This window comes from Lissotriton helveticus, chromosome 5_1, assembly GCF_964261635.1.
Source record: "Lissotriton helveticus chromosome 5_1, aLisHel1.1, whole genome shotgun sequence".
In the NCBI taxonomy this organism is placed as follows: Eukaryota; Metazoa; Chordata; class Amphibia; order Caudata; family Salamandridae; genus Lissotriton; species Lissotriton helveticus.
Genome location: NC_136065.1, coordinates 73,661,185 through 73,805,363, shown reverse-complemented (window position 1 = coordinate 73,805,363; position 144,179 = coordinate 73,661,185). Strand labels below are relative to the sequence as shown.

The 144,179-nt window shown below is 45.4% G+C and overlaps 1 long non-coding RNA gene across 1 annotated transcript; it reads left to right on the top strand.

The window, feature by feature from the left end:
* The first annotated feature begins 29,094 nt into the window (after window positions 1-29,094).
* Window positions 29,095-133,416, top strand: LOC144752970 (uncharacterized). Its single transcript, XR_013594159.1, has 5 exons — window positions 29,095-29,230; window positions 68,957-69,033; window positions 87,466-87,530; window positions 88,812-89,097; window positions 133,289-133,416. It is a non-coding gene; the product is annotated as an uncharacterized LOC144752970 (long non-coding RNA).
* Window positions 133,417-144,179: the final 10,763 nt, after the last annotated feature.

The window sequence follows — 144,179 nt, the reverse complement described above, 5'->3', positions numbered from 1 at the left end:
TTTAAAAAAAACAATTATTTCACACAGTAAAAGACTGCATACTATATAAATCGGCTGTCCCAAAACATACAAAAAGATTCTTTAAATGCTTATAGTGCTTTCAAAAGTTATATTTTTAGTAAGATGCTGATTGTACCTAGGGTAAAACTTTTTATAGGATTATACTTAAATGACAAATTCCAGATTCTATCAATTAAAGCCTATAATTGCTCCAAAAGCAGCCTATGTTTGCTAATGAACAAATTGCACATATTTACATATCTTCAGCAGCAGGGGCCCTAGAGAGTAGGCCTGATGCTTCTTTAGCTGCCTCTCCCTTCTCTCATCCCATATTAGTAGAGACCTTTCTTCTCCCTTTTCATCCAGCAGGAAATCAATCCTTCAGAAACATTTATTTTAAACAAGCATTGGCATAGCCAATAGGTCTCGCCTTTGGGACCTCATAAGTGTTTACCCATGCAATAGTTGATGTTGTTGCACCAAGGATATTGTGTATTTGTATTTGTATTTGTGAGTATTTATTAAGCGCAGCCTGTCGCTCCGGAAGGAGCATCTTGGCGCTGAGAAATTGTGTGTGGATGGGATTGGATGAAGGAAGCTCTAGATAGCGGCCATAACATAAGCATCAGATTGCTGATAGACCCAGGTCTTCAGTTGTTTCCTGAAAAGACTCTCAGTCTCAACCAGTCTGAGATTTAAAGGCAAGTTGTTCCAGGTCCTTGCTGCTAGGACTGTGAAAGTTTTTCCGCCCCTGGTTTTATATTTATACCTCGGAATCCTGGTAAGGTTACCACCGGAGGATCTCAAACTTCGTACGGGGTCGTAGTGAACAAAGCGGTTGATAAGGTATTTCGGACCGATGTTTTTTAGTGCTTTGAAAACTGTTAGTAGAAGTTTGAAGAGGATCCTCTTGTGCAGGGGCAACCAATGAAGACGATTTAATGCTGCTGAGGCTGAGGATTTCCTGGGAAGTTTTAACACTAATCTTGCAGCTGCGTGCTGTACACTTTGCAACTTCTTCAGTGTGGACTTTTTCACTCCAGCCATCAACCCATTGCAGTAGTCGAGTCGGGAGAGTATTAATGCGACCACGACCGATTTCCTGGATGCAATGGGGAGGAAGTCAAAGAATTTTTTTAAAGATTTGATAAGTCCGAAACAGCAGCCTGCCGTGATCCTGACGTGATCATCAAAGGATAGAGCTGTATCAAATTGCACGCCAAGATTACGTGCAGAGGTCACTGCACTAGGCGGGGCCTCTGAGTCTTTGGGCCACCAATCCTTAGGACAGAAGGGCAGATCTTTACCTAATGGTATGATTTCAGTTTTCCCACTGTTGCACTTCAAGTGGTTTTTGTTCAACCACTGAAATACAGCCGTGAGACAATTCTGGAAACGCAGCTCTGTGTCCGTGCAGTTTTTGTCGATAGAGACGACAAGTTGTGTGTCGTCAGCGTAAGACGTGACTAGGATCCCATGGGACTCTATCACAGCTAGGAGGGGTGCCATGTAGATGTTAAACAATAATGGACTTAATGTGGACCCCTGCGGTACTCCCGATGTAATGGTTTTTACGCTGGATAGATGGGGGCCCAGTGACACAGATTGGGACCTATTGGTCAGGAAAGATGTTACCCATGCCAAAGCTGTGTCTGTCACGCCAATCTCACGCATCCTGTCAATCAGGATGGCATGAGAAATTGTATCAAACGCTGCTGTGAGATCAAGCAGGATGAGGACGGCTTTCCTCCCCTCATCCTGCAGGAACTTGATGGAGTCGGAGAGTTCTATAAGAGCTGTTTCAGTGGAGTGGCTGGGGCGAAAGCCAGATTGCTGTGGATGCAGAATGTTATGGTCCTCCACAAAGGCTTTCAGCTCCCAGTACACTATCTGCTCCGTGATCTTTCCTAGGGCAGGCAGGAGTGAGATAGGGCGCATGTTGGTTATGTTGGTTGTGCTGCATAACTAAATACTTATAAGGTCCCAAAGGTGAGACCTATTGGCTATGCCAATGCTTGTTTGTCATATGGTGCAGGACCATGCTTCTTTCAGTCTAAACTCTAAATCTACTATTAAAAGATGTTCTTGATTCAGAATGGCTTTGCCACAAAAAAAACCTTTAGTCAGAAAACCCTGCATCAGCAGATGTTCTTTACAGATATCTAAAATATGGAACTCAGCCCCTTCACATATAAGAATATTTAGCAATTATCTATACGTCTGGAATGAAGTAAAAACCGAGGTGCTTATTACAAGCATCACTGTCAATCTGTGAAAAAGTTACGTATCAGCGGCGCAAGGGGCTTGTAAAGAAGTCCCCTGGTGCTTCCACAATACATGATCCTTCAGATGTGGCTTATAAAATGGCGATGATATGTACATGCAACCATGATCCTATATCTCATTCGCTTTGCACATAAGCTTCGGGAATAGGCATTTCTTCTTATATGCCAGTTTAGATAGGATGATAGATTTTCTCAACCTCGCGCCTTCGCACTGAACATTCTACACATCGGTTACAATATAAACCGACACTCTTCCAAACATGCGAATACAATGAGCAGTCACGTTTTCTGCTGTGAATACAGCGCTGTATGGCCTTATTCAGGGGTATGAACTATGAAGCACTATACGAAAGCTAGGGCACAATATAGTGAAATACTTAGCACACTGTTTTAACATTAAAAAAAACTCCCACGTTTTGCCTTTCTCTTAAATCGTGTGCGCCCGCTTTTGAATTATATTTATCCCGACAGGAAAAATAAATAAAAAAATAAATATAAAGGTGGAATTTTGAAAGTTTGTAAAGGGTTTCCTTTGTGCTAATTATAGCTACAAAGATGAGAATGTAGCCCATTTTGCCATGTTAGGGAGTGCCCCATTGTTTAAAAAATGCATGGTGATGTAATTATGAGCAGGGAAATCCAATCCTAGGCCCCGGAGTCCGTTGCCCGATAACTAAATGGTGCAGAGCAGAAGGGGAGAGGGTGGGGGTTTGGTGGACTGCAGAAAAAAAGATCTAATCTGGAAGCACCGTCTGGGGCACAAGCTCTCGACACTGGCATTTTCACATATGGACTCAGCAGAGGGAGGGGTCCAGGGCGGGGACTTTATAATTCTAAGGCTGGGAGGCAAGAGGGTGAATACTACGTGTGACATCACAGCGACAGCCAGGCCGCTCTAAAATCACGGAGCGTGTGGCGTGGCGTTGATTCATGTTAATATCGCTTTAAAATAACTTGTCAATAATATGTTCCTATTTTATCTCACTTTCGTAGCCTTTTGGAAAACGTTTGTTTTATGACAGAATATTGAGTGTTAGGAGGCCACACAGATTATAAAAACAAGTGTGCGCCTTGCGCTACAAGTGGGAGGGGTGGGGGGAAGTGCAAGAGCGCACAAAGCGTTTCTCTTGCGGGAGCGAGCCAGGGTCACCATGTGTTTGTAAGTTAATACAAACATATAGTGTCAAGCTCGCTCCCGCAAGGCAATCGCCATACGTGCACGCGTTGCCATTGAAGGCAATGGAACGCGTGCACATTTTTAGGGAAAAAGCGGCATCGATGGCTAAAGGTCTTTTTCCAAGCAGCACATGTGCGCTGCCAGGCGAGACCTAAAAATGTATGGTAACTGTTTTGATCAAATTACTAAAGCTTGAGAACATCCTTTCCCCATTGCCCTGCCCACTTCGGCCTCTGGTCATATTGTTTTACTGGACGTCTACAGACTTTGCATTTTCATAACATGTATTACCATGTTTTATATTCTGCCTTGGATGTGGTTATGGAATGATGCACCTAGGCATGAATTTACTTCCTCAGTATACAGGACCGCCCAGACGCTGTTCCAATTTTGGAAAGATATGAAGACTCACCTCCTTAAATTCCACAACATCACTATGTATTAACAATGCTACCTCTCCTGTCACACTTTCACCTTATGCTTGTTTGACTTGAGCAGGGCTACATTTGCACTATGGAAATACTACATACATACACTCCCATCGGAACCCCCCCCCAGGGTGAACAGAGGGACTTTCAGGGACAGTGACAGCTTATGCATATTTGTCCTGGTGTCCTGACACATCAATATCAACAAAATACATATCACTCTTGTAAGAGAGGGTACAGTAAATTTGTGCTCTTTAGTTCAAAAGTCATTCTCCCTTTCTCTTGCTCGATCTTATGACTGGCATTAGTCTAAAAGGTAAGCATCTCTTCAGCACAGACATTGTGCTCTGCCTTACTTTCAATAAGATGTGCCTTTATGCCGCAGGGTAGGTGTCAGGGGATCTGCGGCAGGGTGAAAGCTGGAGATGAGTGTCTGCACCAGACTGTGCTGGATTAACTAGAAGATCTCATTAGTAAGCAGGGTCAGACTGCTCTGTACAGCAACCAGGCAGTGCCCGACAAGCTGCTCTTACAGGTCAGTGTGGGGCAGTTTGCTGAGCCATTTTTAGGTCGAACCTGGACAGCTCTTGCGCTGTCTGGAAGATCTGTTGTATGTACTTTGTGGGCTCTGGAGATCATCCCCAGGACCTGTCTTCTTCCATTTTTGCTTTGGGACTTTTATTTCTGTTCAACTGCCTCTATTTAACTGTCTTGATAGAAAACGACCAGTAGAGGTCAGTAAAATATCAGAATTGCTTTCTGCTTAAGGACTTTTTTAAAAAAAAAATTCTGGCACCTGGCTCAATTTAACTTTCTTGGCAGAAAGCTATTAGCAGAGGTCAGTTAAATTCCAGAAGCACTTTAGCATTACCTAGATTCCAGGCCATAGAAACTTGTCTTCCACGAGCACCCGTAAACAATAATATTTTTTTTAAATCTTTTATTTTCAGTGATAAGACCACCAAAGGCCCAGATTTTATATTAAAAACAGTGCTTTAAACTATACCATTTTCTGCTTATAGGCAATATTTCTCTCCATGTGTTCCCATACCTGCCTGTTCCGTAGTTTGGTGCTTACTTTCCTTCCAAGTTAAAGATCAATAGATGTTTTGGAACAGGCGGAAGAGGCGGAAGCGGCGGAACGGAGCGGAGCAGCTGCAGTGGGCAAGCAGAGCTGAGCGTTGCGGCCACGGCGGGTTCGGCGTTTCGGTGCCTGGCTGTTGCGTTTGTGTTTGCGCTTGCCAGCCAACCGCCAGCCGACTGCCGGAATATCCCACTTCTGCCCCGGAGTCCGAGTTGGAGCTCCCGCCTCGGAGGCAATTGCGGACAATTGCGGAGAATTTGCAGCGGGTTCTGCGGTTCAATCGGAGCCCAGCTACTCTCCGGAGCCCGTCGGCCAGCCAGCCGTAGATGTGCCTGCCGTCCCGCAGGTGAGAGCGCCCTGGGGGGATGGGGGGGCTAAGCTCTGCGCTCTGCACCCTGCGCCCTCGGTCCCTCGTTCCAAGAAGGAAGAAAGAAGAAAGAAGAAGTAGGCCAGCATCCTTAGGGGTGAGGGGAGGAGGAGAGCATTGGAGGCAGACAGACTATCTCCCTCACCTCCCTCACCTCGCATCCATAACTCTGCCCAGGCCCCCAGTCTAGTCCAGGCCCCCAGTCCAGCAACCTGATTTCTGGCCCCACTGGACCCACTGGACAGGACAGCGATAACAGGGCTGAGGGGGAGGAGAAGGGGAGTAGGAGGAGGAGGAGAGCACTGGGGACCGCCTCTATCCCTTACCCCCTATCTCCAATCCTGTCCATGCCCTCAGGCCCTCAGAGCAGGATCCTGACCACGGGCCCCACAGGCAATACACGTTGGAAAAACAAAAAGCCAAATTCAACCAGGAAGACTGTGACTGTGCCCAAATCTCAGAGATCTCCATTCAAACTTCTATTTGCCTGGACAGTGGCAAAAAGAAGTTAAGAAGTCTCGCCACTTTTACATCAATCAGTGCCAGCCAGTGGACAAACGCCTCATAAACAGCGGTACAAAATTTCCTACAGCAGCAACTACTGCACTACCTGCTGCGATTTGTGAAGGCCTTCTGTCACAAGACAGCTTCAACACCTTCATCAGTTCAACTCAACAACAAACAATAAAGCATACCAAAAAAGGAAAAAACAAGCAAAAAAACCAAAAACTGCAGAATCAAATACAATCAACCCCAATAACGATCATAATAGGCCAAACAGAACAAACGGCAACATCAGCAAGCCCACAAAATAAAAACAAAATTTACAAACAGATCAAAAAATTCATAAATACACCAGTACACAGTACATATTGAATTTCAATCACTAAAATTAATAAGACGAAGATCAGGTAAAGAAAGGCGATCCGTCTGATCAACAGCAGGAAAAGGAAAAGTGTGATTTTAAAAGAACCAATTAAAACGCAAGCCGCTACATCAATAACACCGGGCACTGAAATGTCTAAAACCCACAAGGATTCCAATATACTGGTAGACATCGGGGATGTACCGAGCGCATCATCATCAAACCGAGAATGCCAAGAAAAGAACTATTCCCAACCCAAAATATACTCTAAAATCTCATTTGTAAAAGACGCTGGAGCAGTGTTAAATCTCAGCATTAGCATTCGGCTGGGCCTTCCCTCCCCCCTGCACCCGGAAAAAGAAACAAAGATAGTCCCTCAAATGAATGTTTCAACTTCAGTAACCACAACTACTCCGGAAATTAGGGGCGATGTACATCTTGGAACAAACACCTATTTCGAAAATAAAGCCAAAGGAGATCAAGAGTGGGGTTAAGCGACGGAATGTGACACTTTGGAAAATGGCAAATGCTCTAACAACAACTCCGGGAAACGGATAAAAGAAATTATCACCCCCACCTTCTCCCCCAGGGCCGTCCACAAAACACCCACAACAATCCCATTAGAGCCAGACATCAAAATACGGTCTTGCCAGCGCTCAGCATCTCCCACAGCCACAGCTCCCACAGCTCCCACTGAATCACAATGTCTCCAAGTCAACCCTCAGACTATTTCAACTAGAACTATCTCCACAGACCACCATCTAATCAATCCAGCTAAACCCAGCCACCTGCAATTAAGTATGGGAGACACATGCACGGAAATGGAAACGAAAGCCCCATTAAGATCTCCCAGGGGAACGGGGCCCCGGATAAGGTTCTAGGACCCACCAGCTGTAAGGGCATCACCGGCAAGAACTCTATTTCCAAGCCGGAATCGACATCTCCAGTGCCTAGCAGTTCACCCTCAGACTCGGCGACCACAGCAGCCGTCACCAGTTCAGGGGAGGCCTGCAGAGACGAAGAAGAGGTCTTAGTTCATGCCCTTGGCAACGCACCCGCACTTTCAAACGAAGAATGGGAAAATCTGGTCACCACATATTCCACCGAGTTCAAAGGTGAAGTAGGCGGTCAAGAAGCAAGGAGAGCAACAAGGAAGCCGAAAGAGGAAATGCCAACAGTCGAGAACACAATTTGGGGACCTCTGCTCAACACAATGCAACTCACAACAAAGGCCATGGAGTACCACTCAGACAAGATGGACATACAGCTAACCCTTCTTAACTGTCTAGCCCTACAAGCATTGACAGGAAGTTATCGGACCTGAATAACCTTATCACAAAAGTTCAAGCCGAAACAACGATAATCCCTCCAAGCTGTTCATGTCATTTAATCATTGACAAACTTGCAACACTGCCTACGGTGATGGGCGACCTCCTAACGGATTTAAAAAATATCAATACAACAGACCCAACGAACTCAGGCAAACCAAATTTCAACAATATTGAACAAACAGGAAACATCAAAAACAATAGGGACCCGTCCTCCGAGGACCACAAATAGCAGCCTCCAACAGATAAGAACAGAAACACCCCGGCTTCTTCCTCAGCTGAGGCCAGAATCAAACCACTTTTCAGCGAAGAAGTGGCCACCAACCAGGCTCTTCAAGACGATTTCGAACCCCATGGCAGGGTGAGCACGAGCACCCACCCAAGCTCTGCATCCACAAGTAACATGAACGCTATAGAACAACTACGGGTGGAGCAGGTATCCAGCACCTACAATAAACCTTTAGGCCAACTAGATGAAGGGGAAGCTCAACCAATTAAAAACCAATCCTCCAAACAATGGCGAAAACAGAGGAGGAAAGGGAGGAATAATACTCCTGCCATCAACACTTTTTTTCAAGTACCAATGGAAGCTCTGAGTGAACACCAGGCAGAACAAATATCACGGAGCGAGCCATCAACTCCACAGCCTAGGGCCTGCACCGCCTCGGCATCAAGCTCAACAGCGCTAGGAAACACAGGAACACACACTTAAGCGAACCGAAATAACCCGAGAGCATCCACACTGCAGAACAGTCAGAAAACAACACCGCACTTTCAATCATAAGGGGAACCACCCCAGCAATAAAGGCAGTCGTAATGTCCCCCCCCTAATCTAGCAGGATCAGCAAACTCCAAATTAAAAACGGAAAAAGGAACAAGGGGTGGCCCGTTGGCCCTACCTCCCTTAACACAGGGTGGTGGAAGAAAGGGATAAGTTCCGAATCAGGAGATAGAGTGGGCCCCACAATTCAGTCACCCAGTTCCCCAGAGGGGAGGGAAATGGTCCTGCACCTCGCCACCACTCCAAATAGCTTCCGATGGGACTCCAGCCAGTCAATTCTGTTTATCCCAGATTATAAATCCAAAGGTCAGGGTGATATCCTCAATAGAGGCAACATTCTTCGAATACTGGCTGCCATTAGTAATGTGGCAGGGATTGGATCACAAGACCTAGTATCTGTTCAATTCGAAACATTCAAATATCTCTCTGAAAGCACCAAAATCCTAATGTCGACAAAACAAGAAAATACAAAAACAAAACAAAAAATAACGTCAATTCCGGTCCCTGCATCTCTGTGCTCAAAGGTGCACGAAGCTCCTCCGTCGAGGTCACACAACACAGCGGAGTAACCACCCTGAAGGGTCGGGAAAAAAGAGGAAGGGATCTATCAACTGACTGGTCATGGATTTCAAAAACTATAAACTGCAGACCCGAGGCACAATGACAGAGAGCAGAAAAAATAATAAGCACTTCGAACCGAAAATTCTGCTCCTGGAACATAAATGGCCTTGGTGCGAAAACCTCTGACAAAGGATTATTGATGTATCTCCAACAATTTGACATAATCCTGGTACAAGAAACATGGCTTGAAGTGCCTTTCCACTTACAAAGTTTTAAATCATACCATCTACCTGGGACGAGAAGCTCAAAATTTGGGCATTTGAAAGGCGGTCTTACAACCTATGCTTCAATCAAATCTATAACATCGGTGAACAAGCAAAAAACACCGCAACAAACGGAATAAAAACAATACAGATAGAAATATCAAGCTGTAGAACCAAAGAACCCATAATACTTGTCAACTCCTACATTCACCTCCTCAACAAAAATATTGGCGCAAATTACCTGGTAGCCGAATTGACAAAACTCATCACTGAGGAACCATCTGCAAATTATATCGTCTCAGGGGCTTTAACATGTCCCTCACAGGGGGAATCGACTTGGACTGTCCTGCAGCAGAGCGTCACGCAGCATGGGGTATCCCATCTCAGGAAGACTGTAGATGGGGCAAGCTATCCAAAATCTCGAGGGATCTTCTGATGGAGCTGATGAATCTGTCTTTGGTTGCATTAAACGGGCATTTTGCGGGAGACCGCCCACAAGCCGCCACTTTCCACACTGCCCTATCTAACACTGCAATAGACTATACTTTCACGCCTCTATCGCTCTTCAGTCTAATAAAAGGGTTTAGGATCGGAACGCCGGATTACAGCGACCATCTACCCCAAGAGTTTACTCTTGAAGCTCAGGAACAGCAACCACTTATCCAATGGAGGACCCAAATTCAACGATAACAGCTGTCCACAGGCGAATCAAATGCAACATGGGTGATCCAGAACAACTTCAGGGCCTTGCAAAAAAAAGATGGGAGGAAAGTAAGCAGCTGAGTACGAACCGTTTAATGGCACGGGAAAACTTCAAGGAAAGCTTCAACCCAATTAAATCCAATAACAAGTCAACAAAAGGAACAGAAAGACCAAAGAATGATGGGGTCGCCGCATGCAACAGGCTAGTAGCGAAATAATTGACCTCTCACGACATCAGGATGCCGAATTAAGGGAGCTAAAAACCAATATCAACAGGGCACTGCGCAGTCTCCGTATTCACAGCCCAGTTGATAACATCCAGTCCGAATTAAGGAGGCTTAAGGCACGCAGAAAAAAAATCATTTGGATCACAAAAAGAAAAGTGCCGAATCAACATGGGCTAAACTGATGTACGATGCGAAAAACAACAATAGCGCAAGATTCTGGCAGACAGTCAGAATCTTAGAGAACCCATCAGCTCCAGGAATTAACTCATACATAACTGAGGACATTTGGGCAAAGCACCTACTGAGACACTTTAATACAGAAGTCGGCGAAATCGTGGATGTCTCATCTGTGCGCCTAAGCGACCAACATCACTTCAGATTTGAAGGACCGGACTTTCCCATTTTCTTTACAACAAAGCAGCTCGCGGGTAGAATTTTGAAGTCGGAAAGACGGAGCTTCTGAGCCCAATGGCCTACCACCAATCATATATAAGCAGGTCCCGAACTACTGGGTTGAAGCACTATTACCCCTCTATAAAAATATCCTAGTACTAGAGAGAATTCCCGACTCCTGGAAAGGTTCAATCATTTCACCGATCCACAAAAAGGGCGCCACGACCGACCCAAACACCTACAGGCTCATCGCTTTAATTGACATTGAAGCTAAATACTTTTCAGGGCTTTTACTAAATGAACTTACAGTCTGGGCTCAGGAAAAAGCCCTAATTCCCATCAACCAAACTGGCTTTCAGGAAGGCCTGGGGACCACAACAAACATTCTCGCTCTTTCTCGTTTGATAGACGCCACCAAAAACATCAACAAGCCGCTATTTGTCTGCTTTATTGATTATAAAGCTGCTTTTGACAGCATAGATAGGGGGATACTCTGGGCCACAAATCTCCTAAACCAGCTAATTTTGCTCCACTCTGAAACGTGGGTCCAGATCAAAGTTGGAGCGGGAGACACCCTATCTAGGAGAATACCATCCACCAAAGGGCTGAAGCAGGGCTGCGTTTTGGCCCCAACCCTGTTCAACCTTTTTGTCTCAGACCTCTCCTCCGAGCTGGACAAGTGCAACCATCACGCCCGAACCTGGGGGCCCTAACCCTATCGAACTTTCTATACGCAGATGACCTGCTACTAATCAGCCGTACTCCAATCGGCCTCCAGCACTTGATAACCACCACAAGCATCTTCGCCGCCAAGAACGGGCTGAGTATAAACCTGGAAAATCCAAAGGTATGGTATTAAATCAACGGACCAACAAACGCCACCTGCGATGGTCAATGGGGGACCGGCTGCTGGTGCCAGCTGAGGAGTACAAATATTTGGGAGTAATATTTGAGAGAAACGGCTCGTTTATCAAACAGAAAGCAACTATCAAAGAGAGATCGCACTGGCAGTCGCATTAAAAAACATCAAGCAAAAAATAACCGGCCCTAGTCTTCTTCCATTATTAGAAGTGCTTCAAGCGCGACTGCTACCCTCGATCACTTATGGCAGCGAATCAATGAGAGGAAGAGACAAGGCCACCTTGAACAATGTGGTCGCCAAGGCGCTGAGAATAATATTCAATCTTCCGCAATTCACTTCACCAGCCCAAATAAGGCTAGAGTTCGGGCTCCAAAAGCAGCAAATCTCACGGAAAGGGGCCTGTGCCAAGTGCTGGTTTAAAATAAAGAGTGCCAAGCCGGGCACATTGAACTCACACCTGTGGAAGGAAATTACAATGAAAAACGACAGTCCAGCTATGAGCTATCTTCAATCAGCAATCAAGCAGCTAGTTCTACAGGACCTATGGGATTCCCGCTCATCCCAAAAGTGTTTCAAGGCCCTGGTAAACAAATCAGTAAAGATAGCATCTCTTGTAGAAGACAAAGCTGCCCTCAGTAGGAGGGCCCACGGCTGGTTTGTACTTCAGAGTTACTTGTCGACAAAGCCCCAATCATACTTAGGAACAGGTTTTTCGAGAATCACAAAAGAAAGGTTCCTGCGTCTGAGGCTGGGAATTCCACCAGTAAAGCGCCACCTCCCACCGTGGAAACATATAGACACTTCAAACCATTGTAGATTGTGTGGAGACCCCAATGAAGACGTAACACACCTCCTATGCATCTGCAATGGCTTGGGAGCGGAAAGAAGACAGCTTTTAAAGCCCCTCCTGATCTCAAGCCAGGTTTGATCATGCAGGGAGGTGGTAAAAGCTTGCTTTGAGGGCAGCAACATCGCCTTGCCTGCAGCCTTGTCCGGTTTATGAGCGAAGCAAACGCAAAGTTAAGCCTGGAAGGATCTTAACACACTGATCTTCAGGACACGCCAATCGGTTTATGAGACGAGTGTAACTACATCGAACATTAAGGACTTTGTCCGGCAATTCTATCTACTGCCATGGTCCCTACGCTTTCCTGTAGCCATCAAGGGCCGACTGCTAGCTCATCGACCTAAAAATTTACATATATATTTCTTCACGGGCGCAACGACCCAGGAGAGCATGCGTTTTGATGAACTACACTCCGGTACTGGTAGAATCCCCATAGACTAGCACTCTGCCAATTGTTGTACTCCGCCTCATCTGACCCCCTGCACTAGCTGTCTCGCACTTTAGTTGTTTTCCCCCCGCAATTTTATGGAACCACTGCACATTTTCAATTTCTTTTAGCATTATTTAATGAAGTTGTTTTCTTGAATACGTTTTACTTGTTTGCAAAGGTTTTAATTAATCAGATTGGAATTGGGCGATTGGAGTAGGGCAGATTTGAGTGGCACAGATTGTTTTAGATTGGATGGGGCAGACTAGAGTTGTGCAGATTGGAGTGGGGCAGATAGTATTGGAGTGGGGCAGATTTTTTTGGATTGGATGGGGCAGACTAGAGGTGTGCAGATTGGAATGGGGGTGGATTGGGTTGTGGTGGATTGGATTTGAATAGGGTGCATTGTGGTACATTGGAGTGAAGTGACTTAGGATGGAATGGGTGGACTGGGGTGTGGTGGTTTGGGGTGTGGCTGATTGGGGTGTGGCGGATTGGGGTGTGGCGGATTGTTTTGGATTGGATGGGGCAGATTGTTTTGGATTGGATGGGGCAGATTGTTTTGGTTTGAAGTGGGGCAAATTGTTTTGTATTGAAGTGGGGTGGATTGGATTGCAATTGGACAGATTGGGGAGGGGTGGATTGTGTTGAGGTGAGGTGGATTGGATTGTGGTGGATTGGAGGGGTGAATTAGTGTGAAGTGGGGGACTGGGGTGAGGCAGATTTGAGTGGGGCTGAATGGAATGGAGCTAAATGGAGCGGAGCAGATTTTTTTGGATGGAGTGGGGCAGATTGAAGTGGTGCAGGCTGTTTTGGATTGGAGTGGGGCAGAGTGTTTTGGACTAGAGTTGGAGGATTGGAGTGTGGTGGTGTATGAATTGGTCTGGGGTGGATTGGATTAAGTGGGGCAGATTTGTGTGTGGTGAGATAGATTGGCGTGGGGTGGAGTAGTGCGGATTGGAGTGGTGAGCATTGGGGTGTACTGCATGATTAGGCGTTAAAACATAATTTCAGAAAATACACATAAGAAAGAAACAATGAAGCTTTGCAATACAATAATCCTCATTTTTTTAGAACAGCGCCCACAAGCTAAAACAAAAGAAAACTTGAGTGCAAAGTAATCAAAGACTTGGCAAAATAAAAGAAACCTAACTAACAGGTTTTCCACACCTAGCTGCATTTACTAGACAGCCCTTTAAGTTTATCACTGGTGACCTGGGCTGGAAAGCAAACATGCTAGTCCCTCTGTGAAAGAAGAACTAGAGATCCAACAGTATAGCGCTGCGAGGCCATGGCCAGGGTTTCCCTGCCCTGGGCCTCCTAGCACTACATAATGGCTACAAATTCTTGCGAAAGGGGCCCACGTCTAGACTTTGCAGTCTGATGGAGGGCTGCGAGGCCCATCTGCCATGGACCTCGCAGAACTGGATAATGGCCCAATTACCAGTGAATGGGGCCCCAAACCTAACCTTACAGCCTGAAGCAGTAGCGGGACACGCTGCTAAACACTGCTCCACTGTCTCAGTCTAAGCTGGATGCTCCCTCCTCCCCTCATCAACCTGTCCTTACCTGTTAATGTCCGGCTCCTTTCGGAAACAAAAAAGTCTTCTGTTACCTGGAAACGGAATACGCAAATGGCAGTGTGGCGCGGTGGTGAAGCAGACCAGGACAACTATAAGTTTTACAGGGGTTTTGTTGTTTATTGATGTTAGGCTTAACAAAGAAAACAAACGTTGTGGGGTAAATAGTTCTCAGCGCCAGAAGATCTGGGCCTTGTAGTTTATTCCCTTTTCTTCTGCTCCTTTGGTGTTTGCTGGTAATCAGGAGGTTGTGTGGCGACTGGAGGGATAGCGATCCAGGTACTCGTTGGTGGAGGACCAGGAGGGAGGAAGGGAAAATCAGGGCACAGAAGATTGACGAGAGAAAGGAAAAATTACATAAGGAAGAGGTTTTGTCTTATATCGATTGTTGCGGGAAGCAAGGGGGTGAAGGAGTTGCCACCTCTGCCATCATCACTGTGTTGTCGTGCCTTTAATCTAAGTCAGTGTCTTTCCCTCCCGTTTCACCCCCTGCCCCTTGGTCTCTCAGTTGCAGCGCCCCACGAAAATCCAAAGCGGCCCTGTACCTTGTGTAGCCACGACCCTCCTCCTGGGCCGTGGCTGGAGAATCCGCGTTGCCAGGTAGGGTCTGGCTGCCCGTCTGTTTCGCCTTCTGGTGCTGCTCCCTTGGCGTGCTCCTCTCGGGAAACCGCGACGTCCTGTTCCTCTCGGGCGTTTCCTTCTTCTGGGGTTATGTGGAAGGTTTGCACCAACGACTCCTCCTGACTTGTTCCGCAAGTCGGTCCTATCGAACGCCGAACTCTTCTGGCGTCTTCCGTTTTGAAGCCCTCTATACGACGTGACTTTGTCACCTGATTTGGGAAGTCCGGTGCCTTAAAGGGCCAGAACTCTTCTGAATCGGTCTGTAAATATAGAAGGGGAGACGGGGGATATAATGGGGAAAGTGTTCCGCTGAGGCGTCCCCGGAATGCGCTTCCCCACAGGCAGACAAGACTTCTCCACATGCTTTTAACAGCGGTGCTGCTCCGCCCTCGTCCCGGAGAGCCCACTTTGCTGTTGTCACATCCCCTATCTAGTCTTTCCACTCCCCATCATTGCAGCCTCAGGAATGCTACCACACCATGACCAGTGAGGTCAAGACACCTCGCTTAACATTGGCAATGTGATCGCGTTGTGTAGGGGCCCTGAATGAGCAGGTGGGCTATGAAAGCGAAGCATTTCAGACAGAAGCGGGCCCCATGTTTTGAACTGAGCGCAGGGCCCTGGGCAGCTGCCCACAGTGCCCATGCCTAGCGCCGGCCCTGCTTGTTCCTCGTGTGTGTCTCTTATCAGTTTCCCGTCACCGAAGTACTGTTTCTATCTGCTTCTTGGGCACTTTTTAAAATGTTGTGCCTGCACAGACATGTTTTGCCTGCACAGCGCTGTTTACATACTCTCCCATGCACAGCGCGTTTACTTAATCATTCTCACCCTGGCTGCATGCATTTCAAGCGTGCACGCCAGCTATTTATTTTTCCTTTAATTTATTATTGAGCAAGGCTTGGAACACATCACACTCCAAGTCTCGCTTTCAGCCCTGAGCCCCGCCCTCCACAAAGCTTCAAAATCATTGGTTATCCCGGTTTGTTTCCCTTTCTGTTTCTTTGTGCCTTCATGCAGTATCTGACAGTTTCAGTTAGGAGGGAGGGGAAAACTTTAACCCTATTATCTAGATATTGGCATAATTTCTTCCTGTTACCGCAAGCAGGAGAAACTGTGGGCATTGAGCAAGACTCTGCTTTGATTATGTGACCCAAAGTTGGTGAATAAATTAAACCAATTGTAAGCTTTTTTTTCTTCCTTACAAAATGTGCATATTTCATATTCATTACTATATAGCAGAGTATTTTCAGATACGTGAATTACCTTGGAAAGGGATCAGAGTGATGAAGAATGTTGAAATACAATTTGGGGGGTGGGAGTTTGTTGCTGCTGCTTTCACATTGCTATTCATCATTCAGTTTCATACATTCGTTCCTCCTTGCGCAGTGGTTGATTCCTATCTCCACTCTGAATGGAAAACCTTCAGCAAGGCAGCGTTGTGTGGCACACAATATTTTCATATTATCGAGCTGTATGATTACTGTTTGTAATAGTCGCTGCACAAAAACAAAGATGGTTGCCACAAAAAGAACAAGCCTTTAGTCTCTGTGTTACACAGACCCTGTTTCTGGTTTCACCATGGCGTGACAGGGTCAAAAATAGTAGGGAGTATTGTTATAAGATGGCTAACGTCTTAAAATAGAAGCACCAGGCAGTGTGTGCTTTATATACATCCCGGTTCAGAAAAGGGGGGGTGGTGATGAACAGAGTGTCTGAATTAAGCAGACCACTCTTACCCAGTCCAAAGATCAGGGCTTGATCCATCACCGTTATTTATCTCACTGCCCCATCCCAGCTCAGAACCTGGCTATATGCAAATTAGTCTGTCCCTGGCCCAGTGCATCATGGGAACAGGGCAGACCAAACTACCAAGCCAATTCTTCACCAGAAAGGAGACAAGCTACCGGGGACCGGTTTCTGGCATTTCAGCCTCTTCGGCCCGGCTTGCTTGAATCCTGATGGAGCAGTGAGAAAGGGACTCATGTCTGAGTATACCCTGCCACACCTGTAGTGGCCAAAAACGATTCAGAAAAGGGGGTGGTGATGAACAGAGTGTCTGAATTAAGCAGACCACTCTTACCCAGTCCAAAGATCAGGGCTTGATCCATCACCGTTATTTATCTCACTGCCCCATCCCAGCTCAGAACCTGGCTATATGCAAATTAGTCTGTCCCTGGCCCAGTGCATCATGGGAACAGGGCAGACCAAACTACCAAGCCAATTCTTCACCAGAAAGGAGACAAGCTACCGGGGACCGGTTTCTGGCATTTCAGCCTCTTCGGCCCGGCTTGCTTGAATCCTGATGGAGCAGTGAGAAAGGGACTCATGTCTGAGTATACCCTGCCACACCTGTAGTGGCCAAAAACGATTCAGAAAAGGGGGTGGTGATGAACAGAGTGTCTGAATTAAGCAGACCACTCTTACCCAGTCCAAAGATCAGGGCTTGATCCATCACCGTTATTTATCTCACTGCCCCATCCCAGCTCAGAACCTGGCTATATGCAAATTAGTCTGTCCCTGGCCCAGTGCATCATGGGAACAGGGCAGACCAAACTACCAAGCCAATTCTTCACCAGAAAGGAGACAAGCTACCGGGGACCGGTTTCTGGCATTTCAGCCTCTTCGGCCCGGCTTGCTTGAATCCTGATGGAGCAGTGAGAAAGGGACTCATGTCTGAGTATACCCTGCCACACCTGTAGTGGCCAAAAACGATTCAGAAAAGGGGGTGGTGATGAACAGAGTGTCTGAATTAAGCAGACCACTCTTACCCAGTCCAAAGATCAGGGCTTGATCCATCACCGTTATTTATCTCACTGCCCCATCCCAGCTGAGAACCTGGCTATATGCAAATTAGTCTGTCCCTGGCCCAGTGCATCATGGGAACAGGGCAGACCAAACTACCAAGCCAATTCTTCACCAGAAAGGAGACAAGCTACCGGGGACCGGTTTCTGGCATTTCAGCCTCTTCGGCCCGGCTTGCTTGAATCCTGATGGAGCAGTGAGAAAGGGACTCATGTCTGAGTATACCCTGCCACACCTGTAGTGGCCAAAAACGATTCAGAAAAGGGGGTGGTGATGAACAGAGTGTCTGAATTAAGCAGACCACTCTTACCCAGTCCAAAGATCAGGGCTTGATCCATCACCGTTATTTATCTCACTGCCCCATCCCAGCTCAGAACCTGGCTATATGCAAATTAGTCTGTCCCTGGCCCAGTGCATCATGGGAACAGGGCAGACCAAACTACCAAGCCAATTCTTCACCAGAAAGGAGACAAGCTACCGGGGACCGGTTTCTGGCATTTCAGCCTCTTCGGCCCGGCTTGCTTGAATCCTGATGGAGCAGTGAGAAAGGGACTCATGTCTGAGTATACCCTGCCACACCTGTAGTGGCCAAAAACGATTCAGAAAAGGGGGTGGTGATGAACAGAGTGTCTGAATTAAGCAGACCACTCTTACCCAGTCCAAAGATCAGGGCTTGATCCATCACCGTTATTTATCTCACTGCCCCATCCCAGCTCAGAACCTGGCTATATGCAAATTAGTCTGTCCCTGGCCCAGTGCATCATGGGAACAGGGCAGACCAAACTACCAAGCCAATTCTTCACCAGAAAGGAGACAAGCTACCGGGGACCGGTTTCTGGCATTTCAGCCTCTTCGGCCCGGCTTGCTTGAATCCTGATGGAGCAGTGAGAAAGGGACTCATGTCTGAGTATACCCTGCCACACCTGTAGTGGCCAAAAACGATTCAGAAAAGGGGGTGGTGATGAACAGAGTGTCTGAATTAAGCAGACCACTCTTACCCAGTCCAAAGATCAGGGCTTGATCCATCACCGTTATTTATCTCACTGCCCCATCCCAGCTCAGAACCTGGCTATATGCAAATTAGTCTGTCCCTGGCCCAGTGCATCATGGGAACAGGGCAGACCAAACTACCAAGCCAATTCTTCACCAGAAAGGAGACAAGCTACCGGGGACCGGTTTCTGGCATTTCAGCCTCTTCGGCCCGGCTTGCTTGAATCCTGATGGAGCAGTGAGAAAGGGACTCATGTCTGAGTATACCCTGCCACACCTGTAGTGGCCAAAAACGATTCAGAAAAGGGGGTGGTGATGAACAGAGTGTCTGAATTAAGCAGACCACTCTTACCCAGTCCAAAGATCAGGGCTTGATCCATCACCGTTATTTATCTCACTGCCCCATCCCAGCTCAGAACCTGGCTATATGCAAATTAGTCTGTCCCTGGCCCAGTGCATCATGGGAACAGGGCAGACCAAACTACCAAGCCAATTCTTCACCAGAAAGGAGACAAGCTACCGGGGACCGGTTTCTGGCATTTCAGCCTCTTCGGCCCGGCTTGCTTGAATCCTGATGGAGCAGTGAGAAAGGGACTCATGTCTGAGTATACCCTGCCACACCTGTAGTGGCCAAAAACGATTCAGAAAAGGGGGTGGTGATGAACAGAGTGTCTGAATTAAGCAGACCACTCTTACCCAGTCCAAAGATCAGGGCTTGATCCATCACCGTTATTTATCTCACTGCCCCATCCCAGCTCAGAACCTGGCTATATGCAAATTAGTCTGTCCCTGGCCCAGTGCATCATGGGAACAGGGCAGACCAAACTACCAAGCCAATTCTTCACCAGAAAGGAGACAAGCTACCGGGGACCGGTTTCTGGCATTTCAGCCTCTTCGGCCCGGCTTGCTTGAATCCTGATGGAGCAGTGAGAAAGGGACTCATGTCTGAGTATACCCTGCCACACCTGTAGTGGCCAAAAACGATTCAGAAAAGGGGGTGGTGATGAACAGAGTGTCTGAATTAAGCAGACCACTCTTACCCAGTCCAAAGATCAGGGCTTGATCCATCACCGTTATTTATCTCACTGCCCCATCCCAGCTCAGAACCTGGCTATATGCAAATTAGTCTGTCCCTGGCCCAGTGCATCATGGGAACAGGGCAGACCAAACTACCAAGCCAATTCTTCACCAGAAAGGAGACAAGCTACCGGGGACCGGTTTCTGGCATTTCAGCCTCTTCGGCCCGGCTTGCTTGAATCCTGATGGAGCAGTGAGAAAGGGACTCATGTCTGAGTATACCCTGCCACACCTGTAGTGGCCAAAAACGATTCAGAAAAGGGGGTGGTGATGAACAGAGTGTCTGAATTAAGCAGACCACTCTTACCCAGTCCAAAGATCAGGGCTTGATCCATCACCGTTATTTATCTCACTGCCCCATCCCAGCTCAGAACCTGGCTATATGCAAATTAGTCTGTCCCTGGCCCAGTGCATCATGGGAACAGGGCAGACCAAACTACCAAGCCAATTCTTCACCAGAAAGGAGACAAGCTACCGGGGACCGGTTTCTGGCATTTCAGCCTCTTCGGCCCGGCTTGCTTGAATCCTGATGGAGCAGTGAGAAAGGGACTCATGTCTGAGTATACCCTGCCACACCTGTAGTGGCCAAAAACGATTCAGAAAAGGGGGTGGTGATGAACAGAGTGTCTGAATTAAGCAGACCACTCTTACCCAGTCCAAAGATCAGGGCTTGATCCATCACCGTTATTTATCTCACTGCCCCATCCCAGCTCAGAACCTGGCTATATGCAAATTAGTCTGTCCCTGGCCCAGTGCATCATGGGAACAGGGCAGACCAAACTACCAAGCCAATTCTTCACCAGAAAGGAGACAAGCTACCGGGGACCGGTTTCTGGCATTTCAGCCTCTTCGGCCCGGCTTGCTTGAATCCTGATGGAGCAGTGAGAAAGGGACTCATGTCTGAGTATACCCTGCCACACCTGTAGTGGCCAAAAACGATTCAGAAAAGGGGGTGGTGATGAACAGAGTGTCTGAATTAAGCAGACCACTCTTACCCAGTCCAAAGATCAGGGCTTGATCCATCACCGTTATTTATCTCACTGCCCCATCCCAGCTCAGAACCTGGCTATATGCAAATTAGTCTGTCCCTGGCCCAGTGCATCATGGGAACAGGGCAGACCAAACTACCAAGCCAATTCTTCACCAGAAAGGAGACAAGCTACCGGGGACCGGTTTCTGGCATTTCAGCCTCTTCGGCCCGGCTTGCTTGAATCCTGATGGAGCAGTGAGAAAGGGACTCATGTCTGAGTATACCCTGCCACACCTGTAGTGGCCAAAAACGATTCAGAAAAGGGGGTGGTGATGAACAGAGTGTCTGAATTAAGCAGACCACTCTTACCCAGTCCAAAGATCAGGGCTTGATCCATCACCGTTATTTATCTCACTGCCCCATCCCAGCTCAGAACCTGGCTATATGCAAATTAGTCTGTCCCTGGCCCAGTGCATCATGGGAACAGGGCAGACCAAACTACCAAGCCAATTCTTCACCAGAAAGGAGACAAGCTACCGGGGACCGGTTTCTGGCATTTCAGCCTCTTCGGCCCGGCTTGCTTGAATCCTGATGGAGCAGTGAGAAAGGGACTCATGTCTGAGTATACCCTGCCACACCTGTAGTGGCCAAAAACGATTCAGAAAAGGGGGTGGTGATGAACAGAGTGTCTGAATTAAGCAGACCACTCTTACCCAGTCCAAAGATCAGGGCTTGATCCATCACCGTTATTTATCTCACTGCCCCATCCCAGCTCAGAACCTGGCTATATGCAAATTAGTCTGTCCTTGGCCCAGTGCATCATGGGAACAGGGCAGACCAAACTACCAAGCCAATTCTTCACCAGAAAGTAGACAAGCTACCGGGGACCGGTTTCTGGCATTTCAGCCTCTTCGGCCCGGCTTGCTTGAATCCTGATGGAGCAGTGAGAAAGGGACTCATGTCTGAGTATACCCTGCCACACCTGTAGTGGCCAAAAACGATTCAGAAAAGGGGGTGGTGATGAACAGAGTGTCTGAATTAAGCAGACCACTCTTACCCAGTCCAAAGATCAGGGCTTGATCCATCACCGTTATTTATCTCACTGCCCCATCCCAGCTCAGAACCTGGCTATATGCAAATTAGTCTGTCCCTGGCCCAGTGCATCATGGGAACAGGGCAGACCAAACTACCAAGCCAATTCTTCACCAGAAAGGAGACAAGCTACCGGGGACCGGTTTCTGGCATTTCAGCCTCTTCGGCCCGGCTTGCTTGAATCCTGATGGAGCAGTGAGAAAGGGACTCATGTCTGAGTATACCCTGCCACACCTGTAGTGGCCAAAAACGATTCAGAAAAGGGGGTGGTGATGAACAGAGTGTCTGAATTAAGCAGACCACTCTTACCCAGTCCAAAGATCAGGGCTTGATCCATCACCGTTATTTATCTCACTGCCCCATCCCAGCTCAGAACCTGGCTATATGCAAATTAGTCTGTCCCTGGCCCAGTGCATCATGGGAACAGGGCAGACCAAACTACCAAGCCAATTCTTCACCAGAAAGGAGACAAGCTACCGGGGACCGGTTTCTGGCATTTCAGCCTCTTCGGCCCGGCTTGCTTGAATCCTGATGGAGCAGTGAGAAAGGGACTCATGTCTGAGTATACCCTGCCACACCTGTAGTGGCCAAAAACGATTCAGAAAAGGGGGTGGTGATGAACAGAGTGTCTGAATTAAGCAGACCACTCTTACCCAGTCCAAAGATCAGGGCTTGATCCATCACCGTTATTTATCTCACTGCCCCATCCCAGCTCAGAACCTGGCTATATGCAAATTAGTCTGTCCCTGGCCCAGTGCATCATGGGAACAGGGCAGACCAAACTACCAAGCCAATTCTTCACCAGAAAGGAGACAAGCTACCGGGGACCGGTTTCTGGCATTTCAGCCTCTTCGGCCCGGCTTGCTTGAATCCTGATGGAGCAGTGAGAAAGGGACTCATGTCTGAGTATACCCTGCCACACCTGTAGTGGCCAAAAACGATTCAGAAAAGGGGGTGGTGATGAACAGAGTGTCTGAATTAAGCAGACCACTCTTACCCAGTCCAAAGATCAGGGCTTGATCCATCACCGTTATTTATCTCACTGCCCCATCCCAGCTCAGAACCTGGCTATATGCAAATTAGTCTGTCCCTGGCCCAGTGCATCATGGGAACAGGGCAGACCAAACTACCAAGCCAATTCTTCACCAGAAAGGAGACAAGCTACCGGGGACCGGTTTCTGGCATTTCAGCCTCTTCGGCCCGGCTTGCTTGAATCCTGATGGAGCAGTGAGAAAGGGACTCATGTCTGAGTATACCCTGCCACACCTGTAGTGGCCAAAAACGATTCAGAAAAGGGGGTGGTGATGAACAGAGTGTCTGAATTAAGCAGACCACTCTTACCCAGTCCAAAGATCAGGGCTTGATCCATCACCGTTATTTATCTCACTGCCCCATCCCAGCTCAGAACCTGGCTATATGCAAATTAGTCTGTCCCTGGCCCAGTGCATCATGGGAACAGGGCAGACCAAACTACCAAGCCAATTCTTCACCAGAAAGGAGACAAGCTACCGGGGACCGGTTTCTGGCATTTCAGCCTCTTCGGCCCGGCTTGCTTGAATCCTGATGGAGCAGTGAGAAAGGGACTCATGTCTGAGTATACCCTGCCACACCTGTAGTGGCCAAAAACGATTCAGAAAAGGGGGTGGTGATGAACAGACTAATTTGCATACAGCCAGGTTCTGAAACTGGGATGGTGCAATGAGCTAAAAAACGGTGTTGGATCTAGCCCTGATCTCTTGACTGGGTGAGAGTATTCTGCTTAATTCAGAGACTCTGTCCATCACCACCCCTTGTTGTAAATAATTTTGTCCACCCTAAGCGTGGAAGGGTATACTCAGATGTGAGTCCCTTGCTCATTGCACCATCAGGATTCAAGCAAGCCGGGCCGAAGACGGCTGAAATGCCAGAAACCGGTCCCCGGAAGCTTGTTTCCTTCCCAGTGTAAGAATTGGCTTTTGTAGTCTGGTCTGCCCTGTTCCCATGATGCACTGGGCCAGGGACAGACTAATTTGCATACAGCCAGGTTCTGAAACTGGGATGGTGCAATGAGCTAAAAAACGGTGTTGGATCTAGCCCTGATCTCTTGACTGGGTGAGAGTATTCTGCTTAATTCAGAGACTCTGTCCATCACCACCCCTTGTTGTAAATAATTGTGTCCACCCTAAGCGTGGAAGGGTATACTCAGATGTGAGTCCCTTGCTCATTGCACCATCAGGATTCAAGCAAGCCGGGCCGAAGACGGCTGAAATGCCAGAAACCGGTCCCCGGAAGCTTGTTTCCTTCCCAGTGTAAGAATTGGCTTTTGTAGTCTGGTCTGCCCTGTTCCCATGATGCACTGGGCCAGGGACAGACTAATTTGCATACAGCCAGGTTCTGAAACTGGGATGGTGCAATGAGCTAAAAAACGGTGTTGGATCTAGCCCTGATCTCTTGACTGGGTGAGAGTATTCTGCTTAATTCAGAGACTCTGTCCATCACCACCCCTTGTTGTAAATTATATACATCCCGGAGCAAACACTGTGCATAGTGATACATTCAGCGTGCCTTGTCTCAGTCAATGAGTAGTTAAAATTACATCGTGCAGAATGCCCTTGTTTTGTATTCTCAATAAGATTTTTTAGGTAACCATGTATTATTTTAAAATGTGTCATCTTTCTGAAAATCCGAAGCCCTTACCAGTATGTAGATAAATCTCCACCACATATTGTCTGTGAGCGTGAGTATAGGTGACGATTTAATTAGTCTTTATAGCACCTCATGGCCCCGACGAAGCAGTGCAGCATTGTCTCAGGCTGGAGTGTAAAGGCCGGGTACACATAGTACGGCCCGCAGGCCGTCAGCGGCAAGGCAAGCCTTCCCTGGCGGCCCGCGGACCTTGCAGACATGTACCCGTGTTTTAATTTTTTTGTTTTTTACAGAGTGTATTAGCAAACACCCCTGCGGCAGTGCGACTCAAAGCCTCTGCTGCTCTTGGGGGCTGGGCAATTCCCGCCATAGTCAGAGTGGGGCTGCAGGGGGCTAAGAGGTGAACAAAGCCTCATTAACATGCAAATGGTCTTTTAAAGACCTTAGAAGTGCTCGGGCACACACAGGCAGGGTGAGATGACAGACGGAGGAAGGGAGAGAGAGGGAGTGAGGGAGGGGGAGTGAGGGAGGGAGGGTGAGGGAGGGTGAGTGAGGGAGAGTGAGGGCGAGTGAGGGAAGGAGAGTGAGTGAAGGAGAGTGAGTGAAGGAGAGTGAGTGAAGGAGAGTGAGTGAAGGAGAGTGAGTGAAGGAAAGTGAGGGAAGGAGTGAGAGAGGGAGAGTGAGGGAAAGTGGGGGAAGGAGAGTGAGGGAGCCTGGGGGAAGGAGAGTGAGGGAGACTGAGGGAAGGAGAGTGAGGGAGAGTGAGGGAAGGAGAGTGAGTGAAGGAGAGTGAGTGAAGGAGAGTGAGGGAGAGAGAGTGAGGGTGAGGGAGTGAGGGAAGGAGAGTGAGGGAGAGGGAGGGAGGGAGAGGGAAGGAGTCAGGGAGAGTGAGGGAGAGAGTGTGAGGGAACAGAGTGAGGGAAGAAGAGGGAAGGAGAGTGAGGGAAGTAGAGTGAGGGAGAGAGAGTGAGGGAAGGAGAGTGAGGGAAGGAGAGTGAGGGGAGAGAGAGTGAGGGGAGAGAGAGTGAGGGAGAGAGTGAGGGAGAGAGTGTGAGGGAAGGAGAGTGAGGAAAGGAGAGTGAGGGTAGGAGAGTGAGGGTAGGAGAGTGAGGGAAGGAGAGTGAGGGAGAGAGAGTGAGGAAAGGAGAGTGAGGGAAGGAGAGGGAGGGTGAGGGAGAGGGAAGGAGAGTGAGGGAAGGAGAGTGAGGGTGGGAGAGTGAGGGAGCCCTCCAGAGTGAGGGAGAGGGACGGAGAGAGAGGGAGACAGAGGGAAGGAGGGAAAGGGAAGGAGAGAGAGGGATACAGAGGGAAGGAGAGAGAGGGCAGGCTAGAGGGAAGGAGGGAGAGAGAATGAGGGAGAGGGAAACAGAGTGAGTGAGAGGGAAACAGAGTGAGGGATGGGGAAACAGTGAGGGAGAGGGAAACAGTGAGGGAGAGGGAAACAGTGAGAAGGAAACAGAGATGGAGAGGGAGACAGAGATGGAGAGGGAGACAGAGATGGAGAGGGAGACAGAGAGAGAGTGAGACAGTCAGAGTGAGTGAGACAGATGGAGACAGTGGGAGAGAGAGAGGGAAGGAGACAGAGAGAGAGAAAGAATGAGAGAGAGAGAGAGAGAGATGTGGGTATGCCGGGTCTGGTGGCTCAGTGGACAAAGGCGTCCGCTGCAGGGACCTGTGATCAACCTCATGGTCAGTTTTTTTTTTTGTTGCTCTAGCCCCGCCCCCTCCCCCACTTACCCCGCCCCCACTGGTGCGGCCCTCGGAAATAAACCACACTGTAAATCTGGCCCCCGAGAGAAAGTTTGTGAGTACCCGTGGTCTAAAGGAATACATGAGCTCCATTCTTTCTTATTGGGAATTTCAAAGGCGACCCACAGAGCAGCAGTCAGCCCAGATTATGTGCCACTGATGAAACAAACATGCCCTTCTATTTTTTCTACATAGTGCTAATATCAGAGGCTACTGTTAAAAACTGAATTATATGTTATTTTATGATCACCTTTTACGCAGTGAATTGCTTCTATTTGTATACTTGTATGATCGCACAGTGATCTCAAAAATAGAGATTCTGGGAATTCTTGTTGACTGCAATCATTTTGGCATGATGAGAAATGTTTGGATTAGGGGTGATTGGAATCTTTCATGTAGTTGTAAGTGGTGGTTGTGATTGGATCATTCAGGTAGAAATGAGGCATCTAATCTTTGGCGCGAACCTAGTTTACGAGTTTGTATACCTTGCAACACAGTCTATCTATTTTTTTTATTGTACTTTTAGTCTTGGGCCAATGACAATATAATATGCAATTTCATTCCGGTAATATATTTTGTCCTTCTCACACTTTCACTTTATTTTGGAACTTGTATTCTAGTCTATTTTTGCTCTAAAGTATTAGGTACTCAGTAGGCATATGTAATGAAAACTTTTTTTGGTAAGTTTTATGTTGGTGAGCAGTTGAGCAATATGTTAAAGAAACTCCGGAAAAGTGTTAGGACTTGTTTTTTGGGAAAGGCAATATATTGTGCAGTGTCTGTTGGTTATATGAAGTGGTCCTGTACCTTCAAAAATACAAAAACAGAGGGCAGAGGCTATTGAAGACAGCACACAACAAATTGAATAGTGTCTTGAGGTAGCACAAAGAGGTGCACGAAACCAGAGAGTACTTCCCTCTTTTACTCCCCACACAGTAGGAACTAGTCCCACTAAACTGCAACTACATAGAGGTTTCAGCACTCAAATGTATCCAAGTAGATTATTCATAGATAAAGTCCACAAAATAATGTCATGACCAGAAAGAATTGTCTGACTCCGTGATGTGGTTTTCAAATGCAGATTTCACTTTATTTTAATCGTCAAACGTTCATTCCAATGTCCCACATAGCATAGCCAACGCGTTTCGTCTAATCAAAGACTTCTTCAGGGCTAATGGTCCTGTACCTTCGGGTGATGTTGTGAAAGATAGAGTGTTAACCTTTTTGGTGAGAATCAGCTCAACATATTGGTAGCACACAAGTCGCAGGGCAAAATCAAATACATAATAATCCCAAGCATTGTGTACACAGAGGAGAGGAGTTGGCCAAACGGCTAGGGCGTTCGACCCCGAACCTGGGGAACTGGGTTCGAGTCTCGCTAACAACGCTGAACATCCTGTGATTCTGGGCAAATCACTTAATCTCCAAGTGCCTAACAAAAATGAACGTGTGTCCTCATGTAACGTAACTGGTGCTATGTAAAGCGCTCTGATACACGATTCGGCTGCGGGTCAAGTTAGCGTTATATAAAACTCTGCAAAAAAAAAAAAGTGACACCAACTTTTATTGCTGAACAAGAATGAAAATATATTAAATGGAATTGGGCAATGTGTGGAGTCATTTTTCACCATAAATATTGATACTCTGGCTTTCACAACATCACCCAAATGTACAGGACTGCTTTGCATAACTACCAGATACAACACATTGCCTTTCTCAAAAAACAAAAAAAAAAGACAAAACACTTTTAGTTTTTTTTAAAACGTATATTGTACAACTGCTCACAAACTTAAAACGTATCCCCCCCTTAAAAAAGATATTATTAATCACAGAGGCGAAACCTACATTTACCAATTTTTGTTATATTATTACACTTTGTCTACAAATTGAAGTTGGAGCTCTGACGAATAGTGGGCTTGCCATTTTTGCTTAGCAAACCTCAAGTGGTTGTTTAGCTAAGGATTGAGTACACAAAGGCAAGATAAAATTTTTACTCTCTTGTGTATATTTGGTAAGGAGCGCCATTTGACTTGAAGTTATGTTAGTCCAATTAAAATAGTTAGCATAACTGGAATCAAGGTGGTCAAGTTATGAGAGAACTTGAAAGCCTGACGTAACAATTTGGGATGCGTTTTTTGCCAAGCTCTAGATAAAATAACAGATTCATCAATGTAGGCGGTAACCTCTGCAGACGAAAATTATTTAAAAACTGGTCGGCGCAGGTCTCTGGAAAATTAGAAACCGACTTAATCTAGTTGTTAGGTGCCCAGAAAGCATCCACAATATGTGCAAGCACATGAACAGAGCGTCTGATAAATTGCACAAGTCTACGGACTTGCACGCGAGTTAATAGTTGCACAGATGTAAAGTCATCAAGGTTCAAATTGAATTTGGCAAGAATTATAGGGAAGTTTTTATGACAAGTGGATAACAGTTAAATACAAAATAGAGGTTTGAGTGATAAAACTAGGGTGGCGCTCACTCATGCCCAGAAGTCTCACATGCAGTTCTACACCCCGAGGCAGATAATGCAGCAGTAATGGGAACAAGTAAAAAATATCATGACCTACATATCCTGCCGACCTAGGTCAAGCATCCTACGGCAGTCACTGTCGAGTCAGAACCCTGAGGATATGGGCCCCAGCCAGGCCCTGTCAACCATAAACAGACTGGTCTTTTCACCAATACGCATTAATCGCTCATTCTGCCGGCCCTGGGCCTTTCCCTTCCACCGCCCTATCCAGAGCCGCCTGGGGTAAAGGACGCCTGCCACCGCCGAGACCCAGACTCACTCTCGTCAGACGTACGGCAGCTAAACGCGACGCCTGCCGCGGAGAAAGAATGGCCCGCGCGGAAGACGCAGCCAATCAGACCTTCAGAATTATGCGCGTAGCACCAGGATTGGCTGATTTGTGTTCAACGGTCCAATCGTAGACCATCTTACAAATCAACGACACCTCCTACGTCCAACCACTCACCAAATATGTTCGGTCACGGCATTAGTTTTTATGCGACCCGGAAGTGCTAACGTTAAAGGCAAGCTAAAGGGCATCCGTTAAAAGATCAACAAAGGACAGCAGACATCGGATTGTGTTATTGAGATTGAGTCTGTGTAGGAAGCAGACAGGTAAGCATGTTTACACTTTTTTATTATAGTAAAGAGGTGTCTTCCGCCGATATTGGCAGTCTTGCCATGTACACTCCTGTGGACACCGACCCCACCAGGGCGGCTTTGATACGCAGTAATGTGCCAAAGATTTTTACTGTGCAACGACCAAAGGTTTATAGGCAGAGCTGCCGCCCCAGCAATACTTGCCAACTTGGGGACAAAGAAGAGGGAGTTTTACAAAACAGAAAGTAGTTTCCCCGTTGACTTTAAGTGGCGAGTTTTCTAAACGAGAGCTAGCTAAAATCAAACCATTTCGACAAAAACATGAGTCTTCTTCTTAAATGGGTGATTTACAGCTCTTCAGTGACTGCTCCATGCACCGAACACGCGGCCCCTTCCTCCACAGCCTTAAACAGTTCTTTAAACTCGGTGGGAGAGTGGGGGTGGTTTGTGCTGTGTAGGCAGAATGGAGAGCGATTTGCAGAGATTAGTGCGTGCTAGGCTGCTCCTTTCACAGAGTAGATTCAACCTTCAAGAAATCCAATGTGTATGCTTTCAGTTCTTGATTTCTTATGAATAACATACCGCAATTGAGGCCAAGTAATTCATTTACCTGCCTCACGGCGATTCACAGACAGACCCTGCACATAGCCTTGTAATTATTTCTAGTGGGAGGGGGAGTCCTAGGAGTGGCCCACAGGGACATGCTTGGAATGGGGAGACGGCTAACTCTGAATACTGCTAAGTGCATTCAGCAACCTACTGTTTTAAGGGGTACATTATATGCAGAATCGAACACTATTTTGCATTTACTCATCACACTTGATAACACATCACATAAGGATGGAGAGACTGAGGGGTTCACCAGTAATACGTGGGAGAGCCAGAAGACCGTGTTCCCTCTGGAATTTGGGTAACAAGATCTATTTCTTAATTCTGTTAGATGACACCGACCGTTAGTAGCACAATAGACTGTTACTGAGATGGGACTGTATTCCCTTTTCGAAATGATTGCATCGCGTCCCCGAGTGACCCATAAAATTAGTTTATACAAAGTTTACTCCTATTTTATTAAATTTTCCCTTTGGGCTCCTTTTTTAGGACTGTGCGCGGTGCCACTTAAAATCTGTCGTACATCTGACCCATAAACTTCTATAAATAATTGAGACAGATTTCTAAAACCCACTACTGAAGAACAACCCCACACTCACTACACTAATTAGTGGCCTTTAAAAAACAGGACACATCGTGCCTAGAGTATATAAGAAACTTCTCCCTAATCCATGTAAGACTCATATCCATAATGAACAAAAATGGGAAGTAGAACCAAATCACAGTAATCTCAAATTTGACTGGAAACGTATATACACTTCCACATTCACAAACAAAATGTCCCTGGCCATATCCCAAACCAAATACACGATTTTCAATAGAGCATACAGGGCCCAGGTTAAACTACACAAAGAAAACTTGTATAAGACCTCAAATGTAGGAATTGTGGGATATATGACAGAGACTAGGCTTACTTGCTCTTTTACTGCCCCATCCTCCAAAAGTACTGGGACAATATCTTTAATGACAGCCTGGATATTACTCCCACTCAGGAATTATCACGTATACTACTCGGTAAATTAGACTCACAACTAAAGTCTGTAGGTGATGGCTTATTAGACCTGATGCTGAAACTTGTATGCAAACTGATTCTCAATAATTGTAAACATTTCAATATAGTTTAATTTCATATGTGGAGAGAATAGGTCACATTTCTTGGAGAAGCAGATAATGTCTCATTGAAACTTTCCCTGTGGCATCCACCAGTCATATGTGGGATTTACTAGATGCCAACTATTTACACTTTGAACCACTGTAGATCCAAATGTGTTATGAAGATTGCACTCTTTGTTTTATTCGAGTTCTGTTTTATCTACTATCCTTATGTTGCTGCTTGATGTAATAAACTCAAAAATACTATTTGACCAGAAAAAACATGACTTTTTAAAGTAACAAACCCACTTAAATTCACAAGTTCTAGTTATCTGAAGCAACTAGAACTTAAGCCCAAAATTTATTATTTCCTGCACCCTCGCCGCACACAATGTTGTTATTAATGATGTCATTTCAGATGTATTTAGGGGATGTTATTAATGTAAACAAGGAGTACCACCAACATGGAATCGCCAATTCCTAATGGGGTGTGTGGTTAAACAAAAAGAGAGAAAGTTCTCCTTTTGTTAAAAAACCCCTCACTCACCACCTAGTGGTGACATGCTTCATCATCGGGGTCCACCCTAATGACCTAGCGTCATCAGGGTGTGCTGCAACACCTGATTACAGTGGAGCTGGTTGTGAGTGAGGGTGCGTGAAAGGAAAAAAGTAAGTGTGTTAAAAATTGTCCTGGTTTAACTTAGAAAATTTAGATTTTTCACAGCCTGCTGGGCAGAAAATCTGGATTTTATTAAAGACACGGAGGCTAATATTATGCAAATTGTCCTTTATTGCCACAGCTCAGCAGTAACAATGAAGAGAATAGAGAACTTATGAACATTCTAACAAAAGGTATATAGCACGTGAGCACACAGCCATCTTCCTTCTTTGTCCAATGCTGCGAAACAAAAGATAAGGTCAAGAATAATTCCAGACGCCAAACGTAACATCTTCATCTTCATAAAAATCAGGAGGTGAAATTCCTTATTCTGAAAGAAGAAGTAATATAAAGGTGTTAAAATATAACCCCATGGGAGGGGCGTAAAGAGGAGGGATAATATTAGCCTCCGTGTCTTTAATAAAATCCAGATTTTCTGCCCAGCAGGCTGTGAAAAATCTAAATTTTATGGCATGACACGGAGGCCAACATTATGCAAGTTCAAAGTGAATTGAGAACATTATCAATCACATTATTAATAGGTCTAAAGTAACATTTTTTAAACATAGTCTCATTAGACCAGTCTGCGGCTCTTAAAATATCTTGGAGCCCTCCACCAAGCATAAAAGCTTTAGAAGCTGAAGCACCTCTGAGAGAGTGAGCTCCAAAAATCGAAGTGTCAACACCACATTCACTCATCACTTCTTTCACCCATCTTGCGAGGGTAGGAGAGGAAACTGGTTTGTAAGGAGATCTATGGGAGATCAGGAGTTGTGTCTCAGAACCCCTCAAGTTAACAGTCCTTCTCTCATATTCTTTAAGACATTTAACAACACACAATCTTTCATTTTCAGGAAAGAAAGGATAGAAGATAGAAGAAGACATAGTTTTAGTCCTTTTTTTGAGATAGAAACAAACTCCTTCAGGTTGAAAGGCTCTGTTTGAAATGTCTAAGGCTTTAACGTCTGAAGTCCGTCTGAAGGAAACTAAACAAAGTAAAACAGTAATTTTATAAGAAATACGTTTGAGAGAAAGGGCATCGTTCTCTCCCCATGAAGAGATAAGATACAAGATGTTCCTCACGTCCCACAAGGCTGAATACTTAGGAGTTGGAGGGTTGAGAACACGCATGCTTCTCATAATTTTTTTGGTCAAGAGATTTTGACCAACAGAAACACCGTCGACTAAGGAGTGACCTGCAGCAATCGCTGATCTGTAAACGTTAACAGTTCTATAACTGAGGCCAGAAGCGAAAAGTTCTGAGAGGAAATTAATCACTTGAACTAAATCAACTGAAACGGGATCGTGATGTCGTTGAAAACACCAGCGAACCCATTTGTCCCATGCCAATCGATATGCCTTCCTTGTCCCAGGAGCCCAGGATTCGGATATGAGTCGGAAAGCATTGTGCGAAAGGCCAGGGATCTGCCATTGTCGCCTGAAATCTTCCAGGCCGTCATTACCAAGATGCCTCGTTCTAGGAGGGGGTGAGGTTCGTCCTGAGGGCCCAGGAGAAGGCGATTGAAAGACGGGATCAGTATTGGGAAGTCTATTGCCATCTCCAAGATGAGGGGAAACCATGCCTGAGACCTCCAGAGGGGGGCTACGACTATCATACTCTGAAGGTATCTGCGAGCGTGTAGGAGGAGGCGCGGGAGCATTACAAATGGCGGGAAGGCATATGGCTTTAAGTTTTGCCAATTCTGGAGGAAGGCATCCACTCCAGACGCCTGAGGGTCCGGCCTCCAGCTGAAATATTTCGTTAACTGGGTGTTCAGCCTGTCTGCAAATAGGTCTGTCCCGAAGGGACCCCATTGTTCCTGAATGCTCAAGAAAATCTTTCTGTTCAGTCTCCAATTGCTGGAATCCTTGAAATTCCTGGAGAACCAGTCTGCCACACCATTGCTCAAACCGGGAATGTGTTCTGCCGTGACTGACAGTCCCTTGTTCAGGCAATAATCCCAGAAAAACTTCGCTATTTCTGTCAGACCTTTCGAATGCGGTCCCCCTAGTTTGTTCACGTACCTCACTGCAGAGACATTGTCCATGCGAAGCATTATAGAGCACCTCATAGTACTCTGTGTAAAGCTTCGAATTGCGAAGGAACCAGCTAAAAGTTCCAGGCAGTTGATGTGCATGCTCTTCTCCTCGTGAGTCCAGCGCCCTCCTGTCGACAGGTTGGCGCACGTTGCCCCCCAACCTTCTAGGCTCGCATCCGACTCTATTATCATGTCTGGGGATTCGCCGAAGATCGCTTTCCCGTTCCATGCTTCCGCATTTTTCAGCCACCAAGAGAGTTCTTCCCTGGAGTCTACGTCCAGAGTGGTTAATTGAGTGTAGGATTGTGACGCCCTCAGAGTCTTCGCTTTGAGTCTCTGAAGAGCCCTGTAATGAAGAGGGCCGGGGAAGATCGCTTGAATGGTCGAAGAAAGGAGACCTAGGATTCTCGCTAAAAGTCTTAAGGGAAATGAATCTAGTGAGAGAATCTTTTTTAGCTCTTTCCTGAGTTTCTTTATCTTTTCCTTGGGTAATTTTAACTCTCCTGAGAGCGTGTTCACCATGAAACCCAGGAACTGTGTCTCCTGAGAAGGAACAATGCAAGATTTCTTTGTATTTATGACAAATCCCAGATATTCTAGGAGCCGGATGGTAAGATCCGTGTGACGAGAAATGGTCGACTTGGTCTGAGCCATAATGAGGATATCGTCTAGGTAGATTATGAGCCTCACACCCCGTTCCCTTAACCAAGCTACCACTGGGCGTAATACTTTGGTGAAACACCAAGGGGCTGAGGATAGGCCGAAAGGGAGACTGGAAAACTCCCAGAGTTTTCCCTCCCAAGTGAACTGCAGGAATTTCCTGTGAGGGGGCCAAATAGGGATGGTCAGGTAAGCGTCCTTTAGATCCAGGCGTGTCAGCCAGTCGCCCTTCCTTAATATGTCTCTGAGTAGGTGAATTCCCTCCATTTTGAAATGGTGGTAGGACACCCATCCATTTAAGCTTTTTAAATTTATCACAGGTCTCTGGGTTTTGTCCTTTTTTTCCACTAGGAAAATATTGCTTATGAAGCCTTTTCGAGTGCTTCTTCTTATCGCCCCTTTTTCGAGGAGGTCTTGAACCTCTTGAGAGACAAGTTTCTCCTGATCTTGAGAGAAAACAATCTGTCGTGGGTGTTTTAACTGAAAGGGAATGCCCTGAAAGTCTATTTTGTACCCTCTTACAGTTTGTAAAACCCATGGGTCCTGAGTAATTAGATTCCAATTGCCAGAGAAAAGGGCTAGTCTGCCGCCCACCTTTACAGGGGTATCTAAATGGTCTTGCATTATAGTTACCTGTTGAGAAGGTCTTGTTTCTTCTATCGCCACGGGTAAATCTTCCTCGGCCGTGTTGTCTCTGCGGGTAGAAGGGTTGATTCCCATAGAATGAAGATTGTTGATATCTTCCTCCTCGTCCGAAAAAGGGTCTTGAAGATGATTGTGTACGGCCGGGGAATCGACCCCGCATTCTCCCGGCCCGTCCAAAAATTCTGTCCTGGAAGACCTTTTTAATCTCGCGTTGGGATTTCTGGATTGAACTAAAGGCTCCCACGTATTTGGCCATGTCACGAATGAACTCTTCTCCAAAGAGAAGTCCTTGTGAGCTAGGTCCCGCCTCCTTATTAGCTAACTCAATGAGTTTGGGGTCAATTTTCAGGAGCATACTCTTCCTTCGCTCGTTAGATATAGCGGTATTGGCATTGCCCAAAAGGCAGATTGACCTTTGGACCCATTCTCGTAATTCTTTGGGGTCAACGGGAATACCTCCCACGTAAGCATTCTCCGCCAGTTCAAATATTTTGGTCAAGGGACCAGTAATGTCTAGAAGGCGGTCTTGGCATGACCTTAGCCCCTTGTCCAGGCCTTTTCTTGGGTCTTTTGCCCCTTTTGCTATAAATGCAACCACCTTTGGGTCTAGTTCGGGAGTGAAGGTGATTTTATCTGGGAGTGCGGGTCGAGGGCATTCCGACCTTAGTCTTGCTCTGACTTCTTTTGGGATTTCCCTTCTTAACCAAAAGGATATATAGTCTGCGACGTGTTGGGATGGTATCCATTCTGGAGAAAGTGGATGTTTAATTAGTAAAGGGTCAAACATATTATCTCCAAACGGGTCAGTAATACCCATCTTAGATCCTGATGCCTTGTTTGCCTCCTCCGAGTCTCCCATTGACTCGTTTTCCCGGACCTCAATGTCCGAATCAAAGGAAGAAGAGCAGGAGAGTTCTATCTCCGCGTCGTGGTGTTCGTCGTTATCAATTTGAATAGGGAAGTCAGGACCTATCTCTTGTCCTTCTGTGGTGTCCGAGACACCGTTCTGGTCTCCGCCCTGATGGCGAGTTTGAGCCGGTTTAGATGATGCCTTATGTTTCTTAGGCGGCAGGGAAGATTGTACTCCTGCGGCTCTTTTCTTTGGGGCCTTAGCCGCCCCTTCTTTAGCGCCTAAGGAGCGAGCGCCACTAGTAGAGGGCCATGCCTCAGTAAGCATTTCAAAATTTTTATTGATTGTATCCATAAACTTTTTGTTAATGGTCTCATTGAACGAGCTCATGGCTTTATCCATGGCTTTAGCGACCATTGATTCTAGTTTTGAATCCATTGAGGCATCAGGATTAGTAGACATTCCTTAATTAATGCAGGTTGAGCAGTTAACAAACGGTCCTACCTCTAGTGCCTTTGGTTCTACGTCGAGTAAGTCTCATTAATTGTCCACTTTTTTTTTTTTTTTTTTTTTTTGTTTGTTTTTTTTTTGTTAATAATGGTTCGTAATAGGGGAAGCAGGTGTAGATAAGCAGGGTCGCGACGAAAAATTTTATGGCATGACACGGAGGCCAACATTATGCAAATTCTCCTTTATTGCCACAGCTCAGCAGTAACAATGAAGAGAATAGAGAACTTATGAACATTCTAACAAAAGGTATATAGCACGTGAGCACACAGCCATCTTCCTTCTTTGTTGCTGCTGCTCACTCAGATAAGTACTCCCTTTATTCGTGCTTACTGATACCTATATTCTGTTAAGCTGTTGGCATATTTGGGTCCACTTGACCCTACTATGCGCTTGTGAGCTTTTACTATTGAGTGCCTGAATTGTGAGCTTTTGTTATTGAGTGCCTGAATTATACTATGCTCTTGGTCTGTATGTACCCTTATATCATCTCTTAGGGCTCCGCCTGCCCTACCGAGCCTGTATTTTCCCTTCCTGACTCGTCACCTTTGGCACTGCCTGCTACCCCCTCCTCGTAGCGTTTCTTTCTCACTGGAGCGTAGACCCTGCTTCAGCGCCTCAGCGCTCGCGCTCGCGTCTTTTGAACGCGAACGCTTGCCGAGTCTCCTCCTGGACCTGCCCGCCGCCTGCCCGCCGCCCGACAGCCTTTAACAGCCTTCCCCCGCCTTACCTGCTCTCTCGAGGCTGGATATTTGGGATTGTGATCCCCGATCCATTCTTGGAAAAATAAGATTTTATTTGTAAGCAACTGGACAATGTTAAAATCAAAGTGGCGAGATATAGTGAGGGTAATTATGAGCCCATGTATCTCTATGTGTTTTCTGGTCTACATGTTTCAACCATAAAGGTGTAGGTTCACCAGGTTTTCTTCAGGACCGATGACCCTGAGAGTGGATGGTGTGCGTCCCCTAAAAGGCGCACCCGGTCCTACTCTCTGGGACCACAAAGGTGGCAAAAAATGTGCCTGTGGTATGGGCTTGAACCCCAGTGGGTAAGCCTGGAAAATCAAAATACCTGTAAAGGAAAATGAAGACTAATGTCAGATATTGGTCTTTTACAAGCCTGTTACGTAGTGCAGTGTCTCACATTCGTGTCTGCATGCTGTTGATCCCATTAGGAAAGGTACCTTTTGCTAACATTGCAAAAGTACTGCTTCTCAGTGTGATGATGTGGAAGTGCCTTGGCCATAATTTATGCGATAGATTGTTTTCCATTTTGGAAAAGGTGATGGACAGAGTTTCTGAATGATGCAGAATACTCTTACCAAGTCAATAGATCATGGTTTTAATCCATCACTGTTTTTTAGCTCACTGCACCATCCCAGCTCAGAACCTGGCTATATGCAAATTAGTCTGTTCCTGTCCCAGTGCATGATGGGAACAGGGCAAACCAAACTACCAAGCCAATTCTTATACTGGGAAGGAAACAAGCTTCCGGGGACCGGTTTCTGGCATCACAGCCTTCTTCGGCCCGGCTCGCTTGAATCCTGATGGTGCAATGAGCAAGGGACTCAAAGGAAAAGGAAGACTAATGTCAGATATTGGTCTTTTACAAGCCTGTTACGTAGTGCAGTGTCTCACATTCGTGTCTGCATGCTGTTGATCCCATTAGGAAAGGTACATTTTGCTAACATTGCAAAAGTACTGCTTCTCAGTGTGATGATGTGGAAGTGCCTTGGCCATAATTTATGCAATAGATTGTTTTCCACAACTTGCACGCATAGTAAGTTCTACGTGCGTCAATATCTATTCAACTCACGCGCATATCATACACTTTATGTGGCGTGATAATGTCTCGCATTCGTATTGTGCGGGCAAGGTTATTTTAAACGTGCATGAACTGCCATACTCGACATGCTCAACTCATTCCGGACTCACATACATAAAACATTTAAGACACACAAGGAGTTGGTTTCAAGCTTACTCTTATTAGGGTATTTGGATACCTCATAGGGCGGGGAGAGGTTATCCTCATTGCAAAACGTATTCTGAAAAAGAGGTAGGTTGAAAGTTTCATGAATAACGAGTGGATGAAAAGCGACTGGAGAATATGGCTGAAAAAACGGAGCCAAGCGCAAAAGTATGTGCGGCCCGTTAGTCTAGTTGTGGCGGTTACTTACAGTTTTGTTGCGAGGTGACTGGCCGTATACCTACTGCCGTCCTCCGCCCTGTTACAGTGTGGCCGGGGGCTTGGGGACCGGGATGTAGGCAATCTGCTTCCGCATTGGGCGGAGTTGTGTGCCGGTCACGTGGGGCGGCACTGGAAACGTCAGAAGGGAGACCTCCTGAACGGTGGCTGCAGAGGCCCAATAGCGCACTGCTATGGAAGGGTTCGATTCCCAGTCGGGGAGCCGGCGGGGGGATGAGAATACCAATTACGGGTTACATTGAACAAGACCCGTCTGGACCCAATACTCAACGACTCCTATATGAAAAAGAACAACGCTGGGTCTACAGAATGTCGACCCACAAAACAGGGCTCAATGATAATATTCCGTGGCATTCAGTACTCAAATAACACTAGAGCTAAGCCTTCATAATCACCTTAGCCACTGCACAGGACAGGTTGCCTTATTGGGAAGCATCTCCGTCTGTACAGTCCCAAATGCACAGCACCGTCTGCCACAAGCATAATTCCCCCCCCCCCCCCCTCTTTGCAGCTCCTGACCATGGAACACCGTGCTGTGTACTGCCCGATCATCACCTACTGGTAATGACGGCCCATCCATAACATAATTCACCTGATCTCCAATTTCTGCTGAGATCATTGAGTACACCCATACTCTTATTCCCATTAATTGGTTTATAACTCCCTTTTTTCACACTCTAGGGTTCATAACATTTGAACCTTGTGGTTAGCATAATTATGCCATCACTTTAATTAATTGGTATTCTCAATACCCGCTCCCGACTGGGAATCGAACCCTTCCATAGCAGTGCGCTATTGGGCCTCTGCAGCCACCGTTCAGGAGGTCTCCCTTCTGACGTTTCCAGTGCCGCCCCACGTGACCGGCACACAACTCCGCCCAATGCGGAAGCAGGTTGCCTACATCCCGGTCCCCGAGCCCCCGGCCACACTGTAACAGGGCGGAGGACGGCAGTAGGTATACGGCCAGTCACCTCGCAACAAAACTGTAAGTAACCGCCACAACTAGACTAACGGGCCGCACATACTTTTGCGCTTGGCTCCGTTTTTTCAGCCATATTCTCCAGTCGCTTTTCATCCACTCGTTATTCATGAAACTTTCAACCTACCTCTGTTTCAGAATACGTTTTGCAATAAGGATAACCTCTCCCCGCCCTATGAGGTATCCAAATACCCTAATAAGAGTAAGCTTGAAACCAACTCCTTGTGTGTCTTAAATGTTTTATGTATGTGAGTCCGGAATGAGTTGAGCATGTCGAGTATGGCAGTTCATGCACGTTTAAAATAACCTTGCCCGCACAATACGATTGCGAGACATTATCACGCCACATAAATTGTATGATATGCGCGTGAGTTGAATAGATATTGACGCACGTAGAACTTACTATGAGTGCAAGTTGTGGAAAACAATCTATTGCATAAATTATGGCCAAGGCACTTCCACATCATCACACTGAGAAGCAGTACTTTTGCAATGTTAGCAAAAGGTACCTTTCCTAATGGGATCAACAGCATGCAGACACGAATGTGAGACACTGCACTACGTAACAGGCTTGTAAAAGACCAATATCTGACATTAGTCTTCCTTTTCCTTTACAGGTATTTTGATTTTTCAGGCTTACCCACTGGGGTTCAAGCCCATACCACAGGCACATTTTTTGCCACCTTTGTGGTCCCAGAGAGTAGGACCGGGTGCGCCTTTTTGGGGACGCACACCATCCACTCTCAGGGTCATCGGTCCTGAAGAAAACCTGGTGAACCTACACCTTTATGGTTGAAACATGTAGACCAGAAAACACATAGAGATACATGGGCTCATAATTACCCTCACTATATCTCGCCACTTTGATTTTAACATTGTCCAGTTGCTTACAAATAAAATCTTATTTTTCTAAGTTAAACCAGGACAATTTTTAACACACTTACTTTTTTCCTTTCACGCACCCTCACTCGCAACCAGCTCCACTGTAATCAGGTGTTGCAGCACACCCTGATGACGCTAGGTCATTAGGGTGGACCCCGATGATGAAGCATGTCACCACTAGGTGGTGAGTGAGGGTTTTTTTAACAAAAGGAGAACTTTCTCTCTTTTTGTTTAACCACGCACCCCATTAGGAATTGGCGATTCCATGTTGTTGGTACTCCTTGTTTGTTTTCTAATGATACACCCAGGGGTATAGGAGTATTCCCCCGTTCACCCTAGTGAACTAAAAACCTTGCTCTCCCCATTGTTTTTCATGTTATTAATGTAGTCATTGAACATGTCATAAGTGATGTAATATGATGGTACAAGCAGTGTAGCATGTCGATTGAATTTCTACGTTTAAAAAAAATGTAAATAATATATAATTCCGAACGTTTCTTTAATTTGTGTTTTTTTTTCAACGAATTTCTCTTTTGGTAATGAAAAGTAGGATGTCCACTGCAGCCAGGTCCTGTGTCCAATCCCTGTGGAGACCGTAGCCCCTTTTTTCAGTTGTGTTGTAAAGTGTTCTATGTAAAGGAGCTGCTCTCCACCTTAATCTTGGGAACTACCCAAAGTAAACCACATCCTTTTGTGCATAATTTATTAGACAGGGTAAGGCTGTAGGGGTATATATCCCAAAGTTATAGCCTTGCCTCCGCATTAGTCAAATGTATTTAGCCGTCTCTGGTGAGAGGATCCTTCCTATTTCCTCAGAAGAAAGCACGATACAAAGTGCACAGGAACTAGATTTCTAAAGCAGTGATTGTTACCATTTTGACTTCTGTGGATCATCACTTAATTATTACTGGGAACCCCCATAGAATCATTATTGAAATCCAGGGATCCCCGCTGAGTCATTACTGGAAGCTGGGGACCCCCACCAAAGCATTTTGGATGATTTGAACCCCGAAACAGTACATAAAAGAAAATACAGAAACAAGCATTCATCAAACATGTTTATACACAAATGCTGAAGTATTTTATTTCATTCACAAACAAGTCAATTTTTTTTAAATATTTTAATTGGATATTTTCTAAATGTAATCGAGGCCACTCATAGCCCATATATATTTTGTTTGATGCACTTGCACTGCTTCCACGAATCAATCTGAGGAAAGTAACTGAATTTTTAGCCCCTGATTTCTAATTCCTTCGCATTTACAGAACATTTAACATTTTTCAGCTTTACATTTTGCTGCTTTATGTATGTACACTTTAATAAATCTTGAGATTTTTTAATTTTCAAACAAGTCGCGGACCCTCTGAGTAGGCCTTGCGAACCCTCAGGGGTCCCCGACCCCAGGTTAAAAACCACTGTTCTGAAGTATAACTTGGAATACGTGTTCAAAAAATGTAATGTTTGTTGTCAAACATGACTTAGTTTTGAGAATACATCAGTATCCCTTAATAGTTCTCCAATTGTGAATTAAAAACTATTCTGCTTTCCAAGCATTCAGGAATACAAGTAGTAAGGCTCTTGCGGCAGCAACATCGTTTATTTATTATCTTGCTATGATGCTGTGAAACATGACGAAAGTTATACTCAGTAATTCAAAATGGCTGCCATCCTTTCCAGACAACTTGCGAGTTCAAGGATTCATTGCAAATGGAGTTTTGTTGAAGATCGACATTGCATTGTGTGTTCTCCAGACGTCAAGCCTCGCCATTCTGTTCCCTCTTGTCATCCTTATCTTTCTTGAAATTAGCCTAATGCGAGCTGGTGTGAAGTATTACGCCTGCTGAGCTCTGAAAGCGGAGCCATGAATCCTGACAGTGCTCCTCCCAAAGGCCACCATCTATGTGGTGGAGCTACTGGGTTGTCAGGAATTTCCACATACAATTAAAATGACAGACCAAAGTGGTGGCACGGAGGCTGAGGGTGACTGAATTAATGCACGAAAATGGGTCTGGGGGGGAGGGGAGGAGATGATCTACTGGAGAGAGCTTGGGCCCTGCTTTCTCCCCATGGTCTTTCCAAACGTGCCTTTCTCTCTCTTTTTTTTATTTTTTTTTGTTCTATACCTTTGTCCCCTCCCAAACACTCCTCCTATGAGGGATGGCGGCCGCCGTCCCTAGAGCGGTGCCCCGCTAACCGATTGCTGCTGATATTTATATTATACACACACCACAGGGTTACATCGATAACATGTAATTAGATACGCACTGCTGTTATCTCCTTATTGATAAAGCAAGAGAGAGTATGAACATGGATAGATTGTATTGTCTGTATTGCTTTGTTGTGCCTTGATATGTGCCGCTTGTAGCCATTTGGTGGTGTGTGTAACCCGAATGCCACAAGGATTGCCGAGGACAGACTCTAACTCCCGACTTGCCTGGTCCTGATTGCCGTACCGGAGGAGATTGGCCGAATTGTACGGAGGGTGCGGAACTGCGAGTCCCAGAGGCCTGTGCGCCTAGTCCGCCTGGCGCACCTGTGACTCTTCCCGCCCCCCACCTCTCTCACATAACGTTACTCCCACTTCCGCGCACGCGGGACGGCGCGCGGGGCGAAGCCCTGGCCAAGGGCGGGCCCGGTTTTTTCCCCGGTCAAGACCGAACCGGGCCAACCCTCCTGATTTTGTCATTGGATTATATTTATTAACTTTGTATACCATGGCTGAACGCGAACTGAGGAGTAAGTCTTCGACAGCCGGAGGGTCAATCGTGAGAGGTATGTAAAAAATTTTAGTCAGAGCTAATACCCTAATTGACACCGAAATTTCTGTTCTAGAAAAATGCTTGTCACAGGAAATTACAGCAAATAAAAGATCTTCCTTGGGAACTATTGCTTACGCCAAAACGCCAGATAGGAATCTGGATACTGTCTCTGCAGTGCCCTGTATGGCTGGGCAAGATATTATTCCTGAAGGGGATGAGCATGTTTTGCAGGACTTGGACATTCTAGTTAATGAAATTTTGCCTGAAATAAATGTAACCCTTGATAATAATGTAATTACATCCTCCGACCCTGGGGTCACCATTAATAGTACTGTGACACAAGGGGTCAAAGAAGGGGCTATTCCGAAAAGGAAGCCGGCTTATAACAAGAAAGATGGAAGCAAAGCTAAATTAACAAAGTTACAACATGATAGTAATTCACCATCCAGGCCAACGGTGGGGCGAAAAGTTTCTACAAAAGGGTCAGTTGTTCTAACTACACCCCCTCCTGTTACTCAGTCTTGTAATGCCCTGTCAATTGAAAGCTTGGGAGTGGTATTCAAATCTATCTTATTCCCCCTAGAAGCTAAAATCGAGCAAATTGAACTTAGATTGGCAAATATTGAGAAGGCTACATCTGCTTTATTAGCGAACACTAGTATGACCATCAAGCCGGGTGTAGCCTTAAATCCTGCATGCCAAACTGGGGGGACCTCCCCCTTAGTAGATGGAGGGGCACCTTTTTTTAATTGTAGACCTCCTGGTCTACTAGGCCCTAACCCTGTGAACCATATACCTGACCCTCTGCCTGGGGGTAGTAATAACCAGGGGAATATTGATGACTGTCACCTGGCACCGTCTGTGCCAGCAAAAGAGTGCAGAGTTAATAGACCACGCTTACCAGACCTCCCACCGGAAGCTAACAGCTTTATGGTGGTCCTGGCGGGAGCCCCTGTTTTAGAAGAGGGGGAAGAAGAAACTTTTAGCTCACTAAAAAACAAGGTGGCTAAATTGGAATAGACCCTTGGCGGCTCATCTACATAATGAAATCCTCATGGTAAGAAGGGTGCCCTGGTTGGGTAAGACAGTTAAGACCATAAACGGGGATTGTATAACAGTTAACTTTAGAGACCCCAGAACTGTCTCCCATATCTGTGCTGGTTTTAATAGATCATTTGACTCCACTATCCAGACTCTACCATTGTCCTTCTTTTTTCCACCTAACCGTATGTCCTACGGAAGAGGAAGGGATGACTGGATAAGGGTCGAGCGGAGGGGAAGAAATAGAAGATTTGAAGCAAGACCTGTCCCTATGCCTTTAAGCACTCCCTTTTGCGACTATAATCGCTTTGGCTGTCTTGATGCAGTAGACTGACTACCCCCTGCTGTCCAGTTATCACCAATGCGGGGAACTTCTGATATGAGCAAAGAAATATTGTCTGGAAGTGTCGAGCCTCTTGAAAATGACCTTGTGGAGCATTTGCAAGCGGTTGTTCTCCTTCCGGGTATAATTCATCCGCTGGTCCCCACCACTACCAACTCTCTAGAGTACTTGCCAGCGGCTGTAGTTCAACCGGGTATAACCCACCCGTTGGTCTTCACCACTGCCAACTCTGAGGAGCACTTGCCAGTTAATATAGTATCACAGGGGACCCCCCCCCGTTCCCCTAAGTGAGCCCCTGGTTACGGAGGATGTTCTTTGCGGATCCGGGTACAAACTAGTGAGCTGGAATATCGCCGGATGGCGACAAAAGGAAGAGGCTCTTGGATGGAGGGAGTCTGTTATTAATTATGACATATTCTGCCCCCAAGAGACGTGGTCTACGGTCGAGATATACTTCGATGGTTATGTGTCCTACAATTGTCTAGCGCAAGAAACAAACATGGGCAGGGCAAAAGGTGGGTTGGTGATCCTATTGTCTGTTAATTTCCCGGTTCGAGTGAGATCCCATACCACCATCGGATTTCATTCACAAGTACTATGGTTGGAGCAATGTGGGGGTCGAGATGTTCTGCTAATTAATCATTATAACAACGTGTTTGATTCCTCTTGCTCCAGTGTAGTTAACGAACTGGAGAGTGCTGTTGCGAAAATTGGTAGGGCTATCCATTCCCCATTTGACATTATTTGGGGAGGGGATTTTAACATTTGTACTTGCTCCTTCTCGTTTACAAATGCATGTGGTTTCGATGGGGCAAATAGGGAGGACCGGGCTCACTTTGTTCACACCCCATATGGTGAGTCCCTCAATACGCTAATGCTTAAATTAGATCTGTTAATCCACCAGACAGCAGACGATAGTGAGGGCAATATTGTCCCGACTTTCGTAGGGAGGAATTCAGCTTCTGTTATTGATTATCTGTTGGTTGCTACTAATATTAGCTCCCTTTGTGCCATACCGGAAATAGTCGATCTAGGCTTTAGTGATCATAATGGCATTACTATCAGGGCTCCACAAATCCACTCGCCCGCTCGCATTTGCGAGGGAGAATGGATGAGGACGAGCTATTTTTAGGTCCTACTCTCCCTTTCTGGCGAGTAGGAAATCAAACTAACTTTTGTCTTCTGTCTTTAAAAACAGAGCAAAAGTGACAAGATAACACGATTTAAAGGCATTTTTATTGCTCACAAAGGAAAGGAGCAATAAACATGCCTTTAAATCTTGTTATCTTGTCACTTTAGCTCAGTTTTCAGAGACGGAGGTCAAGTGGGTTGGAGTCAGGTCGAGGGGATTTTCCATGGTACTAGACCTGCAGGACTAGTACCATTTTTCGGATTTGTCGAGCGTCTTTGCTGACCACAATCTGGGGGAGGAAGGCACCAGTTATCCGAGAGACCGTTGTCGAAATAGTACCCTGGAGACAAAATGGTACCAGGATCAAATGGTGCGGGGATAACTCAGAAAAGTTGCTGAGCAAAATTGTGGTAGCTAGCTTCCAAGAGTTGCAAGGTTGCCTAGATGTTAATGCAGCTGCATCATGTACTGTTGCTGAATTTGAGAAACTAAATGATATTATTAAAAGGACTTTAACCATCACTAATGCCAATAATAAGAGGGCGACCGTAGGCTAGTTTGATAGGGCTTGCACGTAGTCCCTACAAGAGTTAAAGAAAGCTCTCTCAAATCGACCTAGGCACAGGGAAGCTGTTAAATTTCTTAGGGTAACCTATAATCACCACTTGAACCGTAGAAAGCAGGATTTAAGGGAGGAGGCTTGGGATAATCTTTCAAAAGCGGCGGAGTTGTGGGACAGTCAGCTGTTTTGGTACACTGTTAATAGCCCTTTCCTCCAGGAGGAGGAATTCCCTGTATTATCTGCCCAGGTCAGCGAGGAAAGTTGGGTTTTGTACTTCACCGGTATTTTCGACCCAGGCGGGGAAGATTCTATACGTCCTGGGGCAGTAGCCACAGGCCCAAAGTTACCCCTCAACATTACAATGCTAGAGGTAGATAACGCTATTCGGAATAGTAAGGGAGGGAAGGCCACAGGACCAGATGGGGTCCCGGTTGACCTGTATAAAACGGATCTATTGCTATGGGCCCCCTTCTGACACAGGTCTTTAACGCGTCAGTCAAGGAAAGCACTCCATCCACATGGGGTGAGTCCATAATTATACCAATCTATAAGAAGGGAGATAGAGGTGAGGCCAAGAACTACCGCCCTATCTCCCTCCTTGACTCATCCCTAAAAATGAGTAGGGTGCTTCTATTGCGCTTGGAAGAGTGGGCAGAGGATAACGGTATCTTTGCGGAATCCCAATTTGGGTTCCGCAAGGGCCTTGGCACGATCGAGCAGTGCATCAATTTAGATTTAATTCTTGGTAAATACACCAGAGCCAAGCAGGGCTCCCTATTCCTCTGCTTCGCGGATCTTACCAGCGCTTTTGATCTGGTGGATCATGCTTTATTGTGGTCCACATTACTTGATTTGGGCGCCCCTGCTGCAATTATCTATATTCTGGCTAGATTATACAATAAGCTATCGGCCCAGATTCGATTGGGCCAAGCGGGGGAATGTACCAATAAGATTAAGGTCAAATCGGGGATGAGGCAAGGCTGTGTCCTTGCCCCGCTGCTTTTCTCCCTTTTTATAAATGCCATGGTCTCCGAGCTGAAACTGGTCAATGCTGACGCACCGCTTGTTGAGGGCCAAGCGATCCCTGTACTGCTATACACAGATGACACTGTTCTATTATCTAGAACACCAGTCGGTCTGCAGCGCTTAATGAATAGTTTTTTTGATTTTATAAAGGGGAGGAAATTAAAAATGAATAACTAAACTTTTATTATGGCATGTGGGAAGAAGGTGAAAAAGTTAAGATCATTTCAGTTCAAGGATCAAAAAATTGAAGTGGTAGATACATTCTGCTACCTAGGAATTACTTTTAGTAGCAGTGGTTCTTGGGCACCAGAGATACTTAATATTAAGGCTAAGATGGGCAAGGGGGCCTCAGGAGTTTTTAAATTTGCCTCTAAAATAGGAAGTCGCCGTACACTTGATATGTTAAATGTTTACCGACATAGATGTGCTCCAGTGGCACTCTATAGCTCGGGTGTCTGGGGACATTGTCAACATGGGATCTGCAAGTGGCCGAAAATGACTTCTCAAAGAGGCTTCTTTGCCTCCCAACTTCGGCTTCAAATTAGTTGGTTCACCAAGAGGTCGGTTTGGAATACTTGACTGATTTAATAGGATTGAGACCTCTAATGGCCTGGAGATCTATCTGGGCTAAGGATGAAACCGGCTTTCCTAGGAGAATGATTGCCTCCGCCTGGATAAATTTAGTCAGATCCCATGGCTTAAATATGTTTTAACATCATATAGAGATGTGTTTGATCTGGACGTTTTTGTGGATCCAGGATGCGCCATTAATATTCCCGAACAGGAGCTCAAACATGTCTATTTGAGGGTCAAAGCAAAATTGCGTAGTGAAGTAAGCCGCCAGTTTGTAACACATTTATTTTACCATTCAAATAACTTGGCAGGCTATGGCTTCTCGAAGTACTTAAAAGTGGTCACTAAGCAATCTCACTAGTATGCCCTTACAAGATTAAGATTAGGCATTGTCCATAAGCTGGTGGCTTTCCCCCTGATGAAAAAGCACACGTCAACCCCCTGCCCATGTGACGGAACTTCCAAACAGAGCATGGTGCACTTTTTTCTTATCTGCCCCCTGTACTTGTATCTTCGTATTGCTTATCTTAAACCCCTTTTTAAGAAATACTCTGTGTCTACTGTTGAAACTGCTATGAGGTTTTTATTTGCACTTGATGTACCGGATGTCTGTTTTTTTACTGCGACTTTCATCTTGAAATACGTGTCCGCTAGGAAAAGTATGGAATTTATAACCTAACTGTGAATGTACCCCTTCTCGTAAATGTAGCTGCTAATGCCGATCTGTTATTCCCCCCCCTTGTTGTGATCGTACCGAATTTTCTTTTTTAAAAACTTTTTTAACTGTTACGTATGTAATTTTCTGTGTGCTTTTATGATTGTTTGTTTTTTAAATGATCGAATAAAGCTTTGAAACGAAACGACCAAAACATTAACCAACTCGGGGCATGAAGTTTAGAAGCTGGTTCCCATGATCACCCTCATGATCAGAACAATAAGCAAATTAGTGGAATTATTTTCTAACAATTCTCGTGTCTAGGATCTTTTATACCTCATTTTCACTTTCAGCTTTAACCTGAACTAGCCCAAGCGCTGAAGGAAAACACTTTTTTGCCAAACAAGATGTCATCGGATGCATGAAATAATGGATGAAGTTTCATAACCTGAGGCAATTTCAATCGTACAATAACTGGATTCTCAATCTGCTCAATAGGAAATGGGACAACGTATTTTTGTTGAAAATTAGATTTGGGCCAACACATTTTGGTTGAAACACAGATTTTGTTTTCAAAGAACACATTTTTGCGGAGTAACCATACTTTTCTCACCTATTGCATATTTAGATACTGGGGTTCTCTTGGTATTGGCATATAATTTATAACTAGCTTTAACCCTTTCCCAAGTTTCCGGTGCTGAATATTGTGCTTCCCTTAACTCTATTAACCCATTCCGCGCTAATGACAAAGCCAGCTCGTCATGGGCGTTACCTGCGCTACGCGGATGACGAGCTGGCTTTGTCATAAACAAGCCATTTTTCAAATTCCAGCGCACAGCGGGAAAACGCGGTAGGGGTTAAGTGTTCCTGTACCGAAGGAACTGGCATGGATACGGATAGAACAAGTGGTCAAATATTTAAACAAAAAGTGATATTCCAGTAGGCTAATGTTCAATAGTTTTGTAAGTTAACTCTGCTAACTAGGTTATTACTCCAATCCTTGTAGCAAGACTTGACATCTCAATTACTGTTTAATACATTGGTTTAATCTTTTAGCCCGTCTAATAGTCTGAAAGTGTTAACTGGTAATGTAACGGACTTCCATAGCCAATTCTTCAATTTAGGAAGATCAAAATCATGAGACAAGTGTAGATGCGAGCCAGTGATCAATACTTGTGCAATAACATGTCCCTGAATAAGGTGTTTTATGAAAGCCTGTGCAAACTCTCTTGAAGTAGGTAATGCTTGAACAGTGGCACAGTATATTTATTGTCTTGCTTTGAAAGACGAGGGAACTCCTACTTAATATTTCAAAATGACCGCCACCCTTTTCAGAGAACATGCAAGTTCAAGGATTCATGGAAAACTTGGTGTAGTTGTAGGGCATTGCAACATAATGCGTTCTTCAGAGACGTTATGCCTGTTGTCAAGTGGTGCTAGTTATAAAATAACTAGTTATAGTCAGTCAGTCAAATCCCCTTTAGTCGGTTACTAAAACCATAAAAGTACACAACAAACATCATATACAACAACATAAAAACATATGCAAAAATCAGTGTAAGATAATCTTGGGGACCGTAGTAAAATTTTATCTCCCACTTAAATCATTAAAAACAAAGTTCAGCTTTTAGATTTGATCACTTAAAAAATCTATACAAATGTCTTTGAGAATTCTCTGGAGCACAAGAGGCAATCTGACTTTAAAGCACTTTTTCACATTTTCCAAAATAAAGTACTCCTTGATTAAAACAACTTTCATTTAATACATAGTCCATCGTGATAATAAAAAGCTGCAGCGTTACTTGGCATGATAGGCCTTCTTTTCCTTTCCCCAACAGCAGCAACTAAAATATTAGCAATATAGAAAATCCCCCATGTGTTATTCAGCATCTGTAAATACACTAATGCTGGCCGTACCTGAATAATGCCTTTACCCCATAAAATAGGCATTAAAAACTTTCTACGAATTTCCTGAAAGTGGTCACAAAACATGATAAAGTGCAAGGTGTCTTGGGAGGGCAAATTTTCACATGTGCAAGGGCCAAAATCTTTCACCGTACTCCATCCTTGCGGTTCGGCCAATATACAGTGCAAAAGGTTAAATCTGGATAAAAGAAGACGGTGATTTGGCTTTGTAACAACTTTCAGATATGGTTCTATCGAAGGGGAAGTTTCCAGCAAAAGATTGGCTTGTACCATAGGTTTCATTATCTCGTTTGCCTCTCTCTCCGTATACATCCTGTTTATTTTTTTTATTTAACCCACAATAGATCCTTTCCTGAGTTTCTATCCCCATCTTGGTATTGTCCATACAAACCCCAATATCCTCCTTAACCGTGTCCAATAATTCTTGAAGAAAAAGGGTTGGGACTACCTTGTTCCATTTCAACCTTCGACCCTGGTCTGTTAGCATTAAACATTTACCAGTGGAGTTTCCCTAGGTTTACCTGCTAAACCCATGTCACCCTCCTATATAAGGTGGATATGATTGTGATCACTAAAGTGTGACCACAATGCATTATAGAAAATCACGTGAGTTAGCAGGCCTGGGGAAATGAAGATGTAGTCAATTATTGAATTCAGGCCTCTCCCCTTAAAAGTGGGGATCCTGGGTTTATACCCGGTTGTACGATATCCGATTCAGCCAGTAACTCCTTGAGGAAACCCCCTTTCTGAGTGCGCTCAATGTAGGCTAACAGTTAACAGGAGCCAAAAAATATGTGACGTGACCATTCATTGTGCATAAATGTATATTAAAATCACCCCAGATTACTATCAAACAAAAATTAGTTTGCTTCTCCCTATAAACCACTAAAAAACGTTTTAAGTTACTTAAGTTACATTAATGTTCATTGATAGAACATCTCTCAGGGGAGTTGTAAAAATTAATAATTAGGAATTTCGGCGCCTGGGGAGGCGTTATTTCTACTGCAAGACAGTTACAGGAACCAGAGTCCACCATATAATGTGTTCCTCTCGTTTTAAGGGAAATAAGGGTTATTGGTCCCCCTTTAGCTCTACCTGCTGGAGCGGGCTGTGCAGGTTCCCAGTAGCTCTTGTACCCCTCCACCCAAAAGTTGTTGTCCTTATCCCATGTTTCTTGTAGGCCCACCACATCATACTCCCTCAGATTATCTGACCACATGGGGTCATTTATTTTTTCTCAGGCCAGTTATATTTCAACTAAGAACCCTTAAATGTGATTTATCTCTCTTGCTTATCTGCTTGTAAATGGGATGGGAAAGGGCAATACTTGAACCATCGGAGCTAGGGTTTGGCTGTTAGGGGTAATGGAGGGGGCGGGGGGGGAGGGGGATATGACCCCAAGCAGTCATTGCTATCCAGCTGGCTCAAAGGGAAGAAACTATTCGTTTACACTAGACTTTTCTCCTCTACCTCCTCCCCAATTAAATATCTTGAGTTTGGGGTGGTATAAGAGCAATAGGAGGATTGGACAGGAGAGGACGGCCATCCCTGGATCTTGATCTGTACAGCGTGTGGGCCCTAACTAACTCGGGGGCAAGGCTACCCGACTCACTTGGGCTATAAGCATGAGGGCCCTCTAATGGTTGGTAAAATAAACACAAGCGGCAGAGCCTTGATGCCACCTGGGCCGTGATTGGGACCTCAATGGAAGAGGTTCCCTCCTATGCCGATTTGGTCAAACTTGATGATAATACAATAGTCCTCTTCTTGTTCTTGTTGTGGAAAAGTAAATTTTGCCATGTTCTGTGTCCCTACGTGTCCCCCATCTTATGTTATGTGTGCATGATTAATATGCATATGTATTCCCCATGTTTGATTAAAGACGCACTTACAGTTGTGTCCATCTCTAGTATGCCAGTTTCCAGTTCTCGTGAATACTACGAATATCAGGCCTATGTAAAGCTACGTTGCCACGTTTCCCAGTGTGCACGTTATTTCATTGTAAAGTCCCAGTTTCTAGGCCTCAAAAGGGCCTGGACACCAGATTCAGCTCCTGTCTCCTGAGCCCTCGCTGAGGAGCGATACAGCCCCCACCTGTATTCCTGACCCTTCACTTACTTCCTGCCTCACAGTGCCCGGCCCAGCCTGGCTCTGCCTGTTAGTCTGCCAAGAGTATGTTATGATTCTAGTTATCAGTCCAGCCCTCCTTCTCTGCATTCCTAAGCTACTGAATCGCATCAATAGTTTCAGTCATCGTCTAGCCTTTACGTCTCCATGTAAGAGAAATACTGTATTTATGGTCATTTAATATTCTTCAACACGCACTACAGAATAATGCATGCACCAGTCTTAGAGTCTGTTAGCCTTTACTCCGATAACTTTTGGATTCTATCAACATGTTCTCTAAACATCAGATACTAGATATTGTTTAGGCACATGTCGCCCTGACTCTCCAGACTTCAGTCTCTGCTCCTAGCGCAGAAGTCATAGCCCCCAGCTTCTCCTAGTAACACGTCATTGTCAGTTTGCGCGCACCATTAGGTTAGAGGTCCCGGCTCCTTAGGTAGCCCCCTCCATGTTTCCGCCCCATTTATGACATATTCTGTTACGTTTACATCACATGTCTATGTATACGCCTCCTGTTACACCTACTTTCACCCTTATCTTTCGCGACTGCTATTGACCACACCCACTGCTCCGCCTATTGTATGTATTGCAATGCAACTGTTTTAGTATATATGCTTGTGTACTGTTATTAAATGTTATCCCTTACGCCAACGCTGATCCTGATCCCTGTCCCCGGCAGCGCTGCCAGGAGCTGCCATCCTATTCCTGTGCAGGTTGTCCTGTTCCTGTCCTTTATGCTGTATTAAACCTGCAAACTCCTACTACCTCGAATCTTGACTCTTATTTATTGAGCTATCTGTTATTACTATGTCCAGTCAAACCTAGATCCGGTATTATTTATTTATATACCACATAATGGCGCCCGAACAGGGACTTGCCCTTTCCCCACGCGCCGGTGAAGCCACGTATGCCCCCTGACCCTCTGCAGCCGTGACGGAACTCTTCTGCGCACCGGCAGATATTTCTGCTTCCAGTATCCCTCCGGCCCACGGAGGAGACGGAGGTTGCGGTCCAGCATCCAGACGAGGCGGTGGAGGAACGCGGCAAGTCCCGACCAGAGCCCAAGCCGAGAGTCCAAGGTCCGAGGTATCCGGAGGCCCACCCGCAACAGAAGTCCGAAGTTCGTCCGTCCGGCGTCGAAGCAGTCCAGTCCGAGGCCTTCCGTTCTTGCTGCCCGGTGAGTACCGTTGCTGGGGTAGTATCTAGACAGGGTCAATCTAATTGTCTCTGGTCCGTGGGGTTTGGTGGTACACAAATCCCAAAACGAAGTGTCCACTTCGGTGGATGCGGGTCCTGACGTGTCTCTTTATAAGACCGGTAAGTTTCGTACTGTTTTAGCAGTGCATCTAGTTTCTGTTCTAGTCAGTTCTGTTCTCGAGAAAATTCATGTATTCTGTTTTCCGTATTCCAGGTAGTATTCTGTTCGAACTGTTATTTTAAATGTTCTTCATGTATTTTAATGCCGTGGTATGAAAGTGGTGTAATTATCGTGTTCATTGTGTATTGTATTGTGTCTAGATTACAGTTCCGTCATGCCGTTGTTCTCCAAACTACGTCAGTTAAGAACTAGGAAAGGTCTGTTAGAAGAAGCAGTTCCTGTCCCGCCTAGGGACAGTCCAGGTCATTTTATGTATCAGAAGCATGGCATAAGTGCCATATTATATCTAGATTTATGGGTAGAGTATACCAAACAGTTAGAAGAAAAGTATAGATGGCCCGTATCAGGTACGTGGGATGCCGAGTGCATCATGCGAGTAGAAGAAGCATTATGGAAAAAGAAAGCCAGACAGTCACAGAAAGATGCCATCGAGTTATGGCGCAAAGAATCTCATAAAAGAACCGAAAAAGAAATCAGAAAGTCAGAATTAAGTAAAGAATCCTTAGAACGAGCCCAAGAAAGGGAATTAATCGAGATAGGTGAACGAGTCAAAACCGAACAGACAGAGACATGCCCTCATTAAGGGTATGTATCCTCTTCTTCCCGAAGGCTTGCCAAAAGCAACCCCGGAGGCATCCAGTAATTTTCCGCCACCATTAGTTCCGACCAAGCTACGTCACAAACCGACCGCAGCTGATATTTTCATCTCGTCCTATTTGGACGACACAGTCCCGGAATATGCAAATCCTGTTCCGCCAGTTCCTGTAAATAATGCCATTCCTGCTCCTCCAGACACCGGGGCACCTTTTACAGTACCTGCTACGGTACCCCCGGTCCAGCCTACATTACAATTGCCCGCCGCGCCAGTACGAAGAGTGTCAGTCGACGATTCTAGTTTAGGGGCCGCAGGAGGAGGTCCTCCTGGTACCCCGCCACCACACCAACGAGTAACGTTAGTCGAGTTACATGAATGTGCGTTACAGCGTACGCCCAAATATAAGTCCGTTGCAGATATCCGACGAGCTCTTACTGAATGCCGCTATGATCCAGGCGCAGGTGATGATAGTACGGTTATATATTCCATACGTGTAAGACGGGTGACCGGGTATTTGGACACCCTACCGAATATGAAAGAAGATCTAGACAGAATATATCGTTTCATCCGTACAGGGGATGATCCAGAAAGTATTGGCGAAGCCATGTCTCAAAGGAAAGCTGAGATCCAGCTCATGATATTAAAGTTTCTGATTAATTGTTTAATAAGGGAACAAGATTACCCGTCCAAAGATCCGAGCGAAATGAGAATCCTGACAAGGTGGAGTGATAATATAGCCGAGGGTAAACACAGAACTATCAGTAGTATAGAGAGTATGTACAAGAGAATTCGTAAGGAAATAATAAGGTTACACGAACAACGTAAAGCAGCACAAGTAAGCGAGAAAGAGAATGACTCTTCTACGGAAGAGGTAGAGGACGAGAATCCCGCCAGAATAGCGTATGTAGGAAAATCTAGATTTCCAGACCGCCATTTACGCCTAGAACACAAGTCAGTTTTTCATCATCCGGCACCAGAGCAAGGTTCTCTAGAACAAGTATTTCAAGCTACCGATCATATTCTGAAATCACGAATCGGTTATAGTGAGTTAAGTACTATGCATGAACAAGAACTAGCCCGATCAGCAGTCCGATGGATTACTGATTCTACCACTTTTCCAGACGAAATAGTGGCACAAATGTTTCTGAAATTGCCCCCAGCCGAGCAGCGACTGGTGGGTATGTATATGATCCAGCACCTCATCACATTGTATGAGGGTCAACACTCTGATCCAGGTCCGTTACATGATGTCCTGAACGAGTTACTCCAGTATAGATGGAAAGGTTTAGGTACCGACTTAATTAGTGTCATTCTAGAACAGCGTCACAAATATAGTGCGTTCTTGAACCCGCATTTTGTTCATGTCTCACCTCCAGAAAGTAAACCGTTTTACATAGATAGACAGAATCCGTTACGAGAAGTACACCCAGTCAGGACAGCAGATGGTGAAATGCAAAGAGTATTTGTTTACACCCCGATTACAAAGATGGAACTCTTAGAAATGAAGAAATTAATTCCTTGTCACGACAAAGATCCAGCAGGGTTCCACCGAGAATTAAAAGACATGCTCCGTATGGGAGAATACACGTATCCAGATATTATTAAAATGCTAAAGGTCCTGTTGCCCGCAGGGGTATACGAGAAACTCAAGGAAAAGGAATGGGAGGTGGGAGAGAAAAAGATCGATTGGGCAGTTCTAGAAGCTGAAGATAAGATACGAGTACCAGGTACTGGTCTTGGAGAGAAATGTAAAGAATTACCAGAATTGTTAATACAAGTTTTGCCCAGGTTATTAGCCACTAAAAAGGAAGACTGGGATGCAATCTCAGCCTGTAAACAGAAACAAGACGAAGACACTAGTGATTTTTATTCTAGATTTGAGAAATGCTTTATTATAAACAGTGGCTTGAAGACGAGTAGCGAGTCGTACCCTCATCTTTTTGTTACTAAATTAGTCGAGAATTCAAGTCCACAAGTTAAGAATCGAGTTTTGAAAGTCGAAAGTACATGGCAAGCTAGTACCCCGTCCCAGATGTTACAGATGCTCCAGTACCACCAGAACAGAATCAGAGAAGAGCAAGAACACGAGAGAAAACGTATGAAAGACACGAAAATGAAAGTACTAGTTGCACAATCTGTTCCACAAGACAGTCAGAAGAGGGGTCCGAATCAAGCCAGTTATCCTGCAGCTCCCGTTAAAGGGACATGCAATTATTGTAAACAGCCAGGTCATTTCATAAACGAGTGTGCAGTTCTGAAACACAATATAGCTACTGGTAAGACTAAAGAAAGACCACGTCCGCCGAGACAAGAACAAGTTTCACAGACTTCTCAGCCACAGAATGCACAACAGACAGTTCCAGCACCGCAGCCTATTGCTGCAACACAGCATGTTACACAGCAGATGTACCAGTATGCACAGACAGAGTATCCAGAGTATCAACAGTACTCATGAAACAGCCTAGAGAGGGAGGTAGGCTTGCCTCTCATCGAGATTCCTGTAGATCAAGAAGGTCCCTATGTTCATAGTCAAGTACTAGGGAAAGACAGAAAGTTTCTGATTGATACAGGGGCAAGTAGGACTACCATCAGTCACGCCGAGGTTCCAGGGGCTCCGCTCTCAGGCTCTAGAAATGTTTCCCTTGGATTTTCAGGAAAGCCTATTGTAAACGAGATATCTAAGCCAGTTACTTTAGAAGTAGGTCCATTGTCCCGCACTACTGATCTATTTCTTACGAAGTCATGTCCAGAAAATTTGTTAGGCATTAAGACACTGAAAGAATTAGGTGCAGTTATTTGCTGCTCCCCAGAGGGAATACGACTGTTTTTACGTGACTTCAAGGGTCACTATGTATTACGAGATTTTGATCCGAGATTGTCCAATGTTCCGCAGCATCTATGGGCACAAGGTCCAACTGATGTTGGCTTCATGCAAATCACACCCCATCGTGTGACTCTCAAACCAGGTGTAGTCCTGCCACGAATCAGACAGTACAGATTGCCACCTGAGGCTGTAGCAGCCTTATCCAAAATTATTGACGAGCTCATGGCTCAAGGAGTAGTTGTAGAAACTGACTCCAATGTATGTAATTCTCCGATCATTCCCGTCATGAAACGTACTGATCCGAATGCACCCCCAGTATATCGATTAGTGATTGACCTTCGAGAACTCAATAAATGTATTATTCCCCAGTACCCAGTTGTCCCAGATATTTCATCCCTATTGACAGCCATTGATTCCGAAGCTTCATTTTTCACAGTCTTAGACCTCAAGAACGCGTTTTTCAGTGTCCCCATTCATCCAGACAGCCAGTTTCTTTTCGGATTTTGTTTAAATGGAAGGAGCTATAAATTCACACGAGCTCCTCAAGGTTTCACAGAAAGTCCTAGTATTTACAGTCAAGCACTTAAGAGACAACTAGACAACATTCACATGCCAACAGATACTGCCCTGCTCCAGTATGTCGATGATCTGCTGATCACAGCCCGTTCTGAACGTGCTTGCGAGCGAGCATCACTTACAGTCTTGTATTTTCTCGCCGAGATGGGGCACAAGGTGTCCCCTTCGAAGCTTCAATTCTGTGTCCAGCAAGTGATCTACTTAGGCCACTTACTGTCCAAGTGGGGTAGGCAGTTGACACCAGACCGTATCCAGTTAATAGCGAGTCTTCCTCAACCCAAGACCCAGAAGGAGGTACGTGCTTTTATCGGCCTTACTTCTTATTGCAGACAATGGATTCCTCAGTATGCATTTCTAGCTAAGCCACTGATACAGTTAACGACACAGGAGGCAGCCGTATCGACTGTCCTCCCTTGGACATCTGAACATACACTTAGTTTCAATGAGTTAAAGAAAGCCTTATGCCAAGCTCCAGTTCTAGCTACACCGAACTACAGTAAGCCTTTTACACTTTTCGTCACAGAACGTGATGGTACAGCATTATCTGTTCTCACACAAGATCAAGCAGGACAGTACAAGCCCTGTGCTTATTTTTCGAGCACATTGGATCCAGTAGCCCAGGCTCTGCCTGCGTGCCTCAAGTCAGTTGCAGCCACAGCACTAGCTATCAGACAAAGTGATTCCATAGTATTAGGACATTCCTTGACAGTACAAGTTCCACACTCCGTGGAAGTTCTTTTAAACCGAACACAGACTCAGCACTTGACAATTGCACGTTTAACAGGTTATGAACTGACACTGTTCCAGCCACACATAGAAATCAGACGCTGCAACGTTCTAAATCCTGCTACCCTGTTACCGTCAGTTATTTCGAATCCTGCCACACACGACTGTGTGGAAGTAGTTAATACTATGACTAAGCCAAGACAAGATCTGACAGATATTCCATTACCAGATCCCGACCTGACACTTTATGTGGATGGTTCATGTATGAGAACAAGTACAGGAGATCTAGTCGCCGCGTATGCAGTGACTACTGACACTGAAGTTATAGAAACACACCGTATTGACACCCTGTCTGCTCAGGCAGCAGAGCTAGTTGCTCTGACACAAGCCTGCATTCACGCCAAGAACCTGAAAGTTAATGTTTACACAGATCCACGCTACGCATTCGGAGTTGTACACGACTTCGTAGTGCTCTGGCAGGAGAGAGGTTTCATGACTTCTCATGGAACCAAGATTCAGCATGGTCTCCTTATTCAAGCTCTGTTAGATGCCATACATTTACCGACATCTATTGCTATCATGAAGTGCAAGGCACACACGAAAGTTACTGATATTATTTCTCAAGGTAACGATCTAGCAGATCGCACAGCCAAGCTTACAGCACAGACTCCAGACATTCCAGTTAATCCAACACAGACACATATTCCAGATCCGACTACTAGTATGACAGTTAAGGACCCTACTCAAGATGTCATAGATATCCAGTTACATGCTACTCCCGATGAAATCAAGAAATGGTCCGAACAAGGAGGGGTCCAGACAGATCAGGGATGGGTAACGAAGGGCAGAGCCACATGGTTTCTCCCCGACTCTATGGTTCAAGTCATTATCAATACCACACATAGCTTTTTCTCCTAAATGTGCTGGACTATGTTAGACAGTATCCAGAACATTTGGTTCAACAAGCATTTACGAGCTGCAGCCAAGCAGAAAGTCCGTACCTGTATGATATGTTGCCAGTTTAATCCAGGTAAAAGTGTCCCGGTGGAACAAGGTGGATTCCAGCCCCCTGACCACCCTTTTGAAGTCCTCCAGATGGATTATATTCAGATGGAGCGATGTCGAGGTTTCAAGTATGTCCTTGTAGTTGTATGCGCTTTGTCCAGGTGGACAGAAGCATATCCAGTCCCAGATTACACAGCCACGACCACTGCCAAGCAGTTGGTTCGTGAATTCTTCCCCCGCTATGGACTCCCTAGGGTCGTATATTCTGATAACGGCCAGCCATTCTCATCTGAGCTTATGAAACATGTTTCCCTTTTGTTAGGGTACCAGTGGAAGTTCCATTGTGTACGCCATCCTGAAGCAGCCGGTCTCGTAGAGAGACATAACCAGACCCTGAAAATACGTATTGCCAAAATATGTAAAGAGAAAGGTGTAGACTGGCTAGTAGCTCTGCCAGTCGCTTTGTTTTATATGCGCATGGTCGCACATTCCAGATCAGGTCTGTCCCCGTACGAGGTCGTATTCGGCCGCCCCCCTAATGTGTGGGGTACACCTAGACCTCGAAGTATTACCGATGTTTCAAGTAATATGCTGACAGATTACCTAGCTTCCTTGATGTCTGCCCTACACTCTTGTCGTTCACAGGTTTCCGCCGCATTTCCAGACAATACCGAGGTGGCACCGCATGACATCGTTCCCGGAAGTTTGGTCCTTGTAAGGAACTTTGATCGTTCAAGTCCGCTGGAGCCTCGTTGGAAGGAGCCAAAACAGGTCCTCCTGGCCACCCGTACTGCCGTCAAGCTGGAAGGCAGGAAGGGCTGAGTCCACTTGTCTCATGTGAAAAAGTTTTATGGACTAAAGACTGTTTCCAAGAACATTTCCCAGGATTTGAAAGACTGCCAAAGTACTATTCTTAAGGACTGTCCCGCAAAACACAATGATACAAATCCCTCCCTGTTAGAGAAAACTCCGCAACAGGAGTATAAGAGAAAATTAAGGTCTAGTAAAATAAGTCAGCCAGTTTGATTGTCTAAGTCCTCCCCTAGGTGAAACGGTTAGACCGGTTTCTGACATGTATAAAATAGACCCCCATAGTGAGAGAGTTAGTCAAAACTCAATCCGATATATCGTTTTTCTAAGTTTCATATTGTTTTTCAGCCTCATGATTACCTGCACAAGTTATGCATTTTATTTGTGTTTTCCAGTTTCTCATGTAAAGAAGTCTTCTAATGCTACAGTAGAGCACACGTTTAGTGATCTGCCTCCTCATGAACTATCTTATCGTCTTGCTATGCGTAATAATTCCTTTATCCGCATGTTACATTATTCACACCAGACCAGCAATGCCACTAATTGTTGGGTGTGTGGTCGACTCCCCCCTTTCCAGACACCGAAGGGAGTTCTGCCACTCTTTCCTTATCCATTTTCACATAATGGTTCGTGTGGAGCATGGTCCACGTTAACGTCATCCTCAACAGATATGTCTTTTCTTAACAGTACATGTTTTCCAGACAAGCAAGGTCTTCCCCACAGAACAGGGTTAGATCTAGAAAATGAAGTTTATAATCTAGGTAATTATTCTTCGAATTTCATGGTCCTGAATGTTCAGTCTGATACTACTCCAGACTTACCTGCTATGTCGGTACTACCAGTCAAAGGCGAATTATGTGTCAGAAAGAATGGTTCCGTACATGTAGGACATAGTGATTGTACTATTATTGTCAAGTATAGTGACAGTAGGAAATCTATTTTTAAAGCTTCACGTCATTCTTATTTTGTTTGTGGTCAGACCGCATATGTTCGTCTGCCCCTCGATTGGGAGGGAACCTGTTACATTGCATTTCTACTGCCACCAGTTTTTCTAGCCCCACCTGACTATCATAGGAATTCCCACCTAGTACATACTAGACACAAGAGAGACCTCCCGATTGTCGATTATACTGAAACTGCTCTAGAACAATATATAGATATCAATAAAGGTGTTTTCCCCTATTTAGGTACTGTCGTGAATAGTAAACTGATACGTAGATTAACCAGAACACTCGAAGCAGTAGTGATTGAGACTACCTCTGCTCTAGGTAACTTAACCGAAGAGCAATCCTTTATGAGAATTGTCGTGCTCCAGAATCGTCTCGTCCTTGACGTCATACTGGCCGATAGGGGCGGGGCATGTAGAGTCATCGGATCTAGTTGCTGCATTTTCATTCCTAATAACGCGCCGTCTGTTTATTCAGCTATAACCAGACTCCATAAAATTGCCCATATGTTACACCAAGATCCAGGCACCTGGACATGGTCCGGTTGGTTCTGGAACATAATTTCCGCCTGGGGATGGAAAGTGTTGTCCTTTCTAGGTATTGCAGTAGCGATCATATTCAGTTGCTGCCTATGTATACAATGTGGCCCTGCGATTTGTGGCATTTGTGCTACCTCTTGTATTCCTAGTCCCGAGTCCCGTTCTAAATCCCGTTCCAAGACAATTCGAGACGAGCAAATGATACTGTATGAAATGATAGATGGTATCATGAATATTGATGTTTCCTGATGGAAACGTAGTGACAAGGAGGGAATGTGGAAAAGTAAATTTTGCCATGTTCTGTGTCCCTACGTGTCCCCCATCTTATGTTATGTGTGCATGATTAATATGCATATGTATTCCCCATGTTTGATTAAAGACGCACTTACAGTTGTGTCCATCTCTAGTATGCCAGTTTCCAGTTCTCGTGAATACTACGAATATCAGGCCTATGTAAAGCTACGTTGCCACGTTTCCCAGTGTGCACGTTATTTCATTGTAAAGTCCCCGTTTCTAGGCCTCAAAAGGGCCTGGACACCAGATTCAGCTCCTGTCTCCTGAGCCCTCGCTGAGGAGCGATACAGCCCCCACCTGTATTCCTGACCCTTCACTTACTTCCTGCCTCACAGTGCCCGGCCCAGCCTGGCTCTGCCTGTTAGTCTGCCAAGAGTATGTTATGATTCTAGTTATCAGTCCAGCCCTCCTTCTCTGCATTCCTAAGCTACTGAATCGCATCAATAGTTTCAGTCATCGTCTAGCCTTTACGTCTCCATGTAAGAGAAATACTGTATTTATGGTCATTTAATATTCTTCAACACGCACTACATGTAGAATAATGCATGCACCAGTCTTAGAGTCTGTTAGCCTTTACTCCGATAACTTTTGGATTCTATCAACATGTTCTCTAAACATCAGATACTAAATATTGTTTAGGCACATGTCGCCCTGACTCTCCAGACTTCAGTCTCTGCTCCTAGCGCAGAAGTCATAGCCCCCAGCTTCTCCTAGTAACACGTCATTGTCAGTTTGCGCGCACCATTAGGTTAGAGGTCCCGGCTCCTTAGGTAGCCCCCTCCATGTTTCCGCCCCATTTATGACATATTCTGTTACGTTTACATCACATGTCTATGTATACGCCTCCTGTTACACCTACTTTCACCCTTATCTTTCGCGACTGCTATTGACCACACCCACTGCTCCGCCTATTGTATGTATTGCAATGCAACTGTTTTAGTATATATGCTTGTGTACTGTTATTAAATGTTATCCCTTACGCCAACGCTGATCCTGATCCCTGTCCCCGGCAGCGCTGCCAGGAGCTGCCATCCTATTCCTGTGCAGGTTGTCCTGTTCCTGTCCTTTATGCTGTATTAAACCTGCAAACTCCTACTACCTCGAATCTTGACTCTTATTTATTGAGCTATCTGTTATTACTATGTCCAGTCAAACCTAGATCCTGTATTATTTATTTATATACCACACTTTTACCCACCCACCCCACCCGTCTAGCCATGATGATATGCGTGGACGCCAGTGTCCCCTTTTCGTGAAAGTTCTTTACAACAGAATTTAGTTTTGCATATAAGGTCCTCGGTTGATTCAGTAATTTTGTCTTTAAGCGGGGGAGCTCCTTTTATTACTGCTACCAGGGGTGGCTTCAGTGGGCAGATGTAGCCTACAACTATTTGGAAACCCATTTATAGTTAGTCAAATAATCTACAACCTACAAAATTATTGTGCAACCTTGACTTTTAGGTAATTAAAAACATATCCATTGACACTAAAGGCCAGGATAGTGGTGTAACAGGTAGCTCATAATTAGCCCTTAGGTGTACACTTTATCTGAGCACAAATGGGACATGTCTGTACATAACTCTTCAAGCTAGCATGGCTGATGAGGGGTGTTATCCCGAAACTGGTCCCAGGATGCTTGTTCCCGGTTCAGGGAAGACCTAGCTTGGCAGTTGGACTGTTCCCATGAGGCACAGTGTCAAGACTGATTTGCATATAGCTTGGTCTGAATTGAGATGGAGAAGTGAGCTAAAAAACGATGATGGATTCAACCCAGAACTGTGACTGGGGGCGAGTGTCTGCTGCTAATATTTTAGCTAGTCCGGGATGTCCTACAATTTGAGAGTAGTGAAGCCAAGTCACAGCATAGTGTCTTAACTGATTTGAGGGTAAGTACTTGGTTTACCCTTTATGCAGTTATTCGTCGTTTTTATGTCTAAGTCTTGTTCCTTTATTCCAATCTCATTATTGTTCGACTGAGTTTATGTTTGTGCTTTTGTCACATTCATTAAAGCAGTAGAATTGTTTTTCAGTCTTGGAGGATAGAATTATGGATGCTTTATTCATTAGTGTGTTCTCATTTTTAGATTGACTCTGCTGAGATAGAGAATCAACCATACCATGAATAGCATCTGGTTTGTAATTACAATTCATAAATAAATCATATAAATAGTTGTTTACCGTACAGCAGTCGTCGTCTTTGCTTCAGTCCTCTTTTTCTCTGTGATGTCTGGGCCCCAGCCAGCTCCCTTAACCAATGCTGGCACTTCTCTCATGCTGTTAACCAGCATGAAAGAAGCAGTAGGATTGGAGGGAGCAGCCTCTGTCGGCGCATCCGAGAGCACCGGATCCCTGCACTTGTTCCCAGCTCAGCTGTTTTAAGACCGCTGGATTGAGAGGTGCGCATGTCTCTCTGGCCGTCGCATAACGGACCGGCATATTTTAAATAGTGCACAGGCAACCATCTGCCAGCACTCCTCCCCGCTGCCGCTTAGCAGGCCTGCCCCTTCTTGACACTATCTAGGACCGGGCGATGAAAAATAAAATGGCAATGAATTAACTTCATTACCATTTTATTTTTTGTCTCTGAGGTCATTTTAGTGGTGCATTGCTCCTCTGTTATAATGGAGGCGCAGCCCCTGCATATTGCCAAGAAAACTACAGCTGCCTGAGATCAGCTGCTGGTACTGGCCTCGTAAAAGGCATGCTACATGCTAAAGCGTGTCTCGTCCATGAACTGAAGAAATATACTCCCATCACTGCTACCCTACCTGATGGCACTCAATAGGCTCATCTAGCCTGCCCACACCATCTTGCAGCGCCTGGCCGCTTAGTGGATAAATGCGTCCACTGTAGTGGCCTGTGTTTGACCTCGTGGTCACATCTTCAAATCCCGGCAGGTCCACTCAGCCCTGGATCCTTCTGAGGTCGATAAAATGAGTATCATTGAGTTGGGCAAATAAATATTTGTTATTCATCACCAACTGTAAGCCCAGGGATATTTCTGGGGGCTTTAGTGTCAGTTTTAAAACATCCAGAGCTGGAGGTCAAGTTTGTTTTTGATTGAGTTTGAGGCAACAAATTCGTTTTTCTGGAAGTTTAGGCGAAGGAAGTTCAATTGCATCTATGTTCGTAAAGGGGATAGTCAGTGTCTTAGTTGTCATGAAGCACACGGAAGCTTCACTTCTGGAATCTCTAGTTCTTCTGATCCAGATTACTTTACACTTGTAAAACAGTTACCGTACTATAGCCTTATAGCCCGCCGTTGCAGGCTATACCTGCTATTAAAGGCCCGCTACCGCGTTAAAGTCCCGAGTCGAAGGCCTTTAACAAGGTAGCGGGACTTTAATAGCCGGTATAGCCCTGCTATGAAGGTCTATAAGGCTATTAGAACATTCTGACACTAGAGGGCAGAATGTTCTAACAAATAAAACAAAGGCCTATTGAAGCTCAAGGGGATTTAAATCCCCTCGACCTCCGAGAGGCCTTTGTAAGACATTGGAATGTTGCTCTGCCGGCCTTTAGCGGCCCGTAGAAGCAGGGAGCACTATATTGTCTGCAATGGAGCTCTCAAAATTCCAATGTTCTAATACTGTTTAATTCAACATTCTGCAGAGTGTGAATGATCCTCCCTTTAATGTGAGCTAGATTAAAAAATTTGAAAATGAGCACATTTTATTTGTAAATCTGAAACGCTCCTGTTAGTGATAGACACACAATTCCTTTAGTCCTAAACCTCAGTGAAGAACCTTGATGCATTCAATGACAAACCATGATCATGTTAAGATATTGCAATGCCTGTGTAGTATGTAACATGTAAAGATGTAAGAAAACCATGTTACACATTTCACATTGTCTTCATTATAAATTTGGGTCTCCAACCAGTAGCTCGTGAACTCCTGTAGCTCTCCTGCTACTTCTTAGTAACTCACCTGTGTGCAGCCCAGATTAATAAATTAGAACGTTTTTGCTTGGTTGAATTATTATACATATACCAAAATTGAAATTATACAATACTAATAATATTAGTAGCTCTCAGTATAGTATGGAATAGAACTTGTAGAGCTAAAGCATTGGGGTTTTTGTCACAAAGTTGAAGGAAAATTATTAAGATCTTTATCTACTCTTAACACCGCTTGCTCGCTGGCCGCATGTAGGCTTGAATTCGGCCTTAGGAGTAGCTGGGTTCAGGGATTATGTGCTTTAGTTAGATGGGTGGCCAGTTTGGCCAGAGGAGAACCGGGATCATTGAGAGCTCTCCTTAAAGGAGAATTGTTGGGCAACTTTAAAGAGTTCTCTCAAATAGTTAGGAATTTTAGAAAAGCTGTGACACTCTTAGAGTTGGATGAAAGTACTCTTTTCTCAAATTCCCCCACTCAGCTAAAATCCTTGCTGAAACAGGCTTCGTGGGAACTCTTGTTTTAAATTGGATAAGAATGCCCTTCAAGAAAAGAGGGGATGTGATCTCCTTCTCAATACTTTTTCAATAAAGCTTGCTTAACCGTATGTGACATGGAATATTCCACATGGAGTTCGAAGACTATGGTTTCTCTTAAGACATGATTTATTACCTTTAAATCTCCTTTTATCAAAATGGTATGGATCTTCTTCGACATGTAACCGATGCAATATGGCCGTACAGGATCGAACTCATGTATTGTTTCTATGCCCTGCATTGCGCTCTTTGCGATTGAAATGGTTAAAGTCGATTTGTCTTCAACTAGGTATTTTTAATGTGAATATCTTTTTACAGGCTTTGTATTTCCCCCCCTAATTAACTGTTTTGCTTCCAAATTTTTAACTTTTTTAAAGTTTTTTTTAGCTATTTATTAATGAAATATGGAGGTGTTTGCTGCTGATTATCTTGTCCGTTGTTAATTGTTGTAAACTGTCTTTGGGTTTTTTATGTATTCAAATATATTTTCATTTGTGTATTTGTATTATGTATTTTATGTGGCCCTCTTTTGAGAGCCAAAACATAATAAATAAATTGAATTGATGTGTGTAGTAGCTCTCAGTGTGTTTTATTGAACATAAGTAGCTCTCAGTACAGAAAAGGTTGGAGACCCATATACTAGATAGTTCTCTGAGAGTTTCTTGCACTACTTTGGCATGCTCTCTTGTAGAATCATTTCAGCTCCATTCTAACTGGCAAAAGACGTGTTATTCCATTGCTTGTAACTCCTGTATGCCATCACAGAAAGTTGCACCACACAACCTTTGACATCGATGACCACACAGGAAAGTAATACATTTGATAGAACAGACCTTTTCGATGTACCTACAATATTCATTTAAAACCTGAATACTATAGTCTCTGCTTCACTATGTATAGCTGTTCAGAAAGAGAGAAAGCACTTTTTCTGCAGTACTTATTTCCCTCGCTATTGAATTGTGGAAAGGACCAATGGCCTACAATAGTTACCAATCCTATTTTTCTGATAACTACTGAGATGAGTGGATGATGTGGCCCTTGAAGGCCTAAGTTAGGTAGAATATGGGGTCTGGAGGTTGTGTAGGTAGGGGGGTCTGTGTTTGGTAGCTCACAGGGCCTGGGTTGGGTTCCTGATGGGGTCAGAAGGTTGTCTAGAAATTATTATTGTGCTGAAGGAATCCTAAGGCCAGGGTTTGTTGAATGATGTGGCCTGTGAAAGGCATAGGATATGTGAATGATATGTGATGTGAAGGTGATGGGGTCTATTTTGGGTAGCTCACATTGTTTGAGTTTGGTTCCTAATGGGGTCTGAAGGGTGTCTAAAGATGGTTCTTGTGCTGAGGCCAGAGGTGGGTGGATGATGTGACCGGTAAAGGGCCTTGTGTAGGTGGATGATGGACTCTGGAGGTTGTTAAGGTTAGGGGTATGTGTTGGGTGGCTCCCATGGCCTGGGTTAGGTTCCTGATGGGGTCAGAAGGGTTTCTGGAGAATATTATTGTCCTGAGTGAATCCTAAGGCCAGGGTTTGGTGAATGATGTGTTCTGTGAAGGGCCTAGGATAGGTGGATGATGGTGTCTGGAGGTAGTGAAGGTGATTTCGGCCTATATTAGGTAGGTAATTTTTCATAGATAGGGTGCCTGATGGAGTCTTAAAGGTGCTATAGATGGTTCTTGTGTTTAGTGGAGCCTAAGGTCATGGTTGGTTGGATGATGTGGCCTTTGAAGGGCCTAGGATTGGTGGATGATGGGATCTGGAGTTTGAGAAGGTGATTCGGTCTGTGTTGGGTATCTCCCAAGAGGACTGGTTCGGTTCCTGACTGGGTCAGAAGGTTGTCTGGAAATGATTCTTGGGCTGAGTGAATCCTAAGGCCAGGGTTGGGTGGATGATGTTGCCGGTGTAGGGCCTAGGATAGGTGGATGATGGGGTCTGTTGGTTGTGACCGTGATTCGGTCTGTATTGGGTAGGTCATTGTGCCTGGGTAGGGTGCCTGAAACGGTCTGGAAAGTGCTATTGATCGTTCTTGTTATGAGTGGATCCTAAGGCCATGGATGGGTATATAATGGGGTCTGGAAGTTGTGAAGATTATGGAGCCTGTGTTTGGTGTATCCTTGGGCCTGTGTTTTGGGAATATTTTGGCCTGTGATGGGTGGATTGGATTACGGCTTCTATGTGTTGCATTAAAGAGGCTATGCTTGGTTGGGTGCATGATGGGTCATCGAGGCAAAGGGACCTGGGCTGGGTGGATGGAGCCTGAGTTGTTCGAAAGTGTGCTTTGATTTTGCTGATGTGGCCAAGGATGGCTTGGAGTCTGAAGAGTTAAATATGTGTTGTTCTTTTTCAGAAACCATGGAGACGAGGAGTAGAGCCAGCGACCAAATCAGTCTGGGCACCAACAGTAGCAGATCTGTGACAATCAAGGTGAAGAACAAGTCACATATGACACTATATAAAGCAGGGTGAGCAATGTGTGTTCTCCTTGCATCTTCATACTGTTGGGTACACACCGGATGTGTACAAGTGTCTTAGCTTAGTAACTCTATTCTGGCTACCCTTGGTATCCACTCTAACGCAGGCTGAGCTCTAGCCACAAAGCTATCTGCGGATATACGTCCAACTTATACATACTATTCACATGATTTACTAGTGGAAGGTTTTACGAAAGGTGGCCTTGCACTCTTAAAAGAATGTACTCGCGTTACTCCAGGTCACAAAGTGGCATCCCAGGGAAAAGATTACCCGGAAAGTTTGGGAAGACCCACATAACCTGAGTATTCACAATTGTTTTTTCACTCGGTTTGCTCCCTGAAAATGGCTGGATATTTACTTTTGTCAAGGCCAGAAAAAAACCCTTTATATGGTAGGAACGACTGGAAACTAATCCAGAAGAGCACCGAAGATGACTGTATATATTTACAAGTGTAAATTCCCAAAGTATTGCTGAAGTATGCCTGTGAGCCATGTTTCCAGGTATCCTCTTGGGACTCCTTCAAAACCACAATGGCGGACCATAAATATTGCACCTCACTTTCTGTTTCTTCTTAATTAAACTGTCCATGCTCAATAATTCCTGTACCTGCCGTTGTTTGCTACAGCTGCTCTGCAGAATAGAGAATTGTACTTAATATGAAATGGTGCATGGTAATATTCTTATCCAAAATAATAAGCCAGACAATTTTTGTGATGGATATTCCTTTTTAGGTCGAGGACTCCGTCACACTGCGTAAGCAGTGTGGGCAGAGCCCGAAGATTTAATGTTTCTTAGAGGGGGGCTTGGAACCTGCCCCTCTTCTCCATTGGCTGGCCTAGTAAATGCTGGAGGAGAGGGGCGTCACTCCCTTTAAGCCCCGTCTTTTTCGGATTCGGGGCGTGTTTTTTAGGTTCTTTCTATCTGTGACGTCTTCAGTCACTCAAACCTAAAAAACACGCCCCCGAATCCCAAAATGACCGTGTGTTTCTCCGAGGCATTTCTGCCTCGCTTCAGAGAAACCTGGTCGTGTTAGGTTTGTTTCTGCTCTCCCATTGCCCCGCACGGGCTGGATTTCGGCGGACGGGTACAGACTTCAGGACCAGCTGCTTTTTCAATTACCATTTCAATAATGGCGGACGCGCCACTTTGTGTTTTTAACAGGCGCCCGTTATGCGCTTTGGCATGATTCTGTGCACGTTTTTCTTTCATTTGCGCAATGGCAACTTGAGGGAGCTCACCATACCAAGTTGTAGCTTCGCATATGGTGGGTTGTGACTTTCCTTTTGTTCTGCACGTTTTGTGTGCGAGTGTGCCCCGAACCATATGTGCCCCGAGGGTGCTCCGAAGAGCCCAATGAGCCCGCCGGTGGTAAGTGCTGCCTGCCCCGTCTCCGGGAGAGGGGGTGGGGTGCGTGATGTACTCCTGTGCACTGCTGGGGTGTGAGCCTGCATGCATGCCTTGTTGCCGCTCTCCTGGGGCCTGCATGCATGCCTCTGCTCTGCTGGGGGGTGCCAGTGTGCACTTCTAGGGGGTGTAACAAATGTATTGAGTTGTTTGCAGCTCAGTTGGTTGTGCTCCGTTTATAGAGGTGTGTGTGTATGTAAGTGTTTGTCTTCATAAGGTTAAACGTTTAATCTCGCTGACCCAGCCTTACAGGAGCATGTAACACGCTTACTTTCCTACAGTGTTGTACGTGTCTTTCGGGGACCCCATTTTGTATAAGTATCATTATGTGGCACTGTGAGTAAAAACTGTTAAATATGCACCCTTCCGCGGTGCAAGTTAAAGCAGACCCAGGTGACTAAAAAATAAGTTGGCTTTGCCAGAATTGAAACCCGCGACACCCCCGTTCTCTAGCGTGAATAAACGCGTCCCCGAGTTTTATCACTTGCAGCCTGCCTTTCCTTTTGTTTTGCACATTTTGTGTGCCCCAAACCATTCGTGCCCGAGGCTGCTCCGGAGAGCCGAGTGCGCCCGCCGGTGGTAAGTGCTGCCTGCCTGCATGCCTCGTCTCTGCTGTGCTATGTGGGCTTCCCGACTCTTGGCATTTGAAAATTTGGTGTAATTTTTCAAGTATCGGAGCACCATTATATTTTACGTTTTTAATAAGCAGCACAGCACATACACCATGCTGCGCTGCTTACTAAAAGCATAAAGTATTGAAAAAATAAAGTTTAACGAGCCGCTCCTTTCTTTTACATGGCGCCGCTCACCAAACTCCTGTTGTGCTCTCTGCAAGCCCCGCCTCACCCCACTCCAAACAAAGGCGTGGCTCGCCAAACTCTACTTTTTCAATATTTTATTATTTTAATAAGCAGCGCAGCACAAACAACATGCTGCCTGCTTACTAAAAGTATAAAATATTGGGGGGAAAAGTTCGGTGAGCCGCGCCTTAATTTTATTTCTTTAGCAGGCGATTGGGATGGGACAGCAGAGGAGCGTGGGCAGGGCAGGGCGGGGAGGGAGAGGGGAGGGAAGGGCTGGGTCGGAGCAGAAGACACGAGTAGTTACTGCATAGGGATTGCATGATGCTGCTTCAGTTGTATTTTTGCACTTAGTCACACAAGTTGTTAAATTATCAATGTATACTGCTTATTATTGTGGGTCTGCGGATGCTGCACCTACGGTGGTTTTGGCGCGTGGTACTCTATTTTTATAATTTATGCTTTCCGTTTCTATCCAAGCAAACACAAGAAACCGCCTCTTTACCAATACCACTTAGTTAAGTTACTTGCAGCTTGTCCCTTTATATCTCTGCAGTAGGAGAGAGTGTGTATGAGAGTGTGTTATGGCGTCATCATTGGTTTGGGATAGGACCGCTCCTATCCCATGTTCAGAGGCATCTGTGTGCACTATGGACTGCTAAGAGTAAACTGGAGCTTTTAGAATGGGAGTTGATCACATTGCTTCCTTCAGTGTGTCAAAAGCCGTTTGACAGCTCACCGACCAGTTTTCGTTCTTTGGCATTTTCTGGAGGTCAATTCTGTGAGGGGTGCCACAATAATGCCATAGCCACTCACAAACCTCCTGTGGTACCCAGTCAATTCAATGTCCTAACTTGAGTCAGGGTGGTTGGAGCTTCCCAATCCAAAATTGTCTGGATCATGGGTTGTAAGGGTTGGACTTGGTCTCATCTACAAGGTGGCCCAAATATACAACAGAGGCCTGCTCTACTATCTGGCTCTTGCTTGTATTGATAGTGAGGCCTGCACTCTGCAGAGCCTCAAGGACCTTTCCAAGGTGGATCACGTGATCCTGCCAAGTGGAGATGTGGACATTAATATTGTCAAGATCTGCTGCACTGAAAGACTCCAACCCAGCAAGGACTTTGTTCACCAACCTTTAGAAGGTGGCAGGGGTATTCTTTAGTCCAAAGGGCATAATTGTGAATGGATAAAGCCCATCTGGGATTGAGAATGCTGATTTGTCTGCTCTAAGGGGTCAAACCAATCTGCAAGTACCCTGATGTTAAATCAGAAGTACTGAGAAATGTGGCTGCCCCTAGCCTGTCAATTATTTCATCTGCCTTTTGTGTAGGGCGTGCATCTGGGTTTGTGACAGTATTGAGTCCCCTAGAGTCCACACATAACCTCAGCTCTTTCTTTCCAACCTGGGGGTGAGGTTTGGGAACTGAAACCTCTGGACTGCCCTAGGGATGTTCAGAGGGCCCAGTCACCCCTAACTCCAGCACCTTGCTGAATTCAGTTCGGATGATTTCCCTCACTTGGTCAGACTGTCTATACAGTTTATGTTTGACAGGCATATTGTCACCAGTGTCCACATTACAAACACAGCAGTTGGTCTGACAAGGGGTTAGAGAAAAGAACTTCGCATACTGTTCCAGGACTGCAGTTGGCTGGCTGTTGGGCAGAGAGACTGTCTGAAAAGATCACTCCTTCAGCTGACCCATCTTTAGGACTGATGGAGAGGATGTCGGGGAGAGGGTTGCTCTCGTTTTCCTGAGCCTCCTCAGTGAACATCAGCATACCCATATCAACCCTGTCATGGTAGGGTTTAATGCCGATTACATGGATGACCCTTTTGGGGTTCCTGCAAGTGCCAGGATCCACCAGATTGGTGACCTCCCCTTTTTTTTTTTCTCAAGGATAGGGTAGGATCCACTCCACTTGTTCTGAAGGGCCCTAGGAGTCAGAGCCTCCTAAATCTACACCTTCTGTCCTGGTTGGAACTCCTACAGCGCAGCCTTTTGGTCATACCAAAGCTTCTGGAGCTCTTGGTTGGCCTCAAGGTTTTTGAATTCTTTGTCCATATACTCAGCCATTTGTGTAAGGAGGCCAAGCACATAGTCCATTATGTCCTTCGTCCCCCACTACTCCTTCACAAGACACACTGGTCCACTTACAAGGCGACCAAACAGGAAGTTTAAAGGGGGAAAACCCCACTCTCTTCTTGGGTACTTCTCTGTAGGTAAAAAGCAGGCATGGTAGTAGCCGATAAATAATACTTTATTTGATTTTAAAAAAATCATAAAACGGTGAACTTACCACCATGCAAGCAACATTTCCATCGTAAAAACAACACAAAATCAACTTTGAATCAACTTAAAAACTAATATCATAAAATATGCAAAATTAGCGGGGAAAGGTCTAAAAGGAAAAAGAATAAAAGGAATCTTGTGTGTTCGTTCTGGATACACATTATTTTGAAGTCGTAATAAGAAGGGGAGAGGTGAAAAGGTATGGGAGAATAATAGGAGTTCGCACAGGGGGCACGTTAACTCGTAATACAAAAAGGCGACCGTTTGGAGAGGAGAGGAAAAGAGTGGAAGAGTCCGTGGCCGGCCAAAGCCTGGCCTATTGTCCAGAGACCTCTTTTATTGCTGCCCTGTTTTCCAGCTCTATAGCAGCGAGGTTAAAAAATGTTATGGTTTTACATGAGAGTTCTATCCAAGTTCCACTTAGACATCTTATCACCGCCGCCCTACAAGTTCTCACCTGGGCTTCTCTTAGAAGTGATTGAAGAACCATTTTTCTAAGATTCTGAAGTGCCGGGCATATGCATATAAGGTGCTGTAAAGACTCTGCGCCGTTGCCACAGAGGCGGCAGTCGGGAGTTTCCCACAGCTGTAGCCATCTTGGAGTGAGATCTTTGGTCGAAAAGCAGCCCAGCCTTAACAGGCTTAGTTTCCTTTTGTAGTGGTCCCTAAAGCATTCTTTCAAATATTCCTGAGCTTTTAAGTGGATATATGACGGCAAAACGATCCAGGCATGGTTTTTGCCAGCCATTGCCGCTTTATCCATGAGTAATGATGCTTGTTTGACTGCTTTCTTGGTTATCAGCTTGAAAGCAGAATAAGTCATGGGCAAAAGCCAGGATTCTTCCAGTTTTAATGCTTTGAGAGCTTGCCTCAAGGTCTTATATATTGAGCCCGGAAGCCCGGCCTGTTTTTCAACTTCTGACCAGCAAAGGTGCGCCAGGGATTCGTCTGCTGCGTCCCTCATGCGCCAATAATATTTGACGAGTGCTCCTGGTCTTGCCGGGAGCTGGTTAGTAAGACCAAACTCCAGACGAATTTGGGCTTGAGAGATATGACGCGGGATTGAGAAAAGGTTTTTGAACAGCCTGGATTGGGCGAGATTTAACACTGCGAAGTCCTGGGTTGCCAATAATTCAGAACCATATGTTAGTGATGGCAGAAATTTAGCGGCTGCAATCTTAAGAATGTGGCCAGTGGAATGTCCGTTTAATTGCTTTTGGACCGTTTTAAAAGCAAATTGAAGCTGCTTGGCTTTGGATTTCCCCTGTTCCAAGTGCTGTTTAAACTTTAATCGGTGGTCCAATAGGATTCCCAGATATTTATATTGAACTACCTGGGTTAGAGAGGTGGAATGTATCTTCCAGACGAAGTTTTTTTTCTTTCTTGAGCCGCAGAAGCATAGGATGTTTTTTTTTTTTTTTTAGGTTTATAGTCAGTTGTGCGTTGGAGAGGTACTGCGACAGTTTGGAGATCAAGGGTTGTAGACCAATGGGGGTTTTTGAGAGGAGCACAATGTCGTCTGCATATTGAAGACTTATTATAGGTGAGTTGTCCAATTTTGGTGGATCCCCCTGAATGGTACGCAGGTCACTTTCTAGGTCCGCGGTGTAGATGTTGAAGAGGCTGGGGGCTAGTACGCAGCCTTGCTTTAAACCGTTGGTTGTGTGGAATTTCTTTGTCAGGCGTCGACCATCTCCTTTTTTCACTTGGACCCAAGTGTCTGAATAAAGCTCAATTATTGCTCCCAACAACTTTGGCGGCACGCCCCAGGCTTTCATTTTGGCCCAAAGATTGGATCTAGGCACTTTGTCAAAGGCCGCTTTTAGGTCCAGAAAACAAGTGTACAGCGGGGTGGAGTTGTGGCTTGCTTTGTTAACAAGGAGGGTTAACGCGGATAGGTTGGTCAAGGTACCCAGTCCTGGCCGAAAGCCTGTTTGTGTCCGAGGAAGTATCCCTGTGCTGCTCACCCAGGATTCCAGTTCCACCAACAAGTTGGAAGCATAGAGCTTGGCCTCCACATCTATTAAGGCTATCAGCCTATAGTTGTTAGGGTCTGCGCGGGACCCGGATTTGTAGATTGGGTGAAGAATGCTGCCTCTCCATGATTCGGGAATGTTCCCGGTCTTTCGGCTGGGACCAAATAAAGGTGTTAGTTGGCTGGCCCAAAACGTTGGGCCTTTCCTAAATAAGGCATTGGGAAGCTCGTTTGGTCCGGGTGCTCCATCTGCTCTCAATGTTTTTATGGTGTTTGAGACCTGCTTTAATGAGAATGATTCCATGTCTCCCGTATTCTTTGATGGCCGTGAATTCCTAATGATTTTTGGAGCTAGCTTTGTGCTCAGGCTGGAGCGAGGGAGCTCCTCAGGACGCTTGGCGTTATTATCCGTGAGTGAATTGTGTGGGGAATTATATAATAAGTCAATGTGACTACTCCAGAGCTGGTCCGTCATGTCTGAGTTAAACTGGCGATGTTTGCCATTTAGCATAAAGTTTATTTTTGCCCAAAAATCTTTTGAATTCTGCAATTTGCTTGCGTGGAGTATGGAGCACGCTAATTTTTCCTTATGCATTCGCTTGGCCAGATTGATCTCTCTATTTAGTTCTTTTTTTAGAGATTCGATTGTGTTCAGCGTAGGTTGTGATAGCTGAGGGTCTTTTTTGCGTTCGGCCCTTAGGAATGCGTTTAATTGCCTTTTTAGCTGGCGCAGTTTCGGGGTGTACCATTCCCCACCTCTTTTTCTTGTGGGTTTGCGTCCTCTGTTGTTGGATTGGTGTTTCTTGTTGATCTCCATTACGAAGTTTTCCCAAGTTTTAACTGTGTCTCTCGATGTTTCAGATAGTTGGAGCAATGCGTGGCATGACGCCATTAGGATAGAGAGATTTCCTTCGTTCCAGTGTAGCCGTTTTAGGTTAAAGATTTTTGTGTTCAAGGACAGAGGCGCGGCCTTCACCGACTTTGTAGGTTGGATGTTCAGGATAAGGGTCTGTGGAAAATGATCGCTTTCTCCGCGCTCCTGAATCTGGAAGTCACTAATGTGATGAAATAGATCGGGGTCAGCCAGGGTATAATCTAAGGTAGAGCCTGAGTTCTTGGAGACCCTGGTTAGGGCGGCTGGTCTGTCCAGATGGCCTCTCCCATTTAGGGTGTACAGATGAAGAGCTTCCAGTTCTGAGGCGCATTTCCTTCCCAATGCATTTTGTCTGCATTGGTTGCCCTGCCGTGGCTCGATGTGAATGGGGAGGATTCCCTCCTGACCACAAATTAGGTTCAGATTAAAATCTCCCGTTATAATCATGTTTTCACTTGGATAGATTGATTTCAGTGACTTGATTGTGGTGACTAGTTGTTTTATCCTCTTCCCTTTATGTTTTCCGCCGGGGTGCATGTAGAGATTCACGATCAAGAGACCCAGGTTTGGGGAAATTTCCACTTTGATACATTGCATCCATGTAGAGTCTAAGTCGATGCTAGTTGGTGTCCAGGTAAACTCTGTCGATGTTAAAATGGATAGGCCCCCTTTGGCCCTGCCGGAGCGTCCATCCTTCTGGGCTGGAACAAAGAATTCTTTGTATCCCACTAGAGGCGAGTTTTTGATCTGCCATGTTTCTTGAAACAAAAGTATTTTGAATTGGGTTATAAACTCAATAAAGTAGTCTCCCTCCAGCTTTGCATTTAAACCATTGATGTTCCATGAGCAGATCGTGCAGCCCTGCTTATCCCCCTTCGTTAGTCTGCTGTCAGTTCAAGCTGCATTCCTCTGGGATTGTGCCCGAGTAGCGTGTTGGGGCCTTTCGGGCATATCTGCCTCTTGGTGAGCGAAAGTGATTGTGATTTGCCTTAGTCGCTGCGCTTCCGCTTCGATACCGCTTCTTAAATCTGGCCCTTTGGCGTTTTTTAAGAGGCTTATTTTAGGGTTTTGTTTCCGCAGCGGGCTGGGATATCGTGCGGGCTCCACTTTTTTTAATTCAATGCCCCATGCGGCGAAAGCCTCCCTATGAGACAGGACTAGGTCTGTGATGGTGTGATTGGTCCACGTTGTAATCGTCGAGTCGGAGCCTGATAGAAGAGGGTTTGGTATGAACTCTATTAATTCGAGGTCGCTCGATTTTAGGTGTCGCAGACCTGGTAGTTCTTCTAGAAGTCTTAAAATGGCCCCTCTGTTCAGGATGTCGTAGGACCCCCTTGAACAATATTGTGGAGTAAACTCGATTTTGTTGCTTGACGTGGACCTGTTTGGGATTTTTGGTTGCCTGCTCTCTTCATTAGGTGGAGGGGCCGATCCTACCTGGTCCCCCTCTAAATCTAATGTGTGTGAGTTTACCATCTGTACGCTATTGGCAAAATCTTGTCCGTTGGAGACTGGAGCTGATGGTACATGAGGTTCTCCACCCTGTGTGTCTCGTGAATTGGTTCCCTTGATCTTTGCGGCATTATCTAAGTTGGCTTGACTTTTGATGCCTGGGGCTTTGCTAGGTGCGTTATTGTCGCTTGAATCCTTCCTTTGATTAATGTTTATGTTTTTTCCCGGCTCTTGAAGTGGTACCTTACAATCTGGTTTTTATCCCGCGAATTTAAAGATGCTGAACACTTTTAATGTGTTCTGGTTTGTAGTTGTATCACCTATTGCTCCTTTTGAAATTAAAGTTGAGGGTGCCTTGGTGGGTGGGTGAACCGTCGGCGTGGACCCTTGCTCTGGCGTTGTTCTAGTTTGTGGTAAAACGCTCTCGGGGTGCTGTTTGGCTTCCTTGATCTCAGAGTTGTTGATGGGTTTTTCCGAAGTGGTTTGTGGAACCCATCGGTTATGTGCTTTCGCGTTTCTAGCTTTTCGTAGTCGCTTCCGTTCTCTCTTTGTGAGCGTTGGCGCCTGTTTGATGTGATTTGCGATTGGAGCGACGTTGGGAATTGGCTCCTGAATTAACTCGGCTGCCTCTATGCGGTTAACTGAGTTATGTTCGTCTAGGCTTGCTGGCGACCTGTTTTCATTTGCTGGGGTGGAGTGTAGATGGTCTTGAGATTCCGGACTCTCTTCGCCCCTGCTAGCATTGGGCAGCCTTGTCAGCCTGCCGGGGCCCTCTTTAGAGTGCCGATTGCCAGTTGATTCACTTATTGTTGTGGTTGTTTCCGTTGGGGAGTCTTTTGGTGAATCCTTAACAGCCCCCAGTATCTGGGTCATCAGACTGGGTACTGTAGCCAGTTTGTCTATTATGTTGGAGCAGTGGCAAGTGTAGAAAGTCTGATCCTTATTTAGTTGAACCTTAGTGATCATGGTGTTTAAGTCTTGTAAGTTTGCTTCAATCCCCTGGACGTGGAACGCCAGGAGGTTGAGCAGGTCAACTTGAGTATCCAGTTTGTCCGCGTGATAGGACATGGCCGCTCCTATGGTTTCCATTGTCTTTAATAATTGCGTCCAAATGGAAACCGTTTGGCTGATCTCTGGCGATTCCCCCTGAGAGTGTCTGGGGATGGGGATGGGTGATATAGCAGAGTAGACAAAGGGGTCTGATTGGATAAAGTGCTCACGCAGTCGGTAATTCCCTGGCCTTTTGTCGGTACTCTCTTCCTTCCCTGGACCTTGATTGTATTGAGCTGATAACTCGCGTGTACTTCGTTCGAGTTTTGCTGTCTCAAATGCTGTTAAATTTAGTTCCTGTGGCTTCGATGGCAGACTGTCTTTGATAGCATCCATGTCTTCATTAACTTGTCTGGTGGCAGTGCTTTTTTCCCGAACCAGGCGTGAGCTGTCTGGACGTTGGACTGTGAGAGTTTGCCTGTGGCGTTGGGCACGGTTTTTCAACGCGGGGTTGCACCTGAGACTGCGGGGTTAATCCCTCAATTGTAGTCGGGGACGTGTTCTGAATTATATGTACACTCTGCTCTAGAAAAACCAAGTCATCAGTTGCGTCCGGGGCCCAGTGTACCAGGGCACGCGCCGGTAGTGTGTGGGTCATTTGTGGTAATTGAAAGGGTGGATCCCCCTTAGCTTGCTTTGAGTCTTTAGCTGTTTGTTGGGTCTTTGAAACGTTTGACCAGAGAGGGCCCGACCCCTTACACCCGGAATTCCTTCTTGACTTTGTGGTATGGGCTTTACAGGATTCACTGTAACACCTTGGCCGGTATGGTGGTGATGCAGACCGTGGGGCTTCCTTATGTGTTCCCCCCATGTGAGCTTTGTATTGTATGCTTTTGCATTTGCATTTGGAGCCGGAGTCATGTGGTAGGGGTACCTCCCCACTCCCACTCCCCGTGGAAAGTCTTTGACAAACTTTAAGGAAGTCTGTGATCAATGCCCTTTTGCCCGCTTTTAAATGCGGGGCCTGTCCGCTATGTGCAGGGAGTGGTGTTATGTCTCTCAAATTATTTCCCTCATTCTTCTCTACAGGGCTGCTGGTTGTACTATCCTTGTTGGTCCTATTGGCTCCCTCGTCCAAGCTTAGTGAACCAGGATTGACAGATTGGTGTAATGTGCCTTGGGGGGTTTGTGCGAGGCCTGCAGAGTCAGTAACGGGGGCTGTTGTGCTACAGCCATGATCTTCCTGGGTTGATTTAATGGGACTCTTTCCCCTGCCCACGACTGTCCCTTCGACTTCCTCCTCCGCCTCTTTCACCACCTCGGTGGTCATACATGGGGGGACCCCCTTGACCTTCTTTGTCTTCCCCTGTGGCATAGCTGCTGTGGCGTCTTCGCCTCGTAGTTTCCCCGACCTCATGCTACTTCGTAGTGAGTTGTGGTGAGTAGCGTTGTTGTTGGTTTATCTGATGTGTTGACTGAATTGCTTCTGTTTTGGGTTTTTTGTTGCTTGTGATAAGGGTGTCAGGGAATGGCAAATGACAGAAGGCGGTAACAAACTGCGAGTGTCAAGCAGCGAGAAAGCAAGCGGGGCACACGGGGAAACCGCAGGCTGGGGGGGCCTAGCCAACCGGCCTCTCTGGGTCCACCCCCGGCTTTTACTTTGCGGCCGCCTCTAACGGCTGCCGCGCTTGCTTTTCTTCTTTCCCTCCAGCTACCGCCTCTTACCTTGCTGGCCCCTGTTCACCTATTCCCCAGGGTGCAGACTGCAGCTCCTCCTCCGCTGACTGTCTGGCCGGATGTGGGCAACCAGTTCTACTGAAAAGTTTTGTCAGGTGTTTTGCCGAGGGGCCCGACTCACAGGACGACCCACAGGATGGCTCGCTGTGACTCCCGTCTCCGTCGGGCCGTTACCGCGGTTTTTCGGCCGTTTTCGCGGATTCCGCTGTTCTATAGCCCTCTAGAAGCCCTCAAGAAGCTCCCGCAGCTGCTCGTGGGCGACTCGGTACTCGCCAAGGCTCCCGCCTCTCTCGGGCTGTTCCCGCCGTTTTCGCCGTTTTCGGCCGGCGTTTCCTGCGAGGAGCGCTGCCTGCGCCTGTGCCTGGAAGCCTGTGCGCCGCCGGTGCTCACCGTTGCTGTCAGGGGGTCAGGGGTCTCTGTGAAGCGACGGTCGGCGGGCGGCTCAGGTGGACGGCAGACACGGACTGTGAGGCTCTGTGTTAGTGTCCGCACTCTGCACATGCGCATGAGAGGAACCTGTCTGCCAATCTGTCATGGTAGTAAGAAATCTCATCTCCTGAGTTTTATAGGGAGTCCACCAATCATACCTTTCATGGTTTTGTTGAATCTCAACTAAATCATTGGTTTGTGGGTGATCGGGGTGGTGAACTTGTATGCTAAACCACATTCAGCCCACTTTGCTTTCAGGTAGCCAGACATGAAAGTACTTCCTCTGCCTGACACCACCTCCTTAGGAAAACCCACTCTAGTATAAAATACTAAGGCGGGCTCTGGCAACTGCAGGAGCAGTGACAGTCCTTAGGGGAAAAGCTGCAGGATACCTGGTGGCATGATCCACTACCACCAGTATTTAATCTGTTCCCTGAGGCTGATGGAGGGTTTACGCGGCCAACGTCATCCCCTACCATCTCAAAGGAAGCCCCAACCACTCGATGTAGAATTAAGGGGGCATTTGGGTGGCCACCTGCTTTGACACTGGCTTTGCAGATAGCACAAGAATTACAAAATCCCTTCACCTTCTGGGACATGCCTGGACAATCGAAAAGGATAACGAACCCACCCAAAGTTTTGACCTGACCAAGATGCCCAACTAAGGGGATGTCATGATCCAAAGTTAGTAAGAACTCTGTACATGTGGGGCACTACCACTCCCCTAGTGGCACGAGGTTCAGGGTCTCTGGCCTCCGTGTAAAGGAGCCCCTCCTCCCAATAGGTTCTGCGGGAGTCACTGACATCTGCCTTTTCCTGCTCAGCAGCTTGCTGTCTCAGACTTCCAAGAGCGGGACAGGCCCTCTGTCCCTGGCACAGATCGTCCCTACAGGCTCCCCCTGGGCCTAGGAGCTCTGCTCTGCTGTGTAAGGCCCAAGTTCCTGGGGCTCAGTTCCCACTGGGGATGACGGGTCTTCCCCCTGAGGAGAAGGGGACCTGAGCTTGTGTCTGATTTGAAGCCGGTCTCCAAAAGTTTTTGCCTTTTCTCTCGGAGGGTTGGGCCATTGTCCAGGCTCTACTCCTCTTTTTCTCCCTGGGCTTTGGATTGTGCTCTCGTTTTCACACCTTCCCAATTCAGGTATACCCAGCATACCTGCATGGGTCTTTCGTTCAACCTCAGACCATGCCGAGGACTCCAGATATGTTCCTAGCTAACAGGCCACAGGAATTGCAGAGGATACCACCACCTTCTTTTGGTCAGTAAACCCTTCCCTTTTTAAGGACACCATTGTTTTGGGATGGACCTTAGTTTGGTTGTCAGCATTGATGACTGTGTATGTCTCCCCAGCCAGATACTGTCCTGGCGATATCCGTTTCCCATTCAGCATAGTGACCCTTGCACCTGTATCCCTCCGTGCTTCAACTCTGATCCCATTTACATGAAGTTGTTGTCTGTATTTTTCCATGTTCATGGGTCAGACAGCCAGGGCAGCTACATCCACCTCATCCTCAGAGACTAAAGTTTCTTTAGTGAACTCTCTGACATGGTCAGTGCTCACCTGGTATCCAATCTGTAGACTTACTACTGCAGTAGGAACGAACTGCAGGTGCACAAAGGGGATTCATTTCAGTACAGCTAGGGTCTCCATTTCGGGGCCCATTGCCCTTACAATTAAAGCACAGAGCCTTCTCGGGATTCCAGTTTTTACCCTAGTTTCCACGCTTTGGCGGTGTATTGGCTCTGGGTCCACCATCTGGAAAAGATTCTTGGGGGGCCTTGAGAAGAATCTTTGTTCTTATGTTTGAACTGGTCAGCATCTTTCACTTGAGGGGGGCTTAGCAACTCCTTTCTTTTGGTCACCCCCACCAGGAGTTGTCTTGGTTGCCCTTCCCTGGAGCCAGTGATCTGCTGTCTCCCCCCAACGACTGAGGAAAAAGTGGACCTAGGACTACCAGGTACTGATGTAACTTTTCAGCAACACATTTACTCGACAGATACTCTTTCATACCAAGATTATAAAGCCCATCATAGTCTTGCACCCTGTTATCTTTTAACCCACCACCTAGTGTTTTCACTGAGAAGTCTACAAATCTACCCAGGTCTGACTCTTGGTTTTTCGAGTCTCCCTGAACCTGATCCAGTATTCCTCAGTGGTGAGTCCAAAACCCTTCATCATGGTATTCTTCATGAGGTCATAGGACTCGGCATCTGTCTTTGCCTATTTCTACACTTTCCTAAGAACAGCTCCCCCAATACTCCTGGCTTAGTTTCCCCATTTTACAAGCCCTCTCAAAGACTGTAAACCATTTGCTGACATAATCACCCTCTGTATATTTGAGGACAACCCCTTTGGGGCTTTTTGGTCCAAAAGCTTCTTTCTCCCTAGTAATAATTTTGCTGCCATCAGAGGGGGTTTCTGGGCCCATCTCAACTCTTTCTTTTTCAGTAACCAGGATTTTAGCATCTAGAATCTTCCTCCTGGCTATTGTTTGTAGCTTCTAGGTTTTTAGGGGGCACCTTTAAGGTGCCCTCTGGTTGCATGTATTAATAAATCCACTACTGAAATCAGTGTGTCTTTTTTTCATACGAGAGGTTTGATACCAAACATCCCTGGTTTCAGTGAAGCCATCATATTGCTGGGGAACTCGTATTCACCAATGTGCAGCACATGCACTTAAAATGGCCTCCCTGGTTAATTGTGCTGGCAGCAATAGAAGTGACTAGCACAGGGGCATATCTGCTCATCCAGACATGCCCACACATGCATTATAGTGCACTCTGCTTCAGGGCTGTAAGGCCTGCTGTAGGGGTGACATACCTATATTGTTTGTTGTGTCTTTGGGCATGGCTCATAGAGATGTGTGCCATGTTGTATTTTCACTTTTGTCCTCGCCAAGACACACAGCCTGTAGTGGCAGTCTGTATGTGTTTGGTGAGGGTGGCACAATTTGTGCTGCAGCCCTTAACGACCTTTTTGGCCACCTTGCCCTAGTTCCAAGGGCTACCATTTACTTGGTACCTACAGAGCGTGCTAAAGGTGTTGCCAATTGGGGGAACAATTTTACAGTTTTGGTAAAGAGATCTGGCACTAGGGACCTGGTGAGCAGGAATCCAGTGCACTTCCAGTCAAAAGCACATAAAATACCTTTCAAAACGTGTGGTTGACCGTGTTAAAAAGGGGTTTTTTCCTACAGTCGGTTATCAGTGATGTCAGTTCTTTATGATGACACAATTTATATTCAATCGCAGATGTATGTGCATGTTTATCAACACAAGTTGCTTCATTTTCCTGGTTCCAGTTTCTCACCTTTACTACCAGAATCCCAGGATCCTTATTAGGCTAGATGGCACATACAGGCTGATTTGAAGCACTAATGTATTTTACCAAGCCTCCACTTAGGCGACCTTTCTTTCCTGATTTTGTTCCTGGATTTGTGAACTCATTATAACCAGGGCGTAGAGCTGGTTTGTTCACCAGGTTTCTTGCAGCATTCTGATATGATAATATTTTGAATAGTTTGATAAATCAGTAATGGTAAGGTTTATTTGATACCCCACCTATGTTACATCAGCATATTAGGAACAGGTCTGAGTGAAATTGATGGGATTTTGTATTGTTGCCTTGTTTAAATTTCTAGATTGTACTTGCAGTGCTATTGGCACCCATCCCCAGTCAAAGTAGATTACTAAGGCGATGTTTCTACTTGTGCCCAACACCTCATCTGCTTGGTTTCCATGCACTGTGGTAGTTTTACCAAGTGCATTTCACACTGGCCCTTCTTTGTGCTTCGATTTCCTTTGTTTTTTTCCTCCTTCTTTCGGCAGGTGTGTTCCCCAGTTTCTCAAAGGGAGAGAGTTTTTTGCCCCATATTTTAAATGTGGTTTCTTCTGCCATGATCTTATTGGCCAGCCTTTTAGTAGCTCATGTTACTACAGTTGCATCATACTGTTTATCACCTTGCGGAGGCTTAAACTCAATTGATTCAATATCTCTCAAGGTGATGTCCATTAATATTTCAGATATTTGCATCCGTCTTTGTATATTACTGGTATTAGTAGTGTTTTCCTTCCTTGATCTACTTCCTCCATCTTTCCAGTTACAAGCCTTTTTGAAGAACTGGGGTATTATATGTCCTGGAATACTGTGTACTTGTATCGATTTATTAAGTTTTGTAATTTTTTGTTTTTTATTATGTTTGTTCGCTTTTGCGCCACATAGAGGTGGAAGGTTGTCAATTAAGATTCTAAGCTCTCGCTCCAACAGGTTTGCTTGACCTTCATTTCTTTGTTTGTTACATATTCCATAAGGCAGCGCATGTGTGTCTAATTGTTTGTTCTCACCCTTGTCCGCGGACACCTGCACTGGCTGCATTACTCACTCATGTCACTTCTTACTTGAGATGGCATGTGAGATTGGGGGCTAGGGCGGCGAGGCAACCAGGCAGGCAGCTAGACGGCCAAACAGTGTGTCATCCGGTGGAAGGTGTGCGGTAGGTAATGGCTGGTGGTGGCAGTGTAAATGAAGACCACAACGATAAGCCCTATGAGGCTATAAGACTTATCAGTGTTGAGGCCATGCAAATGCAGGCGGTTGCAACCTCCTCGCTGCTTCTCCTACCCCGGTGTATGCATCCGTGTCCGATCACCTTGAGTATAACATAGTCTTTGGGCTCATTCCTTGGGCATAGATGGCAAGTTTCCAAATCCGTGCGTGCTAGTTGTTTTAGTTTGAGAACGTATTTTCTATGCCAAGACCAGATTAACATTACAAAATGTTTAAATGGCTAATGTTAATATATTGCTTTATATTAGTATAAACAATCTGTCCAATGTTATTTTACAAGGTGAAGCTGCAAGTTCTTAGTCAACATCCTCAACTGCTTTGGCCACTGCCTGAGAAAAGATCATACGCCTTCAATGGGAGTAGTACTTCTGCCGATGAGGATGATCTCCAAGACTGGCCTGGCGTTTTAGGTGTGTGTGATCAGTGACCTACGTCTCTCGCTTGGGATATGAAATCAAATACATCAACAGAGTCCTACCTCCTGTGGCTGTACACCACCAACAGCTGTGGCCACCCCTGTCCTGCCTACTGTGACCACTACAGCCATAACATCTGCTGTGCAGCCAGGACACACAATACCTGTGGCCACCCACTCAAGGTCACTGTGCGGTTTGAAAAGGGCTGCAGCAGGACCTGCTTTGGAAGGCAGGTCCAGTGTGTGGTCACCGTTGTCTGCACGAGTAGCGAACCGATGGTTGCGGCTATGGACGAGAAGGATCAGCCAGGCCATATTATTGTACTTCTCAGAGCTAAAAAGGACCCAGCGTGAGAGCCAGAAGGACCAAATGTCCACTCTGCATTCCAGGGTGGTGCAGGATAGCTTGGGAGCATTGTCAGCAGCAGTGTTGCGTTAAGCAGCCGCTTCTCATGGTCAAGCACCGTCTGCTGCCAGCTTGGTCCCAGAAACATTTGCAGCTGGCAGCATCACAGAAAGCGGTACACTGTTGCAACAAAGCCAGCTGGCACCAGCACCCCAGCATTGTTGACACTCAGGACACTTCAGTAGCCTATAGAAGTAACGAATCTGGCCTAGTTGAATACAACACCCAAGACACCACTACCAAGAGAATCACAAAGTGATGTCCCAGCGAGAGGGTCTAGACTATTCACCTTAGCCACGCTCTGTGCGAACATTTCTAATCCACTCATGAGCGTATCTGGAAAAGGACTCCATGCAGTTGTTAGCTCATCTTTAATTCCTCTTCCAACAAATAAGTTAACTTATTTTCAGAGAATCTGAAATTATACTTTTTGTTCTAATTTAGAAAATACTAATACAATGAATAAAAAAGTGTTACAACTTTCTTCTTCTCATAAAATGAAATAAGCATAACTTTGATCGGTTATGAAAACATACATTCTTTTCTATCATTTGTACGTAATGTGAACCATTTATTATATGCACACAAAACACATTTCATTATAACAAAATGTTTTGATTGCTGCCTTAACAGTATGTACAACTATACAGCGGTTTACTACATTTGCTGTTTAATATTAACATGATATATATATATATATATATATATATATATATATATATATATATATATATATATAAGCCCAGAACGATCTGTCAACAATCTTTGTAAACACTTGTCTACATTAAACTATGCAGAGAAGACACATCATTAGGAAGTACGGAAGAAATAAAATATTATTACGCTTAATGACAAAGCAAAAATGTCCGTTACAATGCACAGGATATAATGATTCCATCTATTGTAAAGATTTGAAGTCAGTGTTACATGTGGTTAGCAAGGGCTTCTCCACATGCGTTTTTAAGGCAGTTAGACCACATGCCTTCTAACCAGCAAGTGTTGTAGACCTCTTCAACAGTTGCCGTTCATTTTCTTTTGCCAGGGCCCACCATGGTTGAAGGAGCAGGTGACCAGATCCAACTAGTTATTGTGAGCCACCAGAGTCAGGTAAGCTGCACACATGAAAAACACTTGCATTCATATTTGTTTAGTTATGAAGACGATTGTAATTGACTTCAAACCCTGGCAACATTTCACACTTGCCATATGAAAACATTTTCATAACCCAAGTGGCGTTTTGTCATTCACACACATACTACTGCAAAACCACATATTAATTTTACCTTGTATGTGGAAAATTGAAATATGCTTACTATATTTACCATATTTGTACCCAAAAAATATGAAAAACAGAGGAACCTGGGTTAACGCTCATATTTCAATATTTAAAGCCAATGCCTGACCTAAGACACACAAAATATATATTATTAGAAATGTTTATATTTTTTAATTAAGTACGCCAGAAATCCGTACGTAATGTACTCCACAATCATTAATAACTGCAAAGCCAACATTAATTTAAAATGTTGAGCCAAAATACTTTACCATTAGGTATGCTGTAAGCTAAAACAAATCAGTCAGACATTGGTGCGACCATGCAGTACCTGCGTTTGGCATCGAGGAGCTGTGTGTTCGACCAGGGCAACAGAATCTGAGTGACAAAATGATTAACATCCATGGTGTCACTAAGCATGGCATATTTTAGTATGAATGTTGTTGTATTGTAGTAAAAGCTTTAAGACCTGGCACAGGAACACCTTGGCTGTGGAAGTTGCCTTTCCAACTACCAAGCCAATGGGGCACTTTTGGTATGCACTTGACATTGAAAATGTTTTTTTTGTTTTGTAGCCCTGACATTCAGAAAGGAGTTCTTTCCACAAAAAGCACATAGGTCTTGAGTTTCTGTTTACCAGAATGGCTACTCCACCACATTATGACATATAGCCCTTACACATGATTAGAAGTCCAATATGGTGGATGGTCCATTTATCATATTTTCATGGAGTAGCTGATCCAGAATTATTAAGTGTCCCCAAGCATAGACATTAATGACATCACACAACATTAAGTGATGGCCAAAGTAAAAGTACAATACCATTTTCATTTTTTTTTAAATTACTCACGATTTGTAAGTTTTTACATTTTAGTCCCTCACAAGGTAATAGATGTCCAACCCCCCTCATTACAATTTACATAGTATATCACACCCTTATAATAAAGTGGATACGATCTCCATCACAGTTGTATTGCAGTAACATGTTTAACAAATCTTCAATCTGCCTCAATGTATGTGAATAAAATAAGTATGTTGGACCATATATGGTACATAAGTAAACATGCTTATTAATGACTTTTTGTTACTTTGTTTTCTTATCTTGCTCAATTCAGGTCAGCCCCCACAATGAAGACAAAGATCTGGAGGGCCATTGGCAGACCAGTGCACCACCAGGTGGTCTTTAAGTTCCCACTGTTTCCCACTTCCGGAAACAGTGGGAAGACCGTCGACAATAGGCCTGCCCCATTGAGCCTACAAACTAGGATGATCCTCCCAGCAAAAAAAAAAGCAGTGCAACGTTTTTTTCTGACCATCCCCTCATAATGCCACACATTTTGGCAATGGCCTACCCTGACCAGGAGGGGGGAGGGCTGAAGGCCATGAAGCATTGACCAGTCTGTAAGTGTATTCATGTAGAAATATATGTATGTTATTTCTAACCGTTCTTTCAAGTGTCACTAGAATGTCACAATTTAAAAAAATAAAAGGATGTTCCTTTTAAAAGTGCTATGCTATTGAATGTATTCAAAGTTATAGTTTGCCAGACAGCTGCTGTTTCACAAAAGTCACAGATATTCCTTCCACTTTATTAAAAGTTCCATTACATATAATGCACTTGCGATAAGGCGGACTGGATATCTGTCACATTTGTTACGCAGCAACATAAGTGTGAAACTATAAATAAGACACATTGTCAATAATTTATTTGTGCCTTTTCTGTTGGAATATCTGTTACTGATGTATTATGCCCACAAAAATCATCCCTGCACTGTGATCAAGTGGCTCATGACACTAACCCTCATGTGCTGTATGTAAACAGTTTTGGACATGCTCAAATCTAGAAATGAAATGAAATGAAATATTGCATTTGTATAGCGCGTAACTACCCTGAGGCCTCGCAGCGCTTAAGAGGGAAGCTGTCTTGCCACAACTGTGCTTTTATTAATATTATGTGACATGGATGGTATGGTAGCCCCCTGGCCACTTTTTCAGGCTGTATTGTGTCCTGGGCAAGTGTGTGAACTAACAATTGTACAAAGGGGGCCAAGGCATTGGCAGGCACTGGTTTAATTTGAGTTTTGTCCCCAAAGTTGTGAAAATGTAATGGCAGTATGTAGAAATAACGTATTGCTGGGCATGGGCTACTGGTATGCTCATATGGAGAGCTTTGCAGTCAACAAAATTTAAAAGTAAACCTGTACCAATATGCTCCAGAGTGATTTTTGCAGATGGGATAATGCTTGAAAAAATGACAGAACAGGCTTACATTTTCGAGGTGTATTGAAGCATATCTATCTTGTGTGTTTGCTCAAATATATGTCAGAGTTTGCTTTAGAGTTGACAGATTGGGTGCTCCATCACAAATGTGGGTTATATTCATCATGCCTTATTATAAGTTCTTTATGGTCTGTATTACTTGTAATACTTTGAGTGGGATATCTGCCACGTTTGTGAAAGTAACCTATCCACCAAACTCTAAATCAGGCGCAGAGTGTCTCTTACAACAAACTTTATAGATGACACGCAGTTTGAAATTTGATTTCATATGTGGATACTTAGGGGAATTGAGGTTTACTTGTAATTCTTTCATTAAAAAATATAATGTATTCTTTTGAGTTTTGCTGATTTGTAGTCTGTGACAAGTGACGTATATTCCACCTGCCTTATTACAAGTGCTAGATAATATAATGCGCTTGACATCTGTAATAAAGCAACCTGTCATCAAAAATCAGTACTTGCCTTTTATGAAGTCCCATTGTTGTGTGCCTTTTATTGAGATTAGTAAGGTAAATGTCTGTTTGGCACTTTTTGATATGTGTAGCTTTTGCTATTGACCTTTCTAGTATGTAATTCATGTGTGTATCTTTCTGCTTTCCACTTCCTCAAGTGCAAGCAATGGCATCGATGACCAATCTTCAGTGGGCATGCAGGAGACCCAGTGGGAGGTCGAAGGGGGAACCACTGACACAGCGGGACCCAGTGGCAACGAGGGTGATGGGACTGACCAGTACGCGACTAGAATTTGGGATTCTGTGTCCTCCAACTCTGGGCAGCACCTTGTGGTTGCAGTGAAACCAGCGCAGGCCCAAGTGTCTGTTCCTATAACTGCCACTACTGTCACCAGCCTCACCCTCATTCCTGTCCCTACTTATAAAGCTAGTGCCTAGTTGGTAAACAGGCTGGGATCTCCTCTGCTTTAGGCACCACCAATTCTGTCTCCATTTCTCAAGCTTTGGGGTCCGAGGAGGAATTGAATTTTCTAAAGAACCACTCTGTGGTGCAGATAAAATTGTCGCATCCAGTCCAGAGTGTCAGCCAGCAACTCCCAAAAGTGTTTGCCATCCTGGATGACATGTTCTGCTTTGTCTGCCCTACAGCGAGATTTGCTCTTTCGTGGTGCCTTCACTGACGCCAACGCTTTTGGTACACCCACATCTACCCCTTCTTCTGTTCCCATTCAAACACTGACACCATTCCACAACCTGCCCTCATTCAAAACCCTGACCCCATTTAACCACTTGTCCCAATTCAAAGTCCTGACCCTCATCCACAGCCAACTTGGTTCTCCCTCTGATCCAGGTCATCCACCTCCCTCCACTCCAACACACCATATACGCCATAACATTCCCATTCCCCCAAATACTCCCATCTACTAAAACCTCACCATTCCATTTGGCATCCCTCCACAGAACCCTCTGCCCCTGCCATGAGCAAAACAAAGTATCTGAAAATCCAAACCTATCCCAATAAGTAGGTGCCCAGACATCCATCTACTCTTGGAGGATGTAGTGCCCCTTGAGCAGGATACTACTGTATTGTGGATGCAAGATGAAGGCATAGAGCCTAATAAGTCTGTGATATCACATTATTTTTTATTGCTTAAACCTGGACTTTACTTAGCTTTGTTATATTTATATTTCTATATAATACCCTGAAGAAAAATATTTTTCTAATCTTATTTGTTATTTATAAAAAAATAGATTTCAACCTTTCTTGTGTTTTGTATATTTGGTGACGTAATGTAAGGTAATTTAATATAAGGTGGAAAAGGGCGCAGAGATACTACTCCGGGAGTCGATTCAAGCACGATATAAACCCGCAAATAAATAAATAAGTAGCGCACTGCCTGTCATCCGTAGGGTATCCAGGTACTGAATGTAATTGGTTTTGGTTAAGGTTAGTGTTTGCCATATGTGATTGTGTATTCAAGTATTTTGCTTGGGTTAAGCATTAACTTAAATTTTCAGGACTTGTGATTTCTCATGTGTTGTATTGCGGGGGTTGTAGTTCATTCCCTTTCGCACGTTTGTTTCAGCATGCTAGTGTTGTTGTGAGGGCCTAGTGTGTATGTGGCTACAACCTAACTTCATTATTTTTGTGATTAAATGCAAGCATACATATGGAGCATACAGTTGAGGTTCACACCATACATTATGTATCCCTACTTATAGATTAAGGGTAAGAGTACAAGTGAGTATGTTGTACCAAGGAGAACTTCACCTGTTAACCATATCCAAGTATAGGACTATATTAAATGGTGCTGCCTCAAGCTGAATAGCAACGACAAAGAAGTGTTACTGTTCGGCAAATACACCTCTGTATGGACCCCAGGCCTGGTGGCCCAATACTCCAGGGCCCGCACCAACACCCTCTAAAATGCCACCAGGAACCTGTGGGTCATAAATGATCTTCATGGGCAGCCATGCCAACACAATAGCTTCAATGTGTGTCCACACCCTCAGGTTTCTCAGAAAAATCTTTAAATGGCTCCCACTGGACACCTGTAGGTCAATTACTCAAGCGCTCATTTCTATAAGACTAGAGTACAGCAACACCCTATATGTAGAGAACTCCGACCAGCAATTCGCCAACAGACTTCAAGTAATTCAGGATGCTGTCATTAGACTGCTACTCGACCTCGCTCCTCTAGCTCACATCTTCACACATTTCAGAGACCTCCACTGGTTCCCCATTCAGAAATGAAATTCTTTTTTCTCCCCCCTATCACCTACTTCACAACTTGGACCCTGTCTACCTCAATGACCACATCAACTTTCACACCCCTCGGATTCACTGGATGCCTCCTTGCTCACAAACCCCTGCATCTGGTGCACAAAAATGGAAGGCCATGCTTTCTCCCTCATCGCTCCAAGACTAGAACGAGCTCCCTTTTCCCAACAGACCAGCCAGCTCCTTCCCTAATGTCAGAAGGAAACTGAAAACCTAGCTTTTCAACTAGGCTACTTTCAACAGCGAATGTCCCTTCGAAGTGCCTGGATGCCCTCCCAGCGGGTATTCGTATGCTGAATTATTATGAAATATGTCTGGCATCAAAGAGTGTGTCCAGCACTTGATATTAAGTGCTAGATTTAAAGACCTAACATATAAGTGACTGGGTGGTGGATATGCCTTTATCACAGAATATTGAGGACAACAATAACAAACTACACAAACATTGGCAATAATTGGAAAACCTAAAATATCCCGACCCCATACTTAAAAAAGAAAAGCACTAATAATGACTATATCACTGGAGGAAATATCTAAAATACCGTACTATCGCAGGCAGCAATAAAACTACACTTGTAACCACTTAAAAAGAACCAGAAATATTGAAAGCTAACTTATTAACAACAAAAATATTGTTGCACTCTCCAACACCTACATGACCCCCTGGCCAACATAGAACCCATGGACTGAACATCATATCCTACACAGATGACACCCAGCTCCTCCTCTCACTATCTGAAGACCCTTACACCAGCAGAGCCAACTTCCACAGATGTATGACAAACTTTGACGACTGGATGAGAAACAACTGCCTGAAACTCAACGCTGACAAGGGGGCGTGGCTTAGGCGCCGACCGGGATGGCTGCGTGAGCGAGTTGCTCCGCGCTGAGTCCCGCTATCATCCTGATTGACTTGCCCTCGGTACCCCTGGCGGCGTAGATCGCGATCGGGAGGGGTCGCTGACCCGGAGGGGAGAGTCTGGACCCCATCGGAACCCTGGAAGACACACGTGGCCGGACCTAGGAGCCTGGCCGGCCCGACAGGCGAACAAAGGCAAGATGGCGGCGCTGAGGGTTCGGGAGCGCTAGAAGCCGTGCACCGGGGAGAAGCCAGCGCGCTGGAGGCTACTGGGCGGCGCTGGCAGAGCAGAAAGCCGGGGTGAGGATCGCTGGAGCTGATCCGGAGCGGCACAGGCGGTCCGTGGCGGAGACCTGGTAGGAGCGGTGCCCCTCCCCCCCCCCCCCCCCCCCCCCCCCCTGCTCTCCGATCCCTGCTGGAGGGCCTGGCCTCGGACTGTGCGGGTGACGACGCTGTTAGCCTGTGAGGGCTGCCCACGGAAGGGACTGCTGTTGGGGCTGGGCAGACGGGGTCAGCACTGTTTGGGGGCCCGAGCACCCGGCTGAGGACCGCTGCGGAGTAGCGGCGCGCAGCGGGTTGGCCGTGGTGTTGGGCCGGGGGCCAGCCCCCCACAGTTCCTGTGTGCCCCGGGGAGCGGACGGACCTGGCAGTGGACGGTGGGCCTAACACCGGAGGCGGGGTCGGCCCGGCGGGGGGCCGTGGAGCACTGGGCTGGTGGAACAGTGGATAGAGGCCGGTGCACGCTGGAGCCCGCGTGGTGTGATGCTGATGTGAACAGAGAGCTCAGTTTGCCCAGAACTACGTCCGCCGGTCCTTCTTGGAGGAGCGCTCTAGGCTTGCTCCCCTAGCCATTGCGGATCCTGGAGGCGCTGTGAGCGTGTTGATGGAACTACGCAGTGCACACCTATGGATCGGAGGTAGGCGGCTGCACGGAGAAGGGGGCCTGTTAGTACCGTGTGGACAAGCTGGATCTGGGACAGGGTGTGCTGACCATATCGTTATCTGCCATTGGGCGGTATCAGGAGGGGACGGAACGGCCGGAGGGATTGCCACGGTGAGCTGTGCTCGGTGGAGGCAGCTCGAGGGGCGCGTCTCTCGCAACCAAGATGGCCGCGCTGGATACTGGCCCCGCTGCACCGCCTGAGCAGGGGGGCGGGAATGCCTTGGCCAAAGATGGCGGCACCCCAGCCCCAGTGGAGGCATCGCTGCAAGAACAGAGGCTGAACCAACGCCTTGACGCTATTCTGGATGCGATCACTGCTACAAAAGACGCGCTGCACCAGGACATTGCGCAGGTGGCGACGGGGCTGGGCCTGCTGAGAGCAGACCACGCTAAGCTCTCTGATAGAGTGAAATCGAACGAGCAACTGCTTCAGGAGCTGAAACCGGCGGTGGTCACCGCGGAACATAAACTGACAGACATTGTTGGCCGACTGGCACTCCTGGAACGACGAGCGGAGGACGCGGAAGGTCGTAACCGGAGGAACAACGTGAGGGTGGTGGGGCTTCCGGAGAAAATTGAGAAAGGTGATGCGGTGTCCTATATGGAGGACTGGTTCCGAACGGTGGTGGCGCCGGAGGGTCTGTCCCCCTTCTTCTCTCTGGAAAGGGCACACAGGGTGCCTGCCAAGCCGCCCCTAGAGGGCCGACCACCTCGGCCGATGGTGGTCAAATTGTTGCACTACAAAGACCGTGATCTGTTGATACAGAGGGCGAGATCCCAAGGTCCCTACCAGGTGGATAATAGCAGGGTCACGATCTTCCCAGACTACACGCAGGAAGTGCAGCGGGGTAGAGCCTCCTTCTTATCAGTGAAGAAGGAGCTGAGAGAGGAGGGGATCCAATACTCCTTGCTTTTTCCCGCCAAGCTGAGAGTGGTCATTGATGACAGGACCCACTTTTTCCAAACACCCGACGAGGCATGGTCCTGGCTTGAGCTATATCGTGCGGGGACGGATCGTGCACACGGAGCCAACAGGGTTCGGCAACAACCAGTCAAGCTCAGGAAATCCCAGCGCATCCGCTCCCGGAAAAAGCGAAAACGGGCCGAGCGAGCAGCACAAATGCTGGCCGACAGGAAGAGTGCGTTGGCGGCCACAGCGACCATCACAGGATCACAGCAGGAGAAAACGTCTGGAGGCTCGGCATCGGAAGAGGAAGGGGAGAAAACCGGAGAAGACGACTCGGATGTGGGGGGCGCACGGGGGGTGGAGGTCACCCCACAGACTTCGGATGGCATGTTTAACGAGTGAGGGTCGTGGCTTATGAACAATTCCGGGATGCCTGTTGGTATGGACTCTCCAGACTTATATTGGACTGCCAGGTATGGGGCTGCGTAAGCAGTTTGGGACAGCGGGCGCGGGGTGGTAGCTCTGCCGATTTGGTTCGGGGCTCCATCGACCTCTTCAGGCCCTTAAGGTCTTCTGTGGTGACGACCACAGGTTAGTGTGATGTGTGGGGTGTTTAAGGTTTGGAACGGGGCTGAAGCTGGGTTATTAGGTCCTGTCCTGGGGAGGGGGGTAAGGGGAGGTTTGGGAAATGTTTTGAAGGGGCTGTACGATTGCTGCAATGCGGGAGTCATTTATTGGCTAGCGCCACTGTGTAGAACGATATTTTATGGGGACGTTACCTAACTTGAAATGTGTCACATGGAATGTCCGTGGTATTCGTACGATGGTGAAACGCCACAAGGTGCATGCCTACTTGGTGAGGAGGGGCGTTCAGATTGCAATGCTTCAGGAGACTCCCCTGACCAAGGAGGAGTGTGGGGCTTTACAGAAGAGGTGGCGAGGTCAGGTATTTGGCACGACATACTCGGCATTCGCCAGAGGGGTGTTGATATGGATACGGGCGGGTACGCCATTTCAAGTCACGAGTCAGAGAGTGGATCCAAAGGGTCGATATGTGGCAGTTGAGGGACGTCTATGGTAGGGAGGTGGTGCTGTGTAACATATATGCCCCCAACTCTGATCAAGCTCATTTCTTTGAGGATTTGTCGCGCTCACTGGCGTATTATTTAGCGGGCCCTATTTTACTGGCCGGGGATTTTAACTCCATCTCTGATGTGCTGTTAGATAGATCGCACCCACCACTAGTAGACTCCCCGGTACGCCGACTAGCAACCCACAGGAGGGAATGGCAGGACAGGTGGGGTCTGGTGGATGTGTGGAGGGCGCAACATCCTGAGATCAGGGATTACTCTTATTTTTCCACGCTGCACGACCTACATGTTAGACTAGATTCAGTGCTATGTGGCAGCTCCTTGGCGAATGTAGTGACTCATTCTGAGTATCTGTCCAGGACCATTTCGGACCATAATCCCCTGTTGATCTCCATGCAGTGGCAGCTGACGAGATCGGCAGTTCCATCATGGCGACTGCTTCCGGGCACGCTGGAAGACCCGGCGTTCAGCGACACGGTCCGTCAGGGCATAGACAGCTATTTTACAGACAATGCAGGCTCAGCGGCAACAAGATCGCTCGAATGGGATGCAATGAAAGTTGTGGTGAGAGGGGTGTGCATGGGTAGGTTTCTGAATGTGAGAGGGACGGTGTTGAATGACCTTGCGAAAGCGTAGGAGGCGTTGAGAGGGCTGGAACAGCGAAGACCCGAGAGGCCGGAGTTGCAGGAACGACTGATGCAAGCTAAAGAGGCGGTGGCGACTGAGACGGAAAGACTGCGGTGCTATGACTATAAGTTGTATATGGTTAGGGTGCATGAGGAACGGGATAAAGTGGGCACGCTCCTTGCCAAGCTGGCTGATCCAGAACCTAGAGGGTGCCCGATCATGAGTATAAGATGCGAGGATGGAGAAGTGATTTATTCTCAATCAGCGGTCTTGGAGCGTTTCAAGTCCTACTATATGGGACTGTACGCAAGCCACCTAGAGGCAGAGGCTTCGGAGATAGGTGAATACCTGGATCTGATCCCCTTACCGTTGATGGATGAAGAGGAGGCGAAGGACCTGGGGGGCCCCATCACTTTAGCAGAGATAAGAGGGGCAATTAAACACATGGCACGGAACAAAACGCCAGGGGTGGATGGGTTACTGATTGAGTTCTACGCAAAATTCGTGGATATCTTGGCGCCCAGACTGCTGATAGTGTACGCGGAGGCGAAACGGGTGGGGTGGTTACCTGAATCCATGAGGGAGGCGCTGGTGGTGCCGCTGTTGAAGCCGGGCAGGGACGCGTTAGACGTGACCTCTTACCGCCCATTGTCTATGTTAACGGTGGATTACAAGATCTTGAGTCGTATCCTAGCTACCAGGCTCCTACCGCAGATGTCCACCTTGGTACATAGGGATCAAGCGGGATTCATCCCGACCAGGAGCACCTCGATGAATATCCGTCGTCTGGTCCGGATCATTGATGATGCCGCTACAACGGAGCGGGATCCTGTGGTATTGGCAGTTGATATCGAAAAGGCGTTAGATAGCTTAGAATGGGATTACCTGGATGGAGTGCTGCTGAAGTTTGGAGTGGGGGAGGGGTTTCGGAGTTGGACAAGAGTGCTTTATTCCTCAGCGAAGGCGCGAGTACGGCTGGGGCCTCTAGTATCTCCAGCTTATTCGGTTTGTAGGGGCACGCGGCAGGGCTGTTCGCTGTCTCCTCTGCTATTTGCCTTGGTGATGGAGCCACTGGCAGCACGGGCAAGGTCAGGCACCGTATATGACGGGATAGCGCAGGGACCTGAGTCGCACTACATATCACTATACGCCGATCTGTTATTGTACCTGGCGGATCCTGGGCGAGCTCTAGAAGGCGCGGTAGACATGCTGAGCAGGTTCGGGAGGCTGTCAGGCCTCAGGGTGAATTGGACCAAGACCTGTGTGTTCCCTTTGCGGAAGACTACGCTCTGCCCACAGCTCACAAGAACGGTGGTGTGGGAACCCTCCTGTTTCATTTACCTGGGGGTACGCATCTATCACGACGCAGCAGACCTCTTAGAGGGGAATGTGGAGCGCTGTATTCGAGCGCTGAAGGGCTGCATGGCTTTCTGGGCTTCTCTCCCACTATCCGTGTTGGGTCGGGTAGCATTGTTGAAGATGGTGGCACTCCCGCGGCTACTCTATTATTTCCGAACGCTGCCGGTATGGATTTCGCAGAGAATCTTTAGAGAGTTGAAGACGTTGGTGACCGGCTTCATCTGGGGCCACGGACGACGAAGGGTGGCACTGACTACTCTGACACGGCCCAAGAGCGAGGGGGGAATGGCCGTCCCCGACTTCGAGTTATATTATCTAGCAGCGCAACTCCAGGTTTTGACGCAGAACGTGGCCAGGGAATTCAGAGGTCCGGATCGCGACCGGGGGATTGGCATCCAGAGACATGTCTTGTCATCTATCGTAATGCAATAGAAACTGGATGTGAGGGATCTTACGATAGAGGAAAAGACGCTTAAATTGTGTTGGAATAGGAGCCTGAAAAGAGCAAAGAAACGCCAGCCGTATGCACCGGAGATACCGCTGGGAATGTTGACCGCGCTACCACACGGGGGCGATTGGTCCCGATTATTGACGTGGGAAGAGCTGGGCTTGCAGATGGTAGGAGACCTCTATATGGACGGGACGCTAGTTCCGTACCAGACTTTACAGGAGCAATTTGGCTTACCAGATGGAACCTTCTTGCTACATGCGGCGGTGGTGACAGCGATGCAGAGATATTGGGGGGGGGGGGGGGCTAGCGGAGCCGGAGGTGACCATGGCATGCCCATATGTGGTAATGGCCGCGGGCACCGTCAAGGCTGTGACTTGCCTCCACACCAGAATGCTGAATGAGGGACTGGCGCCCTTGTTAGCGCTAAAGTCGCGATGGGAGGTCAGCATAGGTAAACAAATACCAGACACCATCTGGGGCCAAGTGTTGCATAGGACCTGGAAGGGAACGAGGAATGCACGGTTTCAACAGGTGCATTTTTTCATTGTCCATAGGGCGTATTTGACCCCGGAGAGGTTACGACGGCACTTCCAGGTGCTTGACGCCATGTGCCCGAGATGTTTGGAGCCAGAGGTAGATCTGGATCACATGCTGTGGGGATGCCCGAAGTTAGGGGAGTACTGGCCAGAAGTGGGAGGACTCCTGAACGCTGTCACGGACAGGGAGGTAGACTTTGACATGGCAGCATGCCTGCTCCTCTGGTTCCCGCATACCAGGAAGACTAAAATAACGAGCAAATTCATTGATTTGGGGATCATACTGGCGCAGCGTGAAATAACTTGGCATTGGAAATCTAAGGAAGGCCCGTCAGTGAGGAGATGGAGGAATGAGCTGTTGAAGTGGTCGGGCTGCGAGAGTGTGCTTAAGATGCGTCCGGTGAGTAGAACTGGCAACGAGAAATGTCTGGAACTGGCACGGTCCTGGGAGTTGGTAGTACAGGCGTTACGGGATTACGTATCGGACGACGCGGAGGAAGATTAGAGATAAGAAGGAATTCCATGTGGTGTGTATGTTTGTCTGAATATCCTGGTGGATGACGTACCTCAGAGCTGGGAAAGATTATGGGTGCCTGCATTAGCAGCAGTTGTGGGGGGAGGGGGGAGGGGGGGGGTGTTCAAAGAGTGGGTGGTTTAGCACCGCAAAGCAGTTTATCAGACCCGGATGGCCCAGTGAGGAAATAGAGTAGATTTGCAGGGAGCGATCGTGGGTGCAGCCTGGGGCTTAGCGGTGCAGGGGGGGGGATGGGCGTTGTGGGGTAAAAGCAGATACTACAAGACATAACTGACCTGAAGCCCAGACAGGGCACGCACTGAGGCATTTCTCGAAGAATGGTACTTTGAAGCGCCGCCCAGCCTCCGGGATGTGGGCTAAATGGCTGTGTATTGCAATTCTGTCATACTAACTGTTGGGAGGCCATAAGTGTGTAGGTTGGCCTATTGAATGGTTTTATTTCTGATTCTGCAATAAAAATATATTTAAAAAAAAAAAAAAAAAACTCAACGCTGACAAAACTAATGTACTTATCTTTTGGCTCAACTCCCCCCTATGAAATGACTCTTGGTAGCCCGCCGAACGACAAATCTCGTCCACACCCACAACCGTGGCATCATCTTTTTTTTTTTTTTTTTTTGTTTCTTTCAGATTTTTTTATTGGTTTCAACACTCAAAGAATCACAAACATTGGTAGGCATATATTTCAGTCTGGTTATAGTGGGTTCATACAGTATAGCCGTGCATAGTAAATCAAGCAGTCATTCCAGGCGATTGGCTATTATTTCTGGACATTTCCATCTCTACGGTTGGGGATATATATATATAAGCCCCCTCCATGAGCGTTCCATCCGCTCCACTTTTTATCCCATTTAATGGGACATCCTCTAGATGTAAAGACTTTTTTTTCTGCAATCCTACCCTTGTCAAAATCAGCTGCCCAAGCTTTAGTCAAAAGTCTTTCTGTTGCACCCCCATTTCATTGCAATTGCTTTCTTTACTAAAGTATACCCCAGAGTGGCTAGTTGCTGTTACACTTCTGTGAGATCGGTCGCTTCCCAAATATTAAGAAGCCCCAGCGGTGTTTACCTATTGAGTCTTGCATTTGTGTTGTAGCCTTGTCCCATATGTGTCGTATGTGGGGGCAGTCCCATATAGTATGATAGAAGGTTGCCTCTTGGTGACAGCTGTGCACGCAAACATAGCGTATCTTGTCTAGTTCCCATTCTAGTTAAAGTAACCCCCATAAGGTATGTTCTATGTAGGATTTTTAATTAGATCTGTCAGAAATGAAGAGGTATAGCTGCTTCACTTGGGGACATTCGTGCAGTTTGCCAGTCTTCGATGTGTCCGACATCGGCTTGCCACCTATCTCGGAGAGTTTGAAAGGGATATGGCAGGTTGTTGCATAGTTTACGATACGTTAGTGAATAGGCTTTGTCTGGGATGGGCTCAGAAAGCAACCGGTCCTCCAAAGAAGAGAATTCTGGCAAATGACCCATGTCTGGAAGTGCCACTGTGAGTGCATGGCGGATCTGCAAATAACGAAAAATCTCTCCTTGAGTCAACTTATATTTTTCCTGTAGGGCACTAAATGTAAGGATTTTACCCTTTTTTACTAACTGGCCTACGGTAGAGATTCCGATTGTGTCCCATTTATCAAATCCTGATTGATAAAACTGGAGCCCCAGTTTTTGAGAGACCCACAGGGGTGTGGCCGAGTCAGCACACCGGTCCAGCCCTAACGTTTAGTCGCCTGATGCCAAATTTCCACCGTCCGAGCCACAGGGCCTAGATATCTCCCTTTCCGGGACTTTGTGTATAGGGCTCCCAAGCACTCCTCCCTTCCCACCTGATATCTGTCTAACATGTAGACTGGGTCTGCCGGAGAACGGTGCAGCCAGTGATTTATTGCAACTAATTGCGAGGCCCAGTAGTAGTCATATATCCGGAAGTGCAATCTCCCCGTCGTACCACCCTTTGGTCAGTTTATGCAATGCTATGCGAGGCGTGCCTCCACTCCACAGTAGCGTTCGGACCTCACTTTTAAAACAAGAGTTGGGAATCGTGTAGGGGCAGTTTTGGAGGATATCCAAAACCGCGGGAGAGCAAGCATCTTAAACAGGGTAGTTCGGCCTAACAATGAAAGTGGTAGCGCTCTCCAATGTTTGACATCATTACGGAGTCGATCTAAAGGGACGGCTGGAGTTTTCTCATAGAAGAGTTGGGGGTCAGGAGTAATAAAAACTCCAAGGTAGCGAAATCCGTCAAGGGCTATTTCAATCTTGCATCCCGGAGGAAGCCTGGGAATTGGACCCCGAAGAACAAACTGCAACGATTTAGCCCAGGTGATGGCATTGCCAGCGTATTTGCCGAAATTTGTAAAAATATTCAAAGCTCTGTGTATTGAAGTATAAAGAGACGCTAAATATATCGATGTCGTCGGCGTAAAGTTATATTCTATCTTCATTTTCTGTCTCCCATTTCAACCCTCTGAGTACAACATCTCCTCGCACCCAGGACGCCAGTGGTTCCAGCATCAAGGAGAAAAGCGGGAGTGAAGGGGGGGCAGCCTTGTCTATTGCCTCTGCCTAATGGAAATATATGGGACGTGCGGTAATTGACCTTTACGTGACCCTGCAGCTTCATGTAGAGTAGCCTAACCGACCCCAGGAATCGCGTGCCAAACCCCATGCTTCTCAGCACCTCGAAAAGATAAGGCCGTTCTATGGAGTCGAATACCATAGAGGCATCAAGGGAGAGCACCACTGCATCTTCAGCTATATATTGTGACGCCCCAGGACATTGAGAATGCCGCGGATATTCAGTGCTGTGTTCCGCCCCGGCATAAAGGCTGATTGATCCGCATGGTCGAAGGAGGAGAGCATTGCCACCAAGTGAGAAGCCAGGAGCTTTGCCAAAACTTTAGCCTCAACATTAATTAAAGAAATCGGTCAATAAGAACCGCAACTATCAGCCGGTTTTCCTAGCTTTCGGCTAACTACAATAGATGCCAGACGTTGGTCCTCCGGCAGGATTCCTTTCTCAAAGCTTTCATTATACATGTTTTTGAGGTGTGGCGCTACCCGTAGGGCCATGGATTTAAGGAATGGTACTCTATTGTGTCCCATTGACTTCCCTGATTGGATACTAAATATTGCTTCGCATATCTCTTGGTCTGTTTAAAGTACATTCCTATCTTCCTCCGATAATGTTGAGAGACGCATGTCTGGTAACAATTGGCGAGAGTCCTCAGCCGTATATGCGGTTGAGGAGGTAAAGACCACCTCCAGATGGTCAGCGAATGCCTCCGCAATGTCCTGCGGATCTGAAATCTGCTCCACCCCCTTAATGGACAGTCTGGGTACCCAACAGTCCCCTTGTTCCCTTTTCTCCAGCCTAGCAAGCATTTTCCCGGCTCTGTCCCCCAACTCATACACCTTATGTTGTGTTTGTAATAGTCGAGCATGAGTCCTCTCCCATGCCAGAGTTTTATATTCTAACTGATATAGTGAATTGGTGTGTGGTGGCCTCACTAGGTGAGGAGGCATGCTGCGCTTCCAGTTGCTGAGGTTCACTCTCTAATTGTGACCGCTGTTTATTTTGTTTTCTGACATACCCCACTTTTAAGGCTAAGGCTTTCCCTTTCAACCCCGCCTTATAGGCCTCCCACACTATCTCTGCTGAGTTCACTGATCCGACATTGTTAGTAAAATAGTGGTCTCTTTGCGTAAGCAGGGTCTCCTTTATATCCGGAACTTTAAGTAACCATGTATTGAGGACAATGGTATTCTGCTTCTTTTTGATATGATAGGTAAGCTCGATCCACACTGGGGAATGATCTGAAATGCCTCTGGGCAGACCGTGTGGATGTCTAAAACGTCCAATAGCTGCTAGATGTGTAAGTAAATTGTCTATGCGGGACATGCTCTTGTGTGCATTGGAGTAGTAGGTATAGTATGTCCTTTCTGGTTGTAAAGATCGCCACACCTCTGTCAACTCCTAGCCCATTTGAATTCCTCCATCTGAGTATCAGGGCATGTTAGAGGTTGCCGTGGATCTGGCAACATCTTTGACACCAAACTCACCAGGAAGATCCGATGAACACAGTCTCATCCGCCTGCTTTCTCACTCTTCTCATGATCTGGAAAATATTCAATTGACTCCCCACCAACAACAGATGAACCGTTACCCAAACCGTTGTCACCAGCAGGCTGGACTACGCAATGTGCTCTACGTCTGAAACACCAATCACCTCTTGTAGAGACTGCAAACCATTAAGAAAGCAGAAGCCAGATGCATCCTCTACCTCCCTAAATCGCTTCACTGGCTCCCCATCCAAAAGAGATGCCAATTCAAGATGCTGATATAAATTCTTTAGATAGGGTGGAACTGCACTCCTGTACTCAATACTATAAGTATATTCTGTGGATGTTAATAGTTTTCGCGTGCTTACTATTGTGAGGGTTGTGTGCCAAACTCCCTCCTAAGTAACAGTTATGTAAATATGAGCCCTGGGTAACCCGGGGCTGCTAGTCGCACAGCTAATGGGCAAAAACGCCTTTGTAATTTCAATGGAGTTTTAACACATGTATTCGAATGTTCAAGTTAACATTTATTTTTCAAAAAATAGTGTAGTGTTTTTACTAATGAACGGTATACATCAGAAGTATTTTTATACGTTCTTGATCATCAAGCTTTTCATGGTCAAAACTTGTGGCATTTGAAAATATTATCACAACATATTTTCAATACAAATAATATAGAAGTAACGGTTCATTAATTATTGAGATTCAAAAAGCAAAAACCCAATGCATTTCGGGTACATAGAGCACCCTTCTTCAGGGGATTAAACGTGTACAAACAGAATTCAAAATTCGAAATTCAAAGATTCATGCGTGCTTTGATTCTTTCCAATTGTTGATTCAACAGGATCTAGAAGACAACAACATGCCAAACTCTAATGAGTATTTACATATGTACAAGGTATCATCTCGCAAAAAACGTGCTGAAGTGAACACTGAGGGGAGGCAACCAGAAGTGTACGCCACCACAGTACACCCGTGTTTTGTGAAAGAACCAAAAAAGTGAGATGTGAGTCGAAATTAACCCCTCTTAAAAGAGAAATTAAGAGAAAAGGTATTTGCATTCTCTAGGTTAAAGAGCAAGCCCCTAGCTGTGCCATCTTGAAAAAACATGCTAGTGTCAATCTCACCTTATTAATTACTGTGCTCAGCTATTGGCCCTTAATCCAAATAAATTACTAACAAGTAAAAAATACGTACGGTCCTATGAACAACTTCTTTTACTTTAGTAGCGAGTCCAACAGAAGTCTCCCTCTTTATGCCAACACCTGAACGGTAAACAAGTACCAATCTGTTACCACTACCTTACGAAATGCTACAAATCACAGCTGCATTCTTACTACGTCACAGGTCTTACCGCCACTTGTAAGTGCGAGTCCACTCGGTGTTCAAAAAAGTCGCCCTACAGCATTCTATTCAAAGAAAAACTCATGGTGAGTAATATGTAACGCGGCAAACTTGCCCAAACGCTATTTCATTTTGCAATACACTCTCTAACCTGGCGCCTCCAACATCGGCGTCCTGAATGGTTTCCTGGTGCGAGTCCGCCCTGCCTGTCACATGGTGCGGAACTCGCCCGTTGTTTGTTGCCTCATCAAACACAAAGAAGGGACTACCTTCACTCGACTGGGATTCTCCTCATTTCTTATGGCGGTCTTTTTGCTTACTGCCTTCTACCTGCTGACAACTGTTACTGCGTTTATCGGGATAGTCTTTCAACAGTCCTAACTACAGTGTTGAACAGTAATTCTTGTTATTAAATTTTCGCCTCGTTCTCAAGTTAAAGAAACAGTTCCAGGTACAGCCTAATGTATTATATTATACTGAAGTATATAAACTCTAACCTAATATCGAAAATTCCCACTGTGCTCAAATACGAATTATGAAAGAGTCTAAAGTGCCAAGATGAGTGTGCAAGAGTTATTAAGTGTAGAAAAGAATAGTGGACACGGAGATAACTGCATGTGAACAAAAAAATTAAAAGGTTAGAAACACCCAACTTTTAAAGTCTCATCCATTGAGCTTTTAACTTAATCCTGTGCAAACAGAAATGAAAATTGGAAAAAGATAGAAAAAGTAGAAGAGGGGAGCATAAAAAAGTTTCAGGACTCAGTGTTCCTCCTTACATTCTGACATACGTTCTGATATGGTTTAAAGAAAACACACAAGTTCATAATGATCATTTAAACCATTCGGATGAATAGTTCCTAAGGATTTTATCCAGTGTGTTTCCCTTCTGGCTAGAAGTGTGTGCAAATCCAATCCTGGGGAGCGCTGTATACATTCTAGAACTGTGTACCTGAGTTGGGGAATTGTGTGATTAGCTTCTACCCAGTGTCTGGCCAATGGGGAAGTTGTGGTGCGATTCCTAATTCTGCTTTTGTGCTCTACTATACGAGTCTTTATCTTACGACTCGTGCGTCCTACGTAAACTAGTCCGCAGGGACACTTGATCGCATATACAACTCCTTCTGTGTTGCAGTCTGCATTATGTCTTAATTTAATGCCCACTCCTGTTTGCGGGTGGGGAAATTGATCACCTGTGATGACGTTGCCACATTGTCCGCAGTTGTAACATTTCATCATACCCCTCTCTCTCTGTCGGGTGGTTCTTTTCTGAGGTTTCAAGAATTCCCTTAGATTCTTAGTTCTCGTATGTGCAAAAAGGGGACTGCCATGAAAAACTGTTTTAAAATCAGGTTCATTTGCAATAAGTTCCCAACGATTCCTAATTGCTGTTTTGATTTGTGTTGCTTGCGTGGAATTCTTGAGAACAAATACCTCACGTTGCATGGGGATCTTTTCTTTAGGCGTTAAAAGCTCATTTCGTGTTTTTGTTGATGTGACCTGTGCAGCTTCATTGAGTATTTTCTCCGGGTAACCTCGCTCTTTGTATTGTTGTATCTGTTTTGTAATCTCTTCCTTACTCCGTGAATCATCCGATGTTATTCTCTTAATTCGCATCATCTGTGAAATCGGAAGATGTTTTTTCAGACTATATGGATGAGCACTCGAGAAGAGCAGTGCATTATTCACATCAGTTGGCTTCCTGTATACGGACGTCGATAAGCCTGTAGGTGTTTTGCTCAATTCAATGTCCAAAAAATGAATCTTCTGTTTTTCAATAGTGTGTGTAAATTGAATACGAGGGTTCCGTTCATTCAGTTTACAAATACTCTCTTCCAATTCGTCTCTGGTACCTGTCCAGATGACTAAAATGTCATCTATGTACCTTAAGAAAACTGCTGCATGTTGTTTCCACATCTCATTTGAAAGTATATATTGTTCCTCAAAATGGGCCATGTAAGTATTAGCGTACGATGGGGCTCCGGGAAAACCCATCGCTGTTCCTGTACGCTGTATAAAAAAGTTTTCCATCCAAACAAAATAGTTGTTGTACAATGCAAAATGTAGCAGTTCTAGTAGGAACACTGCTTTCTCATGATCAATATCAGAATTTAACAATCGCCATTCTATTGCCTCCAATCCTTCTTTATGTGCGATAGAGGTGTATAGTGCGACTACGTCAATTGTGCAGAGCCAGATGTCATTAGCAAAGAGATGTTTTTGGGATTCTAGTTTCAGTAAACAATCTGTGGTGTCTTTAACGTATGTCTTCCAGGATTGGACCAACGGTTGTAGGTAAAAGTCAAGATAGTATCCAAGAGATTCGTGGATGGATCCACACCCTGCTACTATCGGTCGGAAAGGTGGTTGAGTTCTGTGCTTGTGCACCTTCGGTAGCATGTACAGGGTCGGAATCTTAGGTGCAGAGTTAAAAAGAAATTTCCTTGTGTTTACATCTATGATGCCGGATTCTAAAGCTCTGGACAGAAACTCGTCCAGTATTCTCAGCAATTCATTTGTGGGGTCTTGTTCCAAAGGAAGATAAGTATCCTTGTCTTGAATGTGTTCCATCACACTCTTGTTGTAAAAATCGGTGTCAAGCACCACTAGAGCTCCTCCTTTGTCTGCTGGATGAAATGTCACTGAGGAGTCTTGTCTCAGCTTATTAAGAGTGCGTCGTTCTTTTGGACTCAAGTTTTGGTGTTGTTCTGAACCATACTGTATTAATTCTAAATCCTTTTTGACCAGGGTTTCAAAAATATCAAGGGTCTTGTGGGAGATGGGCGATAAAAATTTGCTCTTAGGTCTAAATTTCTTCTGTTCAAGCGTAAGTTCTTGTTGACTGGGATTGGTTGTGAAAAACCATCTTAATCGTAATTTTCGCATGAATTTGAAGAGGGCTACCTCAGTTTCTAATGCATTAGATGTGTAAGATGGGACAAAACATTCGAATACATGTGTTAAAACTCCATTGAAATTACAAAGGCGTTTTTGCCCATTAGCTGTGCGACTAGCAGCCCCGGGTTACCCAGGGCTCATATTTACATAACAATTCAAGATGCTGAGCCATGCCTACAAAGCCTTCCACGATCAAGGACCAGCCTACAACAACCCCCGCGTGAACTCTCACCTACCCTCCAGACACCCCTCCTCATCTCCCAAACCAACAGTGGAGGATATTCCTTTTGCTACCCTGCTGACAAATACTGGAACATCCTCCCACTGTACTTCTGGACCTCACCCTCTCTCCGAGTTCAGAAAGGGAATCTAGACCTGGTTGTTCTACAGTTTCACCTACAGCAGAAGACCTCTGCGCCTGGATACCCTGGCGGGTGATTAGCTGTGCTCTACAAATCCTATTGATTGATTGAACAAAAAAAGCGATTTGTATTTAAAAGAGTATAAATATAAGTTAACACATTAAAAACTAATATTTTTTAATAAGCAGAACACTATTAAACATTATGAAAGTATAATTTTAATATATACACTAAAATATTTTGAAATGTAATATGCGATAACTAATATTAAAAGATAATATGAAAGCATTGATTTTAACACATACAATAGCGAGGAAAAAATGATTTGTACACTAAAATATTTGAGAGCTATAATCTAAATTATATGCATAACAATTACACAAATAATGTTATTAAAATAAGTACACAATGAAAAAATAGAAACTGCAAGGATATCAACCAATGAAATTAAAGTAAAAAAAAACTAGCCAATACAAAGACTTCACTAATTAAAAAACTAGTTAAAAATCGCCAGCAACATGGAAAACATTTATTCAGAAAACCCCAACAGTACAGGAAAGCTATGTTGTCACTACATTAAAACTAAATTCCAAGCTTGAACTTTACCAAAATAATTAATATATTCTTTTTTCCCCCTATATAATTAATATATTCTTTTTTCCCCCCTAAATATAGATAGCAGAAACCGACGTACTCCGACAATTACAATATGAAGAAAAAAATGAGAACATCATTTCTAAACATCAAGCTTGACAATTACAAATTAAAAGTTAGTTAAGAACAACAAAATGTTGAATAAGTCCAACATAAAAGTTATAGTTTAACAATAAACTAGACTAAATGTAATTATATATAATTTAATTATGAAATATGTAACACTAACAGTACTTATTTTTCAATAAAAAAAATCAAACAACTGTACTAAATATGTTCTGTTTAAATGAGCAAAACCCAGCAAACATCTCAGAAAAATACCAGTATAAATATACAAACATAGCTATACTTTTTCAAATAATGATATAAAATATAACATTATTTTAATGTAATCATTTTGTTATTATAAAACTGTCAGATAAAATATCAGAAAGAGCGCATATGCTATATCTCAGAAAGGAAAATATTAAACTTATGAAATATACTTACAATAAATAAAGTACAAGCAGTGATAAAATGCACTAGCAAATGTACGAAATGCTATATTCAACAAATACTGATTTTACCCATGAAATTTTAAACAATTGTCGCCTTTGCATATGGCCTAGTAACTGAAGTAACAATACACCATAAACTCCTAATGAAATCATCCTACTAACAAATATATAAACAAAAATTAATAACTTTACCGGACTAGTGTGAAGATTCTTGGGTTGGCAGACCTGCACCTTTCTGTTCACAGATGCCAACTTAAGTATAATATACCATAGTAGAATGCCTTCAATGGCACCACAGCACAACAAGCATTGGGAGGGTTCCTTCTAAGGTATACCAAGAGAAGGCACCCTACACTCTAGTAGACTTAGAAATATAAAAACAAGAGCAATGGTATCAATAATTTAGTATGGAACAATCCTAAAGCAACTGAAACCTAAATTATCTAAATAATCTAAGGAAATGCACAAAAGCTTAAGATGCAAAGTCCTAATATTTGCTAACAACCAAGGAACACCATGCCTAACTAAATGAATACTAAACAACACCAATAACCGTTATAAATCACAAACATTATTCAGAAAACAAATATATAAATGCAGTACACAAGACAATATCATATAATAAATTCATAAAAACAGCTTTATAGCACAACCTCAGAGCACACTAATATTTCAAACACAGTTATAAAATAGCTTTCATTCCTGTAGCTGAAGTCCATAAACCCAAGAAAATACCAAAAAACAACAGTCCTCAAAAAATATAGAAAAACAAATAGCAACAAAAAGGCAAAAGTTGAAACCATGAAATAAAATAGCCAATAAAAAATATAGTCCATTGGCACCGTCCAAAGCCTGAAAAATGTAAATTTTACAAAACCGGTCCAGGGAAAATGAAAAATCAAGGAAAATAAAAATATCTTGGCTAACATTTACTCAACTTTGTTTCCTTAAAGAAAATGTGCAGCCAAGGCCTTGTGCCCTCAGCAGTGTTGGCAACTGGGCCTGATCTATTGCCAGGCCAACATTCCACATGCAGCCAATCCCTGCTGTGCATGGCCTAGTTGCAGGTGACCAATCTTTGTTGTACATGGCCAAAGGCCGCACACGGTGGTAATGACCCACAGCGTTGTTGCTCATTTCTTTTTTTTTTTTTCCTTCTTCATGGTTCTTATAGTCACCACCTGTCCCCCTAATTTTTTTATATACTTTTTAAAACAGTAATTGTTTTAAAATGTTTTTGAGTTCAAATTTGTGAGGAAGTCTTTAATATGTTTAGTTCATCACACAAGAGGTGAACGATTTGTTCATTACTTTTGAACAAAATATTTTCCTTTGTTGCAATATGTTGTAAATGCCTATCTAAGCTATTCTTCATCTTTAGCAGAGAGAAATTCTGTTGACCTATTTCCTGTGTCCCTTCAACCTGTTGTTGTTTCTCCACTTCCGCTCAGGATTACACATTAGGGTACATGGCTGGTAAGTGTTTCATCATTCCAGGTGCCACAAAATAGTAGGTTTCACAATGACCTCCCTGCAGGACCTGATCCCACAAGTTGCACGTCACCTTTCTTGCGCTTATGTTTTACTTCCCTCAAGAGTGTGTGACAAATGACTTTTGCACTGTTGATTTGTGCATAGAATGACTGCTCTCTCTCCCTGACGTTGTTGGCACTTTGTAGGAAAGTATAGTATGTAGGAGTGGCGATTAGACTTCACTATGCATTACTCTCACAATGCCCAATAGAGGATCCTTGGATTCACAATACCAAATGCTTAGCTCAATACTGGTAGTGTGACAAAGAGCAGTCTGGCTTTACTAGTGTGTGAAGCATTTCAGAGCACCAACGTGGAAGATAAGTAATTGACACGACTCAATAGAAATCACAACAGTGAGTTTGATTTTACCTGGCTAGAGAAGCCTGGGTGCAGAGTTGGTCTGGATATCCAAGGTATTGATGCGGTAGCCGTGGTGGGAGCAGCTTTTTCCGCATAGAAGGTGCTGGTGAGGAAAACAGCATGGACATGAGGACGCTCCCGCCAGGCTGGATCAGTGCTTGTAAGGTCGCCGAACTTGAAGTGCGATGTGAGGTCCTGCATTGAAATGTTTCTGATGGATACATCTACCTGTGGATTCCTCACTGTTTGAATATCCCAAGGCGCCAGCATTCCAGGGAAACTTTTCTTCCACATCAACGAGGATCACATAATTCCCACGGGTTTGAGTGTTCTCATCAGAACCATAAGAAGCCCACATTGGTGTGCTGACATAATTTCCTTTTTTCCGTACCTTCGATGTGTGCATTTTTTTTTCCGAGGAGTCTTGCAAAATGATTCCCAGGGAATTGTACATTGTTGCAGAAAAAATGGCTCCTCCATGGAAGTCTCGGTTTAAGCCCTGCAGGGAATGACGGTCAGATGTTGTTCACTGATCCTCATAAAATGGTCTTTGGTGCCTTGATTTGGACCACGACTTTGACGCCTGTTTATCATGCAAGAAGATTAATCCAAAGGTGCTGAAGGAGAGGGATCCGTCATTCTTAACTACCCACCTGTCACCTGAAAGTTTGGTTCCTCATCCTCAAAGTTGACTGCTGCGGAGAGGTAATCAAAGAGAATGGAACAGTCTGCAAAGAAGGTATTCTCCTCTGGTAGCATGACTTTGAGGTCGACCAATCAACCTGTTTATTAGCAAGTTACATCCATGCATTGATGGAATTGGCCAGAACAGTGGTTCCGGAAGTGCCTGAAGAGGTTCAGTGGCAGTTTAAAAAGCTGTTGAATGGCAGCCAACCCACTACTCATGAGGTCATTCAGTCGGGCCTTGACACTGCTGATTTTGTTACAAGGGTGATGGGACCTAAGTCGCCACGAGGAGACATGCATGGTTGAGAGGGCTTGGTTTCTCACCTGACGTCCAAGCTACCCTGATGGACTTAATGTTTGATGGTCGAGAATGTTTGATGACAAAGCCGATTTTGCCTTGGTGAGGTTAGCAAAGCGACTGCAAGATCTTTGGACCTTCAGTTACAGCCCAGAGATGACTAGGCAGTTTTGGAGGTTCCCCGAGTTTGGCTGGAGCTTCACCTTTTGTGCAAGGCAGCAGGAACAGCAGCCATCCAATCACCTCTATAAAAGTTATAGAGGGCAGGGCAGAGTTAGATAGTGAGGTGCTGGCCATCAGCCATCTTCCTCCTCTGCCAACGTTTTGCAGGGGGGGAAGATGGCTGCATGTTTTGCCATCTTGGATCATCCTTGCCCAATGGGAGGACAGCTGTCCCATTCGCTTACACAGAGGAGGTACATAGCAACTGATCTTTGGGTACTGGATATTTTAGAAAATGGGTATTCTCTGCCCTTCCAGGAGTTTCCCTTACCCTTTCATCTCCAACAAGGTTTTTGTTCAGAGAAACATCTTCTCCTCCAACAGAAGGTTCAATCCCTACTTCAAAAGGGCGCAGTGGAGTTGGTTCCAGAGCAGGAACTGCACCAGGGATTCTGTTTTTGGTACTTCCTTATTCCCAAAAAATACGGTTGTTTACATCCAATCTTATTCCTCAGGATTTTGAGCTGGTTCCTCAAGCAGGAAAAGTTAAAAATGCTAACCCTAGCACAGATGCTTCTTGCGCTGGAAAAGAAAGGATGGATGGTTTTGAACGTTTAGCTGGATGCGTATTTTCACATCCCGGTTCTGCAGGCCCACAGGAAGTTTCTCTGCTTTACAGGTTGAAAGATTACCAGTTTGCGGTACTTCCATTTGGCCTCACTTCTGCACCTTGAGTCTTCATGAAGGTGATAGTGGTGTTTGCGGCTCATCTCAGAAGGTGGGGAATACCGATACCCTCACCTGGACAATTGGCTAATCAAATCCAGGTCTCCAGAGTTGGTGTTGCATCACTTGCAGTTGACACCTCAGTTGTTGTTCAACATGGATTTTTCTATCAACACGCCCAAGTCCCACCTAGAGCTTTTGCAGTGCACCCTGTTAATAGAGCCAGCACTGGACACTACATTGAATTATGCCAACCCTCCTCCTCAGAAGATTATGGATATTCGGGCTGTGATTCTGATGTTACAAAATGTAACTATGGTTACTATCCTGAAGGTCTTGCTCCTGCTAGGTCTGATAGCCTCCTTCATTTTGTTGGTCACCCATGAATGCTGGCTCATGAGGGTCCTCCAGTAGTGTCTTCGCTGGCAGTGGTTTCAACACAAGGGAGATCTCAGAGTCAGTCAGGATCTTGGATGGTTGGGGGTGTCTGGCAATCGATCTCAAGGGAAGCCACAGTAATAATGGATGCCTCCACTTTAGGGTAGGACGCTTTTCTGAGGGATCTGGAGATCAAAGGTCTTTGGTCTCCAGAGGAACGATTGTTGCATATCAATCTATTCTAATTGAAGGCGATACTTGTTATGTTATGTTATGTTATAGAATTTTAAAGCACTCAGCTGCCACAGCAAAGTGGCGTCCCGGCGCTAAATTGGACAAAATAACACAACCAGACGGAGAGACCGATAGAGCGGGGGAACAGATTTAGAGTAGTGGAAACAAAAAGGTTTTGATAGCTCTTCTGAAAGACAACAGATCCGGTAAGGCACGATTGTCAGCGGGTAAAGTGTTCCAGAGACTCCCTGCCAGGACACCAAAGGAGCATCCACCAACTCTGGTTTTCCTGAAGCGAGGAACACAGGCCAGAAATTGACCCGTCGAACGTAGAATTCTAGAAGGAATATAGTAGGAGATTGCCTGTGCAAGAATGGGGGGGATGAAGCCTTTAAGATCTTAAAAACCAGGCACAGGGCTTTGAACTTGATCCTCTGTCCGACGGGCAGCCAATGTAGGTCATGGATGGTACGTCTGACAGAACAGAATTTAGGCAGGCCTACCAGCATTCTGGCAGCCGCGTTTTGCACGCGCTGGAGGCGTGTGAGTTCAGCTCGGTTGACGCCCAAAAGAAGCGAACAGGCGTAATCCAATCTAGAGAGCACTGTAGCTTGGACAATGAGTTGCCTTGTAGGAGCATCACAAAATTTGAAAATGGGTCTAAGGCTCTGAAGGTCACCAAAACAGGTGCCGGCAACTTTTTTAGTATGAGGGGTGAAAGTCAAGTTGGAATCGAGTCAGACCCCAAGGTTCTTAGCCTCTGACACAGGAATGGGGGCTTTGCCTAGCTCCGGTGGCCACCAACGGTCTCCCCAGAGATGAACCTGTTTGCCCAGAACTAAGACCTCTGTCTTCGCTGCATTAAGTTGGAGACAGTTCTCCGTCATCCAACTAGCCACCTCCTTTAGGGCCGTCTGGAATTTAGGGGCATCAACCGCAGGGTCCCCATTTAGTGCAACCGCTAGCTGGGTGTCGTCTGCGTACGACACCATAGTTAGACCCCATCTCTTAGCGACAGTAGCTAGCGGCTGCACGTACAGGTTAAAAAGGGTCGGGCTAAGTGCCGAACCTTGCGGAACCCCTTGGGAAATGTTACGTGGGGTAGATTCAAATGGAGGGGTGGATACTTTGAAGGTGCGTCCTGATAAAAAGGAGCGAAACCATTCAAATGCTGTATTCTCCACCCCGGCCTCTCGCAGCCGCTGAAGAAGGATGGAGTGGGAGACAGTGTCGAAAGCGGCACTGAGATCCAGAAAGATCAGTGCCGCCGTCTGTCCTGAGTCCATCATCCTCCGCAAGTGCTCCACCATCGCCAACAAGGCAGTCTCCGTGCTGTGACCTGCACGGAAACCATTCTGAGATGGATCTAGAATGCCTAAGTTTTGGAGATGGCAAGACAGGATTTTGTTGGCATGAGCCTCCGCAAGTTTGGATACCCATGGGAGGAGAGAGATGGGTCAATAATGTTCAGGTTTTAATGGGTCCATGGTGGGCTTCTTTAAAATTGGGATGAAACTGGCCTGCTTCCATTTACTGGGAACCGTCCCAGACTCAAAGGATAGCCCAATAAGATCATACACAGGAGAAAAGCAAACCTCAGCGGATTCTTTAAATTATGCAGGTCTTAGTGGATCGGCAGGCGAGCCCGATTTAACTTTTATAGTAAGAGATTTAAACTCTTCCTGAGATGGCTTAGGTATTGACGAAAGAGACCTAGAGTTAATAACAGGCACAGTTTGCGGGGGAAATGTTCGGTAGATCGCCTCGACTTTCTCCACAAAGAAGGCTGCTAACTCTTCACAATGAGTCAGGGAGCGTTTTTCCATTACCGCCATTTTCTTGCTGGTAAGATCTTTACAGCCCTTAAAGATGAGTTTTATAGGGTTAGGGCTGTTCTTAAACTCCGTGGAGTAAAATGTGGCTCGGGCTTTGCAAGTGGCTCGATGGTATAATTTAATACTAGCCAAATAGGTCTGCTTGAGGTCGGGATCGTAAGACTTACGCCAGGCTCTTTCAGCCTGTTTACATGCAGTCTTAAGAAGCCTGAGGGAATCATCCTACCACGGGCTAGAGGGGCCAGATCGAACTTTACTCCATCCTGCAGGGATTAAGGTGTCCAGGGCTTGGGTCAACCACTCACAAAAATGGTCGTATCCCAACGAGGCGTCTTTAGGAGGGTTTAGAGGGTGTAATGACAGAAGCTGATGGAAGTCGACCAGTCTCAATTTCCTCTTGTGGCTCTCTAGTACTTCCTACCTTCCATTGGCTGTCAGTCGATTCAAGTCTTAATAAGTAATACTACTGCGATGTGGTAGCTAATTAACAGGAAGGTGTAGGGTCGTATCCTCTCCGTAGACAAGCTAAATGACTCTGGTCCTGGGCTCAGGACCTCCAGATTTGCATCATGGCAGATCACTTGGCCGAGGTTCTAAATGTGTGTACGGACAGTCCCAGCCTGCATTTTTCAGCGGCTCCCAAGTGGTATCTCTATCTAGAAGTAGTCACATTTTCTGGTTATGGGGGACCTCTTAGATAGACCTTTTTGCCACTCACAACATCTCTCACTGCCCATCATTCTGCAGCCTTCGTTGTAGGGAGCTCTAGGGGACACATTCCAATTGGAATGGGACTCCCTGTGGTTTTACACATTTCATCCCCCCCGTACCCCTGAGTCCTCGGGTCTTGGGGAAGATTCAGGAAGACCTAGCCCAAATCATATTAATAGCCCCAGATTGGCCACAGACGTTGTGGTAGAACCCTTATTCACCTCTTATTGTGCCCTCCGCTCCGTCTCCCTCACAGGGCAAGACCTCATCTTGCTGGGGCAGGTTTCACACCCCCACCTCTAGACCTTACACCTACATGCCTTGAGATTTAATGGGGCAACCAAGTTATTTTTCTCTTCCCCCTGATGTGATGGATGTTATTTTATGGCCATAAAACACTCCACCCAGTTGGGTTATGCTGGTAGATGGGCTGAGTTTTTAAAGTGGTGTGAAGAAAAGAATCCATTGACCTTGTCAGCGTATATTCTTTATTGTTTGGTTAAAACCATTACAAATTAAAACTTGATCGGTTCATCGTAAAAAGGACAACTGAGTAGAAACCCACTAGAGCATTATAGATAAATGATAGTCTACTTGAAAATATGATCAAAACTGCAGCTTTAAAAATAGAGTGCAGAATTTATAAATTATTTAAAACCTTTGAATGCATAGTGGGCAGATAATGTTCGCCTGGGGGACCGGAAACAGTACAGCTGATATTAACAGTCTGATGTTCTATTGTTAACCCATTGACCCCTTTAAAAGCCTATTTGATATTTTACAGTTTGTGCTTACCCTAGTACAACAAGGTTGTGCAGTTGCAACAGTTAAGGGACATTTGGCTGCCCTTTCAGCATTCCTTTGTTTACTTATCAACTTTCTCTGTTTAGGTCCCCTATACTGTTCAGGTTTATTAAGGGACTTACTAACAAATATCTTCTCATTCCATTTATTATGCCTCAGTGGGATCTTAAGATTGGTGGGGCCTATCTTATGGGTACTCCGTTTGAACGCGAACATAGTTGTCCTTTGAGATTATTTACTGTCAAAATGATTTTTCTTGTCGCCATAACATCTGCTAGATGTGTTAATAAATTGCAGGCATCAAGTGTGAAGCCCCCTTCACGGCTTTCTATGCAGATAAGTTGGGTTTGAGATCCAGGGCTACTTTCCAGTTAATGGTGGTTACTCCCGTCTATGACCCTTCCTCCTTTCTATTCTGCTCCACGTACATCAAAGGAGGAGGAAAGGTTTGGACCCTAAAAAGGCTGTGAGCTTTTATGTGGGCAGAAATTGTGAACTCTGGCTGAATGATCAGCTGTTTGTTCGCTATGTGGGCAAGATGAAAGGCAAAGCAGTGCATAAGAGGACATTGTCCAAATGGCTCATTCTGTGCATAAATATCTGCTATCCCATGACTAACAAAAAAACACATTCTGCTTTTGCTAGAGGTGTCCCTATAGTTGACATTTGTTAAGCAGCAACTTGGGCCTCTCTCCACACTTGTGAAGCACTGTTGCTTTGACTCCGACGTGAGGAGGGATGGTCACTTTGTCCGTTTTGTTTTGTAAGAATTTTTAGTTTAGGCAGACAGGCACCCACCTCAGAGTGCAGGACTGGCTGAGGATTCTATTCAAAAGATGAGGAATCCACCGGTAGATGTATCCTGCAGAATAGTAGAACAATTTGTAGAACAAGTTACCTACCTTCTGTAACACTTTTTTCTGGTGGGTACAGTATCTACCTGTGGATTACTCACTGAACCTCTGTCCCTGTTGGTTGTCTACATATGCCAAAAACAAGGCTGTTGTATATTGTGTATTTAATTTACTTACAAATATATATATATATGTATATATACATAAATCTTTTACTTGAAATCTGTTATATGCTTTTGCATTGGTGGTGTTGGTTTCACCTGTTTACCTTGAAGGCACGAAAAAAATGGGTGGAAACTGACGTCGGCACATCAACAAGGCTGTCTTATGGCTCCGATGACTTCACACGGAGTCTTGTGTGCAGCCATGGACATTGACGTTTTTGTCGACGTGGGAGAGCTGGAATTAAAAGTTTCAATGGAATGCTGATCCATTGGTATATTCAAAAGGTGATAAATCCACAGGTAGATACTGGATCCACAAGAAAAAGCGTTAATGAAGGTAAGTAACTTGTTCGTCAGTGCTAAAACAAAATGCATAAAGCTGAGCTGGTTGTTGGCATTGAGATGTATCGCGGTGGTTGGCCACCAAACTGGATGTGTAGTGTGTGTCCCTACATAGAGATGCCTCGTATTGGATCAACGCAGAGCAGTCTGTAGCTTAGAACAAGAGGACATTTACATAGCCCTTAGAACCTTTCTAGTGGTCCTGGTGTCAAGCTGTAGGTTTAGTCCTTTCTCCTTAGCCATCAGCACAGTCATATGGTCTTAAGAGTTGGGTGTGAGGGTCCAGCATGTATACCTGGTGCCTTCTTTGAAGTGGGAGAAGCTTCTTGAGTTTTCCCCCACAGAGGTGTCAGAAATTCTGTCCCCACTGCCCTGGCTCCAGATTGTCTCTGGTCAACGGGGTAGTTAAAAACCTTTTGAGAGTGTGTTGAGGCAGAGTCTTTGAACTGTGATAGGTGGCACCATCACCCTTTCATCCTGACCAAGCTGGCACATCCTGCCACCAATTATTCCTTCTTTGTTTCACTGTCTGGGAGAAATACACAAAGACCGACTGCCAGCTACACCTAGTAATATGACTCAGGATACAGGCGCCAAAGTGGCATTTTCAGAATTCTGGCTTAAAACCTGATTTTACCATTAAGGAGCGTTTTAAATTACAATTCCTCCGACACCAAACATGACTTTCCTACCTGCTCCCAATCAAAAGGTATCCCTTATTGAATGTAATGAGGTAACCCAATGAGTTCCTATGGGAGAGGCCTTACACTAGTGAAAAACAAAGTTAGGCATTTTTCACTACCAGGACATGTAAAACATAAAGGTACATGTCCATATTTTTAAATACAATGCATCCTGTCCTAAGGGATGTTTAGGGCATACCCTGTGGTGACCTATATTAACAAGCATTTGCAATGCAATAGTTCTCGAATTAGGAAAGTTTGAGCTATTGGTATTGTAAATGATTTTTTTAAATTTATGTGTTGGTTTTGAAAATAGGGAAATTAATAGCTTTGTCATTTACAATGCCAATAGTTATAACTTTCGCAAATGCGACACCTATAGCATTTGTAATGCAATATGTTTCGTATTTACGTGCCTTAGATGTGTTGATATTACAAATCACAATGGCTTTTATTTTTTTTTAATAATACTTAAATAACAGTTATTGTAATATATAATGGCAATAGCTTAAAGTTTTGTAAATAACTTTTGTGAAGATTATGTTCAGTGTATTTTATTGTGACGAAAATCCAAGAACAGAAGTGAAATACTAACATCTTTGTGTGACATTTTTAATAAAGCTTGAAACATTGAGAGAACATATTTGAACCAGTTGTTGAATGGTTGCACAGACTGATGCTGTGGTGGCACTGAGTGATACTGTGGTGGCGACGAGTGATGCTGTGGCGTTCAGTGATGCTGTGGTAGTGCACAGTGATGTTGTGGTGCCCCTGAGTGATGCTGTTGTGGTGCTGAGTAATGCTGTGGTGATGCGAAAGATAGAGTGAGGGCTATAGATACATAGGCAAATAGAGTGAGTGCGATAGATAGACAGATAGAGTGAAGGCGATAGATAGACAGATAGAGTGAGGGCGATAGAGTGAGGGCGATAGAGTGAGGGCGATAGATAGATTGATAGAGTGAGGGCGATAGATAGATAGATTGATAGAGTGAGGGCGATTGATAGAGTGAGGGCGATAGATAGATAGATTGATAGAGTGAGGGCGATAGATAGATTGATAGAGTGAGGGGCGATAGATAGATTGATAGAGTGAGGGCGATAGATAGATTGATAGAGTGAGGACGATAGAGTGAGGACGATAGATAGAGTGAGGGCGATAGATAGAGTGAGGGCGATAGATAGATTGATAGAGTGAGGGGCGATAGATAGATTGATAGAGTGAGGACGATAGAGTGAGGGCGATAGAGTGAGGGCGCTAGATAGATTGATAGAGTGAGGGCGATAGATAGATTGATAGAGTGAGGGCGATTGATAGAGTGAGGGCGATAGATAGATAGATAGATTGATAGAGTGAGGGCGATAGATAGATTGATAGAGTGAGGGGCGATAGATAGATTGATAGAGTGAGGGCGATAGATAGATTGATAGAGTGAGGACGATAGAGTGAGGACGATAGATAGAGTGAGGGCGATAGAGTGAGGGCGATAGAGTGAGGGCGATAGAGTGAGGACGATAGAGTGAGGGCGATAGATAGAGTGAGGCGATAGATAGAGTGAGGGCGATAGATAGAGTGAGGGCGATAGATAGAGTGAGGGCGATAGATAGAGTGAGGGCGATAGATAGATTGATAGAGTGAGGGCGATAAATTGAGTGAGGCCTTGATGCCCCTTGGTGCTAAGTATGCGCGGTACAAAATGCCATTCATTCAGGGCGATAGAGTGGGGCGATAGATAGATTGATAGAGTGAGGGGCGATAGATAGATTGATAGAGTGAGGGGCGATAGATAGATTGATAGAGTGAGGGACGATAGATAGAGTGAGGGGCAATAGATAGATTGATAGAGTGAGGGGCGATAGATAGATTGATAGAGTGAGGGGCGATGGATAGATTGATAGAGTGAGGGGCGATAGATAGATTGATAGAGTGAGGGGCGATAGAGTGAGGGGCAATAGATAGATTGATAGAGTGAGGGGCGATAGAGTGAGGGCGATAGAGTGAGGGGCGATAGATAGATTGATAGAGAGGGGCGATAGATTGATAGAGTGAGGGGCGATAGATAGATTGATAGAGTGAGGGGCGATAGATAGATTGATAGAGCGAGGGGCGATAGAGTGAGGGGCGATAGATAGAGTGAGGGGCGATAGATAGAGTGAGGGCGATAGATAGAGTGAGGGCGATAGATAGAGTGAGGGCGATAGATAGATTGATAGAGTGAGGGGCGATAGATAGATTGATAGAGTGAGGGGCGATAGAGTGAGGGGCGATAGATAGAGTGAGGGCGATAGATAGAGTGAGGGCGATAGATAGATTGATAGAGTGAGGGGCGATAGATAGATTGATAGAGTGAGGGGCGATAGATAGATTGATAGAGTGAGGGGCGATAGATAGATTGATAGAGTGAGGGGCGATAGATAGATTGATATAGTGAGGGGCGATAGAGTGAGGGTGATAGATAGTGAGGGCAATAGATAGATAGATGTGTATGTGTGTGGGTTGTATGAGTGGGTTGTATGTGTGGGGACTTGTATGTGTGTGGGGAGTTGTGTGTGGGGGTGTTGTGTGAGGGGGGTGTTGCGTGAGGGGGTTGTTGCATGTGTTGGGGTTTGTGTGTGTGGGGGTTTGTGTGTGTGGGGGGGTTGTGTGTGGGGGGTTGTATGTGGTGGGGTATGTGTGTGGGGGGTTGTATGTGTGTGGGGGGTTGTATGTGTGTGGGGGGTTGTATGTGTGTCGGGGGGTTGTATGTGTGTGGGGGGTTGTATGTGTGTGGGCGTTGCATGTGTGTGGGGGTTGCATGTGTGTGGGGGTTGCATGTGTTGGGGGGTTGTATGTGTGTGGGGGGGTTGTATGTGTGTGGGGGGTTGTATGGGGGTTGTGTGGGTGGGTTGTGCTTGGTGTGTTGTCTTTGGGGTTGTGTCTGTGGTTATGTTTGGGGTTGTGTGAGGGGGTTGTGGGGGGGTTGTGTGTGTGTGGGGTTGTGTGTGAGTGTGGCGTTGTGTGTGTGGGGTTGTGTGTGTGGGGGGTTGTGTGTGTGGGGGGTTGTGTGTGTGTGGGGGGTTGTGTGTGTGGGGGGTTGTGTGTGTGGGGGGGGTTGTGTGTGTGGGGGGTTGTGTGTGTGTGGGGGGTTGTGTGTGTGTGGGGGGTTGTGTGTGTGTGGGGGGTTGTGTGTGTGTGGGGGGTTGTGTGTGGGGGGGTTGTGTGTGTGTGTCGGGGGGGGGTTGTGTGTGTGTGTGTGTGTGGGGGGGTTGTGTGTGTGTGTGGGGGGGTTGTGTGTGTGTGTGGAGGGGTTGTGTGTGTGTGTGGGGGGGTTGTGTGTGTGTGTGGGGGGGTTGTGTGGTGTGTGTGGAGGGGTTGTGTGTGTGTGTGGGGGGAGGAGGGGTTGTGTGTGTGTGTGTGTGTGTGTGGAGGGGTGTGTGTGTGTGGAGGGTTGTGTGTGTGTGTGTGTGTGTGGAGGGGTTGTGTGTGTGTGGAGGGGTGTGTGTGTGTGGAGGGGTTGTGTGTGTGGAGGGGTTGTGTGTGTGTGGAGGGGTTGTGTGTGTGTGGAGGGGTTGTGTGTGTGTGGAGGGGTTGTGTGTGTGTGGAGGGGTTGTGTGTGTGTGGAGGGGTTGTGTGTGTGGAGGGGTGTGTGTGTGTGTGGGGGGCTGTGTGTGGGGGGGGCTGTGTGTGTGTGTGGGGGGTGTGGGTGGGGTGTGTGGGTGTGTGTGTGTGGAGGGGATGTGTGTGTGTGTGGAGGGGGTGTGTGGGGGGTTGTGTGTTTGGGGGGTTGTGTGTGTGGGGGGTTGTGTGTGTGTGGGGGGTTGTGTGTATGGGGGGTTGTGTGTGTGTGGGGGGTTGTGTGTATGGGGGGTTGTGTGTGTGTGGGGGGTTGTGTGTGTGTGTGGGGGGTTGTGTGTGTGTGTGGGGGGTTGTGTGTGTGTGGGGGGTTGTGTGTGTGTGGGGGGTTGTGTGTGTGTGGGGGGTTGTGTGTGTGTGGGGGGTTGTGTGTGTGTGGGGGGTTGTGTGTGTGTGGGGGGTTGTGTGTGTGTGGGGGGTTGTGTGTGTGGGGGGTTGTGTGTGTGGGGGGTTGTGTGTGTGTGTGGGGGGGTTGTGTGTGTGTGTGTGTGGAGGGGTTGTGTGTGTGTGTGTGGAGGGGTTGTGTGTGTGTGTGTGGAGGGGTTGTGTGTGTGTGTGGGGGGGTTGTGTGTGTGTGTGGAGGGGTTGTGTGTGTGTAGGGGGGTTGTGTGTGTGGGGGGGGGGTTGTGTGTGTGGGGGGTTGTGTGGTGTGTGTGGAGGGGTTGTGTGTGTGTGTGGTGGGGGGGTTGTGTGTGTGTGTGGGGGGTTGTGTGGTGTGTGTGGAGGGGTTGTGTGTGTGTGTGTGTGTGGAGGAGGGGTTGTGTGTGTGTGTGTGTGGAGGGGTGTGTGTGTGTGGAGGGGTTGTGTGTGTGTGGAGGGGTGTGTGTGTGGAGGGGTGTGTGTGTGTGGAGGGGTGTGTGTGTGGAGGGGTTGTGTGTGTGTGTGTGGGGGGCTGTGTGTGGGGGGGGCTGTGTGTGTGTGTGGAGGGGTGTGGGGGGTGTGGGTGTGTGTTTGTGAAGGGGATGTGTGTGTGTGTGTGGAGGGGGTGTGTGGGGGGTTTATGTGTGCGGGGTTGTGTTTGGGGGGTTGTGGGGGTAGGTGTGTGGAGGGGGTGTGTGGGGTTTATGTGTGGGGGTTTGTGTGTGTGTGAGGGGTTCTTTTGGGGGGGGTTGTGTGTGTGGGGGGTTGTGTTGTGTGGGGGGGGTTGTGTGTGTGGGGGGGTTGTGTTGTGTGGGGGGGGTTGTGTGTGTGGGGGGGTTGTGTTGTGTGGGGGGTTGTGTGTGTGGGGGGGTTGTGTGTGTGGGGGGGTTGTGTGTGTGGGGGGCGGTTGTGTGTGTGGGGGGCGGTTGTGTGTGTGTGAGGGGTGGTGTGTGAGAGGGGTTGTGTGAGAGGGGTTGTGTGAGAGGGGTTGTGTGTGTGGGGGGGATTATGTGTGTGGGGGGTTGTGGGTGGGGGGTTGTGGGTGTGGGGGAGTTGTGGGTGTGGGGAGGTTGTGTGTGTGTGTGTGGGGTCGTGTGTGTGTGAGGGGGGGTCGTGTGTGTGTGAGGGGGGTCGTGTGTGTGAGGGGGGATGTGTGTGGGGGATGTGTGTGTGTGGGGGATGTGTGTGGGGGATGTGTGTGTGTGGGGGATGTGTGTGGGGGGGGTTGTGTGTGTGGGGGGGGTTGTGTGTGTGGGGGGGTTGTGTGTGTGGGGGGGTTGTGTGTGTGTGTGGGGGGGTTGTGTGTGTGTGGGGGGGTTGTGTGTGTGTGTGTGGGGGGGTTGTGTGTGTGTGTGTGGGGGTGTGTGTGTGTGTGTGTGGGGGGGGGTTGTGTGTGTGTGGGGGGGGTTGTGTGTGGGGGTGTATGTGTGGGGGTTGTGTTTGTGGGGGGTTGTGTGTGGGGGGTTGTGTGTGTGGGGGGTGTATGTGGAGGGTTGTGTGTGTGGGGGGCTGGGTGTGTGGGGGGGTGTGTGTGTCTATTGTGTGTGGCGGTTTTGTGTGTGGCGGTTTTGTGTGTGGCGGTTTTGTGTGTTGGGTGTTGTGTGTGGGGGGGTGTTGTGTGTGTGGGCGGGTTGTGGGTGTGTGTGGGGGTGGAGGGTGTGTGTGTGTGGGGGGTTGTGTGTGTGGGGGGGGTTGTGTTTGTGGGGGGGGTTGTGTGTGTGTGTGGGAGCCATTACTTAAATCTCGCTGAGAACGCATGCTCAGCGAGACCTAAAAAGAAAGTTTTCGGTTTCGAAATAGGTTTATTTTGCCAGGTGGAAATGGCAGTTTAAAACTGCACTCCCATGCTAAATGGGAGGCCTGCGACATGTTTGAAAGGATAATTAATTTGGTGGCACAATTAGTGCTGCAGGCGCACTAGTAGCATTTAATTTACATGCGCTGGCATGTAGTACCACAGTCTAAGGAATTGCAAGTAAATTTAATGTTGCAATTGGATGGAAGCCAATTTTACCATGATTAAGAGAGAGCGCAGGCACTTTAGCACTGATTAGCAGTGGTAAAGTGTGCAGAGTTCATAGGCCATCAAAAATAAGGTCAGCAAAAATAAAAAGAGTAAGGAAAAAAGTTTGGGGGAAGATTACCTTAAGGCTGACCAGTCTAACATTGGGTGTCTGAACCAATTACTTTTCCTCTTTCCCATTGCACAGCTCTGAGAGACAAGAAGAATTCAGTTCTATCTCCAAAGAGCCGATGCCAGTCATGGCCATGTAACGAATACGAATGGTGATCTTACCACAGTTGCTAGAAAAAATGGAGAGACCTGTTTATCTAATGAATGAAGCCATAGCATGTGACCTATCTTCTGCAGTTGTCCACTGCTGCTTTCAAATACACTACAAACCGTGCTCTAGACCAGATATCCAAACAGTGTCACAATTGGAATATCCTCTAAATGAATAGCAGCCTGGTCCAAGCACAGATACACACATTATACACACTGTGATGTTTGGGAATGAGTCAGGTCTTGATGAGAATGCTGATGAGACAACATCTGCATCACTGCTGAAACCTGTTTCCGTGCATGCTGCAGGTTTGTTTGCTCAAAGTACCAGAACCCAGCCAGATTATTTTTTGTCAACTGTCCAACAATTAACAAAATTATGGTTTGGAATGATTTGTTATAAAGCCTGAGCTTTAAAATTGGCGAGTTTTAATGGTATCAGTCTAGTCACACAATGGACACTTAAACAGGCCTTTCTGGATTGTTATCTACATATTATTTAAGCTGATCTAGGTTATAATTTCACTGAATATGATGGTGGTTCTAATCCAAATGTAGCCTTGTTGAATACATTCCAGAAATTGAAGAACCAGATTCAATAGCAGTGAAGGTAGGCATGGAAGAAGAACTATGTGAGTGTGTTAGCCAAGTCAAGTTAACAGCCACATTGCTGCAAGTTGGTTGATATACATTTAGATGATGTGGTCTACCAAATCCTATAACCAGCAGAGACGGTGGAAATGCAATATACCTTCCATCTGAGTATAGAAGACATATTATCACCTGAGCCTTTTGCAAGTGACTGGTATACATACATTAGAAATAACTTGCTGCACTTGCTTGTATATTACAAATATTCATCTCAACAAAAATAATTCTATAGAGTCTTACTATTATACCCAGTATACTTGTTGGCTGTTACATATCTCAAATGCTGCCAGGATGGTGTTCCTGCTCTGTCTGTGTTAATACTGTTCTTTATCAATGGGCGAGAGCAAACTTCTGTTTGTTGCAAAATTCACCTGTCTTAAGGCAGCAGCAAAATATAATTTTGATCCTAACATTTATTTCTTTAACCATTGTTAAACAAACCTGATGTGTGAGGTTGTTTTAGACTCAGAATGATCTATTCACCTGTGTTTCTGAGCGAATATACTGAAAAGGGTTGTAAAATATAGAGACAACAATTCCTTTATTAGGTATTGGGGACTGAAGAGTGGCATATTCAGGCATGTTTACTATCCTAAATATTTAGTTTTTCTTAACAAGAACATACAGCAGATTATTTGCTTTGGTTTTGCTGGTGCAAGGCAAGCGATAGTTCCTAGATAGAAATATTTACACTTTCCAAAACGGAAAGGGGGAATGGAATGTTCGACAATGAAAAGAAGGCTGTCATTGTAACTCCTAGTTACGGGAAAGTAATTTATGAATCAAAAAGAACATGGATTTGCAATCCTAATAATTTTTTTATGACTTCAAAGTAGTTTATTAAAGAAATAAATGGGAATGGTATAATAATTCGAAGAACACTACCATGCATTATCCCTGGAAATCCCTTTATTCGTTGTATTGTTTGCTTGGAGAAAAAAACGGGATTCTGTGCATCATAAAATTTAATGCTGTGGTTATGATTATTTCCACCAGCGGCTACTATTTCCCTTGACTGGCCATATACTAACTAGTTATTGTATGCAAACCGTAATAACATGGTAAATTCTCAGTTCTATTAAAATAAGATATAGCATTGAAATTTGTGAATGCTATGGTGGTCAGAAAGCATATAGTGTAATACAGATTGTACCACTATTGCAAACAACTTATCCTCCAGCATTCGTTGAGACATTAGACATAATTCTATATACTTTAAATACAGCAGGACTAGTTTTGCTTATAGATGTAGCTGGGAAAGGAAGATTGAGTGTGCAAAAATACACTTTAGGAGTGGTCTCATATACTTTAGGGTACCTAACATCAGTGGTAGCTCCTCCGTGGAGAAGCGCCGGCCCACTACCTGGCACAGAGTTCACAAACGAAAAATAAAACGATTCTCTAGATCATTTTATTTTTTGTTGCTGGCTCTGAGCCAGCTTGTGCAGGGTGGGGCGGGTCATGGAAGGGTGGAGGAGGAGTGTGTCTGCACTCCCTAAGTGCTCATGTGTGTTTGGCCAGCCGTGTCAGGCTGACCAAAACACACATGCACACTTAAGTTTCTCCAGCCCGGCAGTCAGCAGCCAGGCTGGAGAAACCCCACATACTCAATGACCTGAGCAGGGCATCTTCCCTGCCCGCTCACAAATCCCAGGAAGAGGCCAGCAAGAGTGACACAGGAGGCGGTCGGTGGCATCTGGTACGTTTTATGTCGTCTCAGGAGACCTCTTGTCATTGATTCGGTTTTGAGGCCAAAAACGTGCACGCGTTGCATTGCATTCAATGGCAACGCGTACACGTTTGCCGATTCTCTTGCGGGATCGAGCTTTGAAACCATCGGTTTGTAATTAACATTCAAACAGATGGTGCTGCTTGCTCCCGCAAGGGAAACACTGTGTGCGCCCTGGGCCGCATACCCCTCCCACTTGGTTTATTGCCTCCTGTCACACGCCTGTCCTCATCTTAACCTGCTTCCTTCTCCCATGCTTTCCTTCCCCCATCTTTCCCTCTCTACCTCTAGCTCTCTTCTACCTCTCTACTTCTACCCCTCTATCTCTACTCTACCTCTCTTCTACCCCTCTACCTCTCCTCTACTCTTCTAACCCTGTACCCCTCTTCTCTCCCACACCTCTACCCTTCTTCTACCCCTCTATCCCTTTTCTACCCATCTACTACCCCTCTACTACCCCTCTTCTAACCATTTACCCCTCTTCTACCCCTCTACCTCTCTACTACCCATCTACCCCTCTTCTACTCCTTTACCCCTCTTCTACCCTTCTACCCCTCTTTTACCCCTCTACTAGCTCTTAAACCAATCTACCTCTCTCCTACTCCTCTACCCCTCTTCTACCCGTCTACCCCTCTTATACCCCTTCTACCCCTCTACCCTCTTCTACCCCTCTACCCTTCTTCTACCCCTTGTCTACCCCTCTACTACCCTTCCTCTACCCCTCTACTACCCCACTACCCCATTACCCCTCTTCTTCCCCTCTACCCCTCTCCTACCCCTCTACCCATCTATGCCTCTACCCCTCTAATACCCTTCTGTCCCTTTACTACCCTTCTACCCCTCTACCCCTCAACTACCCCTCTTCTCTCTCTTGCTTTTGACTTGAGCTGCTGGTGGGGAGAAGGCGCTGCTCTGCCTCCAGGGCCCTTTTCTATCCCTCTTCTGCCTTTCTACCCCTCTTCTACCCCTCTCTTCAACCCATCGACCCCCTCTTCTATTCCTCTTTTACCCCTCTACCTGTCTTCTGCCCTCTACCTGTCTTCTACCCCTCTACCTCTCTTCTAACCCTCTACCTCTCTTCTACTCCTCTACCCCTCTTCTACCCCTTCACCCCTCTTCTACTCCTCTACCCCTCTTCTACCCGTCTACCCCTCTATCCCCTTTCTACCCCTCTACCCCATTACCCTTCTTCTACACCCCCTCCACACCTCTTCTACCCCTCTACCCATCTTCCACCCCTCTACCCCTCTACTACCCCTCTACCCCTCTACCCCACTACCCTTCAACCCCACTACCCTACTACCCCTCTATCCCTCTCCTACCCCTCCCCTACCCCTCCCCTAGCCCTCCCCTAGCCCTCCCCTGTCCCTCCTGAGGGAAATCTTACCCTGTAAATACATGGAAGGTTTTGAACACTTGAGATCACTACAAAATGCTGCTATATGTAGCTCTATGCTTAGTTTTATTAGATCTTCCCTTTCAATCAGGAATCAGTATTGATAATATGTTTTCGGATACGATACATTGTCACTAAAATTTATAGTAATGAAATATTACTGATGACATATATAAATGAACTTGGGCTAGAATGCACTAACTCTTTTTAGTTGTGGTGCTTAATCAAGGGGGTTGGAGTGAGAGACCACCCCACTTGTATATGTAAGGATGTTGTTTGACAATGCACTGTGCACTTTAAATTATCAATTCTTTTTAAATGTAGTATGTATGCTAAGTTTTATTGGATTGACTTTATATAGGAATCTTTTTTTGAGTAATCGAATGTTTTATTTTTCTGTGCTTTTGATATACTGTTTTTGATATACTGTGTATTGTGTTTTTGTTTGTTTTTGACTGTACAAGAAATACCATTTGTGAATTTGTAAGTTAATTTGTATACTTTTATGATTCTCTCGAATCGAATAAAGTTATCTTTGGCTACTACCCCTCTATGCCTCTACCCCTCTACTACCCTTCTACCCCCCTACTACTTCTCTACCCTTCTATCCCTCTACTACCCTTCTACCCCTCTACTACCCCTCTTCTCTCTCTCGCTTTTGACTTGAGCTGCTGGTGGGGAGAAGGTGCTGCTCTGCCTCCAGGGCCCTTTTCTATCCCTCTTCTGCCCCTCTACCCCTCTTCTACTCCTCTTCTACCCCTCTCTTCAACCCATCTACCCCCTCTTCTATTCCTCTTCTACCCCTCTACCGGTCTTCTACCCCTCTACCTGTCTCCTACCCCTCTACCTCTCTTCTAACCCTCTACCTCTCTTCTAACCCTCTACCTCTATTCTAACCCTCTACCTCTCCTCAGGCTCTCTTCTACCTCTCTACCTCTCTTCTCCCCCTCTACCTCTCTTCTACCCCTCTACCTCTCTTCTACCCCTGTACCCCACTTCTACCCCTCTACCTCTCTTATACCCGTCTACCCCTCTTCTACCCCTCTACCCCCTACCCCCCTACCCCCATTACCCTTCTACCCCTCTACCCCTCTTCCACCCCTCTAACCCTCTTCCACCACTGTACCCCTCTACCCCTCTACTACCCTTCTACCCCACTACCCTTCTACCTCTCTACTACCCCTCTACCCCTCTTCTACCCCTCTACCCTTCTACCCCTCTACTCACTACCCTTCTACCCCTCAACTACCCTTTTACCCCTCGACTACCCCTCTACCCCTCTACCCTTCTACCCCTCTTCTACCCCTCTACCACCCCTCTACTACCCCTCTTCTACCCCTGTACTACCCCTCTTCTACCCCTGTACTACCCCTCTTCTCTCTCTCTCTCTCTCTCTCTCTCTCTCTCTCTCTCTCTCTCTCTCACCTGACTTGAGCTGCTGGTGGGGAGAAGGCGCTGCTCTGCCTCCGGGGCCCTGTTGTCCAACGCAACGCAGAATTAATTTAAGTTAATAAAAAAAAAGTTTGTTTACCTAGGGTCATTTTGCATCCATTAGCAGCTGCCAACTGCTACAATTAATGTCAACTTCATATATAATCTTGAATGGGTAGAAGATTAAAAAAGAGATGTTTTAATGCCAATCAGAAGCTTTTCCAAGGCGAGTAATTATTTGAAGCTGCGGCCTATTAAGGCCTGTTTGAAGCTTTTCTTAAGTTCTTCGTTTGACGCGATGATTGTTTCCAGACTGTTGGGTTCGTGGGCTCTCTGGTCTGAATTTAGCCATGCATCGACATGCAGCCTCCAATCCTAGAGTCTTCCCAAGAAACATTAATTAGCATTTCGTAGAAGTGTGCATTTTGCGCCATTCTTGGTTTGTTTTGTAAGATGTACGGCCAGGGCAAGACGGCCTTCGGAGGTGTTGAATTGAAGAATAATACTTCAATGTAGATTGTAACAAGTTTAATCCTTAAGTAAGCAGGTACACAGCTGACATGTAGTCAGTCAGCGTCAACTGAATCAATATAGAACACACAAAGGAAAGTGGAACACAATACACTCAATTCTAAGGAATGTGGAATGTGTAAGGGACCGTTCACGCCAACATCCCTTGTCTGGACGCCGGTCCCATCAATGCACGGTCTCATCAATGCACGGTCTCAGGCCACCTGAGGGAAACATGTTCCTTAGCAGCTGTGATTATCCCCCGCGCAGGCGGCGCTAGTCCGCCCTGCCTGAGTCCACTACTGGGCGGCCTCCTGGGCTTTGATGCCCACACGCTGCTATGTGTCCCCATGGGCGCGCGGCCCAGGCGGGGTGGCATTCCAGAGGCTTTCGAACCTTAAACTGGATGTTTGATGGTGTGTGTGGCAAGACTTCTATATGTATTTTTAGGATTCCATACAGTAAAGATTTGATTGTATGTTTGTCAAAAAACTGCAAATAATAAAAGATGTGAAGCCAGCAGCTGAAATGTGCTATAATGACCTTGCGAGTGCCATCTTGTTGGAAGAAAGAAGAAAAGTCGCAATACTTTTCTGTTTATGGCTGTTTTCTTTTACAAATAAGCTTTTATTATCCGGTGGAACAAAACAGGAGCTGAGCATGAGCTGATCTCCCTTCATTCCATAAAGCACCATGTACTCTAAAGGTGTGTAACATACTGTTAAAGAGCTTGGGTTAGACAGACAAGGTGATTGCTGTCTGATGGCACAATAAGGTACGTCAGCAGGCATTACAGAACATGGCATATTATGATAAACTGATGCAGCTATGCTGTTGGACGGTTAGTTATACCAAAGAGTGGGAAGGGGTGTGTGATTAAATATTATTTAGACTTATTTAACGTTTGCTGTAATATGCGTAATGCATTCTGAGTTGTTTATAATATTGACAATAATGCTAACTCACATGATTGATCAGCAAATCGGGTATAATAAATAATCGTATATGTAAAATGCTGCGCACTCTGCATATGCACTGGGACGGACTCTATATGCCTCCTGCAGGAGAGAGAGCCTAACACTCGCCTACCTGAGCACAACTTTGTAGAGAAGGAGAGAGCAGCGCTTGCCAGTTTCTTTTTTGCCCAAAAAAGGTAATAGTAGTCAATCCCCATAGAGCTGGATTCATAGAAAGAACATTCTGGGATCGTGGCATGTGTCCACTCGTCTCACCCCACCAGTCTCTGAGCTAATGATGCACTGCAAGCATACACGGAGTAACAAAAATAGTATTTATTAAATAAAATACACGTTAATGCAATTAATTTGATAGTGAATCATGAAACATCCTTTGACGATATAGTAGTTTCTGAATTTCAGATCCTGCAGTTGTGAATTCTACAAATTGATTTCCCTTTCAGGACCTGGTTATTATCTGCCATTGATTTGTAGGCATCACAAGAAAAAAAGATTTGTGCATTTTTTGTCAGTCCTGGGCCCTTCCACTAGGACATCAGGTCCATAGCCTATTTTAATGTGGATGTGCAGTATTCTGAGTAGAGCTTCACAGATAGACCCCTCTAAACATGTTGTTAGATGGCATCCTGGTGGTGTCTTTGTCTTGAAGAGTGATGAAAGTGTTTGTTGAAGTTAATGCCCACATCAGCACATGTTTCTAAAATCAATTTCCATTCCTTCCATAGATATTACTGCAAAAGTGGAAAATGCTTATATTTTGGCAAGGACACCATTGTGCCCGGTGAGCAGGATCATACAATATTTGTCAAAAAGTCATTCACCGCCTGTGGAAGCGTTGGTGTCCTAACCTATGAGATGGATGACAACATGTCAACTCGCTTGATCATCCTGTTTTCCAACCCCTTCAACTACCTGCTGTATGATCGGTTCTTCGCCATGCACATCACCAGGAACCGGGCTAATTTTAAGAAGTTCTTTGATGGCATGTATAATCACGGGGACATCCTTGAGGGCTATGTCATAGGGCATAAAGAGAACATACACAGACCCTCCACACTCGAACGAGATGGAATCCGAGTGACAGCTTCTATGACACATGAAACACAGTCACTCCTGAGAGTGATCATTGAATACATACAGCCCTATAGTAGAGGCACTGATTCAGGGACAGCTATGGCATATGGTTCTTGAAGTACCACTACATGTACTGGGTGTGGTGGAGTTACTGCTATGTGCTCTCTTTACGGTCTGGGCCTACCTACTACTTAACTTTTTTAAATGGTATAGAAATTAGATGACAGGGGCCCTCCCCTAGCCTTTACAAAGGTTTGCACAATGTCAGACAAGTCATGACTTGGAAAAAATGTATGCCCCCATGATTTTTCATTGTATAAAGTGCGAGATTGCATATCAATAACTTAGATGCAATATAAACAATTTACTTGCTATGTTGATCATTTTTCAATAACCGTCTTATGAATTTAAAGGGAGACAAAGAAAGTTACATTTTATATTCTAGACATTGTCCATCTTATATATTAAGTATCACAGCAAACGCTGTTTCACAGCTGAATCAGAAGCAAACAACTTTTGAAATTGGTATCTACCACCTCAGAGAAAAGAAAGGGGGAGGCAATTTAGGGTTATTTTATTCACTGTTATTTGTGTACGCAGCTCCTGGATTTCCTGTCAGAATAGTAGTACTGAATTAAAGAGAATTGGGATCATTGATGTTTAGTCTTTTTCGATCATTAGTGTGAATCTGAAGAATGCTATGTAAAAATAATCAAGGACCAGGACTTTTTTGTTTCTTTAGTGGTACCAGGTCTCATAGTGGACATGACTCCCATAGAGTGTGGATATGTTTTGGCCCATTTGTATTCGTGGGTCTCCTCAGGTCTAAGACTTGATGCGTCTCTCCTATCTGAGAAGGAGGAAGATTTCCATCAGGTGAATATGTATGATTTTTATTTTTTATTTTAAGTAAGATGCCTTGTTAATGGCAGGGGGGTTCCTAAATGGTCTGAGAATTTTCGAGTTGTTGACCCTCAGTATAAGCATGGTCAGGCATGCCACTCAGCAGCCCAGACTTTTTCAGACATTACATGCTTATAACTTTTTTTTCTTGTTCCTGACTGTTTTGCCGGAAGTCACCTCCTCAAACCGTGTGGTCTTGTTTACACTGGGAAGACTAAGAAAAATAAAAACACGCATCAACGTACATAAGAGCAATATTTGAACTGGCAACATTAAATCCATCATTGCACTTCATTTTGCTGAACATCGACACAACATTAGTCAACTGCAGTTTGCCGTGATTGAAGTGGTGGAGAAACGTGAAGGCCGGAATAATAACTACCTGTTGCAACGAGAGAATCATTGAATTAAATACTTGAATTCCATGAAACCTCATGGGCTCAATGATCGTATTGAGTTCCTTTGTTATCTTTAATCTTCTGCAATTCGTTATCACTATCCTTTTCATGCACACTTTCTTCTTTTTCACTCTCTTTCCTTTCACATTTTTCCCTTTTTCATGTTGCTGTATTGATTGTTCCCACACACCCTTTATTTTCTTTCACTCGCTAGCTATTCATGTGTTCATCTGTTCTTTACCTTTAAATTCTTTATATACTTTTATTACTTATTGCTTGCCTTATTCTTCTTATTCTCATTTCTCACTAACTCTATGGCTTTTCGACCTTGTTCCAACATGGCGTTCATTGTTTTGTACACCTTAGGACTTGTATGGTCTGTCATTTGTGTTTACACTTCGTACCGACCTTTATTTTCACATCGCGTCACCCGCGCCTTATTCACTCTACACGCCCAGTTTACTGAGACTGTTTGATTGCGACTTCTAGTAAGTTATTAGCTTTGACTACAACCGCTTATTAGTTAACGCATTACGCGCTCTCGATTTGTTATCGCATATCGTTAGGCGACTCGAGTCAGGCACGCTTCATCTTTTGGCGTATTACTGTTTCTCACTGTCCCTGAATGTTACACACCTTTGGTTCGAGTCACGTTATTTTTAGTTTTGCACCTTCCATGTTTTGCGTTTCCCGGCATGTTTATGGCTTTCAGCAGCACCGATTGAAGCTTGACGCACTATTTTGAAGACTCGTCCTGTTCTAACTTGCACGTTTTATGGTTCACATCCTGTCCTTAATTGCCGTTCACTGTCATTTACTCCGATCCAGCGATTCTCACTATACATTTTGTCTCTTCACACTGGGATGTGATATTGCTGCGACGCACCAACTAATACCGCACTATTTTACTTTTTGAACGTGTGTTCCCGTACTCAGGCATCTTTTGCATTTCATTGTTATCAGATTGAACCCCTGATGAAGGGCTCCCCGCCCGAAATGTATTGGCATGCTGTTGTGCTTATAACACCGTCATCTTTGGGAGCATTTGATTATGCTTTTGAACAATTGGATTGATAAACATCAATAAAGACCTTTACGTTTCCACGATTGATCCTTTTCAAAATATTGGTGATACAGTCTTGAACTATTATTTAATACACACCATCCGTGTACACAGCTGTGCCCAGCGGGCCGACACCTAATCAGGTGTCGCTGCTATCGACATTGTTACGGACACCCCAGTCAGGGGGTGATAACCCAGGAGCACGCATCAAATTTATAATCTGATCCTCAAGAATTGGGTGCGCACCCTACCACCTTTTTGATTGAATTTTTTCACCATGGAGATGGCACCCGTCTTCAACATTCAAGCAAAAATGGCTTATGATGACCTAACGGCTTTGACCGATTTGAGAGCTGAAACCTTTGCATTTTCCACTGACGACATTGATAAAATCTATGCTTTAATTCCAGAGGTGTCCACACACCCCACAGTCCCTAAAAGTAAAGAAATCCGCATCAGACAATTATTATATCTCACCAAGAAGGGAATTAGTCAGGGGCTACACACTAGCACTTTGGTTCGTTATCATCGGGCACAGAGAATACCCAGAGGTCTCCAGATTCTGTTAAAACCACTACTGTGCAAAAACAGTTCTAAATTTGTTGAAATATGGTATTCCATCTTGAACAAGTGTTCACTTGATCTTATTTTTTTGATTATCGCAGAACTCTCTAGATCTCTTGAAGATTTAAACACCGATATAACACAGTGTAAGAAAGGATCTAACCGACATGACTACCAATGATGAATGGTCCAAGATATTGGAGGACATCAATCAACAACTTGATAAACACACCCGGGAGATCAACAAGAGAAAAATCCGCAAATATCGACGCAATACTATTGATTACAAACTCGGGGAAGTTTACTAATGGGCTGAGATCTATGTCAAACTCCGGCAAAACAAACCATACAAATCTAACACAGAGACAGAAACATCCTCTTCCGATGATGATTCAAGAGAGGAACGCAACGTAATATACCTGAACGTCCTACAACCAGTCAGGAAGGGAATACAGTGAGAAGCCTAACCACGCCGGTCCCTTTTTTAGAGAGGTGGCCAAAAGACAAAGACAACCCCGGAGGGGCAAAAGAAAAGGAAAAAGAAACAGACCGGGATACAAGGATCACCACAGCATCGAAAAAAGCAGAGAAAATGAAGGAGACAAACCTAGTCATCAATATTTTTTCATACACTCTTACAGAGAGTGAAAACAAGACTCTTCGAAAAGGCACCACTTTTGTTCCTACTAGTAACACCAACTAGTTGGAACTCTAGATTAGCCAGTTCAAATTCATGCGTAATTTACACTTGAGACACTTTAAAAAAAATGTTGCGACTGATCCAGATTCTACTTAAATTGAGCAACTCAGGGGCTTACGTTCCAAAATCACGTATTTGGCACCAATCAGTCACAAGAGTATTGAAACTTTCGAGAAATTAGTTAAAGCTGATCTCCAAAAATTCAATTACAGACGTACTTCAAAGCATCAGAATTTTTCTAACAAAGAATACGCCATTTTGAGAATTTTGGCCAACAATTCTGATATTACCTGCCAATCCGCCGATAAAGGTGGAGCCTTAGTTATCATGAACACTGATTTTTATCACCAACAGGTATTGGATCATCTATTTGATCGCAACACTTATTGCACCATTGATTTCAACCCCACTGAACAATTTTCTGAAGTCCTGAAAACCATCATTGAACAAGCAGTGGTGGCAGGGGTTATCAATATCAAGACCGCCAAGTATCTCACACAATCGGATCCCAGAACTCCTAATATCTACATGCTACCTAAAGTCCACAAAAATCTCACACATCCTCCCTTCAGACCTATAGTGTCTACTCGAGGCAGTATCCATGAACCGGTGGGAAAGCTGATTGAAAAATATTTACAACCATTTGTGCTACAAATGCGTACCTACGTCAAAGATACCACTGATTTTCTTAAATCATGTGAACAGAATTACATTTACCAATGATGAACAAATCTGGTTATGCTCAATTGATGTCAAATCCCTCTATACCTCTATCCCCCATGATCTAGGGATGGAGGCCATTGAGGACACTCCGTTACATTCTGAATTAGACATCGAATTTCAAGTCTTTCTTATTCAGCTGATACATTTCACCCTCTACCAAAGTTATTTTCAATGGGAGAAGCAACATTATTTACAGATGTCTGGAACATCTATGGGCAATTGTGCCGCGCCTGTTTATGCGAAAATTTTCATGAAATTCATTGAAGAGAACAATATCCTGAACCGGCCATCTTGGATGTCACACGCTACAACTTCTTTGAGATATATTGACGACATTTTTGTCGTATGGAGGGGTTCAGCAGATTCATTAGTTGACGCATTAACTGCACTCAACTACATCAATGAACGCATTCAATTTACTTATGAGTACCATGCCAACACCATCACCTTTTTGGATGTTCAAATCACTCGTCGCAACAACTTTCTGAAAACTAATTTATTCACAAAATCCACAGATTGCAATAACTTATTACACTACCAAAGCTTTCATCAGACCTCGCTGAAAAATCATTTACCGTATTCACAACTGCTACATGTAAGAAGGATTGTATCTGACCCCATCAGATTTGAGCAACAGGCGGTAGACCTGTTGAACAGATTTGAACAAAGAGGATATCCTCCCAACATCCTAGAAGCAGCCAAAACCAGATGTGACAAATTCACACGCTCTGAACTGCTCACTTCCAAGCACAAGATTCAATCAAAACGTCCAGTGGTTGTATCCAAATTTTCTACCTCCAGTTATGCTTACAGGAAATACATCATCAAACACTGGCCCATTATAGCTTTGGAACCTGATTTCAAGAACATATTTGACGGTCTGCCTGTTTTTGCGTTCAACCGTGGTAAGAACATCAAAGAAACCATTACCAAAATTCTGACCAACACATCCATTCAGACATACAAAGGAAATCTTCCATGTCACAACTGCAAGAACTGTAACAACATGATAAAAGGACCCATCATCAAACATCCCATGAAAGGAACTAACATCAATCTTAAATTCAATGCCACTTGTGATACCAACAACGTCATATACATCTTGAAATGTCTGTGTGGTTTTGTTTACACTGGGAGGACTGAGAAAAAAATAAAAAGACGCATCAACGAACATAAGAGCAATATTCGAACTGGCAACATTAAATCCATCATCGCAATTCATTTTGCTGAACATCGACACAACTGCAGTTTGCCGTGATTGAAGTGGTGGAGAAACGTGAAGGCCGGAATAATAACAACTACTTGTTGCAACAAGAGAATCATTGTATTAAATACTTGAATTCCATGAAACCTCATGGGCTCAATGATCGTATTGAGTTCCTTTGTTATCTTTAATCTTCTGCAATTCGTTATCACTATCCTTTTCATGCACACTTTCTTCTTTTTCACTCTCTTTCCTTTCACATTTTTCCCCTTTTCACGTTGCTGTATTGATTGTTCCCACACACCCTTTATTTTTTCTCACTCGCTATTCATTGTGTTCATCTGTTCTTTACCTTTAAATTCTTTATATATTTGTATTACTTATTGCTTGCCTTATTCTTCTTATTCTCATTTCTCACTAACTCTATGGCACTTCGACCCTGTTCCAATATGGCGTTCATTGTTTTGTACACCTTATGACTTGTATGGTCTGTCGTTTGTGTTTACACTTCGTACCGACCTTTATTTTCACATCACGTCACCCACAAGTTATTCACTCTACACGTCCATTTTACTGAGTCTGTTTGATTGCGACTTCTTGTAAGTTACTAACTTTGACTACAGCCACTTATTAGTTAACGCATTACGCGCTCTCGATTTGTTATCCCATGTCGTTGAGCGACTCGGGCCAGGCACGCTTCATCTTTTGTTTCTCACTGTCCCTGAATGCTACACACCTTTGGTTTGAGTCACGTTATTTTTAGTTTTGCACCTTGCATGTTTTGCGTTTCCCGGCATGTTTTTGTCTTTCAGAAGCACTGATTGAAGCTTGACACACTATTTTGAACACTCGTCCTGTTCGAACTTGCACGTTTTATGGTTCACATTCCGTCCTTAATTGACATTCACTGTCATTTACTCTGATCCAGCGATTCTCACTATACATTTTTCCTCTTCACACTGGGATGTGATATTGCCGCGACGCACCAACTAATACCGCACTATTTTACTTTGTGAACATGTGTTCCCACACTCCGGCATCTTTTGCATTTCATTGTTTTCAGATTGTTCCCCTGATGAAGGGCTCCCCGCCCGAAATGCATTGGGACTCTAAATGATTGACATGATGTTGTGCTTATAACACCGTCCTCTTTGGGAACATTTGATTATGCTTTTGAACAATTGGATTGATAAACATCAATAAAGACCTTTGAGTTTCCTTGATTGATCCTTTTCAAAATATTGGTTATACAGTCTTGAACTATTATTTAATACACACCATCCGTGTACACAGCTGTGCCCCGCGGGCCGACACCTAATCAGGCGTCGCTGCTTTTGACATCTCCTCAAAGCTACCATTCACACAGCCTCATGCTTTGTCTCAAGATCTCAGGATTCATTTAAAAATCCCTCTTGCAAATACATGAAAAAACTGATCCTCTCAAGTGTCCAACCCTTAGTCAGGAGCAAGAGAGCCTCTCTCAAGTAGAACCGCATTTTAAAAGGAAAAGTCCACCACTTCCCCTTTTATAAACCAAGAACCTGCAGTGACCTGGTGCCAGACCTCAGGCTGCCCTCTATTTCCCCCTGCTTTCAGACCAGCCTCAAAAACCTCCCGTTTGAGCTACATGCCAAGTCCCAGGTATGTATGACCCTCTTAATCACTTTCCACCTGATCTAACTTGTTGATCCCACAATACTCTTCAAATCCCATTGATTTCACCATCCTCGCCACCACCTAATGTTTAGTCTTTGTTACGTCCCTCTTATTGGATGCTATAGCTACATGGTTTGTAAAGCCTGGTCCTCCCATCAGTGAACCCTTTTGTTCACATTCTGTCAGTTCTCTTTCATACAGTTTACTGAAGCTCATCTATTTGTTTCTTGTGAACTTACACACTCTGCATATACTTTACCCTATAAAGTGTCTTTACGGTTTGTGAATGGACTCCCCTCTGCCTACCTCTCATTGTTGTGTGTGGAATAATTTGTCTAGAAATAAGCACTAATTGGTCCCTTTTGATCCATTCTGTTTGATGTACCAGCTTAAACCATAATGTCCCTTTTCTCCCTCCTCCCACGTGTTCTGTTCAGTACTCTATCAACCCTTAGGATCTTATCTGCACTTCACAAGGCCTCATGTATAAGAGGGTTAGCGTGCTGTTGGGTAGCAGGCCAATGGCAAGTAACCTTACAATGAATTGCTGTGTATGCATGACTGTACATCCAAGTGCAGGTGGCTGCACTATTACAAGCCTACGGGCTGAATGTGTGTGCACAGGGAACAGTCACATGGTTAGGGCCCTAAGATGGCAGGGTAAAAAACCTTGAGGGTTTCCTCAGACATCAATTTACCCACAGTTCAAATATGGTTTCATAGTGTCTGTTACTCTCCCAGCATTCATCAAAATTACGTCTGACAAAAGTGCATAAGAGCAGCCTTTTTGTGATAATTATATTTACACCTTCGGGAGACATACATCTGTCCATGCGTATACATGGTGTTGTAATCCCTAAGATGGTTGGGGCAGTAAATAACCAAATACTAAGAGAAAGCAAACATTACACTTTCAACCAAATATGAGAGAATGATTAAATCTTTATCATTCATTAAATCATGCAAGATGGTGGCCGACACGTGGATCTGTGTTTCTGTAACTGTTGCAGGCAAAGCAACTCCTGGCACAGGCCAGTCCTGGGTCCCAGTGCTGCTTGAGGTTGAAAGTGGCCACAAGAGAAGCCAAGGATGATCAGCAGTGGCCAGAAGGAGGTGTCCTGGTGGAGGAGGCCTGCAGTGTGCTCTGAGACAAGCAAGTGGCCTTGTGTGCCTGACACCAAGCTCATGGGCTAGATGAGGTGGGCCAGGGACAAGGAAGTAGCCATTACATGAAAATGCCCTTCTCTTGAAATATGCCTCTAGATGCCAAACACATGAAGCAAGCACACCCAACCCTCTGTAGAAGTGTTCTTGTTTCAATTTAATAAAGAACAAGCACTGGCAAAGCCAGTAGATTTCACTTTTGTGAGAGCTGTTAGCTTTGATAAATGTGTTTCAACCATATTTTAACCATATTGTTCACCAGTGTGGCTGCTGTTCAGCTTGCCTAAAAGTTACTGTCATAGAGTGGTGTGGTGTACAGTGGAGTTTCAAGTGTCTTGTAGTGCAGTGGTGTAAATTGTAGTAGTTTAGAGTTGAGGGCAGCGGAGTGAATTGGATTGGAGTGGATTAGGGTTGATTGGAGGAGTGGGTTAGGGTAGATTGGATTGGAGTGAATTAGAGTGGTGTGGAGTTCAGTAGGTTAGAGTGAATTGGAATAGAGTGTAGTGGACTGAAGTAGATTAGAATGGATTGGAGTGGATTAGAATAGAGTGGCGCACATTGCAGTGGATTAGATTGAGGCGGATTAGAGTGGATTGGACTGGATTAGAGTGGAGAGGATTAAAGTGGAGAGCAGTGAATTGGAGTGGATTATAATGGATTATAGAGGATATGAGTGGAGTAGTTTGGATTGGAGTAGAGTGGAGTGGATTAAAGTGGGGTGGATTGGAGTGGATCTAAATTGATTGGAGTGGAGTTGATTGTAATGTGTAGGAAGGTGGAGTATTATGTAGTGATGCTGGTTACGCTTCACATTGCAATACTCTCATAATACCCCAAAGGTGGTCCTTGGAATCACAATAATAAATCCTTAGCCCAGTTTTGGTAGTGTGGCAAAGAGCTGTCGGGCTTTACTAAACTAACTTGTGTGAAGCATTTCAGAGTATCACATGGACGATAAGTAATTGACACCACTCAAAAGAAATCCTACACCAATTTATCAAAATAAAGCAGATGTTATTATAAATTTAGACACCAAAATTAGGTCAATCAGATAAGTATCAACGGAGGTATAGATTTTAAAAGCAAAATTAAATCAGCGCAGAATAATACTGCAAAACGTTATCATTGCAGTTAATGGTAAAAAGCAGAGGTGGGCAGAGCTCGTGGCGTTTCACTCTGGAATTCCGTTGAGTTACATAAAACCTCTACAAGATTCAGTGGAGTGCCGCAAGTGGCGGAATTTGGCATGTCACACTGATACTTAACACCAGCAGTTTATTTACAGTGCAAAATGCACCACGTGGTGCACCAGAGAATGTTGCTTCTTTTTGCGAATGTAGTAGATTTTTTACTCGAGCAGCAGCTTTTCAACGCAGATGGTAGGAACCTGCTGTGACTGCCCCTGTTCAGAAATCTCAACTGGACGAACTTGATTTTCACCCCCGCCAATTTAAATGCTGGCGAGCCATGCACGAGAAAAAACTCCACCATGTGGCGGCTGGCAGAGTTTTTCTGGAACTTGGAGCATGGAGTGGGCAAAACTTTGCAAACTCTCCCGGCAGGCTGGAGTTTAATCACCCACCCATAGTAAAAACTACTAGTGACAATCGGTCCCTTGCAGGTCAAGTTGCATTGAAACCAAGTAGCACTAGGGTGATTCAGTCCCAGGACATGACAATCAGTTTGATTTTACCTGGCTCAGGAAGCCCGGGTTTAAAGTTGTCCTGGTTGTCCGAGGTACTGAATGGGAGCTACGAGGGAGCTAGTTTTATTGTTTACATGGTGCTGGTGAGGTAACCAATGCAAAAATGTTGACAACAAAGCAACAGCTGATATTAAATGAAGGTGTTGTCTAGTTCCCTCAAGGTGCACCGCTGAGTAAGGTAAGTGTTTGCCAGACTGGCAGTAGTAAAATCAGCAAGAAGTTGTTTCGATGTCTGGGAAAATATGGTAGCATCTTAAAACTTGCTGGAGGTCAGTACTACATTTCCTTCAATACACTGGATCATCTACGTTTGAATGACACCTCAGAGGGCCTGATAGCCGGTGATACTTATGTTTTGGTGTTATGTTTTTACCTGCAGTGTGCAGGGAACTAGTGCCACTAGTTATGGGGTGTTTAGAGTTGCCTTGGCACTCAAATAGGTCCCTCTGTCTGGGGCAACCA